We start from the raw sequence: 140963 nt of genomic DNA on the forward strand, positions 1-140963 counted from the left end.
GCTTGAACCCGGGAGGCAGAGGTTGTGGTGAGCCGAGATCGCACCATTGCACTCCATCCTGGGCAAAGGAGCAAAACTCCATCTCGAAAAAAAAAAAAAAAAAGGATCTTTACAGCAGCCTTTCCTCAAAGCTGCCCTTCTCTGATAATATTCCTCCTCCTTCTTGCTTCCAATCAAACTTAAAAAAAAAAAAAAAAAACAGGCCAGGCACAGTGGCTCACGCCTATAATCCCAGCACTTTGGGAGGCCGAGGTGGGTGGATCACGAGGTCAGGAGATTGAGACCATCCTGGCTAACAGGGTGAAACCCCGTCTCTCCTAAAAATACAAAAAATTAGCTGGGTGTAGTGGCGGGTGCCTGTGGTCCCAGTTACTCAGGAGGCTGAGGCAGGAGAATGGTGTGAACCCGGGAGGCGGAGATTGCAGTGAGCCGAGATAGCGCCACTGCGCTCCAGCCTGGGCGAAAGAACAAGACTCCGTCTCAAAAAAAAAAAAAAAAAAAAAAACAGCCTGCACACAAAAATGCTTATTTAACAGAAGCAGTATTTTAATCTCAGAAAAGTTAATGTTTGTCCATTAACTTTTTAGAATAAAAGTTTCTAAGCAAAGGTACCACATATTTTGTATCATCTGCCAACCTAGCATCTCAATGTTTCAACAATGTAAACAATGTAAATAATTAATGTAAATAACAATGGATAATCTACCTTCTGGAAGAAGTGCAGCAATAAAAATTAGTGGAAAGCAAGAGCTGCACTTCTTTACTACAAAAGATAGCTTCTATCTGTAGTGTCTTAGAAAACTTTATGAATCTTAGAGGTAAAAAAAGACAGTGATTAGCTGGACACGGTGGTGCATACTTGTAGTCCCAGCTATTTGGGAAGTTGAGGCAGGAGGATACTTGAGCCCAGGAATTTGAGGCTATGTATGTGATCATTGTGCCTATGAATAGCTACTGCACTCCAGCCTGGGCAACGTAGTGAGATCCTGTCTCTAAAAAAAAAGACTGATGAAATAGTAACTAAAATAAAATATTTTTGAAATTGTTTAGCCTAGTACCTGCATATAATGGGCATTCAATTGGCATGTGTTCCCATTTCTTTGTTTCTGAGCACCAAAGCCAAACACATTAAATGCCCTAATCAAGGATAAAAATATTTGTAAATAGACTCATGGCGGTAGATTGGTTAGGCACACTGACTGGAATCTAGGTTACCAGGGCATACATTCCAGCTCCACCACTGAGTAGCTATTTAAAATTCTGGAAAAATGAGGACCAATAACAGTATCTGCCTCACTTGGTTATTGTAAAGATAAAATGAGACAGTCCAGGTCAAGTACTTACACACATGGCTAGCCCAAAAAATGTTAGCTAATAATAGTGATATTGAGAACCTACTGTGTTTCTTCAGACACTGTGCTAGATGAGTTATATCTTTTTTTTTTTTTGAGATGGAGTCTCACTCTTTCATCCAGGGTGGAGTGCAGTAGCTTGATCTCGGCTCGCTGCAACCTCTGCCTCCTGGCTTCAAGCGATTCTCCTGCCTTAGCCTCCCGAGTACCTGGGATTACAGGCATGCACCACCATGCCCAGCTAATTTTTGTATTTGTAGTGCAGATAGGGTTTTGCCATGTTGGCCAGACTAGTCTCAAACTCCTGACCTCAAGTGATCCTCCCGCATAGACCTCCCAAAGTGCTGGGATTATAGGTGTGAGCCACCACACCTAGCCAAGTATATTATTTCTATTCCTCATGACAATCTTTGCGAAGTAGATACAATTTTAATTTCATGGATAGGGCAATACATGGAGAGGCTCAGTAACCAGCCTTGCCTTACAGTCAGTGGCAGGGCTAGGCTCATGCGAGGTTTGTTGACTCTAAGACTCTGCCCCTCAAAGTCATATATTTTCACCTTGAAATTGTTTGATAAATATAAAGAAAAATGGTGAAAATAGGTTGAACTGACTTAAATACAAAGTATAAAGCAACAAACATCCTTTTGGTAGCTATTCTCGAGAACTCAATTTTATGCTCAGAAATGTTTCTTTTGTCCCCCAAACCAAATGAAGAATCAAATCCTTCTTTAAAACAAAATCTCCTGTAGTCTTCGGGTTCTAATCCTAGTATTGTCACTACCTAGCTGTTCCTAGGCCCCTGTTTCATCATCTCTAAAAAGAAATTTTGAGTTATATAGATCCTTCCCTACTTGAAAATTATTTTGCTCCTATTGGTCTAAAGACATTTCCAATAGTATAAAAGTTCCTCTAAAAACTACAAATAGAGCTACCATATGATTCAGCAATCCCACTACCAGGCAGTCATCCAAAGAAAGGGAAATCAATATATTGAAGAGACATCTGCACGCTCATGTTTATTGCAGCAGTAGCCTCAATAGCCAGGATATAGAATCAACCTAGGTGTCTAACAACTGATGAATGGATAAAGAAAATGAGGTGTATATATACACAATGGAATACTATTCAACCATAAAAAGAATGAAATCCTGCCATTCAAGGCAACATGAATGGAACTGTAGGACATTATATTTCTCAGGGTCCTCCAGAGAAACAGAACCATCAGGATGTATATGCAGAGAGAAAGATTTATTATAAGGAATTGGCTCATGTGGTTATGGAGGCTAAATCCCCAAATCTGCAGTTGGCGAGCTTGAGAAATAAGTGAAATAAACCAGGCACAGAAAGTTAAATACTGCGTGTTCTCATTCATATATGGAAGCTTAAATGAAGCTGATCTCATAGAAGTAGAAAGCAGAATAGAGGTTATTAGAGACCTGAAAGGGTAGAGGAAAGGAAGGGATAGGGAGAGATTTATTAAAGGATGCAAAATTATAGCTAGATAAGAGGAACAAGTTCTAGTGTTTCATAGCACTGTGGGATGACCATAGTTAACAATAATGTATATTTTCAAATAGCTACAATAGAGAATATTGAATGTTTCCAACACAAGAAATGATAAATGTTTGAGATGATGGATATCTAATTACATTGATCTGATTCCCTCACATTATATGTGTCAAAGCATCACAATGTACTCCATAAATATATACAATTATTATGTGTCAATAAGAAATCAAAATAAATAAAGGTATCTTCTTCCACAAGCTGTTGCTACCATTCAGAGGAGAAAATGTTGTAGGCCCAAAGAAGGGATTATAGTAGCATTTGACTGTGCTGATGTATCAGTCAGCGTTCTCCAGGGAAACAGAACCATCGGGTGTATACATATATAGAGAGAGATTTATTATATGGAATTGGCTCATGTGATTATGGAGTTTAAATCCCAAAATCTGTAGTTGGCAAGCTGGAGACCCAGGAGAGCTGATGGTATAGTTCCAGCCAAAAAGCCAGCAGGCTCGAGACCTGTGATGAACTGGTTTTCAGTTCAAATCTAAAGGCAGGGTAAAAACCAATATCCCAGCTCAAAGGCGGTCAGGCTGGAAGAATTCCTTCTTATTCAGCCTTTTTGTTCTATTCAAGCCTTCAACTGACCGGATGAGGCTCATCCATATTAGGGGGGCCATCTACTTTACTGAATCCATTGATTCAAATGTGTGGGGTTTTTTGTTTTGTTTTGTTTTTGAGACAGGGTCTCACTCTGTCATTCAGGCTGGAATGCAGTGGCACAATCTCAGTGCACTGCAGCCTCGACCTTCTGGGCTCAAACAATCCTCCTACCTCAGCCTCCCAAGTAGCTGGGACCACAGGCATGTGTCATCACGCTTAGCTAACTTTTGTATTTTTTGTAGAGACAGGGTTTTGCCATGTTGCCCAGGCTGGTCTTGAACTCCTAGATTCAAGTGAGCTGCCTCCCTCGGCCTCCCAAAGTGCTGGGATTATAGACATGAGCCACCATGCCTGGCCTGATTCAAATGTTAATCTCATCCAGAAGGAGCTTCACAAACACACCCAGAATAATGTTTGACCAAATGTCTGGGCACCTGATGGCCCAGTCATTGACATAAGATTAACCACAGATGACAACAATAGCTACCATTTATTGAGGGTCTACTATATGCCAGGCACTTCCCAGATGTATCCTATTCTGCAAGGCAGGTATTACACGTTTTTAAACTGAGAAATCAGTTTTAAAACTTTCAGCAACTTGTCCTGAGTCACTCAACTAGTAACTAGCAAGAAAATTTGTTTTTGAGTCTGATGCAAAGGATATGTTTTTCAGCAATGACAAGAACCAAAATAGAAGCATCTTGCATAAGGAGGCAACGTACTTGCAAATACAGCCTTTCAACTAAAGCATAAAGTAGACTGTGTTCTACCTTCCTGGGAGGACTCTGGACTCTGGGCCAACATGTAGCTCAGATTAATATGCATCTCTTATGCTAGTTAAAACTATTACTGCTCTAGCAGAAAAATTATTTGATGAGTGTGGTAAAATGCAGAGTCCCATATCCAGAGATTCTGATTGAATGTCGGCAGTAGAGTCCAGGAATCTATTCCAGGTGATTCTGGTTCAGATTCCAGGTGAATCTATTCCAGGTGATTCTGGTTCAGATTCCAGGTGATGAGAAACGCTACTCAGTCACACTGGATTGTGGTTTCTACAGGGGCCTGAACAAAGAGTGGGTCATATGGTTTCCTGAGGCCTGTCTGGGATGTGCATCATTTACTTTCTTGAAGAAATAGGCTGCCAACTTGAAGATGGCATTTCCATACCTGGTGTTTATCCTCCAGTTCCAGGATGGGCTTGAGGGTCCCTGGATGGGGAACTGCACACTGTAGGATGGGCTTTGCACTCTTACCTCAAGATTTCAGATTTATGAAAGGTATTTCATACAGTCCTAGGTATACCAACTGTGCCAGTCCAATTTCACAGCCCCTTATGCTGCTTTTTCTGCAGAGTGGAATCACTGGACTGGGGTGGGCCTTGACTTACAGTCTGGCTAAGGAATAGATGTGGTCTGGCACAAAAGGTTCTATCTGGCAAGGGCAATGGTAATTGGCTAGACAGTCAGACAGGCTCCACCCAGAATGTGGGGTGGCAGACCTGAGGCCATTAACTAGTAGGTAGTAAGAGATCAAAACTGCTAAGTAGAGAGCACATACGTCATCAGAGAAACTATGGGGAACGGGGGTCAGGGAGTGACGGTAACCAAAGGAAACCTCCGAGTTGACTTGCTCCAAATGGCTTTCTAGTCCTTCCTACTCATATTCCTACAATAAAATCCCCATTTCTTTCTTTCTTTCTTTTTTTTTTTTTTGAGACAGAGTTTTGCTCTTGTTGCCCAGGCTGGAGTGCAATGGTGCGATCTCGGCTCACCACAACCTCCACCTCCCGATTCAAGTGATTCTCCTGCCTCAGCCTGCCAAGTAGCTGGGATTACAGGCATGCACCACCACACCCGGCTAATTTTGTATTTTTAGTAGAGATGGGGTTTCTCCATGTTGGTCAGGCTGGTCTCAAACTCCTGACCTCAGGTGATCTGCCTGCCTCGGCCTCCTAAAGTGCTGGGATTACAGGTGCGAGCCACCGTGCCTGGCCTAAAATCCCCATTTCTTAAAAGTGTTTCAAGTCTGTTATTTGCAACCAAGAACCTAACTTCACACACACAGATTATTGGTTTCATCAATTGTGAAGGTTTAAGGGATCTCCTTTGCGATTCCTTCAACTATTCAAGATTCCCCTTGTCGAGGTCGTTACCCTGTTTGAGGGGATGGAAGGGGCAGAATATTCCTTAGGTGTTGCAAGAGGAATCCAGCCTTTCCTGGGTCACAACTCTGACGGGAAGCTGTGCCCTCAGTAAGGTTTCCCCAGTCCTGGTGGCAGTGTCTGAGTGGGCACGTCCTTAGATCCCCTGCAGAAATCGTACTCATGAGCTCCTAGAGGACACTGATTTCCATTCTCTCCCCATTCCCTAACATGAGCAGAGTGCCTGGAGGGGATTAAGTGTTCAATACATACAATTGGAAAAACAAGGCACTTCACAGTCTCTTGTTGATTCTCAAAATTATTTTGGTAGTGTTTTGTTTTCATCATCAGCCTAATTTCACACTTGAGGAAATAAAGTTCAGTGATACTGACTTGTCAGAGATCAAAGAGCTCATCAGTGGTGGAGCCAAAACTCTCCATAAGGATATAATACCCAATAACTCAAATTCCCTCACCCACAAAAATCTTTCCAATCATCTCCCCTTCATCCCAACCACTGATGTAATTCAGAGCTTCACGTTCCTTTTCTCTTTTATCCTCAATTTTTAAGTTCAGGGTACATGTGGAGGATGTGCAGGTTTGTTACACAGGTAAATGTGTGCCGTGGTGGTTTGCTGCACAGATCATCCCATTACGTAGGTACTAAGCCCAGCATCCCTTATTCTTCCTGATGCTCTCCCTCCCCCATCCCTATCCCCACCCCCGACAGGCTCCTGTGTGTTGTTCTCCCGCCATGTGTCCATGTGGTCTCATTGTTCAGCACCCACTTATAAGTAAGAACATGCAGTGTTTGATTTTCTGTCCCTGGATTAGTTTGCTGAAGATAATGGCTTCCAGCTCCATCCATGTCCCTGAAGATCACATTTCTAACCTTCCAACGGATCTTCCTGCCCAGGTTTTACCCCCAATCTATCTTCCATACCACCACTAAAGTTAAATTTCCAAAATCTAACTCTGATCACGCCACTCTGTACTCACAGTCTACTGCATATGAGACAAAGGCCCTAACTCTCATGGTTTTCAAAGCCCTCCATGATCAGGCCTCAGCTTGCTTTTCCAGTCTCACTTCTATCATCAGATTCCACTCTTATCAATTCTTTTCATCAAAACGCTGGGCTTTTCCCCAGTATTTAACATGCCATTTGTTTCTCTTCCATAATCCGTTGTTAGCTTTTTTCCCAGCCAGCTCTATAACTAGCTCATACATACAAGAGAATGTATGACAAATTTATGGTTTAAAGAATAATAAAACAACAATCATGCTCCCAGCTAAACATTACCAAACCCCCTATAGTGTTCTTTTAAGTCTCTGTGCCTCTGCACATGCTAGAATGTCCTTCCAGGCCTTAGTCTGCATAGCAAACTCATCCTTTGGAAGCTGATTCCATTGACTTCCTCTGGGAAGCCTCCATTGACACCCCTGAGGGACACAATGCTTCCATTATGCCTCTACTATGGCATTTGTAACTATTATATTTGCTTACACATTTGTCTCCCTGGTAGGTTGAAGATGTCAAATATTTGATCTCTGAATCTCTGGTGACCAGTTTGAAGTTCTAGTTACACAGTAAGTGCTCAATAAATCAGATGACCACACAACTCGTTTGCCTGGGAGAGTCCTGGTTTATGTCTGTTGCCCTGGAGTAATTATTATAAGTGCTTCTTTCACTCATAAAAGCATCCTAACTTAGATGACCAAATCACCCTATCAATAAATGTTGAATTAACAAATGACTTAATGAATAGAGAAAGACTTTTACTGTCAGAATGTAGGCAGGAAAAGCCGATGTGTGGATTCTGCGGCCACTGTGCCTCCTCCTCCAGAAGTGCTTGACTCTCCTGGAGACAGAGAAGATGAATTCGCACACACCAGATGCTCAACAACCTTTATTGCACAAGTAAGTTGAAAAATGTCAGCACGTTCCTACTTCAATAAACCTGGGCCGGGTGCAGTGGCTTATGCTTGTAATCCCAGCACTTTGAGAGGCCAAGGCAGGATTGCTTGGGCCCAGGAGTTCAAGACCAGCCTAGGCAACATAGTGAGACCCCTATCTCTGCAAAAATTTTTTTAAAAACTAAAAAAGAAAATTAGCCAGGCGTGGTGGCCCCACTTTGGGAGGCTGAGGCTGGAGGATCACTTAAGCCCAGGAGGTTGAGGATGCAGTAAGCAGTGTTTCACGCCACTGGACTCCAGCCTGTGTGAGAGAGCAAGACCCCATCTCTAAAAAAATTTAAAAAATAAAATCTGGATGTAAAATGTTAATTTATAGTACAGATCAATGTGGCAGAGATTATTAAATATTACCTACGTTTACTACTTGGTTAAATCTAGCTGGTAGTGAAATGTAAAGAGCTGGCTTTACTACTTATAGGAAATAAAAAATGCAGATTCAATACTCCTAAAACGTCAGTGGTGACACGATTTTTAAAAAATTAAACAGATGCACTGTTTTTAAAAAAACCTCTTCTGGCCAGGCGCGGTGGCTCACACCTGTAATCCCAGCACTTTGGGAGACCAAGGCGGGCGGATCACAAGGTCAAGAGATCAAGACCATCCTGGCTAACACAGTGAAACCCCATCTCTACTAAAAATACAAAAAAAAAATTAGCCAGGCGTGGTGGTGGACGCCTGTAGTCCCAGCTACTTGGGAGGCTGAGGCAGGAGAATGGCGTGAACCCAGGAGGTGGAGCTTGCAGTGAGCTGAGATCATGCCACTGCACTCCAGCCTGGGCCACAGAACAAGAATCCGTCCCAAAAAAATAAAAATAAAAACAAAAAACCTCTTCTCAGTATGTGTGTAGGTACATACATACACCAGTTAGGTTTGCCCTTGTTCTTAGGGAAAGATAATCTCCTTGAGTTTGGTATCATAAATACAAGTTTTATTTAAAGTTTTTTGTAATTCGAGTAAAAAAAAGCTGTTTTTTAACTACTGTTACATAAAAAGTGGAAAGTGAGGCAATCCATTTTTTCGACAATAATCTTCTCTTCTTATAACACTGCCATCTTCTTTGAAAGTCCAGATAATTCCAGGCCAGGCACGGTGGCTCACGTCTGTAATCATAGCACTTTGGGAGGCTGAGGTGGGCAGATCACAAGGTCAGGAGTTTGAGACCAGCCTGACCAACATGGTGAAACCCCATCTCTACTAAAAATACAAAAATTAGCTGGGTGTGGTGGTGCATGCCTGTAATCCCAGCTACTCAGGAGGCTGAGGCAGGAGAATCACTTGAACATGGGAGGCGGAGGTTGCAGTGAGCTGAGATAGTGCCACTGGATTCCAGCCTGGGTGACAGAGTGAGACTCTGTCTCAAAAAAAAAAAAAAAAAAAGTCCAGATAATTCCTTGTAAATGAGGTTTTTAATAAATTACAAATATGTAATATGTTTTTATCCATCTTCTTCCTAACTACTCAATGCGTTGTTGCATAGCAACAGTTTTTTTCTGCTTCTTCTTTGTTGGAAGTCTGAGAGTCTGAAATCTGCATTGGCTTGGTTGAGCTTGGGAATTTTTTTGGTACCAGGGGTGCAAATATCCATTGTAGAAGTCAGTAGCTGTTAGCGTTTTCTTGAGCATCACTGATCGAACACCAATCCAACCATCCTAAAGGGCAAAATACAAATAGTGAATACGCAGGGGTGGCAAAACTAAAAAGCCAAGTAAATATTAGTTTATAAAATTTTTATCATGGAAACAAACAAACCAACAAACCTTTACTAAATGCCTAGCTGCAAGTAGCACTATACTAAGTAACATGTAGACCTTGACTCTATTAGGTTGGTGCAAAAGTCATTGTGATTTTTGCTACTGAAATTAAAAGCTTATTACCAAGGAGCAATAACAAATGTATAGATCTGTATAAAAATTTAAATACAAAGGGAGCAGAATAAAAGGTATGTAACATGAAATACACATATAGGCCAGGCGTGGTGGCTCATGCCTGTAATCCCAGCACTTTGGGAGGCCGAGGCAGGTGGATCACCTGAGGTCAGGAATTCGTGACCAGCCTGACCAACATGGCGATACCCCATCCCTACAAAAATACAAAAATTAGCCAGGCGTGGTGGCAGGTGCCTGTAATCCCAGCTACTTGGAAGACTGAGGCAGGAGAATCGCTTGAACCCAGGAGGTGGAGGTTGCAGTGAGCTGAGATCACACCACTACACTCCAGCCTGGGCAACTCCATCTCAAAAGAGAAAAAAAAAAAAAAAAAAAAAAAGGAAATACATAGTATATATAGACCCAGAAAAGGACAGCAAGACATATGCATCCAACACTGTTCCTGAATAAGCTGGCGAGAGACAAAGAGAGGTTGATGGAGTTTTGTATTCACAGTCTGTAGGTCAGATCAATCTATCACACATTTTAAACATTTTCTTTTTTTTTGAGATGGAGTTTCACTTTTGTTGCCCAGGCTGGAGTGCGATAGCACGATCTCGGCTCACCACAACCTCCACTTCCCGGGCTCAAGCGATTCTCCTGCCTAAGCTTCCCAAGTAGCTGGGATTACAGGCGTCTGCCACCATGCTGGACTAATTTTTGTACTTTTAGTAAAGACAGGGTTTCTCCGTGTTGGTCAGGCTGGTCTCGAACTCCCAACCTCAGGTGATCCACCCGCCTCAGCCTCCCAAAGTGCTGGGATTACATGTGTGAGCCACCTTGCCCAGCTAAACACTCTTCTTAAGTATGAAATATCTCACATGAACACCATATGATGCAAAATACCTAGGAAATGGAAGGAATGTAGAACACTTCTCAGAACACACCATGATCTTATAAAACAATAATAATTCCAAAGTTATTTTAAATAGTTCAGAAATCTCCTCTTTACTACTGTTAAGCAGCAAAAGCAAGTAGGATATGTGTCCTGTAGTAGTTCAGCCAGATATTTTGATATGACTATCTTTTATGTTACCAAGCACAAGAGCTGTTAATTAAATTGGGCTACTAAAAATACACGTGTTCTTTTAAGAAAGCACTCAAGTTACTGAATCTGCTGTCTTTGATTGAGTAATAATAATGCCTTGGCAAAACTTCATCACTTTCAAAAAATTATGCTAGAGACTTCACTATTTCTTAAGAAAATTAAACGATCTCCTGACCCAATCTGATGGACAGGCAGTTACGTGAAGTTCCAACTAAAAATAATAAATGATACAGACTATAAACACAGTAAAACAACTATGATAACTTCAAGCTAACGGAAAACATACCTTGCAATAAACCAACAGTATTTGTGACTGTCTGTGGTATATTACTGATCCTGGAATAAGAGCCTGTCCCGTTAATTTTGGATCTGAAGAATGGAAAAAAGAAAAGATATACAAGAGAGAAAAGCAATTATGCAACTTCATAGTACTTCTTAACAATCAAAAAACATCTTGGGAGGCACTACTGATACCGGAGAGAACACATTTGCTGATGTTGACTTTGTAAACCAAAACTTACAAGGAAACCACAGTGCTCTCTGTACATCAGAAACCCAAAGGAAAGCTTCCCATGCACATACAAAGCTGTAATTCCTTTACCCAGTGACCACCTAAAATGCTGAATCTACAAGTTTTGTGTTAGCGCTTTGGTGAAATAACTAGCCAACAGGGGGAAATACACGGGATGTTTAGGATTTAGGCTGGCCCTTTCATCCCTGCCCAAACAAATCCTAATTCCTAGGTTCCTGGGGAACTCCAACTGCCTCTAAATTAAACCTGCTTCCTCTGTGGCTCACATTCCTTCTGTCCACCATATTGGGAGGATGCTGATGGGCCTTAGAATGGACTTGTGGCATGAAGTATGAATAGACTCTGGCCTAGATTTTCACTGAGTTGCCCAGATATTTTCATTATAATATTCACCAGAATGAAACTAATCGAGTCATTCTGCACTCTCTGAAAACCTTAAGGCAGGAAATCACAGAGCTTAAATGGGATAGGAACACTGCTTTGCCTACTCCCCAGGGTCCTGTAATGATTTTTTTTTTTTTTTTGAAATGGAGTTTCACTCGTTGCCCAGGCTGGAGTGCAGTGGCACAATCTTGGCTCACTGATTCACTCTGCCTCCCAGGTTCAAGCGACTCTCCTGCCTCAGCCTCCCAAGTAGCTGGGATTACAGGCATGCACCACCATGCCCAGCTAAATTTTTGTATTTAGTAGAGATGGGGCTTCACCATGTCAGTCAGGCTAGTCTCAAACTCCTGACCTCAGGTGATCCACCCGCCTTGGCCTCCCAAAGTGCTGGAATTACAGGCATGAACCACCGCGCCCGGCCAGTTCTTGTAATGATTAAATGAGAAAATACATGAGAATGAGTGTTGCAAAGAATAAGACAATAAGTGAATGTAAAGTATTATCATTACTGAACTGAAACAAACTAAAATAATTCTTATTTTTAGTAATTGTGACATATGATAAAACAGACATATTTCCAGATAGACTACAGTGAAAACAGCTTCCACGTTAGCTATTCAAAAGTTAGTACCAGCAAGGACTGAACTGTTAACTTCTACCAAATCCAGAAGTTTAATGGTATTCGCCATCCAGAGCGTCTGCAACGGAATCTGCAAGTAAAATTAAAGAAGGTATGATAAAGGAATACACTCAACTCCCAAACCCTTTTCAACTACTATTTTGTGTTAATCTGGACTTTTCTTTCAATTAGAGGAATTGGGAACTCAGTCACTAAGTTTGATGGAACAGACCATAAACACGACTCTCTACATCAGTGTTTCCAGGATTTATAAGATCTTTTTTTTTTGAGACGGAGTCTCGTTGTGTCACCAGGCTGGAGTGCAGTGGCGTGATCTTGGCTCACTGCAAGCTCCGCCTCCCAGGTTCATGCCATTCTCCTGCCTCAGCCTCCCGAGTAGCTGGGACTACAGGCGCCTGCAACCACGCCCGGCTAATTTTTTGTATTTTAAGTAGAGACGGGGTTTCACCGTGTTAGCCAAGATGGTCTCTATCTCCTGACCTCGTGATCCGCCCGCTTTAGCCTCCCAAAGTGCTGGGATTACAGGCGTGAGCCACTGCGCCCGGCTGATTTATAAGATCTTAAATGTTACCTTTAAATCAATGTTTATGTCTAATATACTAATATTTCCAATTAAAAATTTATTATCCTTATAAAAAATGCAAGCATTACATCAATTATGTTAAAAAATTTTAGAAAGTGATATTCTGTATTTATTCCCATCCCTATAGGTAACGACTGTTAAGTTTGATGTGCATTTCCCTGTATTTTTTTCTACAAATATTATTATAAAAATCTAGAACACAGTGATAGAGACAGGAGACAGCCAAATGCCACCCAGGTCATTATGCACAGTGGGCTTGCCTAAACATGTCCATGGTGAAAAATTCTGTCCCTTAACACATGCACAGTAAAGGAAATCAATCAATGTGGCATGGCTCAGACTAAGGGCCCGCATGAGCACTGGAAGAATGGGGGTGGAGCCACCAGGAATTTGTGCCTTATGCAGGGGAAGAGCCTGGCCTCTTCAGGTCCTGTGTGGTGGCCTGGTATTCAATCTGTGAGGTGGGAGCCTGTTGGCAGGACCCCCTCTTTTTTGCTTAGAGCTTTCTTTTAATAAATTCCGCTCTCCTCACCTTTCAATGTGTCCACGTGCCTAATTTTTTCTGGTTGTGAGACAAGAACTCAGATTTTAGCTGAGTTAAGGAGCAAAAAGTCCTGCATCAATACTGTTTTACAAGGACTTTTGTTATTTGACCATAAAGCATTGATGTTTCATCAGTACATACTTATCGATTTCACTCTATCTGCTGCACAGTAACCCATTTTATGAATATGTAATTTATGCAACTACCTTTATGATAGATATTTCAGTTATTTTCAATTTATTGCTATTTATAACACTATAAACTAGGGTAATAACCTTGTAGATATCTCTTTGAGGACTTACACATTTCTGGGTAATAGTTTTGGGGTTTTTTGTTTGTTTTTAAAGTGGAATGCCTGGGTTAAACAGCATCAACATTTTATTGCTAAACTGCCTGGATAAGTGAGAAAAAAATATGATAATCTCTTGCTATTTATTATTAGTGAAGCTGAGGAGCTGTCCATGTATTTATGTGCACTTTTAATTTATTTATCTGTAACCTGCCTATTTATGCCCTTTGGTTATATTTTTTAAAACTGGGATGGTTATCTCATTAATTTGCAAAAATATTTTCTATATTTAGGAAATTGGCCTTTTAACTCTTATATGTGTTGTGAATATTTTCCTCGGTTTGTTGACTTTTAATCTTGGGGACAGCCATTTTTTCCATGCTTAAGTTTTTTCTTTTCATAATTATAAGTCTTTTCTCTCATGACTGGTGGTTCATATCATACTTAAAAAGGCCTACCCCACACTTTAAGATTATTAAATATTGTCAAATTATTCAGTTGTGCTTTTTTCTAGTCCTTGTGATTTTATTTTTTATATTTAAATCCTTGATCCATCTATATTTTGATTTTTTTATTATGGTAAAAAAACACGTAAGAAAAATCTACTCAATTAACAAATTGTAAGTATACCATACAGTATTGTTAACTACATATGCATTGTTATAATACAGCAGTTACTATGATTTTAAAACATAGGATTTGAGGGCTTCCCCCACCAATGGTTGACCAGTTATCCCAATACTATTTACTAGATAATCCATCTTACCCCTCCCTCCAGTATGAAATACCACCTTTATCATGTAACACATTTCCAACATACCTGAGATCCTAGAGCCTGATTTAAATATGTTAATAAAATTTAACATACACCAGGAAATAAGTTCTCTAAAATTTCTAAATTGAGTGCATTTATTTCCAGACTGTAGTTCAATCCTCTATGTCATACATGAAGAGGGTGAGGCTCAGAGAAATGCAGCTATTTTCCCAAGGTTGGACCCAGCTAGTTAGTGGCAAAGCCAGGACTGGCTTCTGTTTTCTGATTCTCAGTGCAGTGCTCTTTTTATGACATCCCTTAAAGAGGGTATTTAACTTTCAGAAGAGTTAGGTTGTTGTAATAATTTGAACATTAAATCAAATAAGTAAATGAATTTGGAGAACAAGTTCATAACCGTATCTAAGTCATAGCCTCTTCTACAACTTGCTGGCTCACTTTTCTTTCGCCTGCTTCAATAAAAGTTCTGAAACGATTTTCATATGTGCAATTTTTTTCTTTTAAATAACTCAAAATATTTTTGAAACATGCTTACTGACTAAAAAAGATTTGTATTTACTGAGAGTAATAAATATGCTAGGTACATACTCAGAATATAGTCTTGTTCTTGAGGAGGTAAAGCTCACCTTATCATCAGAGCATTGTAGAAAGGAAAGGGATGCTAAGAATATAATCATTTTGGTGTCTGCCATCATTACTGTCAAAATAGTATGTTTGCATGAATTTACATTCACTTAGTTCATTTCCTTTGATCTTGACAGTTGTGTACATGGTCATTAACCCCACTTTAGAGGTAAAAAAAGCAGAAGCTCAAAGACAAGGGCCTTCCTCTCGGTTAGTAAAGGGCAGCTCTAGGAACCAAACCCCACCTTCTGGCTCAGTCTTTTATAGCACAAAGCTTTTCTCCGTGTACAGGGAAGATAAACCGCAGAGGGTAAGAATCATCATGTAGTAAGTTATAGGTGCCAAGAGATTTCAAGCTACTGGCCTAAATTGCATCTCAGGAAGTTGTCTACTTGATATCTCCATATGAATGTCTTCTAACTTAACATATGTCAAACTTAACATGGCCAAAACTATTGATTTCTTTTCCCAAACTTGTTCCTCCCCAGACATCCTCATCTCAATTAAATGGTTCCACCATTCACCCAGTTTCTCAAACCAAAAATCTATGAATGATCCTAATTTATCTTGCCCTAATTTCCCAGATTCCATCAGCAAATTCCACTGACTCTATCTCCAAGCATAGTCTGGATGTTCACTTCTTTCTATCCACCATTATCATTGTTCCAAACTGCCATCATCTGTCATCTGGCTACAGTTGCAGCAGCTTCCTTTTATTTTTTTATTTATTTTTATTTTTTTTTTAAAGACAGGATCTTGTTCTGTCGTCCAGGATGGAGTGCAGTGGTGGAATCACAGCTCACTGCAGCCTCAACCTCCCACGGTCAAGTGATCCTCCTACCTCAGCCTCCTGAGTAGCTGGGACTACAGGTGCATCCCACAATACCCAGCTACTTTTTGTATATTTTGTAGAGACAGGGTTTCACCATGTTGCCCAGACTGGTCTGGAACTCCAGGGCTCAAGCGATTCGCTCTTCTTGGCCTCCCAAAGTGCTGGTATTACAGGTGTGAGCCACCATACCCAACCAGTTCCCTAACTGACCTCCACTCCACTCTCTAGCAGCAGCCAGGGCAACCTTTTAAGAATGTACATACCTAATCCCATTACTCCCCTGCCATGGCCCTCTGATGTCGTCCCACTGCACATCAATCCTACTCAATCTTGCTTCTCCCCTCACCCTAGCTACTCTCCATCTTGCCAGCTATGCTCCAGCCACACCAGCCTCATTTCTGTCCCTCAAACATGTCCAGCTCTTGTCCATCTTGGGTTTTTTTTGCTGTTGTTGTTTTGTTTTGTTTTTTGACAGCTTTATTGAGATGTAATTCACATACCAGAAAATTTACCGTTTTGAAGCTTCCAAATCAGTGGTTTTTAGTAGACTCAGGGTCATTCAACCAATGCCACTCGTTTTTTTCTTGCCTAATTTTTAGAACATTTTCATTACCCCTCTTTCCCACAAAAAACGCACATCCATTATCAGAAACTTCCCATTATCCTCTCTCCTCCAGCCTACGGATTTGCCTATTTTGGACATTTCATATAAATGGAATAATAACATATGTAGTCTGTTGTGACAGAGTTTTTTCACTTAGCATATTTTTCAGGTTCATCCATGTCATAGCATGTGATTATGGTTATGGCTGAGTATTAATAATATTCCATTGTATGGCTATATACCACATTTTTTTAATGCACCCATCAGTTGGATATTTGGGTTGTTTTCACTTTTTGGCTATTCTGAATAATGCTGCTATGAAGATTCGGGTACACATTTTTGTGTGAGCACAATGTTTCCAATTCTCTTGAGTATAAACCTAGGAATGGAAATGCTGGGTCATAAGATAATTCTGTGTTTAACTTTTTGAGGAACTGCCAAACTGTTTTCCACACAAGTTGCACCATTTTTAAGAGGTAAACATGGTACCATCAATGTATGAAGTTTCCAAATTTCTCCACATCCTTGCCAACACTAGTTTTTGTCTGTTTTTTGAATTATAGCCATCCTAATGGGTGTGAAGAGGTATCTCATTGTGGTTCTGATTTGCATATCCCTAAAGACAGATGAAGTTGATAATCTTTTATGTGCTTATTGGCCATTCATATTATGTATCTGCTTGAAAGAAATGTCTACTCAGGGCCAGGTACGGTGGCTCATGCCTGTAATCCTAGCACTTAGAGAGGCTGAGGCGGGTGGATCACCTGAGGATAGGAGTTCGAGACCAGCCAGGACAACATGGTGAAACCCCGTCTCTACTAAAAGTACAAAAATTAGCCGGGCATGGTGGCACTTGCCCATAATCCCAGCTACTAGGGAGGCTGAGCCAGGAGAATCGCTTGAATCCAGGAGGCAGAGGTTGCAATGAGCCAAGGTCACACCATTGCACTCCAGCCTGGGCAACAAGAGCAAGACTCCATCTCAAAAACAAACAAAAAAGAAACGTTTACTCAGAATTTTTGGCCATTTTTAATTGGGCTATTTGTCGTTTTACTGCTGAGTTATTGTAAGAATTCTTTACTCTGGATATTAGGCCCTTATCAGTTATATGATTTGCAAATATTCCCTCCCATTCTGTAAGCTGTCTTTTTTTTTCTTTTTTTTGAGACAGGGTCTCATTTTGTCACCCAGGATGAAACGCAGTAGTGCAATCACAGATCATTGCAGCCTCGACCTCCCCAGCTCAAGTGCATCCTCCCATTCCAGCCTTCCAAGTAGCTAGGATCACAGGTGTGCACCATGATGCCCAGCTAATTTTTTACTTTTTGTAATGATGGGGACTCACTACATTACCCAGTCTGGTCTCAAACTCTTGGGCTCAAGCAATCCTCCTGTCTCAGCCTCCCAAAGTGCTGGGATTATAGGCATGAGCCACCATGCCTGGCCTACCTGTCTTTTTTACTTTGTTGATAGTGTCCTTTGAAGCACAACTATTTTTAATTTTGATGAAGTCCAATTTCTCTATTTTTAGTCTGATTGCTTATGCTTCATGGCATCATATCTAAGAAACCACTGCCTAATTCAATGTCATGAATATTTACACCTATATTTTCTTCTAAGAGTTTTCTAGTTTTAGCTATTCATTTAGCTTCTTTAACTTTTACATATGATGTGACATAGGCTCCAAATTCATTCTTTTGATTGTGGACATCCAGTTATCCCAGCTCCATTTATTGAGAATACTATTCTTTCTCCATTGGATTGTCTTGGCAGTCTTGTCAAAAAAAAAAAAAAAAAAAAAAAAAAAAAGGTGGCAGGAGGGGGGAGGGATAGCATTAGGAGATATACCTAATGTAAACGACAAGTTAATGGGTGCAGCACACCAACATGGCACATGTATACATATGTAACAAACCTGCACGTTGTGCACATGTACCCTAGAACTTAAAGTATAATAATAAAAAAAAAAAGAACTATCTTTTGGGAACTACCTTTAGAAAAAAAAAAATCAACTGACCATAAATGTATGGGTTTATTTCTAGACTTTTAAAAAAATTTGAGACACAGTCTCACTCTGTCACCCAGGCTGGAGTGCAGTGATGTGATCTCAGCTCACTGCAACCTCCACCTCCCAGGTTCAAGCGATTCTCGTGCCTTAGCCTCCTGAGTAGCTGGGACTACAAGCGTGCGCCACCACATCTGGCTAATTTTTGTAAATATTTTTAGTAGAGATGAGGTTTCATTATGTTGGCCAGGCTGGTCTCAAACTCCTGACCTCAAGTGATCCACCTGCCTCAGCCTCCCAAAGTGCTGGGACTACAGGCATGAGCCATCATGCCTGGCCTATTTCTAGACCCTTAATTCGATTCTAATGAGCTATAGCCAGTACCACACTATCTTGGTTACTGTAGTTTTGCAGCAAGTTTTGAAACTGAGAACTATGAGTCCTCCAATTTTGTTAGTTTTGGCTATTCTGGGCCCCTTGCAATTCCGTATACATTTTAGAAGCAGCTTGTCAATTTGTACGAAGAAGCCAACTGGGATTTTTTTTTTTGGAATTGTGTTGAATCTGTACATCAACTTGGGGAGTAGAGACATCTTAACAATACTAATACTAAGTTTATCCAATCAATGAATACTGGGGTCTTTCCATTTACTTGGGTCTTCTTTACCGTTTATTAGCTCTAATAGTTTTTTTGGAAATTCTTCATGATTTTCTATATGCAAGATCATATCATCTACAAATAGAGACAGCTTTACTTCTTCCTTTCCAACCTTTTGTTTGGTTGCCTTTTGTTTATTTTTTCTTGTCTAATTGCCCCAACAGAACAAAGTTAAATAGAAGACATTTAACTTTGAGAGAGCAGACATCTTTATCTTCTTTGTGATCTTAAGGGAAAGGCTTTGTCTTTCTTTTCTTTCTTTCTTCTCTCTTTTTTTTTTTAAGAGACAAAGACTGGCTATATTGTCCAGTCTGGTCTCGAACTCCTGGCCTCAAGCAATACCCACTCAGCCTCCAAAATACCTGGGACTACAAGCGTCCACCACTGCGCTTAGCTTCTTTCATTAAGTATGATGTTAGTTACAGAGTCTTCATAGATGTCCTTTAGCAAGTTGAGGAAATGCTCTTCTATTTCTAGTTTATTGAGGTTTTTTTAAATGTGTTGGATTGTGTCAAATGCTTTTTCTGCATCTATTGAGACAGTGATATAGCTTTTGTCCTTTATTCTACTAATAGGATATGTTACATTGACTGATTTTCATATGTTGAACCAACTTTGCATTCCTGGGATAAATCCCACTTGGGGCAGGGTGTGATGGCTCACACCTGTAATCCCAGCAGGTTGGGAGGCCAAGGTGGGCGGATCACTCAAGTTCAGGAGTTTGAGACCAGCCTGGCCAACATGGTGAAACCCCATCTCTACTAAAAATATAAAAAAATGAGCTGAGCATGGTGCTGCATGCCTGTAGTCCCAGCTACTCAGGAGGCTGAGGTAGGAGAATTGCTTGAGCCCAGAAGGCGGAGGTTGCAGTGAGCTGAAACTGCACAACTGCACTCCAGCCTAGATGACAGGGCGAGACTCCATTTCAAAAAAAAAAAAAAAAAAAATCCAAAAAAACAATCCCACTTAGTCATCATGTATAATCCTTTTTTATATGTTGCTGGATTCGGTTTGCTAACTCTGTGGAGGACTTGTGCATCTATATTCAGGGATATCAATCTGGAGTTTTCTTTTCTTGTGATTCTTTGGGTTAGCCCACCTTGGGTTTTGTACTAGCTGTTCCTCTGCCTGGAATGTTCTTCTCTGATCTAGGCATGGCTGGCTCCTTACTGTCTTTCAGATCTCAGCTTAGTGTCAGAGAGAGGCTTTCCCCATCACCAATCTAAAATAACCTCCAGTTATTCTATCACATGATCTTATTTTTATTTTCATCAAGGAATTCATCACACTATTTGATTTTTTTTTTTTTTTTTTTTTTTGAGACAGAGTTTCGCTCTTGTTGCCCAGGCTGGTATGCAATGTGCAATCTCGGCTCACCATAACCTCCACCTCCTGGGTTCAAGCAATTCTCCTGCCTCAGCCTCCCAAGTAGCTGGGATTACAGGCATGTGCCACTAGGCCTGGCTAATTTTTTTGTATTTTTAGTAGAGACGGGGTTTCTCCATGTTGGTCAGGCTGGTCTCGAACTCCTGACCTCAGGTGATCCGCCCACCTTGGCCTCCCAAAGTGCTGAGATTACAGGCGTGAGCCACCGTGCCTGGTCTTTTTTTTTTTTTTTTTTTTTCTTTTGAGACAGAGTCTTGCTCTGTCGCCCAGGCTGGAGTGCAGTGGTGTGATCTTGGCTCACTGCAACCTCTGCCTCCTAGGTTCAAGCAATTCTCTTGCCTCAGCCTTTCTAGTAGCTGGGATTACAGGTGCACGCCACCACGCCCAGCTAATTTTTGTGTGTGTTTTTAGTAGAGACAGGGTTTCACCATGTTGGCCAGGCTGGTCTCAAACTCCTGACCTCAGGTGATGCATCTGCCTCAGCCTCCCAAACTGCTGGGATTACAGGCGTGAGCCACCATGCCTGGCCTGATTTTTTTTTTTTTTTTTTGCTTATTTGTTGTCTGTCCTCCCACAACACCTGTATTTATAGTACGTAGTACATTGCTTGACACATAATAGGCCTTCAATAAATATTTTGTTTAATGAATGAATGAATAATAGCAGCTATCATTTAATGAGTACCTATTCTGTGCCAGATACTGTACAAGATGCTGTAAATACATTATACCAGCCCTGATATTCCAATGAACAAACTAAAGCTCGGAGGTTAAATAACTTTCCTGAGTCTACAAAGTTAGGAAGTAGCAGAGTCAAGATGGAACCCAGCTCTGTCTGGCCCTATGGTCCTTGTTTCCTGATGCCATTCTGTGGCAGCAGGAAAATGATAGGATTTGAAGTAAGATAGATCTCGTTCAAAACCCGACTCTGACTTTCATTAACTAGCAACACGACATTGAGTAACACTTAAGAACAATTCATTATCTACTTTAAGCCTCAATTTCTTCAACTTTAAAATGGGATGATAATAACTATAACATGAATCTGTGATCCTCCTTATTGAAGAATTTAGCATGTTATAGCTATCCAATGGTGGTTCCCCAGTTTACCCAACATTAATAAGAGATGGTCCATTAAAACCCACACACTTGGCCAGGCACAGTGGCTCGTGCCTGTAATCCCAGCACTTTGGGAGGCTGAGGAGAGCAGATCACTTGAGCTCAGCAGTTCAAGACCAGCCTGGGCAACATGGCAAAACCCCATCTCTACAAAAGAATACAAAAATTAGCCAGGTGTGGTGGTGTGTGCCTGTGGTTGCCGCTACTCAGGGGCTGTCGCAGGAGGCTCACTTGAGCCTAGGAGGCAGATGTTGCAGTGAGCCAAGGTTTTGCCACTGTACTCCAGGCCTGGATGACAGAGCTAGACCCCGTCTCAAAAAATAAAACAACACACACACACACACACACACGCACACACACACACACACACACGGTAAGCTCAGTGTTCAAATAACACAAGTAGCTATTGAAATGAAAGAAAAAAACCCCAAAAATTTATCAATGAACTGAGAATTTAACTCAGACATTTTAACAAACTGTTATATTACTACACTTGGTGTACCATATGTAGAAATCAATGATTTAACAATTTGATTGTAAAAAATTGGCTAAAGGCAGAAAGACATATTGGAAAAAGCACAGGATTAGGAGTGAGAAGATTTAAGTTCATTATTTAGTGACTGGACATTCCTGTTAGTCATCTCATTTTCTTTCCCCTCACCTATGAAGTAGGATAGTAAAACTTGGTTATGTGAAACTGCAATATACATATATTTAAAAGTGCTTTGTGAATTCTAAGATCTCTATAAACACTTTAAACAGTTTAAAGAATTTTTAAGAATAAATTTCAGGTTTCCTAGGTTTTGTTCCTAAGATCAACCTTTTATTTGGGATACTTTTATTTGGGATTATTCCTAAATAAAAATATTTAGAAAGCAAATTACACACATAGAAAACCAACTAGGTAGAACTGCAACATGACTTCCCAACTTACTATATTTCCAATGGCACGGTAAAGTCTGAATATTTGTTCTGAAGTTTGTTCCTCCCATTTTATACAACTGGTACCAGCAGAAATCTTAGGGGCTACAAGATAAAACCAAGAGCAAAAATGAACATCAGGGTCAGTGTCCATGAATTGACAGCTATTGATACTGAATAAGAGATACCAGAGAATTCATTCTAACCTCTCGACTTTTCTACATGTTCAAAATTGTCCATATATCAAGTAAGAATAATAAATAAATAATCATATAAATACTAAAATAAAACATGGGTGAACTTCTTTACATCCTGGGAGTAGAAAATGCCCTTCTAACTATGAAATGAGACTATTTAAACTTTTATTTATTTATTTTTTTTGAGACAGGGTCTTGCTCTGTCACCCAGGCTGGACTGCAGTGGCGTGATCTCAGCTCACTGCAACCTCCACCTCCCAGGCTCAAGAGATTCTTGTGCCTCAGCCTCCCGAGTAGCTGGGACTACAGGCATGCACTACCACGCCTGGCTAATTTTTTGTATTTTTAGTAGAGACGGGATTTCGCCATGTTTGCCAGGCTGGTCTCGAACTCGTAACCTTAAGTGATCCTCCCAAAGTGCTAGGATTAGATGTGTGAGCTACCATGCCTAGGCAAAATAAACTTTTTTCAAAAAAATAAGACAAAAAGAAATGCCATAAGTTAAATCAAAAAACAAATGACAAACTGAATTTGCAAATTATCTCAGAGAGGACTAATTTCTCTGTTATGAAATATAAGTACTCAAAAAACTGAGAAGAAAAAGACCAAAATGTTGATAGGAAGATGGACAAAAGATATACTACCACCCAGAAAAAAGAAATGCAAATAGTTCTTCAATATATGAAAAGATCTTCAACATTACTGACAGAAATAAGGTACATTAAAATTACTCCAAGTAGTTTTACTATACTATTCCAAATAACCATGTGCCTGTTATCTTCCTAATCTTACTATTATTTGAAATAGCAAAAGACTGGAAACAACCCAAATGCCCATCAATAAGACATCTGTTGGGTAAATTATGATATATTCACATAACTGAGAACTATGCCACCATAAAAAACAAAAAGGAGGCCAGGCATGCCTTTGGGAGGCCAAGGCAGGAGGACGGCTTGAGTCTAGGAGTTCAAGACCAACCTGAGCAACATAGTTAGAACTTGTCTCCACAACAAATTAAAAAATTAGCCAGGCATGGTGGAATGTACCTGTAGTCCCAGCTACTTGGGAGGCTGAGGTGGGAGGACTGCTTGAGCCTGGGAGATTGAGACTGCAGTAAGCCATGATCACACTATTGCACTCCAGCCTGGGTAACAGAGACCCTATCTTAAAAAAAAAAAGAAAGAGGAAAATCTCTTCTTACTAATAGGAAGTAGTCTCCAAGATACACTATTAAGTGAAAAAACAAAGGCATAGAAGAATACGTATTTTATGCCACCTTTTGCAAAGGAAAAATAAAAAATAACACTATGTAGGTGTTTGCTTATGTTGGCAAAAGGAAACACTGGAAGACTAAAGCAGAAACTAATAAAAATGTTACCTATAGAGGGAGGGATACGGGTTAGATAAGATAGAGATGGAAGTAGGACTTCTATGAGTGTACCTTTTTAAGCTGTCTTAACTTTTGAACCATGTAAATATTTTATGCATTCAAAAAATAAAATTTAATCATAAAAGAAAATAAATCAATCCCTAAAATAAAAAAAACAACTGAAACTTAACTATGTATGAAACTAGGTAACAAAACCACACGGAAAAAATAATCATTACCAGGAAGTTTTGAAGGCAGTAATCTTACTGTATATCCTTAGGATATATTCTAAGGATCAAAAAGGAAAACTGTAAAGAAATCTTAAATCTCACTTAGTATTTTTACTGTTAGTAGTAATATTGGTATTGTAATGCTGAAATGATGTTATGAATAGCAAATAAATAGGTTAATATTTAAAAAAAGATAGTGTGAGAAAATATAAGGAAAACCCTTTAATAATAAATTTGAATCATAAACAATATGAGCTTGAATATTTTTAAAAAATATAACTTCTAGTTTTGTCCACTGATACCTTATCTTGCCACACACTGTTGTACCAGATGATCTCTAATTATCAACCCCACTAAAATGAACAAAAGCTCCCTGAAAATCACACTGGTTGATTTCAATGTGGGCCAGAGGACACATAGGGGAGCCTGGGACATATTGTGGTGGAAGCAAGGAAGCACTCCAACTAGTGGGAAGTAAAGAGTGTTAACAGAATGTAGGGGCCAAATTTAAGGGGCTCCCACTGGGCAAATATGGGAAATTTGAGCAACACAAAGAATTATGACTGTAAAACACAATAAATGAAAATCTACGTGTCAAATGATACTAAAAAGAACGCATCTGACACCAAAATTGAAGGCAATCAATGGCATCAACTTCTTATTCTAATTAAAGAGAAAGAATTCAGCCCCTGTCCCCATTTTAGGATGAACTAAAATTCATCTCCAATTAATGAGGAAAAACTCTTCTTTCCAGAACAATACCAGCTATTAAATGTAAAACGAATTAGAAAACTGCCATTTTGTAATCCATAGTGAAATAATTCATTTGGGCAAGGAATATCAATCTGTACTAAAACCATCATGTGAAAAGTTGTTAGGGAACAGGATATCTGCACAGTGCCAGAGTATTACCCCACAGATTACCTGCTAATTGCAAAAGGGAAAACACTTCTTAACACTGGAAAGATCTGGTGGTCACCATCTCAACCAAGTGATCAAACTTAGCTTCACTTGTTTTAGTACAATCTGATATCTTGGCTTACTCAAGTGGTACCTTAAGACTGTAGGGGACAAAAGTGAGACTTCTCTAGGTATATTAACTTTTGAATCAGCTATATGTTTTACATATTCAAAAAATAACATTTAATCATAAAGAAAAATAAAAAGTAATCCCTAAAATTAAAAACAAACTGAAACAAATGTTTATACTCCTAACTCTACCAAAAAAACAAAAAAGAAGCAAGCAAATGTCACTGAAACACACTCTTTCCAAAAACTTTAAGCCTGAATCCAGCCAAACCTTTAGAACTAATTATAGGAACATAAGAGATAGGGAACAAGTTAAACAACACTGGAAGAAAACAAACACATCAAATAACTGGCCTGGTTTCTTCAAAAAGTCAATGACATAGAGCGAGGAAAAAAGAGGAATTTTTTTAGAGACTAAAGAGACATAACAACTAATTACAATTAAATCCTAGTTTGAAAAATAAAACAACTATAAAATAAATTTTTAGACAATTATGAACACTTAAAGACGAACTGAACATTGGACGCTATTAGGAAATTGTTTATTTTTCTTAGGAAAGGCACACTAAACTACTTAGAGATGAAAGATCATGATTCATACTTCCAAATGAATAAGCAAAATTTAAAATACACATACTAAATACATAGAGAGAAAGAAAATGTGGACAAACATTAATAATTGTTGACTCTGGGGTAAACTGGTGTTTATTATACCAGTCTTTCTATTTAATATTTTCAAAATCAAAAAGTTGGAAAAAAATGCTCAATCCTTCATGAGGCTATATGCTAAGAGGGAGAAAGAATGCTTTCTACCATTCTTTGGAAAAGCACACAAAAGTGGGCACTCAATCAAAATTAAGGGAAAAGTACAGCTAAGAAGTCAGAATGTTCAGATGCTATCGTGACAAGCAGAACCTTTAGAAAGATGAGAGTCTCTAAAGCCTTCACTCACCGTAAGTCGCCCCCTCCATTGGCTGCTGCCTTCCATTGCTCAGACTTTCAGGCAAATTTTTCAAAACTGAAATGAGCTACAAAAAAAAAAAAAAAAAAAAAGAGTGTGATATATTCAAAATGAACAGAAGAACAAAAGCAGAAACACATTACAATTCAGTACCATGAAATAACCTATAACTTTTTTTCTTTTTCTTTTTTTCAAATTAAAAAAAATTCCTTTACTATTGGCTCTTCAATGCTGAACCTATAACTTTAAAAGATCTACGTGGCAGGGTAAGGTAGTACATTGGCTTAAGCTGTGAGGATAGGTGTCTACTTGGGGAAACCTCAGTAGAGATTCTGCTCTCTGTAGAGTACAGGTCATTGATTCACTTCTAGAGAATGCTGTGGAAGCTTTGGCATCAGGATAGCCCGGGCTTGGCTATACACACTCTCACCCCAGGGGGCCAAGGCAGTGAAACCTCATAGGAGAATGTACTATGGAGTCACCCAGCTCTGGGTTCAAGTCCTATTTCTACCACCTACCAGCTGTCTCATTGTGGAAAAGTTATTTAGCTTGTCTCTGGCCTTCAATGTCATCATCTGTGAAACAATCAACAGCAACAACTACCTCAAAGTTGAGAGGGTAAAAAAAAAAGTCCATACAGTATCTAGAACAGTCATAGTACACAAGTCAATGTTCAATAAACGGCAGTCACTATTATAGATAATTTGTGAGGTAAGTGCCTAGAATACGAAATACCATCTATATAGGTGGGGAAAAAAATATTCCTCTGTATAAAATTAACCCGTTCATATGGAAAACATACATTTAGTCATTAAACATTTCCCCAGACCCTACTTATGCCGTTTCAATGAGCTATATATACAAAGCCACAGAGAGAAGAAAGGTCATCTATAGGTAGAATGGTCAGCAGAATTCTAGTGCAAATGACTGAAGCCGGGCAAAGAAATGGAAGGAAAGCTAAGAGTCGCTTAGGAAATTGCTGTTAGTTCATTCTGACGGGGATGCAAGGTATACATACGAGAGTGAGGAGAGTGAAATTGAGAAGAATAGTCTAAGGCCTCACTATGGCATGTAGTAGGCCATATAAGATCACCTGTTTCACTTGAAAGCCTTTATTCAGTACTTACTCTTTGTAAATTCTCAAAGATTTACATGAGATCACAAATGCCAGGCTAATTTTTAGGAAGCCAAAGATAGAAACTACTCTTTTTTGTTTTTAAGAAAACTAGAAGTCACAAAATTGTTCTTCTTTTTATAACCACTTAGGAAACCCATTAAATGAGTAAAAAGCAGTAGGATATTGGGGAATTATACCATGTTGGCACCCAGTCTTGACAACACTGCTTCCAATTCCTTTGCAGTGCTCTTGGGTGGCACAGGAACAGTTTCTTGTTTGAGAATTGGGCCTACATCAAACCTAGCAAAAAATCAAAAGCAAATAATAACAATGATTACTATTTCCTGAATTGATGTTTGTCTACACACAAAAAGATACAAGCTGGGTACAGTGGTCTGCATGCTAGTCCCAGTTGCTCAGGAGGCTGAGGCAGCAGGATTGCTTGATTCCTGGAGTTTGAGACCAGTCTGGGCAAAACAGCTAGCCCCTATCTCTTAAAAAAATAAATAAAGATAGTTTATCACTGGCTATTAATTTAGCTGTTAGCCATTAGCAAGGAAGATATGTCAGTTTGAAAGACGGGAGAACAAAATATGGCCTGTATTTAGAGTCTAAATTTATTTTTTCCTAAAGCAAAGAAAGGATACAGTTGCATATCAGGAATTTAATTACAATTACAGAAAAATTGTATCATTAGGAATAGCATGAAAAAATCTCTGTATATGAAAAGCATAAAGCAAAGAATTTATTTTCCATGGAAGTACAGTTAGGAAGTTCATAATTATTTACTTCTATAGTCCCTTCCTCAAAGGATAAGAGTTTTGCCTATATTATCACCATGGGTGATTATAAGTAGGGCCAGGCATGGTGGCTCATGCCTGTAATCACAGCACTTTGGGAGGCCAAGGTGGGTGGATCACGAGGTCAAGAGATCCTGGCCAACATGGTGAAACCCTGTCTCTACTAAAAATACAAAAAATTAGCTGGGCATGGTAGCGCATGCCTGTAGTCCTAGCTACTTGGGAGGCTGCAGCAGGAGAATCGCTTGAACCTGGGAAGCGGAGGTTGCAGTGAGCTGAGATCACCCCACTACATTCCAGCCGGGGTGATAGAGTGAGACTCCGTCTCAAGAAAAAAAAAAAAAGTAAATGCAAGTATATTTGCATTCCCACAAGTCTGACATTTTACATCAAGCTCTGTAAACACTGGACATAGGTTATCATGAGAAGTATGCTTTATTTAATTTTTTTTGCTTTTTGTTTTTTGTTAATTCTATTTATAACCTAGGAGCTTTAATAAAACGTTTATTGTGAAAAATTGCAAACATTCACAAAAACGGAGTGAACAGTCTAATGAATCATCATATACACATCATTCAGATTTTTTTTTTTTTTTTTTTTTTTTTTGAGACAGGTTCTTGCTCCATCGCCCAGGCTGGAACGCAGTGGTGCAATCTTGCCTCACTGCAGCCTCAACCTCCTAGGCTGAAGAGATCCTCTCACCTCAGTCTCCTGAGTAGCTGGGACTACAGGTATGTACCACCACACCTGGCTAATTTTTTTATTTTTTATATGTTGCCCAGGCTGGTCTTGAACTCCAAGACTCAAGTGATCCTCCCACCTCGGCCTCCCAAAGTTTAGGATTACAGGCGTGAGCCACCATGCCTGGCTCAGATTTTAGAACTACCAAAGTTTTGCCACTCTTGTCTCATCTACTCCCTCTCTTGTTTTCTGAAGTAAGTTAAAGCAAATCCCAGACAGCACGTTGCTCTTGTGAACTTGTGAATTATTCTTTTCTAAGGGGAAATTAGGTGGTAACAGGCAGAGACTGAATAAACTCCTCAAGTAATTCTAAATAATTGTTTCTAAAAAATTGTTCTAAATTGTTTCTAAATTATTCTAAACTGTAGTTATGACAGGAAAAAATGAATGTTTTAGGACAATTATATTGTATATTGATATACAATATATTCTTATTTCAGGTTCCAAAAAGTTTTTGGCCATAGTTTAGAAACCAAGGCCAGCAAAACCAAGATTCAAAACAATTAACATACAAAAATCCATCTCTCATTTATACAATGTCTTTTATAGAAATCCGAGTACTAATAATATAATTTATTTCAATTAACAAATTAAAATTTACATATGGACTTTAAAGACACCCTGCATAAATACCAAAAGACATATGATTTATGTTAGAAACCAGGAGAAAACAGAAAGGATATAAAAGCAAAAGAAGCACTCTGAAGTCACAGAAATTAGTGAGCACCACCCATTCATCCACTGCCCCCCAAACAGGCTGACATCAACATTTAAAAATCACAAAAATCTCAAGAAAGGAAAATATGTGCTACCTTTTAGGTCTAATTTGCATAATTGTTACTCCAGTAACTGTGTCTCCGTGAAGCACTGTATGGATTACAGGGGCTGGGCCACGCCATCTCGGGAGGCAACTGGGATGAACATTCAATATGCCACTGAGTTAGAAAATGTAGAAATTAGTATGTCAGTGGGCTTTACCACTTCGTTACCACTACTTAAGCTATTATGCTACTTTTCATTAGGAAACTTTCCCAGAAATTTGGAAAAACTGACAGTTAAATCTAAGTCTTGTGTCACCTGAAAGGAAAAAAGTTACATGTAAATTCACTCTCTTACCATAAGAAACCAATGAAATTTCATTAAAAACAGAGCTAGGACAACTATTTGCTGTTCTAAAGTTGTTCTCTCTGGGTGTGGTGGCTCATGCCCGTAATCCCAGCACTTTGGGAGGCCGAGGCAGGCGGATCACTTGAGATCGGGAGACCAGCCTGACCAACATGGAGAAATCCTGTCTCTACTAAAAATACAAAATTAGCCAGGTGTGGTGGTGCATGCCTGTAATCCCAGCTACTCGGAAGGCTGAGACAGGAGAATGGCTTGAACCCGGGAGGCAGAGGTGCGGTGAGCCGAGATCATGCCATTGCACTCCAGCCTGGGCAAGAAGAGCGAAACTCCTTCTCAAAATCTACAACAGCCCATGATGTCTGGGAGTTTTTAAATAAAATTTTAAAATACATTTATGACTATAAGAGAACCACTCAAACCCTGTTATGCATCTCATGAACAATTCTAATTTTATAGTTTAGTCACATAACTATCCTCACTTCACTTGGTTTACATACAGACTGCCTAAAATAAGCTTTTTCTTTTTTTCTTTTTTTTTTAATTTTTTTTTGAGACAGGGTCTCGCTCTGTTGCCCAGGCTGGATGGCTCACTGCAGCCTCAACCTCCCAAGCTCAGGAGATCCTTCCACCTCAGCCTCCTAAGTTGCTGAGACTACAAGTGCATCCACCATATCCAGATAATTTTTTATTTTTTGTAGAGATAAGGTCTTACCATGTTGCCCAGGCTGATCTCCAACTCCTGGCTTCCAGTGACCTGCCTCAGCCTCCCAAAGTGCTGGGATCACAGGTGTGAGCCACCACACCCAGCCTAAAATAAGCTTCTTGAATCCCCACCAAATGATCCATTCACCTTTGCTGTTTATCCCAATATACCTATCATCCACTGATGTGCAATTTAAATACTTTATTAATCTGTCATTAGTTTAATGATGTCTCCATCAGCATGGCTGTGCACTTGGGAGCATGTATATATAAGAAAGTCTTATATTCTAAGTCTCACTGTTCAGCCCAATCCAACAAACATTCACTGAGCACACTCCATGTGCGGGCACTGTTCTAAGTGTTAGGCATACAAGCAGCAGTGAACCAGACAGAAAAAAAAAAATCCTGCCCTCAGAGAGTTTTTGTACAAAAAGTGGGAGATAAGCAAGAAAAAACAAAATATGTACAAGGTTTGCCAGATGATGCTGAGGGCTGTGGAGAAAGTAAAGCAGAGAGGAATATGAGGGGGACATATTACAATTTTAGTAGTGATCAGAGAAAGCTTTATCAACAAGAAAACACTTGAACAAGAACATGAAGAAGGAAATAACTATGCATACATATGGAAGAAAAGCATTCCAGGCAGAGAGAACATTAAGTACAAAGATCTTGAAGAAGGTAAATGCTTGGCAAATTCAAGGCACAGCTGGGGGGACAGTTAGGCCTGGCCTAACTTTTATTGAGTAAGACAGAAAACTACCAGAGGATTTTGAGCAGAGTGACATGATCTGACTTATGTTTTAAAAGGATCACTTTGAGGCAGGGTACAGTGGCTCATGCCTGTAATCCCAAAACTTTGGGAGGCCAAGGCAGGAAGATTACATGCAGCCAGAAGTTTGGGACCAGGTTGGGCCACATAGCGAGATCCCTGTCTCTTAAAAAAAAAAAAAAGAGTTAGCTGGGTGTGGTGGCACATTCCTATAGTCTCAGCTACTCAGAAGGCTGAGGCAGGAAGATCCCTTGAGTCTGGGGCTGCAGTGAGCTATGATAGCAACACTGTACTCCAGCCTGGGTGACAGCAAGACTCTGTCTCTAAATTAAACAATAAAATAGAAATAAATAAATAAATAAATAAATAAATAAATACATTTTGGCTGCTGGATTGGTAAAAGACTGAGAGGGCCAAGGACAGAAGTAGGGAACAATTAGGAGGCTTCTGTAGTAATGTAGGCGAGAGTGGCAGCAATGGAAGTGATGAGATACAGATTCTACACAGATTTTGAAGGCACAGCCAATAGGATTTACTGATGGATTGGATATGGGGTGTAAGAAATCAAGCATGACTCCAGGATTTTGGTGCAAGCAGCTAGAAGGATGGAGTAGCCATTTATTGAGATAAAGATTTTAGGAGATGCTTTGGGTATCTTGAATGTAAAGTGACTATCAGACATCCAAGAAGAGCTGTGGAGGCAGTAGGTATTAGGGGACTAGAGTTTGGGGACAGAGCTGAGCTAGAGGGACCAATTTGGGCGTTGTCAGCATATATATGGAATTTAAATGAAGGTGGATGAAAGCTTATAGAGGGTGATAAGGAGTTAAATACATTTTGACAACACATGCCACAAATAAAATGTTCTTTAGTACTTGAAAAGAAAATATCAGGCCGAATCATGTGTCAGCCAAATATGGCTGTGCCCAGGCAAGTTGAGCAAAGGCTTCAGTGAGCCCGGGCATGGCTGAAGACGACCTAGGTAGGCACCAACCAGCTGCCGGGAGAAGAGCATAAGGCTCAAGATGGAAAATCATAAATCCAATACTATCAAGGAAAACTTAACAATCTTTGATATCATAACCAGAAAAATTAACCACCTTCCACAAGCAGAAAGGAATCTACCTGAAGAGGGATCAGCTTACGTTGGATTTAATGCTCTCTGTGGCCTCATAGCAAATAGTCTTTTTCAATGCGTCTTGAACATGACACAGGCTCTTATAGCTGCTGGCTTACCAATGGCAGTGATCCCTTTTCTTACAACAAACACAGCTTACAAGAGTTTTGTAAGTTTTCCTTCAAATACAGGTCATTTGAATTGTGAAACCTGTACCATAACACAGACTGGATTGGTTGGTCTTGCTTTTGGTGGTCTATACCCTGTTTTCTTGTCTATACCTGTGACTGGAGGCCTAGCAGCCTGATATGAATCAACTCTGTTACCAGAGAAAGGGAACATCTTAAATTACTGGATTCAAATTTACAAGCCTGTCTTTAGAAAGATGTTATTTCCTATTGTGTTCCAGACTGTGTTTGCAGCATACCTTGGGTTTAAACAACATAAACTACTTCTAAAGGCCCTTCAGTTACCTGAACCTGGCAGAGAAATTCATTGACTTTAAGCAAACATGTATACAAAAATAAAATGGTAAAAATAAAAAAAGAAAATATTATAGAAAGCATAGAGCTCAAATTATTACATTTTATATACAAGGTCCATTTATAAAGACCAAGGTGTCTATACTGTATTTCCGTACAAATAAAACTTACTAGGGAAATTTAAGAATAAGAGCCTCATTCAAAAGTCGGCCAAATGAAGCCACTACTCCAACATCATATTCTCCAGATCCAATGTCCGGCCACTCGTATACGGGAAGCTGAGACTGCACAGCATATTGCTTCACTGGCAGTCCTTTTGGTGATGGGGAAGGCATTGTGACCACCTCCAGTTTGTCGATTAACTCTTCCTCTTTGTTTTCCCTAAATTAGATTGGAAGAAAAATGTGACAGTGTTAAGGCAATGACTCCAAGCTAAAACTACTTCACATATCGCTAAGTATGTTTATGATTAAACTCATGAAGCATTTAGGGCTAAATGATTAAAACTAGTGTGAGAGACTGAGTTTTCATTTTTTCTTTTTCTTTTTTTTTTTTGAGATGGAGTCTCACTCTGTCACCCAGGCTGGAGTGCAGTGGAGCGATCTCAGCTCACTGCAACCTCTGCCCCCTAGGTTCAAGCGATTATCCTGCCTCTGTCTCCCGAATAGCTGGGATTACAGGCGTGCACCACCACACCCGGCTAATTTTTGTGTTTTTTAGTGGAGGCAGGGTTTCCCCATGTTGGCCAGGCTGGTCTCGAACTCCTGACCTCAAGTGATCTGTCCGCCTCCACCTCCCAAAGTGCTGGGATTACAGACGTGAACACCGTGCCCGGCCTCAGTTTTCATTTTTAATTTAATTTTAATTATTTAAAATGTAAAGAGTGACACGTGGCTAGTGGCTACAGTATCATTCTAGGGATTTCCTGTGCATATAGAAACATATACAGTATGGATACTTTACACAACTGGGATATTACATACTGCTTTGCATTTTTTTTCCTCTTAACAATGCTATATATGCTATTATGTGAGTCTTTTTGAAAAATGGGTTAAATATACGTATATTTGTATATGCACTGAACATTTCTAGAAGGAACTGAAAACAGTGGCTGTCTCTGGATAAAGGAACTGGGAACTGCTAAACAGAGGTGGAAGGAAGTAACTTTTCACTGTATATCCTTTGAATCCATGGAAATATTTTACCATAACCATGATGCCATTCAAACACTACTTTTTAAAAAACAAACAAAAAATATATAACATGGGCATCATTCCATGGCAGTACATGTAGCACTACCTCATCCTTTTTACCTGCTGCATAGCATTCTAGTACCCGAGGGGTACATTTTATTAAACAGGTATTGTATGCACACGTTGAGGAGTTATGAGGAGTATGTCCTGGGGCACTATAAAGAAAGCACAGGAGTAATGGAGCTGCCAAGTGAAGCATCATCAGAAGTATCAGGATAGGCCAGGAATGATGGCTCAGGCCTGTAATCTCAGCACTTTGGGAGGCCAAGGTGGGAGGATCACTTGATCCCAGGAGTTTGAGATAGGCCTGGGCAACATGGTGAAAACCCGCCACTACAAAAAATTTAAAAATCAGGCGTGGTGGTGCATGCCCGTAGTCCTAGCTACTCTGGAAGCTGAGATGGGATGATTGCTTGATCTTTGAGGTCGAGGCTGCAGTGAGCTATGAGCCGGCCACTGCACTCCAGCCTGGGGGACAGCGCGAGACCTCGCCTCAGAAACAAACAAAAAAAGTGTTGGTATAAATGCATAAATGCAGTGAGAGACGCATGTGACAACAGCAGCCCATGGAGGGTGTGCAAAGGGAACATGGGGTTTCCTTCCGGGTGTGTGCACAGAGGGGTGTGCGGAGGGAGGAAAACCACACAGGGGACTGACGAAGGATTCAATACATTAGGCGCTGCTGTGAAGTATTTGTAGGGAAGAGGAGATGGAGATGACAAAAAAAAGTGGAAGGAGGACTGCGTCAGGAAAAAACAGAATGGGGAAATAAAAAACATTAATTGGGAAAAAGAGGCAGAGAAGTATATATGGTATTGCCACCACATACCATGGACTCTCAGGACTGGTTGGATTTCAAATAATTTGCTTTCCCAGGAAACAAGACTTGTTAAATATTATTAATACTAAACGTATACCTAACAGTTCTGATTCATAAATTTATTCTTTTGAAAACAGGTCGTTTTTGGACTATGTCTTTGTATACAAGGAGCACAGGGGGAGCAAAAGAGTGAGACACGGGTGTGCCGAAGGATGGGGGGCAGGAGGAGGAACTGCAAAGCAGGGAACTTTGAAGTGGGACCTGGTTTTAGTCCGAACCACCTCGGCCGATGACCTTGGGCAATCGCATAACCTCTCTGGGCCACGGATTCCCCACACTCAAAACGGGCAGGGAGGCCGTGGGACTGGCCCGGGGGATGCAGGCAGAGCGCCCAGCCCCGGCTCGGCACAGCGTGGGTCGCGGGGCGCCTGGAGAACCCACAGAGGCGGCGGGGAGTGAGGGGCGCAGACCGCAGGTACTGGGCCCCCAAAGGCTGACCGGCGGGAACGGCGCACCTTCCGGGCGCCAGAAGACGCCGAGATCTGGGCCCACACCGCTCTGCCGCCCATGCTTTCCACAACCAGAAGTCCAAAACCCTCGGGGCCGGCCGCCCGGGCGCGGCCTGGAGGCCTACACCGGCCGGGTCCCCGGATCCCTGGCCCGGGTACCTGGCGGCGTGCAGCGCCCGCAGCGCCTCGCGGGCGAACTGGTCTGTGCCGAAGAAGAGCACCCGCCAGGGAGGCTTCTCGCGGACTCTGGAGTCCCGGCAGTCCTCCCGGCCGAGTCGGGCCAGTGCTCGCCACTGGGGACTCGGCCTCCCATGCCTGGCGCCATGAGCCAGCGGAGGACCCCAACAGCGCCGCACCAACACCCTCATCGCCTCGGCCGCCGGCGGCCCGCCCTGCGCAGGCGCGTCGGGGCGGGGACAAGGGTGCAGCCTGGGGAGGGCGGGACTTGCTTGCTTGGAGGCGGGGTCTGGAGTTGGTGAACGAATTTGACCGCTACAACGGCCCTAGATTTTTGTTCTGTTTATTTGCACTATGTAGCCAATCCTCCAGAATAAGTCTTTCTTTTCTTTTTAAAATCCCTTTATTTATTTATTTATTTATTTATTTATTATTTATTTATTTATTTATTTCAGAAAGGGTCTTGCTCTGTCGCCCAGGCTGGAGTGCTGTGGCGCGATCTCTGCTCACTGCAACCTCACTGCTTCTGGGCTCAAGGGATCCTTCCACCTCAGCCTCCGGAGTAGCTGGGGTACAGGCACACATCACCATGCTCGGCTGATTTTTTGTAGAGAGAGTATCTCACTATGTTGCCCAGGTCTCAAGCAATCCTCCTGCCTTGGCCTCCCCAAGTGCTGGGATTACAGGCGTGAGCCACTGCGCCGGCCCAGGATAAGTCTTTTGGTAACAAATCGTACATGTTTTCAGACAATGAAACCTCATGTATGTAGTGCATGTCATTTTCTCAACCATTATAACTAATATTTACTGAGTACTTCACTATGTGCCACGTTTTTGCTAAGTATTTTATATTCATTATTCTGGTTAATCATCAGATCAACCTTAGGAGGTAGATAGTATTACAAATATGTTACTGAAGAGAAACTGAGGCTCCGTGAAATTAAGGACTTACCAGTATATAAGGTCCACACAGCTAGTAAATGACAGAGCAGAGGTGGGACTCTCGTAATTCCAAGGCTTGTGATCCTAGCCGTTTGGCCTTCGCAGCTATCCTATGTATTAGGCAAGTCAATTACCCACATTTTGCACCTGAGGAAACTGAGGCTTAGTTGCTTTCCTGCAATTACCATCGAAGCCTCCATCTTTACTCCTCCCCTGTGGGTTCCTTTGCGCACAGAAGGATACCATAGAGGTGATTCCTAGGGAAATGGACAGGGAACCTTATCCCCAGAAGACCTCCAAGGACCGTTAGTGCTTAGATTCTGTATCCCCAAAGCCCCCTTGAGTGGAGTCAGACATCCATGAAACAGGATCTGAGCAGACCAAAACCGAATTTTGTTCTAATCTTATTCTCACCACCTTTTTTTTTTGACATGGAGTCTTGCTCTGTTGTTCAGGCTGGAGTGCAGTGGTGCCCAATCTTGGCTCACTGTGAACGCCGCTTCCCAGGTTCAAGCGATTCTCTCACCTCAGTCTCCCAAGTAGCTGGGACATGTGCCACTACGCCTAGCTAATTTTTGTATTTTTAGTACAGATGGGATTCACTATGTTGACCAGGCTGGTCTTGAACTCCTGACCTCAGGTGATCTGCCCACCTTGGCCCCCCAAAGTGCTGGGATTACAGGCGTGAGCCACTGCACCCGGCTGTCTCACCACCTTTTCCCATCACACAGTCTTAAACTCAGTGACCCTGGACCAGTCCTTTTTCCTAAATTATGAGCTCTGCACATCCCTGCTCCTGCGCCTTTGCTTATGCTCTCCTTCCTAGACTGCCTTCCCACATCTCTTCCTCTCTAAATGGTATCCATTCTTCAACACGAAGTTCAGACACTCACCCTGAAGCTTTGAACTCTTGCCTCCTTAGATTTCTTGCCTTTCTCCATGTGCCCCCATTTTTTTTGTTGTTGTTGCTGTTGTTTTTGTTTTTGAGACAGAGTCTCACTCTGTCGTCCAGGCTGGAGTGCAGTGGTGTGATCTCGGCTCACTGCAACCTCCACCTCCTGTGTGCAAGCGATTCTCCTGCCTCAGCCTCCTGAGTAGCTGTGATTACAGGTGCCTGCCACCACGTCCAGCTAATTTTTTGTATTTTTAGTAGAGACAGGGTTTTGCCTTGTTGGGCAGGCTGGTGTCGAACTCCTGACCTCAGGTGATCCGCCTGCCTCGGCCTCCCAAAGTGCTGGGATTACAGGCATGAGCCACCGCGCTCAGCCCATGTGCCCTCTTAATACTCTGTAGGGACCCCCATTTCTCATGTAGTTTGATATTATTGAGGAAGGTTGTCTAATGTATGCATAGACATTGAGAAATTCACGTGTTTTGAATAGAAAAAAGAAGCAAAGAGGAAAATATTCCAGTAATTTTGCTTATCTGATCACATATGAGAAGGACAGTGAGATGGGACCCCAAACCCTCTATTCCCTTGATCAAGTTCTGTTCCAGTATCCTCTCTTAGGGTGAGCAGAATGTGATTCTAATATTCGAAGACTGGTCTTTTCCCATACAACATGACCTAGAAATACAATGCAAATAGCCATCTGGTTTTCACCTTAGAATTCGGCTGCTGCCTAAAGTGTAAACCTTGGTATCTGTGTTTATGCCATTTCTTCCCTCTTGGGTTTTAAGCTCTTGAGTTAGAGAGCCTGCCTTATGCTACCTTTAATTTTCAGCAGCCCGAGTTCTCCCAGATAGCCCTGCCCCCTAGGGTTGTTATGCACCATTCCCAGTGTCCTTTGATGACTACAGAGCGACTACTCAGGTTGAGGGGCTAATTCCAATCGTTTTCTTTCCTCCACAGATCTGCCTCCTATCACTGGCATCTAAATTTCTAGTTAACAAACACAAACTTCTTTTTAAAATTGATTTGCAGCAAACTTCTTTTTTTTTTTAAAGGAACATGGTGTTACTGTAATGGCTGAGGTTTTCCCAGGATGTAAAAATGAAAATATTTCTGAAACTCTTAGTAGTGAGTTAAGAGTATGTTGTAGAGGACGAGGGGTGTCTACTTTCAAGCCCAGATAAATCCACCACTGGAACTACCATAAAGCACACAGGGAAGATGAGGACTCCAGCCCTGAATGGCAAGGAGTTTTACATAATAAATTAAGACACCCAGAAAGCACATACAAGAGGATTGGAACCCAGATAATGCTAATTCAGTTGGTGCTCCTGTTTTCAGAAATTTATCTTTCTTGATGAATAGAGTATGTGCAGATGCTGAATCAATGAAATTACTCCAGGTTCTGAGTCTGGGTGACAAGACAATAGGAGTGTCATTGACGTAGAGAAATAACCCACTTGGTGGTCAACATGACAACATTTCACCTTTGAATGCTTTGAAACTGAAGTGATAAGACAAGCAAATGGAGACGTTTCATAGAAAACTGGAATGCAGGAGTGGCCTGCCTCCATGACTAGGGGCTGGGAGAGCTGATCTGGGAATGGGAAGAGGCAACAAGCATTTCCACTTCCTGTTCCCATCATCTCACCCCACCCCATGACTATATGGGTATTATTTCTGCAGGGTGAGGATAACTACCACAGAACAGAACTCCAGTTGGTAAGGTGGCCAACACCTGCTTGTGGCCTAGGATGCAATGCCACATTTGACCAGGGGAAGGACGGCCACACATAGGTGTCAGCCCAGTGCAGGAACTGACCTCAGGGGCACAGCCCAGTGAAGCCTTTTGAGATGCAGTTCCTAGTGAGCCACTCCACGTACTGCCATCGCCTGCCTGTGGTTGCATCAGATGCCCGCAAAGAGGTGCTGCCCACCAGCCTGTCCCGTCACTGAGCGTGACGGATAGTCCATTTGCTCCAGTGCCTCTGACAGAATCTGCCCTCTGTGTTATTGCCCTGTGTGGTCCAGTAGATGTCACTCCCTAACCTGTCCAGCCTCTCTGTAAATCAGGGCCGGGGATGCAAGGCCACACACAGCAGTGTGGGTCCACAGGACTCTCTCCTTGAGGAGAGAGACTGGAGAGGTTAAGGGACATCTAAGGGACATCAGGAACCCCAGGAAGAGAAGCCAGATGTACCACAGGTAGGAGAAGCAGCCTAACAATATGGACGTTTCCTCATTGCTGCTGAGGGGCATCCTAGAAAACCAAGAGAATATTCAAAGTACACTTAAAGAGATCAAATATTAAAAACTTTAGTTCCTAACCCCTTACCCCCAGCAAAAATGCTAGACACTGTTAACAAAGCTGTATGTTGTTAACAGGAGGAAAGACTAGTTAGTAAAATAGCTACAGCTGTGGCCAGTTCTTGTTCTTGGACACCTATGTCTATATCCGAAAACACTTTTTGATGCTGCTCTCTGAAATCAGGCTCCACATATGGAGTGATAAAACAGAAATCCTTTTTTAAACAAAACCGCCTTTGCTACTTCCTAGACAGCCACTAGATAGCACCACAGCCTTGCTTCCTCACCCTTTACCCTCACGTGGGACTCAAAGAAGAGCGATTGCATGCAATTGATGAGCTCCATAGTTTCTAATCAGCTGCTCATTAGCAAGTTTCCTTTATTTACCAGGTTCAGAATATGGGAAAGAGAGGCTGAAGTTTTGTATAGATTGTTATTGTGAATATATATCATGTATCCTGTGTGGGGTGGTAGCATATTTCTGTTCGTATGTAAGGGCTATCAATAAATACACTTCTAAGAAAATTTTTCCTAGAAGTGTAATTATTTGGTTGGTTGGAGGTGCTTGTGGTATCCTCTTTACATTTTACAATACAGATTATCATTCCCTGGAGATTTGCCAAAACCTTCTGGTCTATAATACATCCCTCTTTGGTAGATAATGATCATCTCAGTCTTATGTAACAGTTATAGAAAGGCTTATTTGCTTATATCCTGCTCTCCCGTGGGAATCCTACTTGCCTCCAATCTGCTGTAGCTGACTCTGTAATAAATTAAACCAGAGCTGCCCAGTCTTATCATTAACAGGTGCTTTCTGCTCGCTCCTCACACGTGGCCTAAAGGCCCTTGTATATAAGTCAGAGATCTTGGCTTCTGGAAGAAATATCAAAATAAAACTTTACAGCCTTGGGGGTAGGGGCTGAAGGGGCTGCACCAGGCACTTTTTTTTTTTTTTTTTGAGACAGAGTCTTGCTCTGTCACCCAGGGCGAAATGCCGGGACATGATCTCGGTTCACTGCAGCCTCGACCTCCCAGGCTCAGGTGATCCCCCCGCCTCAGCCTTCCAACTACAGGCACGCACCACCATGCCCAGCTAATTTTTTTTTGTAGAGACAGGGTTTTGCCATGTTGCCGAGGCTGGTCTCGAGCTCCTGGGCTCAAGCAATCCTCCTGCTTTGGCCTCCTAAAATGCTGGGATTACAGGCTGCACCACTGCGCCTGGCCAAAATGCACAGCCTCTTTACAGGGGAAATTCCCTACTGTAGATAGCTTTGCTTGAATGAGCTCAACTACAGTGCGAATGCTGGGGCTTATTGTGTTGACTGTACAGTCACCATGGTTGCCACATGCCGAGGACATGGTCACTTCCTTGACTACCTATCTTGCCTCAAGTTGAACATTTGCATTTTTCCCACTTGTTGGCCATTATGAATAATGCTACTGTGAACATTCATGTGCAAGCTTTTGTGTGGAAATATGTTTCCAGGTTGGGCACAGTGGCTCACACCTGTAATCCCAAAGCTTTGGGAGGCTGAGGCGGGCGGATCACCTGAGGTCAGGAGTTCAAGACCAGCCTGGCCTACATGGTGAAACACCATCTCTACTAAAAACACAAAATTAATCGGGAGTGGTGGCACATGCCTGTAGTCCCAGCTACTCAGGAGGCTGAGGCAGGAGAATTGCTTGCACCCTGGAGGCGGAGGTTGCAGTGAGCAAAGATTGAGCCACTGCACTTCAGCCTGGGCAACCAAGTGAGACTCTGTCTCAAAAAAAAAGAAATATGTTTCCAATGTTTCCAATTCTCTTTGGTATATACCTAAAAGTGGAATTGCTGAGCCCCCCTCTATGTTTTATTTTTTATTTTTAAATTTTTTAGTTTTTTGAGACGGAGTCTTGCTCTGTCGCCCAGGCTGGAGTGCAGTGGTGCGAACTTGGCTCACTGCAAGCTCTGCCTCCCGGGTTCACGCCATTCTCCTGCCTCAGCCTCCCGAGTAGCTGGGACTACAGGTGCCCGCCACCACGCCTGGCTAATTTTTTTCTATTTTTAGTAGAGACAGGGTTTCACCGTGTTAGCTAGGATGGTCTCCATCTCCTGACCTCGTGATCCGCCTGCCTCGGCCTCCCAAAGTACTGGGATTACAGGCGTGAGCCACCGCGCCCGGCCTCTATGTTTTAATTCTTAGAAGTGACAAGCTGTTTTCCAAAGTGGCTACAACATTTTACATTCCAACCAGCCGTGAGTGACAGTGTACCATCATATAACTACTGATACTGCATGGAGTAAACTCAGGAGTTCAGGCCTCTTTGTGTGAACTGACTTTGCCGCTGCACATGGATACCTGGCACATCGTACCAGAGCACTTACATCTCAGGATTTCCGGGATGCCTTTGTCTAGAAGCAGATAATTCTGCAAATGTGGATTGCTGACCCAGGATCCACCTGGAGAATTCTTTATGTAGAACTGAATGAAACCAATGATGAAACTCAGATTGTGTTTTGAAATGTTGTCAGTATTTTTTTTATGTTCTGTATTCTGCTAGGCATATGAAAAACATCTCTTTAGTCCTTCATGTTCCATCTCTAACTCTCAATTTAGCAGGCTTTAAATGTTCAAACAGAAAGGCACTTTCAACACACATAAAGGAACTACCCTAAATCTCCCTGATTATTAGCTTGGTGAGTCCTACCCTTGGTTGCTATATTATTTCAGAGGACCCCTCAAAATTCATGAAATGAATAATATTGTATACTTTAGATCATCCAGTTTTCAGAAATGAGAGACTAAATGCCTCAGAATACCTACCCACATTGCCAAACCCCCTTAGAATCCAATATGTATTAAATGTTCTGTCAAGGAGGTCAAGACTGTAGAAAATCTTTTTTTTTTTTTTTTTTTTTTTTTTTTGTGACGGAGTGTCTCAACTCTGTCATCCAGGCTGGAGTGCAGTGGCACGATCTTGCCTCACCGCAACCTCCGCCTCCCGGGTTCAAGCAAGTGATTCTCCCACCTCAGCCTCCTGGGTAGCTAGGATTACAGGCACCCGCCACTGTGCCCAGCTAATTTTTGTATTTTTAGTAGAGACAGGGTTTCTCCATTTTGGCCAGGCTGGTCTCGAACTCCTGACCTCAGGTAATCCACCCGCCTTGGCTTCTCAAAGTGCTGGGATTACAGGCATAAGCCACCGCACCTGGCCAGAAAATCTTAAATGGAAAATTTAATCCAAATGGATAAATTAATATACAGGTAAATTTAAGGATGATGCCTCCAAAAAGTGCAATTTGTTGTAAAATGGGTTACGCTTAGCAAAACAAAATTTTCCTTAAAATTTTTTTTTCTTATTCTAACTATAGTATGCCTGCAAATAATCAAGCAAGGCATGGTGGCTCACACCTATAATCCCAACACTTTGGGAGGTCAAGACAGAAGATAACTGGAGGCCAGGAGTTTGGCAGCAGCCTGGGCAAGACCCTGTCTCTACAAAATTTTAAAAATTAGCCAAGTGTGGTGGTGCACGCCTATGGTCCCAGCTACTCGGGAGGCTGAGTTGGGAGAATCACTTGAACCCAGGAGATTGAGGCTGCAATGAGCCATGATCATGCCACTCCAGCCTAGGCAACAGAGTCAGATCCTGTCTTAAAAAAAAAAAAATTTAAAAAATAAAAGAGTGCTTACTTGCCTGCGAATGGGAGGGACAAAATTGAGACAAATTAACACACAATTCTTACTTACCAAGCTGTTTGACATTCCTCAAACACATTATTGAACAATATGTCTGCAAAATGAAACTATTCATAGTGCTGTGTCTGAGAATGATTAAACTTTAAGCACCTCCTATAGCTAGCTGAAAGAAAGGCTGATAGACTTTGATTTTATTCTACTCTTGGACTCTGGTTTAGTAGGGGACTGAAGAAAATTTTTGGTTATACTATAACCAGGAGCAAGAGGTCAAAGACATAGAAATAATTAAGGATTATGAATAAGGGTCAACAACATAGATAGTCTCAAATGCTATCGATAAGATGAAAGGGATTAAGGTAGTGGCTGCAGAATGTCTTTTCTTGGAGAAAGTACATATTGTACTTGGTTTTACTGTTTCACACCAGTTTTTGCCAAACTTCCTATACTTTGCAAATATTCTTGAAATGCTTCCAACAAAACATGTGTCTGATGAAGAAGACTTTGATCATGGACATCCTTTTACTTTGGTATAAAGATGACTTCCCTTTGAACACCTGTCATTCCTCTCAACCATCCTATTACAGATGAAGGCCTCAAGTCAGTGCTTCACTGGAAATAATTTTGGACTTACTTCCCCTACCTTTTACAAAAATGCTCCTCACTAATTCCACTATTTGTTTTTTTCCTCTTCTGGGTTTAACATAAAAATTAGCCCCTAGAGGAAATATGTGGTTCTGTTGGTACCATAATTTAACCACTCCTCTGATCCTCGATATTTGTATTTTTGTTTCAAAAAAAAATTTGTTTTTTTTTTTTTTTCTGAGACAGAGTCTCACTCTGTTGCCCAGGCTGGAGTGCAATGGCACAATCTTGGCTCACTGCAACCTCTGCCGCTCGGGTTCAAGTGATTCTCCCGCCTCAGCCTCCTGAGTAGCTGGGATTACAGGCACCCACCATCATGCCCGGCTAATTTCTTTTGTATTTTTGTAGAGATGGGATTTCACCATGTTGGCCAGGCTGGTCTTGAACTCCTAACCTCAGGTGATCTGCCCACTTCGACTTCCCAAAGTGCTGAGATTACAGGCTTGAGCCTCTGCGCCCGGCCAACAACAACAACAACAAATTTTTGAGACAGCATCTCACTCTGTCGCCCAGGCTGGAGTACAGTGGTGGATCATGCCTCACTGCAGCCTCAACCTCCTGGGCTCAAGCAATCCTCCTGCCTTAGCCTCCCAAATAGCTGGGACCACAGATGCATGCCACCATGCCTGGCTAATATTTTTTTAGAGATGGGGTCTCACTTTGTTGCCCAGGTTGGTCTTGGACTCTGGGTTCAAGTGATCCTCCTGCCTCAGTCTCTAAAAGTGCTGGGATTACAGACAGAAGCCACCATGCCCACTCTTTTTTTTTTTTTTTTTTTTGCTATTTTAGATAATGTTGCAGTGAACATTCTTGAACACACATCTCTGCTCCCATGTGTCATCATTTCCTTACATCACCACTTTCAGATTTCATTTTATTTTCCATGAAGTTTACTGAGAAGATAACGTGCTGTCATCAGGGACTTGGAAGAACTATTGTTCAAACTGAATTGTTAAACTGGCTTCTACATGTAAGTGATGCTTGTGAAAATGAGAGTGAGAACAAATGGCTAGCCAACGGCCTGTCCACCCCTCCTGGCGCCAGCTGATGATAGATGGCCCACCCCAAGGAGCAGAACAGCCTGCCCTGGAAATGCAGATCAGTTTCCACCACTTTGAAACCTTTGCTGGCTGTCAGCCTAGCAGGCGTCACATCTTCAGCATGGGGAGACAGGAGGCTGAGACACAGGAAGATGCTTAGCCTTAGGCCCTGAAGGTCAGGGCAAGACTCTGCCTCTTGGAACTTAACCCTGAGCTGAGGTTAAAGCGTCCTCTGCAATCCAGCTGAGGGGTCAGGTTTCTGGACAGCTCAGCCAGTATTCCCTACCCTCTAGCATCCATCACAATTTAGGGAAAAAGTTCTCTTTCATACTGGTGTTTTACCTTATTTAGCAGAAAAGCCAACTGGTTGACCCCAGGTGGAAATCTCCCGTGTTTAAAGGGCCTGGACTTTGTCATTACACAATTGGCTCCTTCTGATAATAGTTTCTAAAATCCTTTGCTTTTTCACTCCTTGTAGAACCTTAATGCGTTTTGATAAAAACTTGAGGTCCCAGTGACTAGCTCAAGATCACACAGCTGGTCAGTAGCAAAGATGGACAGGACTAGAAGTTAGTTCTGCTGCCATGTTATTTACTTATCCAATAAACCATTTTTAAACATGCAGAATGTATGTATTAGTTACAGTACAGAGTAAGTTTCTGTAACAGGGAGATCCCCAAACTTTTCCTGTACATAACACTTTCAGAAGCTGATAGGTGGTCCAGGGCAGGTAGGCTGCTCAGCTACCTGAGGTTAATCAGGAGCTCAAATTCCTTCTATCTTGTTGCCTGGGTTGTCTTTTTTTTTTTTTGAGATGGGGTCTCATTCTGTTGCCCAGGCTGGAGTACAGTGGTGCGATCTCGGCTCACCACAACCTCCACCTCCCAGGTTCAAGTGGTCCTCCTGCCTCAGCCTCCCGAGTAGCTGGGACTACAGGCATGCGCCAACAGCCCGGCTAATTTTGTATTTTTAGTAGAGACAGGGTTTCACCATGTTGCCCAGGGTGGTCTCAAACTCCTGAACTCAGGTGATCCACCTGCCTCAGCCTACTAAAGTGCTGGGATTACAGGCGTGAGTCACTGCACCCAGCTGGCACTTTTTTTGTTCGGTAAATGAGGACCAAATGGCAAATATTTTAGGCTTTGTGGGCCAATCGTCACAACTGCTCCATTCTGCTAATGTAATGCCGAAGCAACCCTAGACAATATGTAAACAAACGAGCATGGCGTGTCCCAGTAAGATTTTTTTTTTTTTTTTTTTTTTACAAAACCAGGCTGCAGGTCAGATTTGGCCCATAGGCCAGGTGCGGTGGCTCACGCCTGTAATCCCAGCACTTTGGGAGGCCAAGGCGGGCAGATCATGAGGTCAAGAGATCGAGAACATCCTGGCCAACATGGTGAAACCCCATCTCTACTAAAAATACAAAAATTAGCTGGGCGTGGTGGTACGTGCCTGTAGTCTCAACCACTTGGGAGGCTGAGGAAGGAGACTCGCTTGAACCCAGGAGGCGGAGGTTGCAGTGAGCCAAGATCTCCCCACTGCACTCCAGCCTGGCAACAGAGTGAGACTCCATCTCAAAAAAAGAGAACGATTTGGCCCATAGGTTAACAACCCCTGTCCTGAGATGTCCTTTCCACCATCATATCTGTGTTCCAGAAAGAGGAATGAGGAAGTGGAGGGGTTGAATTTTCTCATAAAAACATGATCCACAGGTAGAAATAGTGCGGCATAGTCACACAATAGAATACTATGCTACAACAAGAATGAATGAACCACAACTACACACAACACGGATGAATCTCACAAGTATAATGTAGAGCAAAAGAAGCTGACACAAAAGATTGCATATTGATTGATTACATTTATATAAAGTATAAAAACAGACAAAATTACTCTATGGTATTAAAAGTCAGGTTGCCTTTGTAAGGGATAGTGACAAGAGAAGACTTCTGAGATCTGGAAATGTTCTATTTCTTTTTCTTTTTTTCTTTTAGACACAGGGTCTTACTCTGTTGCTTAGGCTGGAGTACAGTATGCAATGGTGTAATTGTTTTATTTGTTGATCTGGATGGCATATGTTCCCATGCATGAGTGTGTCCACATGTGAAAATTCACTAAGCTTACCATTTGTGTACTTTCCTGTATGTATACTCCAATAAAAAAAGTTTGTATAAGTTTCAAAAAAAAAAAAGTGATTCTGAAGTTGCAATCACTTCTCAGGTCTCTTTCGGCCAAAACTTAGAGGACCACTTATGACTGCAAGGAATCTGGGAAATGCAGGTTCATTAATTTTTTAATTAATTAATTAATTAATTTTAAGATGGAGTCTTGCTCTGTCACCCAGGCTGGAGTACAATGGCTTGATCTCAGCTCACGCCACCTCCCAGGTTCAAGCAGTTCTCCTCCTCAGCCTCCTGAGTAGCTGGGATTACAGGTGCACGCCACCATGCCCGGCTAATTTGTATTTTTAGGAGAGATGGGGTATCACCATGTTGGCCAGGCTGGTCTTGAACTCCTGACCTCGTGATGCGACCACTTCAGCCTCCCAAAGTGCTGGGATTATAGGCATGAACCATCGCGCCCAGCCTGGGAACTGCAGTTTCCAGTTGGGTGGCCATATGCCTCTAAAATTTAGAGGATTCTCTTATTAAAAGGAAGAAGGGAAGAATGTAATCTAGGGGGAAATTAGCAGGCTGTGCTACAGTCCACACAGCAGTCACAGGCCTGTGACAGTTATCAAATCCTGCTGGGCATGACCTGTGAAGACCTCCACCCTGGCAGTAGAGTAAGTTATTTGGTTAGCCCACCTGGCTGCCCTTGCTACTGTTTTCTGGGAATAACTCCCTTGATCTTAGTTCTCTGTATTACCTGAGTTTACTCTCAGAGAGGTTATTTGTTTACTATAGAGCATGGTCACACTTTTTTGTCCTTTTTCCCTTTTGCTTTTCTTTCTGCTTGGAACTTGGATATAATGGCAGGAGCTGCATCAGCCATCTTGGGGCCATGAGGGAGTCTTAGAAACCTCAGCCCTGATTTCCTTCGTCTTATGACATTAATAACTGGCTACTTCTGACATTCTTCTATGAGAAAATAAACTCTTATGGTTTAAACCACTGACATTGGGTCTTTGTTACCCAGAGCCAAACACAATTCTCAACTGATATGGAAGGCCTCCCTAAGAAGATGACATTTAAGCTGAGGCTTGAAGGGTTAGCAGGTGGCAGATACCAGAATAGCAGAGGAGAGCCAAAAGCCCTTTCCACTCCACTACACTGCTGACTGTCTATCATCCTCTAGGTAGGGAGATAAGAGACTGGAGAAGTCAGGAGAGGAGATTTCACGGTGGGATTGATTGGCCAGGAATGATATTGAAGCTGTGAGGAAAGGAGGGCTTGGTGATGTGCTCTCCTCTCCATGTGTATGTTTCCTTCATGGCACTTGTCACACAGAAGTTGTGATGACATGATGAACACCCGTCTGTCTGTTCTGCTAGACTGGAGTCTCCATGAGGGCAGGGACAATGCTTTCGACTGTTTATCACTGGCATAATGCCTGGCACATGGCAACCATGGAACAAGTTATTGGATAGGCCAGAGTAGAAAGAGCTAGGGTAAGAGGAGGGAGAGAAAAGGCACAGAAGCAGAAGAGTGGAAAACCTGGGATTGTGCAGGCTCCTTGTTAAGGGGACACCATCCCATTAGAGCACCACAACACTCCTCAGAGGCAGACAAGGGGGATTGTGGTCAAATGGTTGCTTCAGGCACCCACATGGCGTGGGCTGTCCAGCTCACAGCCTATCTCTCCTGGCTACCAAATAGGCATGAGCTCTGGGTTGGCTATCTGTGGTACCCCCCTCCCTAGCCATAACAATTGATCCAAGACATGGGTACATGACTCAGGCTGGACAATTAGGGTCCCTTCCAGGAATTTTTAAACAAGAGCTAAGAAAAGTAACTACTTCCTCTGCAGCTATAAGAGCATGAGCCTGGGTTTCCTATCATCTGGTCAAGCTTCCCGAAGGTGGCCAGCCTGGGGTAATGAGCCTGGCACCCAGAGAAAAGCAGGGAAAGAGCCACAGAAACAAAGCACTACGGGTTGTCAAATCCCTGGTTCCCGTATGCCTCAGGTCAGCTCCACCCTGCCCTTCCTAGTTTCTGAGCCAATAAATTCCTTTTGTGTTTAAGAGAGTTAGTGTTGAGTTTCTCTCTTGAAATCTATCAACTACTTTTCTCTCCAAAATGCACCCTGAATCTGACCACTTCTCATCATCTCCACTGCCACCAGCCTGGTCCAAACTACTAATATGTTTTGCCTGGATGAATATAACAGCCTCCCAATGGTCTCCCTGTTCCTCTCTTGCTCTCCTACAATCCATTTTCCACCCAGCAGGCCAAGTGATCTTAGACAAATGTCAATTAGATCATGTTACTTCCCTGCCTAAACCCTCCAGTGGCTTCTCATTACTTTTAGGGTAAAATACAAACTCCTTACCCTGTTTTACAAGGCCCACCATGAGGAGTGGATACTCCTGTCTATCCTCCGACTTTATTCCATGCCACTTCCCCCTCATCACTATGATTCAGCTATATTGGCCACCTTTTTGTCCCAGACACATTAAGCTCATTGTTTCTTCAGTGTCTTTGTACCTGCTTTCTTTCTTTTTTTTTTGAGATTAAGTCTAGCTCCATTGCCCAGGCTGAAGTGCAGTGGTGCAATCTCAGCTCACTGCAAGCTCCGCCTCCCGGGTTCAAGCAGTTCTCCCGTCTCAGCCTCCTGAGGAGCTGGGACTACAGGCGCCTGCCACCACACCTGGCTAATTTTTTTATTTTTAGTAGAGATGGGGTTTCACCTTGTTGGTCAGGCTGGTCTCGAACTCCTGACCTCAGGTGATAAACCCGCCTTGGCCTCCCAAAGTGCTGGGATTACAGGCATGAGCCACCACTCCTGGCCTTTGTACCTGCTTTTTCAGGTCTTTGCATGGTTAACCCCTCATCATTCAGTTTTTAGTGTAGTAATATAGTAATCATGGCTCCCCCACCTCATCCCTTTCTATCTTGTTATGTTGTCTAAGATATTCACAGAAATGACCACTGCTATAATTATCTTTTAATTATGCTTTTGCTTACTTTTTTGTTGGCTATCTCCCCTGGAGTTTGAGCTCCAAGAGAGCAGGGCCCTCACCTGTCTTATTTACCATGTATCTACACAGTAGATGCTCAAGTAACATTTATTCAAGGAATAAATGAATGCATTACAAAATGAGGAGGAGCTGGAGTTCCAGGCAGCCCCTAGGTTCCCTGTTGGGTCTTCTTTCCTCTGCCCCATGCACACACAGTACACACTGTTGACTAATGTTTAACTCATAGAGGAGTTTGGGCTTGACATGTGACCTCACTCAGCCTCTGTTTCATTTGTGAAGTAAGAAATAAGAGTGGGCGGCTGGGCGTGGTGGCTCATGCCTGTAATCCCAGCACTTTGGGAGTCTGAGGTGGGCAGATCACGAGGTCAGGAGCTCAAGACTATCCTGGCTAACACAGTGAAACACCATCTCTACTAAAAATACAAAAAATTAGCTGGGTGTGATGGCACATACTTGTAGTCTCAGCTACTCAGGAGACTGAGGCAGGAGAATTGCTTGAACCGGGGAGGCGGAGGTTGCAGTGAGCCAAGATTGCACCACTGCACTCCAGCCTGGGTGACAGAGCGAGACTCCATCTCAAAAAAAAAAAAATAAGAGTGGGCTTATTTCACATGAGCCCACTCCTTGCTAAACCAACAATGATTGCCTAAGATGCACGGAGCCAGTTGGTGGAAAAGTCCATAGACTATCAGAGTTGAATGGCGCTGGCCAGGTGGGAGGAGCACCTCATTCCTGCTTCCCTACCAAGTTGCTTGCCTTGGCCTGCTTCCTACTCTCTGGGTCACTGGTGCTCACACAGCCTTTCCCAACCCCCACCTCCAAAGGTCATATTTTACAGCTCCTTGTGAGGAATTCACATGATGCCATGACCTTCACTATGAGAAAGCACAGGCTGTAAAAGGCCAGCCTGACTCCCTGCTCCGTGGTTAAATATTGATGATATTGGGCAATACAGACCCGGAGTGGGCACACTACATATCCCCCTGCAGTGATGGAACCCACAGACCACAGGTCCTCTGCAGTCCATTCTCCTGCCTGTCCAGAGGATCCGGATGTTTTCTCTTTTCTTGAGGCCAACACATTACAAAGAAAGCACTGGGCTGCCGGTGCTTTCCGACTGTGAAAGTCAGGTGGAGCCTGTTTGCACTCTGAGTCCACTCATTCAAGAGGTCAGTCACCCCGGAGTGATAGAGAAGGCTCCAGGCCTGGGCATGTGCTAAGGCCAGAGCTACCAGATGGGTCCAGCTGCCACAGGCTCTCCAGGCACTATCCCCTAAGTGACAGCTGTTACTGCCTGGGAGAGCTCAAGTGCAAAGACCATCCTGTTCTCCCATAAAGAGGAGGAAAAGGAAGATACAGAAATTGTTGCTGCTCCCAACAGCAGATCAAGGCAGTCCTCAGGAACTCAGGATCCAGGGTGAGTGTTCTCATCTTGCCTTGGGGATGGGTGGCCCAGGTCTTTGGCAGAAGTCACAGTCCAATGGCAGATGATTAAGCCCTGTTTAAAATGCAGAGATCTCCCAGAGGGGCTTAAGGAGACAAGACAACTAAATGCAGTATGACATCCTAAATGGGATCCTGGAACAAGAAAAGAACATTAAAGGCAAAACTAATAAAATGCAAATAAGGCATAAAGTTTAATTTAATCATGCAAATGACAATATGATGCTCACTTTAGAAGCAAACTGGATACGTGCTTTGATAGAAATATGTCTTTGGCCGGGCACAGTGGCTCATGCCTGCAGTTCCAGCACTTTTGGAGGCCGAGGCAGGCCGATCACTTGAGGTCAGGAGTTCGAGACCACCCCGGCTAACGTGGTGCAACTCCATCTCTACTAAAAATACAAAATTGGCCGGGTGCGGTGGCTCATGCCTGTAATCCCAGCACTTTGGGAGGCCGAGGCGGATGGATCACCTCAGGTCAGGAGTTCGAGACCAGCCTGGCCAATGTGGTGAAACCCCGTCTCTACTAATAATACAAAAATTAACTGGGTGTGGTGGTGGGCACCTATAATCCCAGCTACTCGGGAAGCTGAGGCAGGAGAATCACTTGAACCTGGGAGGTGGAGATTGCAGTGAGCTGAGATGGTGCCATTACACTCCAGCCTGGGCAACGAGAGTGAAACTCTGTCTCTAAATAAATAAATACAAAATTAGCCGGGCATGGTGGCGGATGCCTATAATCACAGCTACTTGGGAGGCTGAGGCAAGAGAATCACTTGAACCTGGGAGGTGGAGGTTGCAGTGAGCTGAGATCAAGCCATTGCACTCCAGCCTGGGCAAAAAGAGTGAAACTCTGTCTCAAAAAAAAGAAAGAAATATGTCGTTTGTTTCTGTGGCATCTAACATAGCTGAGGAGGGCTGACTCTCGGTTCTGGATTTGTATCCAGTTTGTCATTTTGGTTTTTTGTTGGTCGGTATGTGTTTATTGTAACAATATTAAACATATTTTAAACATACTTTGGCCAGGCGCGGTGGCTCATGCCTGTAATCCCAGCATTTTGGGAGGACAAGGTGGGCAGGTCGCTTGAACTCAGAAGTTCAAGGCCGGCCTGGGCAAGATGATGAAACCCCGTCTCTACAAAAAGTACAAAAATTAGCCGGGTTTGGTGGCACATGCCTGTTGTACCAGCTGCTCAGGAGGCTGAGGTGGGAGGATCGCTTGTGCCCAGGAGATGGAGGCTGCAGTGAGCCGAGATGGTGCCATTGCACTCCAGCCTGGGTGACAGAGCCAGACTCTGTCTCAAAAAACAAAAAAACAAAAAAACAAAAAGACACCACTCCACTGTGGACAATAGCTTACTGTGTCTTTGTACACTGATCTGATTAGTTCCATTAATTAAATATCAAAAATTGAAATTGTTGTCTCAAAAGGTATAAGTACAATAAATACCTACATCTAAAAATGCATACAAAGGCTGGGTGCAGTGGCTCACACCTGTAATCCCAGCACTTTGGGAGGCTGAGGTGAGTGGATCACCTGAGATCTGGAGTTCGAGACCAACATGGCAAACATGGTGAAATCCCATCTCTACTAAAAATACAAAAATTAGCCGGATGTGGTGGCACATGCCTGTAGTCCCAGCTACTCAGGAGGCTGAGGCAAGAGAATTTCTTGAACCTGGGAGGCAGTGGTTGCAGTGAGCCGAGATCACACCATTGCACTCCAGCCTGGGCAGCAAAAAAAAAACTCCATTACAAAAAAAAAAAAAAAAAAAGGCATACAAATAGACAAAATATACATATAAATATATATACACATTAAAAATGGAATACATGTATTGTTCTCATGAAAGCAGTGTATACCCATAAGAAACCACACAATACAGAAGTGGTCAACGTGAATGTCCCATGTGTCTGAATCTCATCCCACACCCTAGAAGAAGACTGTGTTTGGTTTCTCAACTTCAACACTTTTCTCTGTGAGTTCAGGGGTTTGCATATGGGACAGGGGCCTGTGGCTGATGTTACTAATCAATCCAGGCACTCTTACATCTGAGACTGGATGGAATGTCACAATCCTTCTTGGACAGTGCTCTGGACAGTCAGTTGGAGCTAGAACACAAGATCACATCTGTTGGCCGTTCCTGTAACTTTGTCTTTCCATGATTTTAGATGGGTAGGTAGGCAGATAGATAGATAGGTAGATAGATTGATAGATGATAGATAGATAGATAGATAGATAGATAGATAGATAGAATCTCCCTCAAATGAGTAAGTAGGCAGTGTGCATGTGAGTCCTTGAAAGTCTAAGAAAGGGCCAGGTATGGTGGCTCAGGCCTGTATTCCTAGCATTTTGGGAGGCCGAGGTGAGTGGATTACCTGATGTCACGAGTTCAAGACCAGCCTGGGAAAGATGACGAAACCCCATCATTACTAAAAATACAAAAATTAGCCGGGTGTGATGGCATGCACCTGTAGTCCCACTACTTGGGAGGCAGAGGCACAAATAAGAACCACTTGAACCCAGGAGGCATAGGTTGCAGTGAGCTGAGATCACATCACTGCACTCCAGCCTGGGTGACAGAGCAAGACTCCGTCTCAAAAAAAAAAAAAAAGAAAGAAAGAAAAAAGTCTAAGAAAGGTCTTTTTTTCTCCCTGACTTCCATCTCCACCTTGACATATGAATGATCATTCACATATGAAAAGCTTAAGTCAGTATTGTATTTGTGTCAAAATATTTTCCCTTGCAATTTGTAGATAGGCCTTTTTAGTTTTCTCAGAGCATTTAGTGCTAGAGGAAACTCTGATGTAAAGCTAGTCCTTTTGTTGATACTCCGATTTTCTGTCTGGCTGTTTGCCATCCAGTTGTTTTTGAATGCCCCTGGCTGAGCGTCCAAAGGCTATTTGGGGCTGAGATTGTTGAGCTCCTAAGGCAGTGACAGAGTGTGAGGGGACTTGAGAATACTTCGATCCTCCATGTACACTTTTTTTTCTTGGTGCCCTATGGCATGTTTTATAATTGATCTGTTCAAAACACTTCTCTTGTTTTATTTTAGTTACATTTATCTCCATTCCTACTCCCTTCCTCCTCCTCCTCAAGACACAGCTTAATGTGTTTAATGTGTGTCCTTTTAAAAAAATGTGTTATTGGGCCGGACGTGGTGGCTCACTCATGTAATCCCAGTATTTTGGGAGGCCAAGGCGGGTGGATCACCTGAGGTCAAGAGTTCAAGACCAGCCTGGCCAACATGGTGAAACCCCATCTCTACTAAAAATACAAAAATTAACGAGGCGGTAGTGACATGCACCTGTAATTCCAGCTACTTAGGAGGCTGAGACAGGAGAATCGCTTGAACCCGGGAGGCGGAGGTTGCAGTGAGCAGAGATCGTGCCACTGCACTCCAGCCTGGGCCACACAGTGAGACTCCGTCTCAAAAAAAAAAAAAAGCAAAAAAGCAAAATAACTTAGTAATTTTAATATTGACCTGAATAATATATGTTGTCAAAATTAATTTTACCTATTTCTTTTTGTTTTTTAAAGTATGGATGCTAGAAAATTTTATATTAAGTAGTAATAATGCAGTTAGTACAAGAAGACGTCAAAATGTCTGACTGTTTTGAGACTGACTGGGGTTCAGTTTATTATTAATAGTTGGGATGGAAATAGGCCTACATGAAGTAAGGGATTTATCCAGAGAGCATGGATTCAGGTTCTTCCCTTGCAAATAACAGAAAACAATTCTGCTAACTTGTCCAAAAAAAAAAAAAAAAGAAAAGAAAAAAAAGCTCTCGGGGTCGGGGCAGGGGGTGCCCTCTCAGCATCAGGAGCCGGCAGCTGCCTTTCCCTCCAGCACTTTTCCCTTTTCTCCGCTCTGTGTCGTAGGCGTGCCAATCCCCAGGAGAGAGACGTGATAGGCCCAGCCTTTGACACGTGGGGAAACACAGGCCTGTGATTGGCTACCGCATGACATTCAAGGGACAAGTTGCTATGGCAACGCATGGGCGCGCTGTGGGCTCGTAGAAGCCAGGTGGGGACGCTGGACAGGCGAAGACCGGAGATGTCCTTTGCAAGGGTCCCAGAACCCGCCAGTGGCTCAGTCCTCCTCACTCCCAGAACAGTGCTCCTCCACATATGCGATGGCTTTTAATAAATATTTGAGTCACTCCCACTTCCACAGTCTGCCCTTCCAGGCTCCACGTGCTCCTGGGTTCGTTCGGGTCGTTTTGGTCCCATAACTTTGGGCCAGAGGAGACCTGGATTTGGGCACGGAGGGAGATCAAACTCGGGTGGGATATCCAGTCATGCTCTCTGCTTTGTTTCCAGGGGTCTTCACGGCTTCTCTGCCAAGGGGCCAGAACCGAGGAGGCCAGGAGGGCTGCTGGGGCTAAGGGGTCTAAGGACCTCGTTGCCAGCGGCACACGCCACCAGGAGCACAGGCATGGAGCACAGTGAGGGGGCTCCCGGAGACCCAGCCGGTACTGTGGTGCCCCAGGAGCTGCTGGAAGAGATGCTTTGGTTTTTTCGTGTAGAAGATGGTAAGTGGTGAGAGATTGACGGCAGGGGTGCGGGTGTGCCCCTCAACACAGAGAAAAGTTTGGCTGAAGGCCCTAACACTGTCATCCCCTCCAGGTCAGGTGGCACATTTCCTCCAAGACAGGGAATCAGTCTGGGGTGTCTCAGTACTCAGAGGGGTCTGGCTGGACCGCCCCTTCCTTTTCTCAGGGTGTGGTCGCTTATTTATGCAGCCCTCCAATCATCACAACATTTATTAAGCTCCTACTCTGTACCAGACACTGTTCTCAGCACTGGGGCGACAATAGTGAATAAAACACAAAAATCTCTGCCTTCATGGAACGTACATTCTAGTGGGGATTAAAAATAAACAACTAAAACGCATAGTGCGTTGGCGATGAGTAATAAAAAGAAAAATTAAACAGAGAAAGAGAATAGGAAGTATGCAGCAAGGGCAGTAATGTGGTCAAGGAAGGCCTCACTAAAAAGGTGACATTTTTATCATCAGGAAAGTGACTTGCAGGAAACTAAGGAAATAATTAGCTATGCAGATTATTTGGGGGAGGAACATTCCTGGAGGGAGGACAGCAAATGCAAGAGCTCTGAGGCTGGACCCTGCTTCATTTGGGTACAGCATGGACAAATCTTGAGTATCCACACTCAGTTTAGTCACTTTATGTATTATCTGTGGGCAGTTGCCATTCCTTCCACCCTTCTCCCTGCCTTCTTTCTTTCCTTTTTTTCTTTCTTCTTCTTTTTTTTTTTTTTTTCCTTTTTTTTTTTGAGGCAGGGTCGCTCTGTTGCCCAGGCTGGAGTGCAGTGGCGCAATCTTGGCTCACTGCAAGCTCTGCCTCCTGGATTCAAGTGATTCTCATGCCTCAGCCTCCCGAGTAGCTAGGATTACAGTGTATACCACCACACCCAGCTAATTTTTGTATTTTTAGTAGAGACAGGGTTTCACCATGTTGGCCAGGCTGGTCTTGAACTTCCGACCTCAGGTGATCCACCTGACTCGGCTTCCCAAAGTGCTGGGATTATAGGCGTGAGCCACTGAGCCCAGCCTTCTTTCTTTTCCTTGTGCTCCGCAGAGCCAGCTCCTGGCAAAACTGAAGATTGTAAAGTTTATCTTGGCCCACCTGTCTCCTGCCCTCCGCAGGCCTCTGCCCTTCACCCCTGTTGCCCCACTATTATTTAACTGCAGTACTGTCTCCTCCATTAGATTAGGGCTTCTCCAGAGTAGAGACTGTGTCTTCCACCCTCCCACCTGTTAGACTGGGAGTGCCCCAGGGCAAGGGGCTCATCTTTGAGTAGGGTCTCCATGCAAAGGACAGTTGATGCTGTAAGCTGGGTCTGAGCCCAGGCCCCAGCTGTTAGTGGGCTTGAGAGGTGCCTGGCCACTCCTCAGGGCTCTGTCCTGTGTGTCCTTCCCCAGCATCTCCCTGGAATCATTCCATCCTTGCCCTGGCAGCTGTGGTGGTCATTATAAGCATGGTCCTCCTGGGAAGAAGCATCCAGGCAAGCAGGTGAGGAGCTGGTCCTGGGGGGATGGGGTGGTCTCTGAGGGGTAGAGGCCCTGCCTTCCCAGAGGGAAATCTAGAGAGGGGTCACTTAGGGATCATTGCTGTCCACCCTTTGGGACAGCAAAATTCAGCCTTCAGCGTCCTTCGAGAACCCAAAGCTGTTAAAAACAAACAAACAAACAAACAAAAACCAAAAAAAAAAAAACCAGCAACAGTCCCTGATTACCACCCGCTGGCCCTGGACAGGAAGCAGGCATGACCTAGAGGAGTGTAGCCATTCAGAAGGGGAGCTTGCCCCTCTCATCCTATCAGCACACATGCACCTGAGCAAGGTCAACTCAGAGATGAGTGGCTGTCCACGGGTACAGCAGAACTGTTCCCCCTACGACCCAGCCAGAATCTCTAAGCAGACAGCTTACCACCGCTGGGTCCCTCCACTATGGCCAGGAAGTCTAGGGGTACCTTGAATAAAATCAATCTGGAGAGAGGACAGACGCGTAGGAGTTGTTAAGGAAGTGGGCAGTGGGAGCCAATGAAGGTGGTTGGGGGAGGGGAGTGATGTGTACACGATGCGGTTTTAGAAACATGACTGGTGTTGTGCCTAGGCTGGTTTGGAGAAGGAAACACCTAGGGGCAGAGAGATTAGTTAGACATTTCCTGCAGTAGTGTGAGGGTGAGGTGTGTGGTGACAAGGACCTGTGCTAAGTTGGATGACAGTCCAAGGTCTGAGACAGTGTGGTTAGGTGAAAAGAACACAGGACTCAAGAGTCAGGAGGCTTAAGTGCACACACTAGCTATGTGCATCCTTGGCTTTTTTTTTTTTTTTTTTTCTTTTTTTGAGAGTCTCTCTCTTGCCCAGGATGGAGTGCAGTGATGCAATCTCGGCTCACTGCAACCTCTGCCTCCCAGGTTCAAGTGATTCTCCTGCTTCAGCCTCCCAAATAGCTGCAATTACAGGCACAACAACACCCAGCTAATTTTTGTATTTTTAGTAGAGATGGGGTTTTGCCATGTTGGCCAGACTGGTCTCAAACACCTGGCCTCAAGTGATCTACCCGCCTCAGCCTCCCAAAGTGCTGGGATTACAGGTGTGAACCACTGCACCTAGCCTCACTTGGAAGGTGCGGGGGTGGCAATGATACTTGAGCTCACAGGTGACAGTAAGGATTCCTTGAGATGACACACACGCAAGCGTAAGCCATTTCTTTGTTGAAGGAATATCCAACCATTGCCGCTTCTCCTCCAGTAGCTCCCAAACTGCATATAGGATTTTCCCCTTAGACACTTTAAGCCATGTGGGAGACCCAGCCCTGCCCCAACCACTCAGCCCCCCCTGATTAACACTGTTCCCTGTTCCCCCAGAAAAGAAAAGATGCAGCCACCAGAAAAAGAAACTCCAGAAGTCCTGCATTTGGATGAGGCCAAGGATCACAACAGCCTAAACAACCTAAGAGAGACTTTGCTCTCAGAAAAGCCAAACTTGGCCCAGGTGGAACTTGAGTTAAAAGAGAGAGATGTGCTGTCAGTTTTCCTTCCGGATGTACCAGAAACTGAGAGCTAGTGAGGGTTCAGAGAAGCCCCATCCTAAGCCCAGGCACAAAATCTGGGCTCGGCTCAGTGGCCTGAAACCTCTCAGGTTTTACAGTCTCTCCCAAGCAGCCGCTTTTTTCTTTTCCTTTCTTTCTTTTTTTTTTTTCTTAGCAGATACAATGAATGAACTGCAAGCAAACTAAAATTCTGTTATTAAAAAAAAACTTTTATTAAAATGCTCCTGGAAGTGAGCAGGTGGTATTGCATAGTTTGTTCAGATGGCAGTGGTACACACACACATACACACACAAGTGGCCTGGAGCAAAAGTGCAAAATCCGTAGCTGGCCTGTGGGTCGGGAAGCCTGGCTAGGACTCCAAGCATGTGGTCTTGAGTAGTTCACAGCCCCCCTCTGACCTCAGCTCCTCCACTTACAGAATGAGGCCGAAGACTGGGTCAGAGATGCTGTTTGCAATATCCAACAGTAGTCCTGAGACTGCTGAGAGGGGAAGGAGCAGGCTTCCAGGCCCAGAATCCCCTTCCCAATCCTTCCACCCATCAGGACCCTCTCCTTTCCCTGCTTGTCTGCTAAGAGTCTGTGCAAGACTTCCCTGGGACCTGGCGTGTGGTAAACAAAATCAGACAACTACCACACTGCCTGCCTCAGAGAGCTTTTTCTTGCTAACGGTGGGATCTCAAAGGTGTGTCCTGATCCCATGTCTGAGCCATGGTGTCCTGGTATAAGCTGCGGTGACACCACCAAATAACATATGCAAAATTTTGCTTTATTAACCCAAAATGCTTTAGGTTCTAAAGTGGGCTTTGAACACTCAGACTCATTGCTGAGGGTCCTAGGTCCTGCCAAACCAGACGACAAACGGGTATACTGTGTTTCCACCTGCAAGGGGGCAGGCCCTGTAGCCCCTGGATGGGTCTGATGCTGCTGTGGGCTCCCTGGAGCCCTGGGTAACTCACTGGAGTGACACCTTCTGCAGCCTGGATCATTAAACTTGAGGGGGCTGGTGCTGAGGTTCTTTGGACAGAGTCCTTATCAGTGGGAAAACACATGGGGAATCTGTCTGCTGGTGAAAGAACTCTGGGGCTCCTTACATTGGACAACCTACAGTCCCTCCCTTTTATCCTCATTGAGACGCCAAGTGTTGGAAATACCCCTTCCTGGGGCTTCTGTCCATTGGATTATTTTAACTAGATTTTCCTTGGATAAACTGTGGGGTTTGTAGCCTGGTGCTTCTCTGAAGTCAGCAGATGACAGGAGGGCCAGGCTCTGGCCTCTGAAACTGCAGCCGCCCTGCCTTTCCCATCCACCAGGTGGCACAACGACCCCAGGGCTGTCATTCCGCAGGCTGTTCTCGGGTTCTCGGGCCTGACATTGACAGAGCTATCCACCCAGACCGTCCACTAAGGCCACAGCTGGCCCAACTGTAGCTGGAGCAGGAAAGGCTGATGGCAGCAGGATAGACACTGCAATTTCTTCCTACTTACGGGTGACCCCAGGTCTCTGGGTTGTCACAGTGGCTGTTTCCCTCCAGGGCCACAGACGCGGTGGTTACCATGAAGACCAAGGCCTGGAGGGAACAGAAGCAGCATCCCTGTCTGCCACTGCAGCTCACACAGTGAACTGAGTGTAGGGACACTGCTTGGTGCTGGAGGCGGGGTCTGCTGTCCATCAGAGGGAAAGGCCGGCGGTGAGAAGCCAGCCCCTGTCCCGCTGCAGTCCTGTCCAGCCACCGAGCCTAGGCTTCCTGGGGAGGGGCCCTCAGAAGATCTTGAAGCCCTTCAGGAGGGTCAGGGTAGGCGCCTTGCGCTTGCTCTGGGCCCGGGATGACTTCACGGTGACCAGCTTGGCCTGGGCCACGGTGGGCATCTCCTTCAGACTGACAGTGGAAAGCGTGTTGAAGGTGCAGCTGGCCAGCCCATGCCGGGCAGTGAGCGGGGCCTGGTGGGGCAGGGCCCTCTCCTCGGAGATGAAGAGGGGCCGGGTCAGGGGGCTCTTTTCCAGCTCCCGCCGTGCCTCTCGCACTGCCTCATGGAAGACATGCTGCACGTGCTCAAAGTCCAGACAGGCAGAGACCTCGAAAAACAGGCACCCAAACCTGCCTGCCAAAGCCACACCCTCTGCCTTGGTGACTTGCCTGGGAAGGAAGCAGGGTGAGGCAGGGAGTTAGGAGCAGGCTGTGCCAAGTCAGGCAGACCAGCTCCTACACCCAGCGCCCCATGGACTAGCTGGGTGGCCTGGGGTCATCTTCACCTCTCTGAGTCTCAGTGTTCTTATCAGTACAATGGGTTACTGACCTCTGCCTCTCAGGGTTGTTAGGATTACGAAAGACAATTTGTTTCAAGTGTTTAGCACAGTACCTGGCACAGAGTCAGTACTCAATAAATGGTAGCTGATGTCACCCAAGTCAGAATTTTGGGATGAGGATGAGGGTAAGAAGCTACTCCAAATCCCCTATGCTAGACCCTGCCTGTGGCTGGAGGAAGCAGGCCATTCCCAGCCCCATCTCTTCTCTACCCCAACATGGGTCCCTGGGGCAGGAAACGGGCCACCCACAGCTCTGGCTTGTGGGATCAGCTCTAGAGAGAAGCAGTCGTTTGGACTGAAGGGTTAGACCACAGAGGTGATTCCAGAAGCCTGTGGTTGGCAGAGTTCTCAGGGCTCCTGGGGTTTGTGTTTGTGAAAATTCATTATTCAAGCCCCCACAATGACAAAGTTGCAGATTCAAGCTCATCATAAAAGCAAATAATAAAACCAGGGCAGAGGCCGGAGAGGGCAGGGGGGACAACATTTCATGGTGAGGAGGGCAAAAGGAGAGAGGGGGCAACATCTATTCTGGCTTGGTCCTACACCACCTCCCGTGAAGGGAGGATAGAATATCTGGAACTTGGGAAGGTCCTGGAGGCTTCTGACCTGAAAGCCATGGGAATCGAGGCGGGAAGAAAAAGAAGACTGGCTCTTGCGTAGGTCGGATGTCTAGAAGAGGGAAGAGATGGGGGGTCCCTGAGGTCTTGGGGCCAAGATTCCATTGGCTGGATCTTCCTGACCTGCTGCTGAGCTGTCCCACTGCCCATTCCCGAGGATAATGGCACAGCCACTAGATGATAGGAAGCACTCGAGTGGGCCATGGTGGGAAAAGTTTCTGAGCCCAAGGCTGACCTGGCAGGAGCAGGGGCTGAGAGTGGGCTAGCTTCCCAAAGTGCCACTCCATGGTGGGGGGGCGGTCTCAGAGAGAGTGAGTAACTGGGACAAAAAGAGTCAGAGGCATCGGATCTATTCCCCACCCAGGGCTGGTGTTCTGCCAGTAAGCTCACCGCTTCCTGAGGAACCTTTTTGGAAAGAACACTTGCTATTATTTGCTTTTATGATGAGCTTGAATCTGCAACTTTGTCATTGTGGGGGCTTGAATAATGAATTTTCACAAACACAAACCCCATGTGTGCGTGCATGTGTGTGAGTGGGTGACAGAGGCACAGAACATTATCCTTTTTCTTATTTTGTTGCATCCTAGAGAAAATTTTATCAGTGGCTTGGGAAGTATCAACCTAACCCACATTTTACCCTTTTAACAGTGAGACAGTCTTGGGAGACAATGGCCAACACTCAGCTAAAAGTTAGACTTCCTGTGCTTCCCAGAATCCTAATCTACTAAACTCGGGACTTGATCGAAGAATGAAATAGGAATACATTGTCCTGAGTTGTTTTTAGGGAACGGGTGGGATCAGCTTCATTTGAGCATGTATTCTTTGTTATTTGCTCCCAAACCATTTTAGACAATCCCTTTGGCAAAGATTGGGGTCAAAAGAGTGATCTGTAGCTTTTTTCCCTGTACTGAAAACTGGCCTACTCACAATCCAGTCTTCTGACTCCTAAGAGGGTCTGCGATTCCTCAAAGACTACCTTCAGCAGCTTTCAGGTCACATGACTTCCCTTATTCCCTGAGACACAATTTGCCTAGGTCTGAGGGCTTGGCCACCTCTGAAGGCCTCTCACCATAGTCCCCCTTCACGGTCCCACACCTCTCTTTTTCCCACTGCCCATCTGACCCGTTCTAAACAAAGGGTCCCCTCCTTGCTAACACCAGTCAATGTGCCCTTGGGGCCTAGGGAAGCAGGACTGACCAACCGTGAACAGGGAGGGATGAGTGGCTGGTGGAAGGGGCTATCCCTTGCAGGTAGACTGGCCACAGAGGACAAAGGTCAGTGCTGGAGAAATCCAGTGGCATTACTCATCAAGTTCAGGCATCACAGTGTCAAATGCTTCAGGGCCAGGCAGGCAACTTGAATGTGTGGAGAGGGTGGAGGTAAACCACGGGGAGTGGTGAGGCCTGGGGTTGGCTGGAGAGAGTGTGCCCCATCTCAAAGCATTCCAGTTCTAGGTCTTTTAAGACACTATGCCAGCCAAGCAAAATATGGCTGCAGTATCCTTCAGTAATGCGTCCTCTGGCCCAGTCTCTGACCTCTGATTCGAGTCCAACCCTTTCTAAGAGAACCTGCCCTCAGCCCAGCCAACTGTGGGAGTGAGAGTGGGAGGCTGGGTCTGGGTGAGGCGAGAGCCAGTTGGACCAGAGCAGACACCTGACCAAGGAGCCCATCAGAGCCTCTCTCCTTAGAATTGGAAATGGGCACTAGACCAGTCAGCTGCTGGCAGTGGGACCGGAAGGTCAGATAGACTCAGGCAAGAAGGGTGAGTCCAAGAGAATCCACAGAGACCCAAGAGGGTGGAAGGAGTGGCCACTCTTCTGACTTTCAGGGTGCAGCCTCTGTGTGACCCAGAAACCTTTCCCTTCAAGTCCTTGGCTGCCTGGAAGACCAACATCTACCATACCCTTACAACATAATCCCTTTGGCCAGGCGCGGTGGCTAACGCCTGTAATCCCACACTTTGGGAGGCCGAGGCAGGTGGATCACGAGTTCAGGAGTTCAAGACCAGCCTGGCCAGCAAGGCAAAACCCCGTCTCTACTAAAAACACAAAAATTAGCCGGGTGTGGTGGCAGGCACCTGTAATCCCAGCTACTGGGGAGACTGAGGCAGGAGAATCACTTGAACCCAGGAGGTGGAGGTTGCAGTGAGCCGAGATGGTGCCATTGCACTCCAGCCTGGGTGATAGAGTGAGACTCTGTCTCAGGAAACAAACACACAAACAAACAAACATATAATCCCTTCTACCTCAATTCAAGGGGATGACTGTTCTTAGCAGCCCACTAATCCCTGAAGATGCCACCTGCCCTTACAAGTGAAGAAAGCGAGCTCTGGAGACAAGGGCCAAGCAGCCTGTGCTCACCTGTACTGAGCCATGTCCAGCTTGTTGCCCAGCAGCAGGGCAGGGACGCTGCGCTGTGTCTCCTTCGCATGCAAGGCAAGCAGCTCCAGGTAGCTGCTGCTGCTATCAAAGCTCTGGCGGCTGTCGATGCCGTACACCACCAGGAAGGCATGGGCCCAGTTCAGGTAGCGCTCGCAGTTCCTGGGGGTGTCCTGGGGCGAAGGAGAGAAGCCCCACCAGGGGGCAGAGGAGGTTGGGTAAAGGCCTTCACCTGAGCCGTCCAATCCCACCTCCCCACTCCCCGGTCTTTGTATATTGTTTCTCAGCAGAGCCCTTTCAAAGGGGCACTTGAGTGTGGATTTGGCTTGGTGTGAAAGGAGACATTGTCTCATGAACCTCCCTCCCACCACCCAGCCAGAGACTTGGAGACCTTGGCCCCTTGGGCCCAGAGCCAAAGACTCTGGCATGATCCCTACAGAGACCTGGCTGTCCCTGGGCACCGCTGCTTTTGAGTTGAGTTCATGCTGCCCCTTTGGCTTCTGAGAGTAACTGGCATCCAGCCTTGGCAGGGGGTGGTGAGGACATTGGGGGAGATTTGTGTATGGGAGAGACCTGGGCTGAGGGGCTCTCAGCAGGAGCATCTGTGTAAACAGGTGTGCACCTGTCTCCTCGTGTGCATAGGCACAGAGCCCCACAGCACAGGATCTCAGAGCGGATGCCAGCAACCATCATGTCTCTCCAGGCCCTGTCCCATCCTTCTCATTTGGCAAAGGAAGGATTCAGACCCAGAGAGGTCAAGTGCCTCATTCAGGGTTACACAGCAAACTTGAGCTTAAAAGGCATCTAAATGCCTATCTGAAGCCCCGCACTCTGGGCCAGGACTTCTCAGGAGGCTACACTGACTCGCAGCAGTGCATAGGTAATGGAGGTAATGTTACCAGGTCTGCAGTGTCCATGACCCTCAGGTGGACAGGCTGGTGGTCCACAGTCTCCTCGGAGCTGTAGGTGTCCTCTACAACACAGATGGTTAGCCAGGTCAGACACAGTGCCTTGGGTGTAAGTTTGAGCTTCCCTCTGTGCTAGACCCCTGTGTGGCCTTGGGGGACCTTAGCAGCTGCTCTGGGGCTGGGACCACTGGAAAGTCCTTGGTTCTCACCCACATGGAGGCTACAGGCAGAACCTCCCACCAAGGAGATGCTGCTCCACCTGCAGGGCTCAGCATCAGTGGTCACTCACAGACCACACCTCGGGGGCGGGTCTGTGTTCTGGATCCACACACAAAGCCAGCAGGATAGAGTCGAGTGTGTGGCCCCTAGACCCTGTTAGCAGCACAGGCTGGCTCAGGAGCAGCACTGCTAGCCCCTCTATCCCAGAACCCCAGGCTTTCCCACTCTCTTCCCCCCCCAGCCACCCTCCTATCCCCAGTGGGAAAAGAGACAAGGGAAAAGAGAAGTACACGATACAATGGAAGGATGGCAGTCAGACCCCCTTTAGACGTTCCGAGAAGGTTTTATGAATAATCCTTGTCAACATGACAGCAGGGGAGTCTAGTGTAGTCAGAAGTTTTCAGCTGGAGAATGTGGTATTAAACCCAATGTCAGCTGCTTGTTAGCTTTGTGACTTGGCCAAATCACTTCAACTCTCTGAGGCTGTTTCCTCATTTTAAAATGGGAACACTATGATAACATTGCTAACAGTTTCCAAGCCTTTCCTTTGTCCCAGGCGCTGTGCTAAGTGCTTGACATTAGCTCATTTAACGGTCCCATCTCCCAGGGCTCTGTAAGAACTGGATGGGCACCCCCGGGCATGGGGCCTGGTTCTCCAACATGCCTGGTGAGGGAAGTGGGAACGATGGTGTTCCAAAGTTAATAGGGCAGGATCACATTCCCAGGTGATTTTTTTTTAACTTTTGAAATAACTTTAGACTGACATAGAAGTTGTAAAATAGTACAGAGTTCCTGTGTACTCTTCCCCCAGCTTCCCCCAGTGTCATCACCTTACATAACCATAGCCCAATGATCAAAAAGAAATTTACATTGATACCATACTATGAACCAAACTAGTGACCTTATTTGAATTTCTTGAGTTGTTACTTTATTTATATATATGGTTCTCATGATCTCAAATCTGAGAAAGCAGCAAGTGGCCAGGCATGCTGAGGACCTTGCGGCCATGTTGGCAGTCATTCTCCCCACCCCCAATCTGTGCCTGTATCATTGGCCCACATGTGTGAGTGCACTTGGTTATCACCTTTCCCTAGGTGTCCCCTGCCCCTAGTGACCCTAAAGAAGACACCTTTTGGCAGAACTGGGATGGTCTCTGCCTTCCTGGCAGCATCCACTGTGAGAGGGCATGCCCCCAACCCTGGCTGAATTTATAGTCAAACACTTCTCTCTGAGGGCCACTGGCAGCCAAGCCGGCCTGGACACACTCCAGGTCCACTAGCATCCAGCATGAATCACAGACAGCTTCTTGTCCCCAGCCTGCTTTGGGGACTTGGATAAATAGCTGCTCTTATGCAAAGACAAAAAAAAATCTAATGGAAACTATGTTCCAAATGTTTAACTATATTTGGTCCAAGAAGAGCTGCCCCTAGATGTTTACATCTCTTTCAGATCTGTCTTTATTTTCCAGTCAAAGATGTCAGATGCACCCCTTTTAGGAGTTCCCCTCAATGGGCGCAGTGTCCTGCCCAGCCCAGTGAAAGGCGCTAGCCCAACCTTGGTCTCCTGCCCACAGCATGACAGCCTTTCAAGGTTGCCGTTAGCTCCATTGTAGAGAGATGGCAAGGTGAGGCCCAGAGAAGGGATCTCACCCAAGGCCACACAGCACCTAATCAGCAGAAGGAACTTGAACTCAGGGCTTCTAGGCTGGGCTGTGTTCACAATGGGACCCCCTCACCCTGTGACTGCTCAGTGAATCAGCCCACCCTCCAGCTCTGTCTGGGCAGAGTACAAGGGAAGACCAGAGTCGCCCAGTCTGGCGGGGATGTGGAACATGCCTGCATGAGCTGGAAGAAGCCTTGGAGCTCATACTGTCCAGCCTCACTTTACAGAAGAGGTGACAGGCCTCAGGGGCTGGGGCAGCAGTGAGGGGCTCCTTTCCCAGTCACAGTAATGTCCAGACTTCCTATCACTGAGTCCCTGCCTCAGAGTACTCTGGTGTCCTTAAATATATGGGTTTCCTAACACCTGGTTGTAATTAATATTCTGTGGACTTTTGGGTGGAGAGAAGAGTCATTTCCCAAAGTTTTGAATTTGCCAATGTTTTCCTCTCATTTACAGTAATAATTTTTTAAACGGCACCACAGAAGCTCAGTCAGAGTGTATATAGGGTGCTGCCTCAGAAATGGTGCCTATGTCGGGCCAGGCGTGGTGGCTCACACCTGTAATCCCAGCACTTTGGGAGGCCGAGGTGGGCAGATCACAAGGTCAGGAGTTCTAGACCATCCTGCTGAACACAGTGAAACCCCATCTCTACTGAAAATACAAAAAAATTAGCCAGGCATGGTGGCAGGCACCTGTAGTCCTAGCTACTCAGGACGCTGAGGCAGGAGAATGGTGTGAACCTGGGAGGTGGTGCTTGCAGTGAGCCGAGATCGCGCCACTGCACTCCAGCCTGGGTGACCAAAAAAATAAAAAAAAAGGAATGGTGACTATGTCCTCGCTGGAGGAGGAGGAGGGCAAGAGGAGTGAGAAGCTGACATTCTTCCCTGGCTGAGCCAGATAAGGCACTCTCAGCCCTTCTGGGAGAGAATATTCTCTTGGAGACGCCTGCCCACTCCTGCAGGGCTCAGCACAGGCAAAGCCCTTCCACAGACACTGAATCTCTCAGCTCCTACCAGCTCTAACAGCCACACTCCAGAACACGGTGCAACTCTTACACAGCCAGAGCACGGGCTATTGGTCCCATCTTCCAGATGGGGAAACCGCAGCTCAGAGGGCCCCGTGCCACACAGACTTCTGACTCCAGGCCCTCTATGACATGAGGCTGCTCCTAGCGGAGAGCAACTGGAGCCATGCCTCGTCTTCCTTTGTGCCTGAGGATCTCCATAATCTTAAAGTAAATCACTGAGCCCTCTCTTCCTCCATTTCTCCACCTATAAAATGAGGATCGTGATAGGACCTCTTCTTTAAAGGGTAATCATAAAACCAAAATTTACCACCCCCCGAGTTAAACCCTCATCTACACTGAGGCTAGTACTGTGCTACCTGCTGGAAATGGGAATGAATCTCCACCCTCAAGGCTCACAAATGAGCTCAGGCTCTCAGAAGACCTAGGAAGGGCATAGAGAGTTGTTTTACCAGCATTGCTGATGGCTAGCTCCCCCTGGAATGTGGAGACCTTTATCCACAGAAGGAAAGGTTCTCATCTCAGTCTCTGCTGCTGCTGGAAACAACAATGGGACAGTGGCCGGAATGTTTAGGCCCTTCCTAGCAGAACCTTCGAGGAGTGGCACTGGCCTCCCAGAGAGTCTGAGGGGAGAATGTCTGGTTGGCTCTCTGACTCGTGGGCTGTCAGTGTAATGTGAGAGACCACAGGCTGAGGGGACTGACCACTGTGGGGCTGCCCACTTCCCAGACAGTCTGCCCACGCATTCCACTACCAGGTCAGAACTCCAAAATTACTCAATCAGGAGGCTCAAACCACCACCGTAATAGGCTCATCCGGTGGGACCCTGTGACAGTATCGATTGGAAGGCAGGGAGGAAGACAGACTGGAGGTGAGTTGCCAGGAAAAATACAAGATGCCCAGTTAAATCTGAATCTCAAACAAAAAGGAATAATTTTTGGTATAAGCATGACCCCTGCAATATTTGAATTAGGCCGAATATGTCTTTTGAGGCCCTGTCCTTGGGAGTTCCCCTTGTCCTTTCCCAGACACTGTGTCTGCTTATGTGCCTTTCCTTCCTGTCCTCCCACCTCACCTCTGTCCTCAGTTTCTCCACCCCATCTCTATTCCACGCCCTGGCCTCTTCCAACACCTCGCCGGCCAGCGCACCATTGCATCCTGTGTCCTCCTCTCTCTGGAGCTGAACTCTGCTAATCAAATGGCCTCCTCTGGGTGACCTTGGCCCAGAGTCCTCAGCTCCTTGGGCCTGTTTCCTCAACTGTAGCACTGAAGGGCTGTGCCAAGGCACAGGGGGTCAAGCAGAGCTTCGAGGAACAAATCTCTTAGGGACTGTCACCATGTCACCTGCCCTGCATCCCTGACTTACCCATGGGAACCCCTTTGCTCTCTCTGTTTGACACCCTGGGGTTCTGTTTAAAATTTGGAAGAAGGGATTCTGCTACCTAAGGAAAAGCTTTTTTAAACCAGGGGACTAAATAGCCCTGATGTCTCTGCCTGCTGCAACACTGGGATTTGGTGCTGGACTCCAGCCTGAACTAAGGGGCTGGGCACCACTAGGGTAAGGAGCTCTCCCCTCCAGGTGCTGCAGGAGCACTGTATCAGGGGCCTGCTGCAGGGAGCGCAGGGGGTTTCCACTGTGTCACAGAGCCTTGGGCGTCTTTGGAGGGCTCTCAGGGGTCCCATGAATGCTTTATTTGATTTTTATGAATGGGGAAAATAATCCAAGACTGCAAAACTCATTTTCTAAAGGCTAAGATCATCCAGACACCTTATGGCTCTCAGTGAACAGTTTACAATAGACAAATGTTATACATGTGAGCTTTAAGCAACATTTATACTAATAAAATCCTGCTTTGATTTGTTTTAGAAGGGAATCTAAGCCATTGTGTATGGGAATCCATTTGAGGAGGAAGGAAAAGCAAAAATGCCTTGAATGCCTACTGTGGGTCAAGTACTAGGCTGGACCTTTTACATGTGTTATTTCTTTAATCCTCACAGCAATTCTCTAAGTATTTTTTAATGCCCATTTTATAGATGAGGAAACAGTAGCTCAGAGAGGTTAGCTGACTGGCTCAAGCTTGCCAATAAGGAGCAGAGCCAGGTGGGATTCAAACCCAGCTCTGACTGACACCGAAACGTTCCTTTTTCCAATATACCATGATGCAGCGACGAAAACAAGAGTTGTTTTCTCATATGGTTAAAAAACTGGTTCAGAAGCCAGCATCACTAGAGAATTTCTCGAATGTCCTGCCCAGCTTTTCTGGAAGAGAACACTGAGTGACCATCTTGAAGAATAATACCTATTTGTTTTTGAGTTTTTTTGTTTTTTGTTTTTTGTTTTCAGACAGAGTCTCCCTCTGTCGCCCAGGCTGGAGTGCAGTGGCACAATCTTGGCTCACTGCAACCTCCGCCTCCCGGGTTGAAGCAGTTCTCCTGCCTCAGCCTCCCTAGAAGCTGGGATTACAGGCACACACCACTATGCCCAGCTAATTTTTGTATTTTTAGTAGAGACAGAGTTTCACCATGTTGGCCAGGCTGGTCATTAACTCCTGACCTCAGGTGATCCACCCACCTCGGCCTCCCAAAGTGCTGAGATTACAGGCATTAGCCACCGCACCCGGCCCAAGAATAATACCTGTTTGGATGTGGATGTCTTGCTATGTTTATTTTATTTTTTTTAAGTTTCTTCACACCTCATATTTTAGGGTAAATCGGCCTCTCTTAGTTCTGTGAATTAGGCCAACCCCTCAGTTGTCTGGGGTGGGCTGTGGGAGGGGTCTTTCTGACACTTAAAACATTTTCCCCCATGGGCTGGGTCATCCTGGCGGCTTCTCCCTTCTGTCCCCAGACATGCAGTCCTGGTCAGTGCCCACCCACGGGGTGGGTCCCAGGGGAGCACTCCAGGAGGGGCGCAGACAGCAGAACGTACGGGGAGTAGTTTCTTACCCAAGTTGGGGTCATATTCACTGATAAACCTCTTGGTCAGAAACTTCACGGTCAGGGCTGCAAGAAGCAGAAAGAGGTTGGCTCCATCTCCGCGGCCATGTCTAGCTGCTGGCCCCTCGTTTTAGGGAGGCCTTATCTAACCTCTGTGATCCCCAGCTGACACCAAGCTCAGCTCTCCCAGAGAACGAAGCTAGGGAACTGAGGAATTGGTTTGAGAGGCTCAGAAGGAAACCAGAACTATGGGGAGCCAAGTGCCTCTAATTGCACCCTGGGAATTTTTTTTAATGGCAAGGAAAGCAACGAGTGGCGAGCCTAAGGGGTGTTTGTGAAGGTATGAACTCAGGGGTCAGGACCCATGCAACCATTACCCTAGAGTCAGCCTGATGAAACCTCAACTGAAGGGAGGTGTCGCCCATCCCGGACAAGTCAGAGATTCTGAAGTGTGGAGCTATTTATTCCAGGCTTTGGCTACAAGCCAAAAACACAGGAGGAGCAGAGTTGATGGCAGTGGTTGATCTTTGGGAAGGGTATAAATCCCCAAGCGTCTGGGCTTTCCAGGTAAGGTCCAGGTGAGATCTGTGTCCCGAAGAAACACACTCTGGTCCTGGTCTCCCACATCGAAAGTCTTGGCTTTCTCTGGGGCCTCTACACTCATCATGGGTATCTCAGCAGAATGTAAAACTCAAGAATTAAGCTCTCTTTGGTTCAGAGTGTAGCCACATAAAGCAAGGACCAGCCAACTACTATACTGGACCCTCAAAAAGTAATGTTCACTACTGCTTGTTTGGAAAGAAGGAAAAGAAAAGAGAAGAGAAGAGTAGGGAAGAGAAGAGAGAGAAAAAAAGAAAGAAAGAGAAAGAAAGAAGAAAGAAAGAAAAAGAAAAAAGAAAGAGGAAGAGAGGGATGGGAGGGAAGGAGGGAGGGAGGGAAGGAGGGAGGGAGGGAGGGAAAAGAGAAAGAGAAAGAGGGAGGAAGAAAAGAGAAAGAAGCAAAGAGAAAGAAAGAAAAAGAAAGAAAGAAAGGAAGAAAGAAAGAAGGAAAGAAAGAAAGAAAAGTAACGTGATGCCTGTAATTCCAGTGCTTTGGGATTGAGACCAGCCTGGGCAATGCAGTGAGACTGTATCTCTAGAAAAATTGAAAAATTAACCAGGCATGGCGGCATGCCTGTAGTCCTAGCTACTCAGGAGGCTGAGAGGGAGGACCGCTTGAGCTCAGGAGTTTGAGGCTATAGTGAGTCATGATCGCACCACTGTACTCCAGCCTGAGTGACAGAGACACTGTCTTAAAAAAAAAAGTGATATTGTGAATAAAATCCTTAAAATTCTTTCCTAGGATTCCTAACAGTGTCAGTTTGCAAACTAATACCCAGGGAATACATATTTTAAAATTTAAATTCTTTCTTTTATGTAGTCACTGGTACCAGTTACAGAGCTACGGATAACAATCTGATTTTCAAAGGGCAAATCTTTCAAAGGAAGAGGGTAATCCCTTCTGTAGGAAAACCAGATTCAGAGTCCCCTCTCTGGGGGTGGGGCTGGCTTCAAAATCAGAGAGTAGGCCCCCCAGTGAGTCTCACAGAACACTCTGGGGAGGAAACCCACAGCCAGCTGAGCTTGGGTTGGCCATCACTAATGGCTAAAACTGGAAAAACAGCCAGTGGAGGACCCCCTCTGCCCTCCCTCCTTCAGCCAGCCAGGGGTGGCATAGTTCAGTGTTGACACAAATTATCTCAATGGAAGCCCAAGATCTTGGCTCATCAAGGACAATCCCATGCACCTGGAACCACAACCCAATGTGTTTCCAGAAAGTTGAGAGGGGTCTGGCTTGAAACAAATACATTTGATAAGAATGCACAACTTGTCCCAGAATCCCAGGGAATGGGGGTGGGAGTGGGGGAGTGGACCTTCCCTGAGAAATCTCAACAGCTAGAGACTTCACCAGTTCCCTTCTACTGGGAGGGGGTGTGGAGGGGGAGGGGTTGGACGGGAAGTCTTCCCCAAGCCTAATCAGGGAGTAGCAAGGCTACCACTAAGCTCAAAGAGGCGCCTTGGGTGGGGGGATCAGTGCCCAACAGGTCCCTTTGGAGCCAGTCGCCAAGACTGACTGCTGGCCCCAGGGTAGGTCATAGGGGTAGGGGTTGGAAGGTTGGTGGCAGGGGAGACCGACCAGTAAAGGACTCCGAGACACAGAGTAAGAGAGAGGGGAGAGACAGCAGGGGTCACTGATACGGAGGACAGAGACAGTGGGAAGACACAAAGGGAAGAGGCAGGCAGGAACAGAAGACAGAGATGGTGGAGCTGAGCACAAAGCCGAGAGAAGAGAAAGCCCGGCAACAGGGAAACTGAGGCAAAGAAAATCAGTGTCTCGTGCGACCCTCCTGGGTGAAGGAAGCTCCCCAAGCCAGTGGAAGAACCTGCCCCCAAGAGCACAGCGCACTGTCCCCCCACCCACGCCCAGCTCTGCACCTGGCGGCTCAGGTTCCCCCGCGCCACTCACCAGACTTGCCAGCCCCGCGGCGCCCCAGGATGGCCAGGTTGACCTCGAGGGGCGCGCTCTGAGGCCCGCTGCCCGCGCGGGGTTTTCCAAACACCGAGGACATGGCGACGCCCTGGACGGCCACGCAGGTCTGTGGCCGGTGGGCCCCGCGCAGTGCGCCCGCCCGTCAGGGCCCAGGGGAGCGGGATGCAGGCTTCCCTGGAGCGCGCGGCCCCGGACCCGTCGGCGTCCGCGCCCTCGGCCCCGCGTCCAGCGGGCTGCCACCCCGCGGGGAGGAGGGGCCGGTGGAGCCTGGCGGGCGGGGCCACCCCAAGCGCCACCAAACTCCTTGTAAGGGCTGCGGAGCCCCCCGCGGGGCGCGCTCAGCCGGCTCCTGGAGCAGGGAGGGAGCTCCGGCCGGCCGCGCCCCCACGGCCGGGCTGGGCCTCGAGGACCCGGCCCGTCACCCTCCCGAGTGCCCACAGACCCGGCCGGGAAGGAGCAGAGAGAGGGAGCCCCAGGGCTAGGGGGAGAGAGGGGAAGGATGTTTGCACTCTTCCCTGAACCTCCCACTCAATCTCTTTCCACCAGCAAGAAAATCCACCCCTCCCTTTGTTCTACCAAGCCAGCCCCACCTCCTCCTCCAGGAAGCTTCCTGGGTTCAATTCCAAGCCTTGCCCTTTCTTTAGCTCAGCCTTGGCACTCTATATTCCCAATCACATTATTCTGCCCTTTGCTGTGGAGACTCTAGAGGCCTCACTGCAGAACCCATTCAGAACCCAGGCTTCTGGGAGAGGGGGCGGGGCGGAGAGAACCCCTTACTAAGATTTCAGGGCCAATATGGGTTCAGCTTCAAGAAACCTAATCCATTCTGAATTACTGTCTCTCCCTAATGGGAGCTAATGAGTTGCATGTGTTTGTGGCCTGTTGTATAAATGGGGTGTTTGTTCTAAAACCTGGCATCGCCTCTTGCCTACAGCAATTCTGGGATTGGTGGTGAGCCTGGCAGGGGTCACCTGGTCATTCCCTTTGGGACTCAGGGTAAATCTGGTCATACCAAAGACAGGGCAAAGGGCCCACACCACGAACCTGGACACTTAGGATCTAGTGCTAGCTCCTACCCTAGAGTGATCTTGGGCAAGTCACCCGGCTTCTTTGGGCTTTGGTGTCCCCATCTATAAATACTAAAGGAAGGGGAAAATGAGGCAAAATAGACAGTGACAGAATCAGCCCTGGGCTCCAGGCCTGCGTACATTCTAGAACCCTGTGAGGCATCTCTTCTGGAGTACACTCCAGATTAGAGCGGGGAAAGGCATGGGGGCCTCAGAGACCTCTCACGGCAGCCCTTCTCCTTCCCCTTCCCCCAGATGGTTAACTCATCTACCCACCCACCCACAGAGGAACCATGGAAAACCAGGTGTGCAGGCAGGGCCCAGGGTCAGAGCTGGATGGTAATAACGACTCTTCAATGAAGAGCAATTATTTTCCTGGCCAGGACGTGAATATTGACTCAGCCTAGTTGTGTTTTGGGGAGATCACGGTAAGCCCGCTGTGTTATTTAGGTAGCGGGTGGAATTTGTTTACATTACACTCTCAGGCCAGAATTAGTCACACAGCTAATGGCCAAGGGTTTTCCTTTGAGTTGTAGGAGCTGAGAAAGTGGGAGCCAAGTTCCAGTCACATCCGTGGGCTGGCCCCATTCTGTGAAGACAGACTGGTTCCAGATGGGGCCTGTGGGGATAGAACCAATCTCAATGGACAACTGCTGGAGACAGAGCTAACTGTGGGCCTGCACGGGCCCAACTGCATGTAAACTTAAGCTCTGCTACTTCTCAGCTTGTGTGATGCTGGGATGTTACTTGACCTCTATCTGGTCTCAGTTTCCTCATCTTTAAAACTCGACCAACCAGGAGATGGGAGCTGCAAGATTCTAGCTCAGTCTGAGGGTGAACTCTGTAACCATCTGACTGTCCATAGTTAGAAGGGACTGTCTTTGGTGGAACTCAACCCCTCTCCCTGACACTGGCAGCAACCAAGGGGGTGACCACTTCAAGGAAGTGTTATAGAGGAGACTCCTTCATGACTTGCATGTTGCAGTAAGATGACCCTTAATTCTCTTCCAGTGCAGAGATTATTTGAGCTGGTGGCCACCTGGTTACTGGGGCCCTCAACTGTGACAGCTCATTGCTCAAAGTCTGCCCCTTCTCTGAGGCTTGGGAGGAAAACAGTGCCCACCTCATGGCTGCGACCTGTCCCTTTCTCCATCCCCAGTTTCCTCACCCAGGGGCTGCTACTGTCAGACCCTGGAATAAGCTACTTTGCCCTTCTGGGCCTCAGTTCCTCATCTTTAAAATAGGGACAAACCTGGGCAACATGGTGAAACCCTGTCTCTACAAAAGCATATAAAAAAATTAGCTGGGCATGTGGGCATGCACCTATAGTCCCAGCTACATGGGAGGCCGAGGTGGGAAGATAGCTTCAGCCCAGGAGGTGGAGGCTGCAATAAGCTGTATTTGTGCCACTGCACTCCTGCCTGGGTGACAGAGTGAGACCTTGTCTCAAAATAAAATAAAACAGGGACAATATCAATAAGTATATTAGATAACATGTGTCCTATCCAGAGCTTGGCCCATGGCCCAAGGAAGTGGAGGTTAGTTTTGTCTACTCCTCTGGATATAAATAGCACACATTTCTCATCCACCTACAAAGAAGTCATAACCGTTTAGTGACCAGAAGTTTGTACACTTCAGATCAAGAGAGAGGTTATTCTGCTAGGGCAGGTAACCCAACTCTCCTTACCCTCTTCCCCCAACCCCCATCAAGGGTCTCATAGGAGGCCCCTGGGCACTCAAAATCTAGAGGATGTGGCACCAGGCCCAGCAGTGGGCATGCAGCAGGTGCTCAATAGATATCTCTGGAGTGAACGACTGGAGCAAATATAGGTCTAGACACGTAGGGCCTGTGAAGTTTTCCTGATGGCAGGACCTACCCTTGCCACCCAACCCTCAGGAGCCCTTTCATATAAAGCTAAGCTTTTGGTACCCTTTCGTGGTGTGGTTGCCTCTTCTGGAGGCACAACATGACAACCACTTCTATGGTTGTTGAAGGATAAATTCAGATGTCAAAGGGGAAGAGAACCTTAGAAGGCAGATTCAAATTCCACTTTACAGATGAAGCACTGTAGCCTGAAGAGTTTGGGTAGCTTTTGTAAGTCAGTGGTGGCACCAGCATCAGAGCCCAGGCAGGAATCCTGACTCCCAGTCCAGTGCTCTTCCTCCTCCAGGTCCAGGCAGTACAAGGCATTCACTACCCTATGTGCAGAAACATCTATGTGCATAAGTGGCAAGGGCCAGGGCGTTCCCATCAGACTTCAGAGAGGGGGGGTGTCTCCCAAGGCAAGGGTTATATCTTCTTTATCAGACTGGAGACTCCCACAGGTTAGCACCCCAGAGAGTCTACTTAACAGATGCCTAATGTGTACCCATCGTTGTGAATACAGGCATGAACAACACTGGGTCTGCGCTCTAGAAAGGCTCAGAGTCTGAGGCAGGCTCCTTTCTCCTTTCTTTGCCCCCATCCCCAACCTCACACAGTGTGGGGGATGCAGAGTGGAGAGGGAGGTTGGTGTGGGGTCGAGCAGGGCCTGGGAACTCTGTGGGCTGCCCACAGCCGGGATAGTTCCTTGTCCTCTCCAAATCCCAGAGGGACACTCAGTGTCCAGGAGGAGGAAACTCTCCCCAGCTGCAGGCAACACCCCACTGGGGCCTTGGGGGCGGGACCAAAGGGCTGATCCTCAGCCCAGCCTCAGGAAAACATGACCCCCCACCTTGGATGACCCTCTCCCCACTGTCTGGCTGCTGGAGGTGGAAACTGGGTGGGTGCCCGAGCCCCAGCCCATTCAAGGCAGGGCTGGACTTGGAAAAAATCAAGCCAAGAGCAAACTTCAGCCAGGAGGGGTTTGCACTCCCTCCTCCTCCTGCTCTTAGGAGAGGGCCTGGCAATGGTTCCATCTGGTTGTGTCTGCCAGTTACTAGGTGTCTGGAACAGGCCATTTGGGAGGGAACTGTAGTCCCGGGACTATGCAGCAGCCCTGGCCCCCTGGGAGTCAGCCCTTCTCCAGCCCTGCCCCCAGCAGAAAGCAACTGTTTCCCTGCCCTGAGACAAGGCTAGTGCAGGTGAGGAGTGGCAGCTGGGGTCAGTGGGCAGGGCTCGATTGAGCCTCACATCCCCATTCATAACCAAGGAAAAGCCCAGCTCATTTCTAAACCTTTCTCTCCTCATCTGTGAAATGGTAATAGTCAGACACTCTTCCCTACCACTAAGGCCACCAGCAAGGACACAGTCAAGACCCAGCACTGAGAGCCCACTGGTCCCCAAGATTGGGACTGTCACGCCTGCTGCCTGGACATCCCAGACCATTCAGCCAATATCTGGCCTTGGGGAAAGAAAGAAGCTGGCAGAGGGCCTGGGATAGTATTCGTGGGGACTCCTGCACACCCATCCCCCCATCTCCTCCTCCTCTTCCTGTCTGGTCCCTGGGGCAGAGTCAGAGATATTTCTGGCTGCCTCCTCCAGGCCTCTGGCTTCCCAGGCTCACACAAGTGGTCCCTACATCCCATCACTGCTTTGATGGAGTGAACTGGATGGGAGTTCCCTAGCAGGGGAGGCACATTCGTGTTGGCTCTGCAGATTCATACGTGAGGATCTATGCATATGTATCCTAAGGGGAAGAGAAGTTCCCCTGCCTCTTCCCACCTTCTACTTGGTCATTGTGAGCCACTCATCCTCCCTAAGAAGGCCTGCAGGTAAGGATGGGGAGCTAAACATCTGAATGGCAGATACCATTTTACACATCTGGGCCTCAATTTCCTCACCTTACAATAAGGTGGCAGGAGGAGATAATTATTAAGCTCCATTCCATCCCAAGCTCCATTTTGGGACCCATAGTTTTAGCTGGTCATCCAGAAAAGTTCTGTGTAGTGGGAAAAGTGCCATGGAGTGGGCAGCAGGAGGCCTGGGGCTGTCTGCCTCAAGCTGCAAGACCCTGAGCACTTCCCTCCACTGTAAGTGAGAGGATTGAACCATATGAGCCTGAGGTGCCTTTCAACTATGCCCTCCTGACACAAGGTGACTGCCTAGCATTTGTAGGACACAGAAGCATCGGAACACAGTGGTATGGCCCAGCACTTTGGGAGGCCGAGGTGAGTGGATCACTTGAGGTCAAGAGTTCAAGACCAGCCTGGCCAACAAGGTGAAACCCCATCTGTACTAAAAATACAAAAATTAACCGGGTATGGGTTACTCTGTCACTCTGGGTGACAGAGTGAGACTCCGTCTCAAAAAAACAAACAAACAAACAAACCCCAAACCAACGAACCAAACAAACAAAAACCAACAACAGAAAACACAGTGGTATGGGCATACCCTCTAGCGGTCCCCAACCTTTTTGGTACCAGGGATTGGTTTCGTAAAAGACAGTTTTCCACAGACGGCAGAGGGGAAATGGTTTCGGAATGATTCAAGCATATTACATTAATTGTGCATTTTATTTCTATTATTATTATAACATAAAATGAAATACTTACACAACTTGCCATAATGTAGAATCAATGGGTGTCCTGCGCTTGTTTTCCTGCAACTAAACAGTCCCATCTGGAGGTGATGGGAGACAGTGACAGATCATCAGGCATTAGATTTTCATAAGGAGCAGGCAACCTAGATCCCTCTCACATGCAGTTCACAATAGGGTTCGTCCTCCAATGAGAATCGAATGCTGCTGCCACTGATCTGACAGAAGGCAGCACTCAGGCAGTAATGAGGATGGGGAGCGGCTGTAAATACAGATGAAGCTTTGCTTGCTCACTGCTCACCTCCAGCTGCGTGGCCTGGTTCCTAAGGTCCGTGGCCCCAGGGTCGGGGACCCCTGCTTTAGAATCAGGCTGGCTGCATTCCAGGCCTAGGTCTGCTACTCTCTGGCTATGTGACTAAAACTCTCGGTGCTTCAGTCTCTTCATATATGAAATAAGGCCATTAATAATTTCTAATTCATAGTGTTGCTATAAGCAATAAATGGATAATATCCATGGGGGGAGAAATAATAGTATCTACTCCTAGGATTGTTGTAAGGAGTTAGTATAAAGTGCTTACAACAGTACCTGACACATGATGCAATTAAAGTGTTAGCTATTATTATTTCAGGAAGCCCTTCTTCCCATCCACAGGCATATGGTCCCCTAGGCAGCCCCAATTCCTTTTCCCAGGATCTGGAGCCTCGCAGCAAGTGTGGAATTCCCATTCCCATCCCAAGTCAGGGGCTTTACGGGATGCTCATCTGCAAAGCAGTGTTGCTACCTTTCCCATTTTTCAGAGAAGAAAACTGAGACTCAAAAAGAGATTGGACTGGCTCAGAGTCAGAGTCAGAAGCCCAAGCCAAATTAAAACCCTGGTCCTGGACCCCAGCCTGGCCCAATGTATTTGCTCCATTTCTGCCTTGTTCTCCAACCTGCGTGTCCCACTTGTCTGAGCTGAAGTGGTGAGCTGGGTATTCATTCTGTCTCAGCTTCTTCCTAGCTGAATGACCCTGGACAAGTTACCTAAACTCTCTCAGCCTCAACCGGGATATTTCAGATACTGTCCCAAGACTGTGAAATAGGTGTTATTATTGGCCCCCATTTTATTTTTTAATTAATTTTTTGGTTTTTTTTGAGACAGAGCCTCACTCTGTTGCCTAGGCTGGAGTGCAATGGCACGAGCTCGGCTCACTGCAACTTCAGCCTCCCGAGTTCAAGCTATTCTCATGCCTCAGCCTCATAAAGTACCTGGTATTACAGGCACGTGCCACCACGCCCGGCTAATTTTTTTGTATTTTTAATAGAGACGGGGTTTCCCCATGTCGGCCAGGCTGGTCTCGAACTCCTGACCTCAGGTGATCCACCATTCTCGGCCTCCCAAAGTGCTGGGATTACAGGAGTGAGCCACCGTTCCTGGCCTACTGGCCCCATGTGGAACATGAAGAACAGTTAGGACATTCGCACGAGGGCACACAGCTGGAAAGATGCAGGTGAAATGGGTATCTCCCCAGCAGCCCTCAGTGCGCCCGCATGCTGCAGGTACTCGGTATATGGTCACTATTATTACCATTTCTTCTAAGGAAATGAGTGACCACACAGGTCTCCAGATGCCCTCCGGGCCCGCAGCCATACAGCCTGCGGGCCACCAGATCACATGAGCCGTACTATCTTTAGCCAGGAAGAGATATTTATAGCCCCCAGGGGAGTTTTTCGCTGCAGGGGAGCCCCAGAGTCGGTGGCCGGCAAACCCAAGGCCCCAGCGGCGGCCTCCGCCCCGCCAGCTCGCCATGCCACGGTGTCCGGAGACCCCGGTGCAGGTGTGGGTGGGCGGCCAGCTCTTCCAAGCCGACCGCGCCCTGCTGGTGGAGCACTGCGGCTTCTTCCGCGGCCTCTTCCGCTCCGGCATGCGGGAGGCGCGCGCGGCAGAGGTGCGCCTAGGCGTTCTGAGCGCGGGCGGCTTCCGCGCCACGCTGCAGGTGCTGCGCGGTGAGCGGCCGGCGCTGGCGGCGGAGGACGAGCTGCTGCAGGCCGTGGAGTGCGCCGCCTTCCTGCAGGCGCCGGCGCTGGCTCGCTTCCTGGAGCACAATCTCACGTCGGACAACTGCGCATTGCTGTGCGACGCTGCCGCCGCCTTCGGCCTGCGCGACGTTTTCCACAGTGCCGCGCTCTTCATCCGCGACGGCGAGCGCGAGCTGGCGGCCGAGCTGGCACTGCCCGAGGCCCGCGCCTACGTGGCGGCGCTGCGGCCCAGCAGCTACGTGGCCGTGAGTACCCACACGCCCGCGCCCGGCTTCCTGGAGGACGCCTCGCGCACACTGTGCTACCTGGACGAGGAAGAGGACGCGTGGCGCACGCTGGCCGCGCTGCCCCTGGGTGCCAGCACGTTGCTGGCCGGGGTGGCCACGCTGGGCAACAAGCTTTACATCGTGGGGGGCGTGCGCGGCGCCAGCAAGGAGGTGGTAGAGCTGGGCTTCTGCTACGACCCCGACGGCGGCACGTGGCACGAGTTTCCCAGCCCGCACCAGCCGCGCTATGACACAGCGCTGGTCGGCTTCGACGGCCGCCTCTACGCCATCGGCGGCGAGTTCCAGAGGACGCCCATCAGCTCCGTGGAGCGCTACGACCCGGCCGCGGGCTGCTGGAGTTTCGTGGCCGACCTGCCGCAGCCGGCCGCCAGCGTGCCCTGCGCCCAGGCGTGTGGCCGCCTCTTCGTGTGCCTGTGGCGGCCGGCCGACACCACCGCCGTGGTGGAGTACACGGTGCGGACCGACGCGTGGCTGCCAGTGGCCGAGCTGCGGCGTCCGCAGAGCTATGGCCACTGCATGGTGGCCCACCGCGACAGCCTCTACGTGGTGCGCAACGGACCTTCCGACGACTTCCTGCACTGCGCCATCGACTGTCTCAACCTGGCCACGGGCCAGTGGACGGCGCTGCCCGGCCAGTTCGTCAACAGCAAGGGAGCGCTCTTCACGGCCGTGGTGCGCGGCGACACCGTCTATACGGTCAACCGCATGTTCACGCTGCTCTACGCCATCGAGGGCGGCACCTGGCGGCTGCTCAGGGAGAAAGCCGGCTTCCCACGGCCCGGCTCCTTGCAGACCTTTCTCCTAAGGCTGCCTCCTGGCGCTCCTGGGCCTGTGGCTTCGACGCCAGAACTGTGACCTCTGGGCCGGCTTTAGGAGAGAGGAGACGCCGCGACTCCTCCCTGAGCTGTGGCTGAGTGTGTGAGGCCGGCCTTAGAAGTAGCTGGCAACTTCCCTCTTTCTACTGAGACACCCAGGTCTGGTGCCTTCTGGTGGTGTGGACATGTTCAAGAAGCTCAGGGAGCAGCGATGATGCCCTCAAATCACTTGGGCTCTGCTGAGAGCTGGTGGGTCACAATGTCAGTGAAGAGGGTAGGGGGAGTTGGGATTTGAATAATCCAGGCTTGTATGTAATGGGCTAGTGATTGAGCATCGCTGGGAGTGACTTAAATGATGTTAATCAAACTGCCAGTAGTAGGCAAGAATTAGGCACCTACTGTATGCCCAATACAGTGTTATGCCTAATGAGAGCTGTAGTTGCCACACAGGGATCCAGGAAGCTTAGAGGGTAACCCAGAAAAAAATCTTAACAGTTACAGGACAACAAAAAGGTTTACACACACTTGATCCACAGAGTTGAAGGCAACATGCAAAAAAAATTAAAACCGTGTACAATATAATAAAGTGCTGAAGAAATCAGGGCAAAGGGAAAATAGGAAGAGGAAAAATATATAACTCCAGAAAAGAAGAGAGTGTGCAAACTTTATGGAGGAGATGAGTAGGATACCATTAGCTGCTGAAAGGGGAGGCTTAGACCATGGGGACTGAGAGCTCAGAAGAGAAGCAGGGTTGGGGAAGGCTGGAGCAGATGGGGAGGGTCTCTGCAAGTCCAACCATACCAGCAGAGCAGTAGTAGTTGGGGCATCTAGAGAGGGGGTGAGACTGGGCCAACTTGTAGCAGATAGTGAGTGAGCCGAGCCTGGAGTGAGACCTGTGGGGGTGAGAGGATTCTTCACGTTCCTTTTTGGGACCCTTAGGGGAGCCCCCAGGTGTAAGCCGTTGCCCACCCTGTTTTTGCCATCATCACAGGGGCAGTGGACTGTTAACTCACATGACTTCAGGTCAGTCGAGGTATGAGCCAAATCCTGCCTCATCTTCCTCAGTTGTAGCCCCTCCTCCACATTCTACAGGTTTGTTCTCTTCCTGTCCTATTCTGCCCTTCGCCATTCCCCGGGCTGGAATGCCTAGTCTCCTCCTCTCTCCTTGTCAGTGCTCTACCATCCTCTGTGCAGCATTGGCTCACCCAGCTCTTCGTTTTCCTGACCTGGGCTGCCTGCATTGCTCATTGGACCCCTGGCTGTAACATCATTGTGTGTGCACAACCACGTGTGCGGATTGTAAGGGCAGAGATCCTGTTAAATGAGCTGGGCGACTTCCCTGTCCGTGATTAAAATGATGATGCCTTGAAAGAACCCAGGCTACAGAGGCCACTAGTTAGGAACCTAGTGCTGACCTCTGTTGTTGGATGAGGACTCTCGTTCCTTCATCAAAATCCCCAGCTCTGGCTTCTGGGCAGATGCCTGTCCCAGCCCTTTCCAGCCTCTCCATGGCCTTGGGAAGACTTCTCTGGGTGGTCCTGATTGGTCTCCATCCACCAGGACCTGAGGCCCATGGGGAATCTTGGCCTCGTCAGAAGTGGAGAATGCAGTGTCGGCATGGCACCTCCAGGGCATGGAGGCTCGCGCCAGGGCTGTACCTAGCTGCCTCTTCTCCTGGCCTGTGTCCCAAGCCTGGAGAATGCTGCCCTCAGAAGCCTGGGACCTTCCAGCCCTGGAGTAGCCTAGTCTCATAAGTCTCAACAATAAACCCTGACTTTTGCATCTTGTGAATGATGTGCAAGGTACTTTCACATCCGTCTTCCCCTCCAGACCTACCTTGGGCCTGGGAGTTGGGTACCCTCTTCTTGTGGCAGAAACTGACCCACTGGCCCAAAGCCACACAGCATAGCAGCAAGAGTTCCTCACTTATAGTTCTATCAAAGTGTAATTCATTCTTTCTTTTTTTTTTTTTTTTTTTGACACAGGGTCTTGCTTTGTCACTCAGACTGGAGTACAGTGGTAAAATCATGGCTTACTTGCAGCCTTAACCTCCTGGGCTCAGGTGATCCTCCCTACCTTAGCCTCCCGAGTAGCTGGGACTACCAGTGGCACACCACCACACCTAGCTAATTTTTATAATTTTTTTTTTTTTTGAGACAGAGTTTTGCTGTAGTTGCCCAGGCTGGAGTGCAATGGCACGATCTCAGCTCACCGCAACCTCCACCTCCCAGGTTCAAGCGATTCTCCTGCCTCAGCCTTCCCAAGTAGCTGGGATTATAGGCATGCGCCGCCAAGCCTGGCTAATTTTGTATTTTTAGTAGAGATGGGGTTTCTCCATGTGGGTCAGGGTGGTCTCGAACTCCCGACCTCAGGTGATCCACCCACCTCGGCCTCCCAAAGTGCTGGGATTACAGGTGTGAGCCACCGCGCCCAGCCAATTTTTATAAAATTTTTTGTAGAGGTGGAGTCTCACTGTGTTGCCCAGGCTGGCCTTGAACTCCTGGGCTCAAGCAATCCTCCTGCTTGGCCTCCGAAAGTTCTGGGATTACAGGCATGAGCCACTGTACCCGGCCTCAAAGTGTAATTTTTATCACACATCAAAGATTTATTTAACTCACCTGTAAGAGAACCAAAAAGAATGGCAAAGCTGATTGAAAAGAGCATTTGAGAGACAGATTTGTATATTTAGTTGGAAGAGACATATTAAAATAAGTTTGCTAAGTTAAGAGACAAAACTGGTATATGCCTTACAGGACAAAAGCATAATTTTTTTGGTTCTCTACTGAACAAAATCCTTTGCATGTTTACATACATGCATGTACATATCTGCATATGCCTACAAGTTAGCCTGTAACTTCACAAAGTCTGGGCTCTAATCTGTAGGAAATTGTAAGGCAAAGGTACATTCCCCTTGAAAATTAAATAACTCTTCTCTGTTCAAAGTGTCCCAAAGTGACATTGAAAGGAAATAATCCTTCTTTTGCCTTACTTCCAAGTTACCGATAACTTTTCATAACAGTACAGAGCATTTTCCTCCTTCCTCCTCACCAGTGCTGAACACCTGAGACTCGCCACATCATGATCCATCAGCTCATAGTCTCTCTCATCCACAGCATTGTCTGCACTTGGGGCTGCTTAGCCCCAGCCTGCTGGCTCCTGGCATTTGGTTGTTCCTCCCTTCATCCAGGGCAGCCCTTTCTGAGATGCCTTTTGTGCATAATAATAACAGTGTTCACAGAGAGCTTTCCCACAGTTGACTTACTTGAGCTTTTGAGAATTTTAAGTGGTAGATAGTTTGGCAACACCCCTACTCCTGCAGCTTAATGGAGGGAAAAATCTCAAAGGTCAGGTGATGAGAAGAGGCTCGTTAGGAAGTGGCAGAAGAACCTGGCTGTGAACCCAGGGCCATAGGCTTGTCTTCTGTGCTGCATGCCTGCTTGGCCGACATCCTGAGATGGACAGGGTGTTTCCAATGGTCTCCTTAACACTCCCTCCATTTTGCCTTTCTCTGTGTATCCCCACCTCTTTTGGGGGTTTGTTTGTTCCTTTGGACTCAGCCCTTTCTCTTCCCTCTCCCATAGGAAAGTTAACTAGTTCTCTTCCCTTAGGATAGACCTGGGAGACCAGTAGCCCCGTTCAGCCCAGGTAATGACTGGTTTAGGCCCTGGGGGATATTTGCACATTCACTGATACTCCCTCGTCTGGGGAAGTGTGGGGAAGCTTTTGTAACCCAGCCCACCTTCTCTGTCTAAGGGTTCTCACAGTTAAGGCTTTGCTCCACCCACAGTCAGCATGTGTCACCACTGCCCACCACCCTCAGCAGGGATGGTGACCGTGTCTGGGGTGCCTGTGAGGAAACCAGCAGAAAGCCAGAATGGCTCACCCAGAGTCACACAGGCAGTTAAGTGGAAGAGCAGGGACTTGAACTCAGGACTTGGGATTCTCAGCCTCTCATTCCCTGGCACCTCGGCTTTACTATTGCATGAAGGTGTGGGGGCACAAACCAGGTGCAGCTGGGTGAATTACAGAAACACTTAGGAGTTACTGAGCTCAGAGGGCTGGGTTTGAAATCTCTCTGTCCCAGCCCAGAAATTTACTCTGAGAAGTCCGTCCTTCTCAGAGTAAATCATTTTCCTGAACCTGGTGGCAGCCCTGCAGCCCGACTCTGGAGTTCTCTCCAGTCTTCCACAAACGTTCTCCTTGCCCCTGACTCCAGATGTCCTGCACCCCAAGCCTTCCTCTCCCTGAAATCATCCTATCTGGTTTATATAGCCCACCTGGCAGAGGCAGAGAAGCTGCCCCACCCCTGTCCTCCACCCAGGACCCGCTTCCTTGCTGGCTTTCCTTCAGTGTGCTCACAGGGCAGCCAGAGCCATCCTAGTTCAACAAAATGCCAGTCAGAGCATGGTGCGCCCCCTCTGAAAGGCAAAGTCCTTTCAGACTCTCCCATCCTGTTTCCTCCCTGACTCCATCTCCCACTCCTCTCTGGCCTCATTGCTCTTCAGATGCACCAGGCACACTCCGCTTGTCCCTCTGCCTGCGCACTGCCTCGGCCCCACCCCGCTTCCTGCAGGTCTTGGCTCAGATGTCACTTCGATCCTACAGTCTCTCCTAACCTCCCTACTTAAAATCTACCTCCCCCTTCTGTACATGTTCTCCTCCCTTTTCCTGTTTTATTTTTCTGCATAGCTTTTAGCATCATCTTCCATGCCATCTTTTCACCTGTTTGCTGTTGGTTTTCTCCTACTAACATTTGAGCTCCACGAAGGCAGAGGTTTTTTTTCTGTTTTGTTCACTGCTCTCTCATCAGGACCCAGAAAAATGACTAGAACGTAGTAGGCAGCTTAAGAGATGATTTATTTAGTAGGGACTTAAGAAATATTTGTTGAATGAATGAATGGCACTCAATGGATGTTTGTTGAAAGAATGCATTAATCAATTGATCAGTCAATCAAGGAAACTCCATAGGAGAGATACAGAGAAAGGCGCTCAGATTTCAGAGGACAGGAGTATCATTTCTGGCAAGGCTGTGGCAGGTGGCCAGGGAAGACTTTTCTGTGGAGGTGACGAGCTGTCAAGTTTGCAGTCCGCCTTGGGAAGAGCGGGATCTGAGAAGAGCAGCGGCTCACTGGTTACTTTTGTTTCAAGGGAAGGGAGGAAGCTGGGATTAGAAATGCTAATCATCCCTTGAAGAATGGCTCCTCTTGGCGGCGGAATACACACAGGGCTGCTCTGTTTATTTTCCTTTGGCCTCAAGGAGCTGGGCCTCTTTTTCATCCTAATTGCTTTGCTTCAAGTTGCTGTCACATCCCAGGAACGGCAGCAAATTAACTGTGCTGGTGGGAGACACAGCTGTCAGAAGACAGGCTGCCCCCAGCAGGCCAGTAATGGGCATGGGATACAGGACCCCCCTAGAGGAGGTCTTGTCCCAGCAGCGTCCTCTGCAGCCCTCATGATTCTGCCCCAGCTGGACTGGGGAAGCATGAAAAGGGGGAGCCCTTCTCTCTGGCATCCGAGTAACTAACAAAGGGAAAATGGGCCTTTTGTTGGGCTGCAGGGTCCTGGAGCAGGGTATAAGCCTCTATTTCCACCCCTCTCTTCACAAGGAAGGAAAGCCAGGTTGTGGGTTAGGGGCAAGCAACTTTCCTGGAGGCAAAGCAATGCAAGTGGACCACCCAACCTAAAGCCTGCTTCTCTGGAATCCACCTCCCATCCTAACATGTTATTTCCTGTGCTGCCTTCCAGGGCACTCATGAAAGAGCTTCCCCATGGTGACCCATCATCAGGCTGCCCTCCCTGATTCCAGGCTTCCATCCTTATTTTTTCTAGGAAAGTTCCTCTACACACACACCCCATTCAGCATGCAGATTCAGCAGATGGAGACAAAGGAGTTAGTCTCTAATGGTATTTGGGCACCTGGCCCTTCAGATGACACACTCATGCATGCATACACACACACACACGATTTTGCCAACTCTATAGGAGTCAGAAACCATTCACCCAACATGCTTCTTTCCAGGTAACATATTTTCATTCTAACAGGAGTCTTACAAAAATACACCTAACTGCAAAGTCCTGATTAGCAAAGGGAATTTCAGGTGCTCAGAGAGGGAGCTAGCACTGGGTTGCGGTGGAAACGAGGGACTGAGGACTTTGTAGGTGCCACTCTGCAGAGGGACAGTGCCGCCTGCCTGCCAGCTGATTTTGCAGTCAAACACTGGCTCTGACAGGGACTTCTGTTTGACCATGGGTAAATTCCTTAAAGTTGCTGAAATGAATGAAGGTGTCTCAACTCTAACCGGAGATGATAATTCCAGGAGGGTTGTCCTGAGGGTGAAATAAGAGCTTCTAGAGAAGCATATGCAATCCTCACCTTCCAAGTTCCTTCCCCTGGTTCCTCTTCACACTTTCTCCTCCATCCATTATTGACACCCTTACTGTGGGGAAGGCACAGTTTTGGTGAATGGACTGTGTTCCAGCAGTCTGCTTATCGCTCATGACACAGCAGGATGGCATCCAGGGGACCTGGGTCCATATTCCAGCTCCACTTGCCAGCTGTGTGATGTTGGGCAAATGGAGATGATGATGAGAGACTGTTATAGAGTCTCTGTGCCGATTATGTGACGTACCTGTAGTGGGGCCAGAGAAGTAGGCTGCAGTCTGAATGTGAAGAGCCTTGAATGCCAGGCTGGAGAACTTGGGCTTTATTCTGTAGGAAGTGGGTAGCCACAGTAAGTTTTTGAGGCAGTGAGTGTGACCGACAGAGCTGCTCAGATAGCAAGCCCCTCATCCAGCCCTGGGGTGACGGCTCCTTGTCCCTCCAGATCAGCTTGTCCCTCCAGATCAGCTCCTTTCTCCTGCTCCGCACCCCGAGAGGTGGTCCTGTCTGGGTGATATGACTGGACTCCCTTGACTGGCTCCCAATACAGAGCAGCAGCAGAAGGTGGGAAGTGGGGAGGGGTGTGGAGTCAGGGAACTTGGTTCCTGGCTCCCTCCCTGCGGGGTGATCTTGCACTGACCTTTTTCCTTCACTGACTCAAGTCCCCGCCATTGTCGGCTGGTCCTTTCCTTACAGCCCTCTGTCTCCAGGCTGAGGTGGCTGCCCCCTTCCCTCCTGCCGGAGGAGTGGCACAGGAGTGCCAGGTGCAGGAGTGGTGAAGCCCCAAGCTCACTAGCCTTGTGCTATCCTTAGGGGCCCTCCACCCTTTGTGAACAGCCTCTTTCCTCAACCCTCCTCTAGTGACCTGATTTGAGTATGCCATCTCTTTCCTGTCAAGACCCTGCTGGACGTGCCCTGTCCCCTCTGACCCTCAGCTCTCTGGGCTTTGTTACCAAGTGGCTTGGCTGGGGCACAGTATACTGGAAAATGCCTATCTCAGTGCCTCTGCCTGATCACACAGTTATGGGAACCGGAGGAATGTCTTACAGGCAGAGGCGGCGCCTCCGTGACCGGAAGCCAGGGCCTTGCCTCCCAAGCCACTTGAATTTGAGGGGGAAAAAATTGACCTTTAGAAGCTCTCCGAGGAGTGGCTGGGGATGGAAACAGAACCAGATGGCATGAGCTCCAGAGTGCACAGCTTCTGTCACCCCCTCCCAAGTGAGGGGCCAGGCAGGCCTGCAGCCCCGGCCTCCACCACCCTGGCTGGACTGGACCATTACCAGATTTATCCAAGGGGTCCTGCAAGGTACATAGAGGGAGCCCTGGGGATCCTTGCTTCAGGCCCAGCCCTGCCACCCATTTGCTGGGTGACGTGGGGCTGGTTGCATCACCTTTTTGAGCCCCAGTTTGTATCTGTGGTTGAGATGTGTCTGGTGCATACATTTGCTGTGGAGTCGGGTGGGGGAACGTGTGTGCAGGCTCACTGTGAAGGGAGCCAGCGTAGTGGCAGGAAGGCTCCAGCTGCGGCTTAGACTTCCTGGATTCTAATCCAGTTCTAATACTTTCTGACTGTGTGATCTTGAGCAGTTGCTCAACTTCTCTGAGCCTCAGGTGGGCATCTGTCAGTAAGGACAGCAGAACCTAAACTGAAAGGGCTGTTGGGAGAGTAAATGAGAGAGCACAGACAGGGTGTAGAGCAGAGCCTGGCTGTCAGTGTCAGTGAACCAGAAACCTCCCTGCTCTCAGGCATGGGCAGTGGAGTATCTTGGCAATAGCAGTCAGACTGACTTCAGATGGAGAAGGCAATTAATGACTGCTTGGTGTAGTTGGGAGCCCCAAAGAGTTTTGGCCTTGAAAGAATCTCACACCATTCCTCCTGATTAGGGCATTGTCTGCAGAATATGACCCTAGGGACAAAGGCTGGTGCCCCCTCTGGTGGAGGGAGGACAGTGCTTTGGTGGATGGGCAAGTGTGCAAGTCCTCTTACCTGGCCTGTGCAGGCAGCCTCCCCAGCCCTGGGTCTGACTGAAGATCCAGATGCTAAGAAGGTGGCATCCCTGCGACCCATGGGCCCCAGCTCTGTAACTGAGGTCCCTGCACTCCTGGGGAGCTAAAGACGCTTCTCTTAGGTTCAGTCTCCTACCTTGAACCCCCAAAACAGCTCTGGACTGCCTCTAGGCGGTCTCATGGGCCACCTGCCCCCACCAGGCCTGGGGTTGGTGTGACAAAACAAAGCTCCTCATCACAGGCACGGGGTGGTGGCTTCCTTGCCCAGCAGCACCCACTGCTCTCCTCAGAGCTCAATCTGCTCCACTGCCGAGTGTGGCCACTGCTCCTGGCCTGCTCAAGGACAGCAACCCACAGTTGTCTCTGCTTGCCTTGCTGCCATACGAAAGGTGTCATGCGGTCTCCAAAGGAGCACAGCACAGGGGGTGTGAACCAGCTGGAACCTCACTCCCTTCCATGGGCACCAGGGGGCCTGTGCAGATCAACACCAGGACCCTCCCAGCAATGACGAGGATCCCTTCTTCAGCCTCAGCCCTGCAGTCCTTCCAGGCTCTGAAGTCTGGGCGCTGAGGAATGGGGGTGGCTGCCTTGTTTCCTGGAAATCACCTCACTAGTAGTCATCCCAAGTACTAGAGCTTCCTTGAATCCCTTCTGGTGGGTCTTTCAGCTGGAGTTCGGTGACAACCCTTTGGAAGGCAGCTCCCTTTCAGCATGGGCCACTCCTCCGGTGACTCTCCTGGGTCCCTCTCTCCCCCCACTCTTTTTCTTATTCTTCTTTCAGCAAACACTCTGTGCACATCCTCTAACCAGAAGCTGTGCCAGGCGCAGGGGCAGAGAGACAAGCCAGGTTCAGCCCCTGCCCCCAGGGCCTCACAGTAGAGCGAAGGAGGCAGCCAGCCCCTGCAGCAGTTAGGACCACAAGGTGAGTTCCCTGATGGAGATAGCGTCCCTCCTGGTGGCAGCCTCAGCCCAAGGTTCCCTCATCCAGCTTAACATAACTTCCTCTAGGTTCGCAGGGAGACAGCACACACTCTCTGCCCCACTTGACTGCCACCGCCTTTACTCATGTTCTCTTGCACCCAGCAGGGTGCTTTGGTTGTCAGCCAGGGAAACCTTTGGCTAAGTTCAGGAGAACAGGATCTTACTGGAAGGACTTTGGGTAGCTCAGTGCTCCCTGGGAAGGCCAGCACACCTGGCTGGAAATGGATAGTCCACAGCATTGGGAGCTGCTCACAGTCCCACTGAGGCTGCCCCAGAACGTGTGTACTTGGGATTCCAGCGCTCCAGTCCAGTGTTGGACTGGCCCTGTGTGGGCACCATGCACTCATCCCCTAGACAGAGGACCACAGGGCACTCTTTAACAACACAACAAGATGGCCCACAGCTGGGGGAGGGTCACCTCCCCCAACTTCAGTGGGTGTCACTTAAGGGGAAATGGCCCGCACAGGGCCTGCTGGAGTTCTTAGAATCGTTCAGCTGCTGGGGTATTTGGGATATGTGGCTAAGTCACGCCCTGGGGCTGTCAGTCCTGGGTTCCTGGCTCCCAAGCACCCTGGCATTCATCTTTCTGCCCTCATCTGGCACCCAGTTAATGTCTCTGCTCAACCTGGAAACATTTTCTTAACGACAAAAAAAAAAAATCATAAGTTAAAAATCTCGAGCAGTAAAACAGCAGATGACGTTGTGTGGGCAGCTGCCCAGAGGACACAGAACGCACGTCTCCTGAGCGGGTGGCCTTATAAGGACAGGTTCAGGAGAATGGGCAGGAGGGAGGGCCACCCACCAGGAGAGTAGGAGGCTGGGGTAGGGGTGGGTGCCCCACCACTGGGCTGAGTGTGGAGCCAGCAGGGTGCCTGGCCAGGACCTGACTCCACAGAGGGACTTGGCTGCGCGCAAGCGCCAGAGGCCCTTGTGGGCCAAAGCCTGCCCATCCCTCCGCCTTCACTGTGTCACTGCCAGCACAGGCACTGACCTGCTCTCAGCCAGCTGCCACGCAAACCCACCTGGCAGCCTCGCCCTGGGAACCCCCTCCCTCCCGGGCAGGGGCCATTTCCCATCCTTCATCCCACCTTCCCCCACTCCTGGGCCCAGCAGGCCTAGCACCAGCTGGCATGATGTGCCGTAAAGTTTTGTGAGGTGACAGAATTAGGAAATGAAGGGTTCTCTGGTGGGAGTTTTGGCTCATCACCTGGGCTATAGCACCTGGAACTCAGGGCAGCGTCTTCTCTCCTCAGAGGGCCCAACGTGGGGCTGAGGAGGTGGGTAGGGCTGGGCAGTCAGTTTTTGCCCTGCCTAGGATCACCTTTGTCCCCAGTGTGAAGACATGCATAGCATCAACTTCCTCCTGATAAGGTGGAAGAGTTTCACTCCCCCGACGTCAAAGTGTGTGTGTGACAGAATGTGTGTGTTTCTGGGAGAGTCCTGATTGTCTCTGCAGTTTTCTGACCTCAGCATCACTAGGATTCAAGACCTGGCCCTTGGGATCTGAGGGTGAGCAGAGGAGCACCCCAGGAGGTCCCTGGGGAAGAACTCTGGAAGCCTCCCCAAACCCTCATTCGGAAAGGTCCTTCCCTGAGCTTCCTAAAGCCCCACGTTCCTCTCGGGGTGAGTCCTGCATAGACACAGAGTGGATGGTCATTTGAGGAGAGCTGAGAAGGTCACGCCTTCTCTTTGACAGCTTGCACTGTACCTAAAACCCTATCATTTCTGAGCCATTATCCTTAAATAAGCATTGCCTTGTCCCATAAGTTCTCTCTTAAAAGGCAAAGAGTGTTCCCTGCAGAGGTCAACAAAGGAATTCTTTAATCTCCAGATAAGACAGGAGGACACAGCAGCTAGAGGCAGCCTGGGCAGCATGGGGGATGGAGAGTGGAAGGAAAGGGCTGAGAGGGCAGGAGGGTCCCAGAAGAGGGAAGCGGCTCCTGACTTCAGTTGATCCTTGGAGGCCAACAGTGACCTGAGAGTGTGTTCCCTCTCCCCAGAGTGGAAGGGTCAGAGCCGATAGGAGGTGCTGGCAGCCCCTCAGCTGGTGCTGCTCCCATGCCAGAAGAATGTCATCAGCTGTGGAAGGTTGACTTGAGATGAAGCAAGAGAGCAGAGGTGAGAGAGGATTGATGGCAGCTGTGTGTGCTGGAGCCTGCCTGGGGGCCCAGCCTTGTAAAATACAAATACAAGACACAAGGAAACCCCCTGATACAATTGTGTGAAATGCCACCATTACACATGTATTATTTCGGGTTAAGCAGTGCCTGTCTGTGGTAGGCCAAATAATGGCCCCACAAAGACATCCACGTCCTAATTCCTAGAACCTGTGAATCTGTTACCTGGACTTTGTAGGTGTGATTAAGGATTTTTTTTTTTTTGAGGTGAAGTCTCACTCTGTCACCCACGTTGGAGTGCAGTGCTACAATCTCAGCTCACTGCAACCTCCACAGTTCTCCTGCCTCAGCCTCCCAAGTAGCTGGGATTACAGGCACGCACCACGATGCCCAGCTAATCTTTGTATTTTTAGTAGAGACAGTGTTTCACCATGTTGGCCAGGCTGGTCTCGAACTCCTGACCTCAAGTGATCCACCGGCCTTGGCCTCCCAAAGTGTTGGGATTACAGGTGTGAGCCACCGCACCCGGCCGTGATTAAGGATCTTGAGGTGGGAGATTGTTCTGGATTATCTGGGTGGGCCCAGTGGAATCACGAGGGTCCTTCTAAGAAGGAGGCAGAAAGTCAACCAGATAGAGGGCGCTGTGCACATTTCCCCAGGAAGGGAACAAGTAAAGAAAGGCCTTGAGATCTCAGCCTGAATGGGTTAGGAGACATCCCTCCTGTCAGAGTCAAAAGGCCGCCTTCAGCCTGCTCCACTGGGCCTCTGCGGGAACACGGTGGGGACCCAGAAGAGGAGACAAAGCATAAGGGGACACGAGGGAGAGCAAGAACCAGGGCAGAACTCACTTCATTCTGCTTACATGGGCCAGGCCTTGGCTTGCTCCTGGAACCTGGACCCTGCCATCCCCCTGACCTCCTCTCTAAGGGTCCTCTTGTCCAGACCATGCTTGAGTGTGTCAACTGCTGCTGTTTCAAGGAGGCACCAAGGCAGCCACCTGATCCTTAGTATTAACTGTAAAGATTGTCCTTCTCCCAGGTGGCACTCCCAGAATCTTCTGCTCCAGCCAGGTACCTTCTTTAACCCTGCTGACCTGAGAGGCAGAGAGTGGTTCTCCTGGAGTTTCTGAGTTTGATGATAAATGCTGGAGATTTGTTAACCATAAAAGTGATGAGGAGGATGATCATAGTAAAGGTAATGATGATGGAATGAGGCAGGGTATAAATATGTATAAATAAGTAGCTACTGGATACCATGGCACAATCTTCCTGCACACTATCCTGCTCAATCATCACAATTGGAAAGTTTCAATATCTGTATTTTATGGATAAGACACTGAGGCACAGAGAGGCTATGTAATGTTCAAAAGGTCACACAGCTGGTTAGTGCTAAGGCTGTAGTTTCAGCCCACATCTGACTTCAGAGTTTGTGCCTCTAACTACCACACTATTGTACCTCCTAAAAAATATTTTAAATGAACAATTTGCCCACTGATGTCTCTCCTTTTTTTTTGGAGACAGAATCTCACTATGGAGTGCAGTGGCACTGTGGTAGCTCACTATATCCTCAAACTCAAGCAACCTTCCTGTCTCTAATGTCTGATTTTCTTTTTTCTTTCTTTTTTTTTTTTTTTTTTGAGACGGAGTCTTGTTCTGTCGCCAGGCTGGAGTGCAGTGGCTCAATCTTGGCTCACTGCAACCTCCGCCTCCCAGGTTCAAGCGATTCTCCTGCCTCAGCCTCCCGAGTAGCTGGGACTACAGGCGTGTGCCACCAAGCCCAGCTGATTTTTGTATTTTTAATAGAGACGGGTTTCACCATGTTGGCCAGGATGGTCTTGAACTCTTGACTTCGTGATCCACCTGCCTCGGCCTCTCAAAGTGCTGGGATTACAGGCATGAGCCACCATGCAAGGCCATTTTTATTCTTTTTGAGACAGGGTCTCAAACTGTTGCCCAGGCTGGAGTGTGGTAGCATAATCTTGACTCACTGCAGCCTCAACCTCCCAGGCTTGGGTGATCCTCCCACTTCAGTCTTCCAAGTAGCTAGGACAACATACATGCACCACCACACCTGGCTAAATGTTTTTTTTGTTTGTTTTTAGACGGAGTCTCGCTCTGCCGCACAGGATGGAGTGCAATGGTGTGATCTCAGCTCACTGCAACCTCTGCCTCCCAGGTTCAAGCAATTCTCCTGCCTTAGTCTCCTGAGTAGCTGGGACTACAGGCACCCACCACCACGACAGGCTAATTTTTTTTTTGTATTTTTAGTAGAGACAGGGTTTCACCATGTTGGCCAGGCTGGTCTCGAACTCCTGACCTCAGGTGATTCACCTGCCTCAGCCACCCCAAATTTTTTTTTTTTCTAGACAGGGTCTCGCTCTGTTGCCTAGGCGGGAGTGCAGTGGGATGATCTTGGCTCACTGCAACCTTCACCTCCCGGGTGTAAGCTCTCCTCCCATCTCAGCCTCCCGAGTAGCTGGGATTACAGGCATGCACCACCACACCTGGCCAATTTTTGTATTTTTAGTAGAGACGGGGTTTTGCCATGTTGGCCAGACCGGTCTCAAACTCCTGGTCTCAAATGATCCGCCCGCCTCGGCCTCCCAAAGTGCTGGGATTACATGGGTGAGTCACCACACCTGGCCAGATGTCACATTTTTAATCAAGCAACAGTTTGCTAGGGATGGGCAGATTTGGGGCATGTGGGAGAAAGATAGGAATAATGGATGGGCCCTGTCAACTGGTCGCCTCTAATCAAGGGGACTTAGCAAAGTGGTGGACCAAGGCCAGGTTACCTTAATCAGAACATAAATAGCTTTGGACCTAACATTGTATCTTAGAAATTAAACTTTAATTTTACTGTCTCTTTCAAGTGTAGTTTTACTTTTGGCAACAGACAGACATATGTCCAACTTTACAACATCTTGCCCATTTTCTCTAATAGTTTTGTGCTGCCTGCAAGTTATTCAAGGCAAGTTTTAAGGCCAAAGAATATTTTTATTGTGATTTCAAGTTGGCAGGCATTGAGACTTAGTGGAAAGCACCGAGGAGCTATTGGGCCTCCAGAGACCTGGTTCTAGTTCCAAGCTTCTTGTGTGTAGGCCTGCAGAAGTCCCCATTACACATTCAGATGAGGTGTCTGGGGTTGAAGCCCTGAGAAATGTGGAAGTTGTTCGTTTTTTTTACTGGCCTCAGTTCCAGGTCCAGCCCTGTTTGCAGGGTGGAGGGGGCTGAGATGTTTTGATTCTGCGGTAATTGTTGCAGGTCTTTGCGCAGGGCCAGCTGGGGAGGGCAGAGGCACCAGAGTCTTGGCCCCTGGCCTCTGCTTGCTTGAGTTATGGGCTGCTCCAGCAACTGGTCCCCTCAATCCTTGGGGACTTCTGAACGATAGGCCTTGGGTGACTGGAGACAACTCTGGTCGCAACCTCCCCACCCCGCAAATGAGGAAAGACTGTCATACAATCACAGATTGTCAGAGCAGAAGGGGCCCCAGACTGGCTGAAAGTCACACACACTGGCCATAGGCCTGTTATGTAGTAAAGAATCCCCAGAGATCTTCTTACATAAAACAAAACAGATTCCTGGGGGCTGCCAAGCTGGGCTTTCTGAATCAGAATATATGAGGGTGGGGCCTGGGACTCTTGAATAAACACCCCAAGGATTCTTATGGATAGCCGCCAGGGCTGGAAGCTTTTGACCTGGTCAAATCTCTCTACGTTTCCTAGAGGAATTGAGGCCCAACAAGGCCTTGACCCAGAGATCAGCAGACCTAAAATCAGAAATGAGGTCTTCTGACCTACAGTTTGATGTTCTTTCCACACCAAGACCAGGTGCCTGTAGGACTCAGAAGAACTGCCCATTATTTATTTGTTTTAATTTTCTTAAAATCAAGGTTACTGATGCACACAGTGTAAAGAGTCAAATCAGGTGGTTTCACAGGCATGCATGAAGAACATAGCTCCCCGTCCGGCTCTCCCATCTGCCCCTCTGTAGAGGCAACTATTTCAACTCTTTCAGCAGGTTCTGCTGCTGTTAACTGTCACCCTTGGTATTATTTGTGTTTTTACAATAAGCATGCATCACTTTGTTACTCTTACTTGGTTTTAATAATACAGTTAGGATGGGTCGCCAGGTCTGGCACTGGGCCTGGATGCCCAGGCATCGTGGAGTGCCTCCGTGGTCACTGGGCACAGGCCACCAGCTCCTCCAGGGCTTGCTCTCGGCAGTTGCCATGGACCAGCAGCACCTCCTTGATCCGGTCCTGCTGGAAGCCCATGTCACTGAACTGCTCCCAGAGGCGCAGGAACTCCCCTGCCTGAGGAAGAGGAGACAGGGAGGGTGCTGGAGGCTCTGCTGGGCCTGGCCTCAGCCATGGGGAGCCCCAGCTCCAGTACCTACTGCACCTAGTCCCAAAAAGCTGTGGCTCCCCCCAGGCCACGTGAGCCTGATCCTGGGCTGCACGTGCCACTTTTCTGTACCTGTAGGGTGATGTAGGTTCCGACCTCCCTTCCTCTGCCAAGGAAAGAAGGCCCCAGCCTGGCCACGGGCTCTGTCCTGACTCCCCTCCCACTGCTCCCACTCACTGTCAACTTTCTGCTGGGGCAGGAGTGGGGCAGACCGTACACCAGCACCCGGAGCACAAACAGCCCAAGGCTCCTGCCCATGCCCTGAACACTGTGGAGGTCTCACAGCGCAGCCTGCACCTTCCTTCCCCTCCGACCCCGGGGCTTGAAACTTCCCCACCTCTGCTCACTGTCTCCTTCTCGGGGCCTCACCCAACCCTCTGTCCCCTTCAGCCTCTGTGAAGAGCTGCTCTGCCATGGGGCACTTAGAAGTGACTATTGGGGCCGGGTGCGGTGGCTCACGCCTGTAATCCCAGCACTTTGGGAGCCCGAGGCGGGCGGATCACTTGAGGTCAGGAGTTCGAGACCAGCCTGGTCAACATGGTGAAACTCCGTCTCTACTGAAAATACAAAAAAAATTAGCAGGGCGTGGTGGCAGGTGCCTGTAATCCCAGCTACTTGGGAGGCTGAGGCGGGAGAATTGCTTGAACCTCGGGGGCAGAGGTTGCAGTGAGCCAAGATCGTGCCATTGCACTCCAGCCTGGGCAATAGAGTGAGACTCAGTCTCAGAAAACAAGATGTGACTATTGGGCCTACAGCTGCATGCACTTGGGGTAGGCGACACGCTCCCCAAGTAGAGAGGTCATGCATCTTTGTGCTGCCCATGGCTCCTATCTGGGTGTCCAACAAAGAGTGGCCATTCAGTCACAGAGGCTGTGTTGATTAAGTCTAATAAAGCAAAACCCCTGCTGCTTTCTGCCTCCTGTCCCCATCCCACCTCTTCCTGATCTCCCTCTGTGCCTCTCACCTTTGTCCCTGCTGTAGCTCCCTGGGCCATCTCCTCCTCAGAGCTGAGGAGTCAGGCAATCTCCCGACGGACCCACAGGCTGGACCCACAGGCTGGCTCTGAGGACTGGTGTGGCCCTGCACACCGGGCTCCTGGGTACACCCCCATCCCTTCCATCCCCTGGGGCCCTGGCAGGAAGCCCTGCTGACCTGGCTCTCGGAGAACTGGAACATCTCCATGGCCTCGTCCACCAGGCCTTCCTCATATCCCTGACGTAACAGGCGGTCACAGGCACTGAGGTAGCTGAGAAACTGGGCCGGAAGCAGGCAGAGAGGGAAGGAGGGTAAGAGGAGCAGCCGGGGCAGCAGACAGGGCAGAGAGGCACTCCAAGGGCCTGAGCTGAGGGCCAGGCAACAGGGCAAGCCACCACATGCAGTTGGCCCCAGAGATCCCGTGAACCCACAGAAGGGGGATAGAGGCTTTCTCTGAGTGCCTGGGGACAGGCAGACAATGGGTCTTCACCAACTATGCCAAGTTGGGGGCTGGACTCCAGGAAAAGGGCTGTCAGGGTGGGCTAGGGTGTTCATAGAACCTAGGTGGGGAGCAGGACAGGCTTCAAACACAGACATCCCACCTACCACCCAACGCAATTCAACATTCATGCACCACCCACCCCTGTCCGGGAGCATTCGTGTGAATGTGCCCATTAGTGTGAAGGTGCCTCCTCATCCATCCACACTTGTGCACCCCTACTGTACCCCCAGACACATCTCTCTCATCCAGGACTCCTGAGCCACTACTATGCAACTCCTGCACCAGTGCTGGAGAAGGGGTGCGGGGTAGGCAAAGAGGAGGATTCCACAGGCAGGAAAAACTGTTCAGATCACTCCACGGTTACGTCATCAGGGGCCCAGGATAAAATGCTGGCTCCTTACCAGGCGGGGCTCAAAGGCCTGCTCCCTGTCTATGGCCTTGGCCCCTCCCTCACCCTCCAGGTCTCTGCAGAGGCAGCTCCCTCAGCCAAGGCTGGCCTCCTTCCCTGTCCCTGGGAAGCTTCCTGCCCCCTCTGTCTTCCTGGGTGCTGTCCCTCGTGCCCCCATAGCACCCTATGCTTCCCTATTACAGCACATATAACTTTGTAATTGCTTCACTCAATCTTTCTCATCCACGAAGTTATTGCTCCATCAGGGAGGGGCTGCGTCAGTCTCATTCACCACAGTGTCCCCAGCATCCAGCATGGTGGCAGAAGGAGCTCAATAAATGTGTGCTGTGTTTATAAAACGAATGAAGACCTGCCTTCAAGGAACTCACAGCTTAGTGGAGGAGATAAACCAGATACAGGACCACATCAGTGCCAGGCAAATCAAAGCAGGATTTATAGGGTGTAGGTGCCAAATGAAGGCTCCAGACTACAGGAATTATGAGTATATGTGGAGAAGGGAGAGTGGGGTTTCCGTAGACCTTCAGAGCTGGGATGAAAGTGCAGATCATCTAGACTAACCGTTTTCAAATTGTTTTTGGCTCTTGAAGTGTTTGTCTTAGCACAAGGAGGCTTCAGCAATAACAGGCTAAGATTAGAGCTGCTCTGGGAGAACCAGGGCCAGGGGCATGGGGGCCCGGAGTCCAGTGCTCCTGCCTGAGGTACTGCCCAGTACAGCTAGACCTGCTCTGAGCACGTTTTGAAAACCATGCACCCATGCCCTCCTTCCACAGTTGAGGAAACTGAGGTTCAGGCAAGGCAGGTGCCTTGTCCAGGGTCCCAGGACTAGGTCCCCGATTATGTAACCTGTCACTTAATGCCTTGTCCATCAGAGGGATCAGCTGCTAGAGGAGGGGCTTTGAGCTGTCTTGGTGGAGGACAGGGTTTCCAAAGGTGAAAGCTTCACCTTCAGAAGGAGGGCAGGCAAGGATGGATGGTGGACGCTGCCTCCACCTTCTGGCTCATCCATAGCAATGGTTCTCAGTCTCAGTGCTTATTGCAACCACCTGAGGAACTTTAAACATTACTGATGTCTGGGCCTCACCTTCAGAGGTTATGATATAAATGGTCTGGGGTGTAGCCTGAGCATTGGAATTTTTTCCCTATAGCCCTCCAGGTGATTCTAATGTGCACCCAAGACTAAGAATCAGTGAATGGGGACAGCTGACCTTGATCTATACTATGCCACAGTGAATATCAGACCCATCTGCAAATTTTCTAAAATTAAAGGCCCCTGGGTCCACCCCAGATCCACTAACTAGGGCCCTGCAGGATAAGCCCTGAGAGTCTGCATTTGCAAAGGTTCTGCTGCTTGGTTAGCTTTTGGGCCTGCAGGACTGTAGAAGCTATCAGGCTTGCTTCAGGCCCCCAGGTGGGTGAGGATGTCACCTTCAGGCCACAGGAGGGGGCCCCCGGAAGTCACTGGTTCCAAACACGTATTCCTCCTCCACCCTGTGAACTGGGAAACTGAGGCTAAAAGAGGGGGCCTGGCCTGTGGACCCTCACACGTGGCACCCGTGCCTGCCCTGCAGGGAGGCAGTGTGGGCACATCAAGCCTTGTGGAAGGAAAGGAGTGCTGCACAATTTCTTTTGTATCTTCTTCTCTCCCTGACTCTTCTAGCTGCTCTGTCTCTATCACCTGATGCCCTTCCTCCTAGGCCACCTGTCATTTATCTTGGCCAAAAAGGATTTACTGCAATATGCGGCTTTCAGTGGGAGAAGGAATCTGAACCCAAAGGGCTTGTTCAGTTACCATGACTTCACAGAACAGACAGAAATACTAACTCGGTCGGGGAGGATAGATGAAGTCATCCAAAGGCCCCTCAGACCCACCCCTTGGGGCCTGGCTCCTGACTGCCCACCAGGGAAGGCCACCCAGAGATCCAGGGGGCCAGGCAGGTGGCCAGTCTATATCTGGAAACACAATGCAGTGAAATCTTTCCAGCTCACCCACTGGAGGCCAGGGCCCCAGGCTGGCTCTGACTCATCTTCAGACCCCCAGAGTGATGGCCTGAGACCTCAGCCTTGCCACAGGGCCTAAAGGGACTGGGGAGGCATGTCAGAGCCCCACTGTGCACCCGGCCCCTCACAGCCCTCCTGACCAGCTTTTTGGCCAGGTCTCTGGCTTTTCAGTATCATCCAAAGGTAGGCGTGACTTTAGATCTGCTCTTAAATCTCAGATCAGCCTGTGGTGCTGTCCTAGGAGGTTTTCACACAGAAAATGAGATAAAAGGCATTGTGCAACCAAGATGCAGAGTCAGACCAGCTGGCCTCAACCCCAGTGCTGTCATTGACTGGCTGTATGAACTTCCCTGGCCTCAGTTTCCTCATCTGCAAAGTGGTCATAATGTAATAGCAACCTTGCAGAATTGAGACCTAACTGAATACCCTCAGAGAGAGAGATTCATGCAAGAAAATGTTCAATAAATGTTAGCACCCCTCCCTGCCATTTTAGCCACATGGGGGTCACTGTGTTGGAAATTCTCCTCCAGGACAGGGCATGAACTGATGAACCCAGAGTAGAGTAGAAGCAGGAGTGGGTGGGCAAGGGGACCAGGTGCATTTGCCCAGCCCCACCCCGGCCCCCGTTTGAAAGTCACTTCCGTTCTGCCATTCCCTCTGGCAGGAGCAGGCAGCTCTGGACCGCAGGGACCCAACATTCAGTACTCATCAGTGATGATGGAGGTGTCCAAGCCTTCTGATGGTGGTGGGGCAGGAATGGGAGAAAAATGAAAAGTGCCAACTTCCCTGGGACCAGCCATCAAACCATGAAGAGTCCCGACGTTTAGAAAACCACACAACGAGGGATGTTACTTTCAGGTGGGGACACGGGGGTGTAGGCAATGGCATTCAATGTCACCTCCTGACCCTACTTACAATCCTTCCATGCCTCCTTTTGCCTATTGGGTCATTTATCAAATTCTCAGGCCAGCCTTCAAGACCCCTAAATCTACCCCCAATTCTCTTTTTCTCATCTCCTACCAGCCTGCCTCATGTACCCTCTCCTCCAACAAGACTGGTCAGATCAGGGCCTCCCAAACACTTCCTTCCCACCTCCACTCCTTTATTCACACTGTCCTTCCCTCCTGGAATATCACCCCTTCTCCTTCCTTCAGCATCAGATCTTATCCATCCTTGAAGTCCCGCTCAATGCTTGGTATCTCCATGAAGCCTTTCTTGATCACTGGAACCTCCTTGTGGTAGATTGAGAATGATCATAAAATTTTTTGCAGCCTCTCCCACCAAGAGGTGTAATCTGTTTTTCCCCTGTGTAAGTCTGGAGGGGTCAACAACATGCTTTGACCAATAGAATGAGGCAGAAGTGACTATGTACAATTTCAGCCAAGGCCTCAAGAGGCCTCAAGAAGCCTTATTCTTGGAACCAAGTAGGGTGGCTTGCTGGAGATATGTGGCCCAGCTGACAAATATCACCACCCACTGTACAGTGAATGAGGCTATCTTAGATTATTCAGCCCCAAGTAAGTCACCAAACTGTAGCCATGTGAGACTGCAGGTGAGATGAGCAGAAGAACCCCCTAGCTGAGTCCATCTTAAAACTGCCAATCCAGAGAATCATAAGCAAATAAATGGTTGTCTCAAGCCACTAAGTTTCGGGGTAGTTTGTTACACAGAAACAGATGACAGAAACACCCCTATAACACTCATACCACTTCTTCTCCCAGGTATCTTGCCATTAGCACCTCTTTTTAGGCACTTTGGGGGCCCTCACTCCTCTGCAGGTGCTCTTACATTCTTGGCTTGTATCAGGGGTCAAGACCTGCTTCCAAATAGTAGCGTGGTTCAGAGTGCTGTCCTTGGAGTGTCATCATGAGTCTCCGCCATACTTCCAATAGAGTGAACTCTATTAGAAGAATAGAATGTGGGTAAGTAGAACCTGGGTGTGGTAGACTCTGTGATGTTCCATCCACATACCCTTTCACTGCAGGACTTACTGCCCCAGATGCTGGGAGAGCTGGGAGACACTCTTCAGTTGTCTGCCCCTTCAGGGATTACCTTAACTGCAGAGATCCACTTACCTCAGGTCACCCCCTTCCCACATGCAATGACTGATTGAGGCAAAGGTATAAAGGCCTGACCATCTCAGCCCCACTTAGGACAACCCTGAGGGGCCATAGATGCTCCAGAGCTGTGGGGTTGGCTGATGCTGTTGTTGGGCCTATGTCACAGCTCAAAAGGTGAAAATCGTGTGGCCACTCACCTGGCTCCAGCATCACAGCTCATCAGCTCTGGGCCCCCCAACTCACCTGGCTCAGGCTCTGCCTCCCTGTCTTCTGCAGAGCTATGATGGCCCTTCGCAGGGGATATCCCAGGGCGACCACTGGCCCAATGAGGTCTTGCTCCTCCTGGCTCAAGGCGGACAGCAGGTCAGCCGCAGTATCAGGGTGTGGCTTGTGGGGGTTGAGAGGCTGCGGTGCCCCCCCAAGAGGTGGCAGACAGGTGTACGGGCTGAGGGACTGAAATACAGACAGACTGGACATGTCGGTTACCACAGGAAGTGACACTCAGTTGGGCTGGACATTTTTAAAAATGCCTTTATGTACCACCTTCTGTACAGAGTGTAGGGGCTAATATTATGGAGGGCTTAGAGTCCTGCAGACCCCAGCTCTCTAATGCTTACTCAGTATACTCATATGAAAAATGAGGGCAATCCCTAAGCTACTTCACGGGACTGTCAGGAGACTTAAATAAGACAATGTGAGGGGCTGGGCACGGTGGCTCATGGCTGTAATCCCAACACTTTGGGAGGCCAAGGCAGGTGGATCACCTGAGGTAAGGAGTTTGAGACCAGCCCAACCAACATGGTGAAACCCTGCCTCTATTAAAAAATACAAAATTAGCTGGACATGGTGGCACATGCCTGTAATCCCAGCTACTTGGGAGGCTGAGGCAGGAGAATCGCTTGAACCCGGGAGGCAGAGGTTGCAGTGAGCAGAGATCGCACCATTGCACTCCAGCCTGGGCAATAACAGCGTAACTGTCTCAAAAAAAAAAAAAAAAAAACAATGTCAGGAAAGTGACTAGTGAAAGAAATATGAAGTCCATTCTACTATCCCATTTTACAGACATTGAAATCAAGGTTCAGAAACGTTAATGACCTGATTAAGCAACACACGCTTGGTACCTCAACCCTACTTAGGTTTTTTGCCCCACACCTTGGTGAGGGAGGAGCAGGGGTAGGTCTTCCCAACCAGGCCCTCCTTCTTGAGTTTGGTTGGGCTGGGGTTTGGCAGGGCATGGAGCAGGGGAGGAACTGGGCACACCAGCCCTTCGGTTGTGGTGCTGGAGAAACCGAAACAGACCCTGGATTAAGGAGGGTGACTTGAAGGCATTTCAATTGGTTTGGCCGGCATCGCCCCGAACCTTCTCCCATGAGGAAGTACCTCTCTGACAGCCCTGAACGTTTCATCCTGTCCCCTCCTCCCAAGGAAAACACAGCTGCCGCCTGGCTCTTGGGGTGGAGTGTATATGTAACACACATGAATTCCCCACCCATACGCATCTTCTCAGGGCTCTCCCTGTCACAACCTCACCTTAGGGTCTACCCTTTATTACCTCCAGGGTGGAGAACATCAAAGTTTAGGAGCTAAGTCTACTCTTGTGTCCTTGAAAAAGATTCTTCGCCACTCTGTGCCTCATTTCCATCATCTACAGGATACTGTCCCACCCCCACAGGGTTGTTGTGAGAGTTAAATTCATCTTGGCCAGGGAACAGCCATCCTGGCATCAACATCTGGTCTTGGATGTGGGCATGGCTCATCCCGCTTACAGAGCCTCTTCTCTACTATGTATGCTCTAAACAACCGTGTGAAGGGTTGTCGGCTCACTGTGCAGGTAGAGAAGGGGTGGTTCAGTGACTTGCCTAACATCACAAGCTGGTGCATGTAAGAAACCAGACCTCGGGTCTCTGTCTTTCAGATTGAATTCTACCTTGGCCTTATTCTGCAGCATCTCCTGGCCTGACTGTGGGGCTGCTGGGGGGCAGAAAGCTGCGCCCCGCTGCCACCTTCTGCTGCCAATCCTGACCCACCCCATGTTTTGTGGAGTCTGATACTTATATAATTTGGAAGGCACCTCACAGAAAAAGAACACACAATTATGAATACAAAATTGGGCACAAGGCCTTGGAAGAGACAAAGGGAGGAGCCTGAGGCTTAAGCTTCTGTGGTTTCACTGTAGGGTCACTTCTCCCTGCTCTTCAGGGTTCACTTCCTCCGTCCTGAAGCCTTCTCAGCCAGTTGCAGCCCTGATGCTCCCTCAACACCTGATACCGCTGTACAGTTCAGGGCCTGGTCCCACACCCTCTTGGCCAACTCTCCATGTCCTGTGGTTCTGACAGTCCCAAACCCAGTGTCTGGCAGGAAGTAACTGTGCATTGAATATTCCTTGATTGAGCCTCCAGCTCCCCCAGCTTATAGCAAACCTCACCCAGTGGGAAGCCCTAGATTTGCGTTGCGTTCATCAATTCAACAGACAGCCACCGAGCGCCCCCTATGGGTCAAGTCGGCAGCTGGGTGCTCTGGAAACAAAAATCCGTGCGATCCAGTCCCTGCCCTAAAAGAGCTCAACCTCGTTTAGAAGAGACAGACAGGTCCTGGATAATTAAAACCACTGTGACTTGCGCCCTAAAAAAAAGCAAGGCAGGCACAGTGGGAAACGCGGGGAATGGGGGCTTCTGAGCAGGGACTACTCTAATCTAGTCAAAGGGCCGTAGGAGGACAACACGGTACAGGCCCAGGTGGGAGCAGGTCAAGGGAGGATGCAGGAGCGCGTGGAGTAGGGGACCGAGGCTGCGGGCCGGGCTGGACACCCAGATTATGGGGCCTGGGCTGCTGATTGGCGGCCTTGGAGGGGTGGGCAAAATCCTTACCGCGACCGTGGGCTTGTGGCTCCGCAGCGGGGGGATGGCGCCTGCCGTGGAAGGCCGCGGGGGCGACGCGGGGGCGGCGGGGTGCTGGGGCGCGGGCCCTGGGGGTGATGCGGACCTGGAGGAGGGCGCGGGGCTCGGGCACAGGCTCAGCGCGCGGTGGCCGCGGAGGCCGTGCAGGAGGGCGCGGGGCCGGGCGACCAGCTTCCCCTCGGAGAGCCGCCGCCGCGCCCCTGCCAGCTCCGACCGCACGCCGCGCAGCACTTCCAGCGAGCACAGGCGACGGCCGGGGCCGGGGCTGGGGCTCGGGCTCGCCAGGGAGCCCGGTTGGAGGCTGCTGGGGGCCGGCTCTTCCTCGCTGCCAGGGGAGGCTTCTGCCTCGTCCTCGCCCTCCTCCTCCGGCCTCTCCTGGTGTCCGGCCTCCGGGTCTCTGATTGTGGTAGGCGCAGGCGCCAGCCCATGTTCGGGGCTGACTAGCAAGAGCCAGGCTGGAGGGGCTGACGCTGTCCCCGGGTCACCGCACTGGTACGGGCTGGGTCCCTGGCCGGCGGCCTCCACCCAGAAGAGTGCCATCCTCTCCAGGCTGAAGTCGTGCTGTGGAAAGAAGGCGACGTAAAGCCCGGGGCAAACCAGGACCCCGGGGGCACAACACTAACCCCTGGCCTGGGGGACCCTGTTCATCCAGAGATTCTCTAAGCCTGGACAGCGTCAGATTCTGAGCCCCGGGCTTCCATCACAGCCCACTCTACCCTGGGTTTTAGCTAACACTGTGGTCGATGGATACCAATAACAGTTTAATGGCAAACTGGCATAAATGACAAAGTGATGAATTCGTCAATCGAATGAAATGTAATGAAACCCAACATCTAAATCCCTTTGCCATTCAGTATGTAGTTGAGCAAAAACTACTTGAAAATTTTCTCCAATAAAGCTTATTCTTAGCAAAGAAGCTTTCACCTGAGCCCAGTACAGTTTGCCACTGAGTAGTCCGCCTTGGAGGCCCGCCCGGGCAGACAAACCTCCCTATGGAGTGATACCTGTCCCCAGCCCCTTTGCTGCCACTGAGGTTACTTTGGGGTCCTGGAAACGTCATAACCACTAATCTTTGTGGAACTCTACTTAGTATGGTCTAGTGTCATTCCTATTTCCATATTATGAAAATGGAGCTCAGAACATTGAATCTGCTAGAAGTTACATTGGCGGTGAGTGGCTGAGACGGTTTTCCTGTCCGTGGACTGATTGTAGTGCTTTCTCCACTTCGTATCAGACCACCTAAAAAAGCAATCTGGAATCCACATAAATAATCTAACTCTAGAGTTTATAAAATGAGGCAAAAATGAAATATTCCTGTTCCCTACCTTTAAAATTAAGAACAGCAAACATAAGACTCCATCAAAAATATGTAAAAGTTTTAAAGGCAATTTGTTCTACCATGGCCAGTTAAGGAAGAAAGAGGCTAGAGGTGGGGAGTGAGGCAGAAAGACAGGCACAGACACTCAGACACTTAGATCACAGGCACCGCTCCCTCTCACCCATGACCCTACCTTGGGGAGAGGAGCATAAGTTAGCTGCTCCAGTGTGACTCCCTGAGTTCCTCTGTATCTGCAGGGCCCAGGGCAGGCCTGGCCCAGAGTGGACATTTGTAAGTATGTGCAGAATAAATGGTTAGAGAAAGAGATTGGAGCAAAATGGATGGGTTGTGAAGGACAGAGAAGGCAAAAAGACTTCAGAACTAATGAGGCATACTTGGAGAGAAAGAAGCTAAGAAATAGACAGCCAGCAGCACTCAGAGGGATAAAAAAATACCAAGACCCAATAAAATGCCAACACTTGATTTTGGAACTATGCAAGATGATTCTAAACTTCATATAAAAACAAATAAGGGCTGGGCTCGGTGGCTCATGCCTGTGATCCCAGCACTTTGGGAGGCTGAGGCAGGTGGATCACCTGAGGTCAGGAGTTCGAGACCAGCCTGGCCAACATGGCGAAACCCCACCTCTACTAAAACTATAAAAATTAACTGGGCATGGTGGCACGTGACTGTAATCCCAGCTACTTGGGAGGCTGAGGCAGGAGAATCGCTTGAACCTGGGAGGTGGAGGTTGCAATGTGCCAAGACTGCACCACTGCACACTCCAGCCTGGGCGACAAAGCAAGACTCTGTCGAAAGGAAGGGAAGGGGAAGGGAAAAAAGAAAAGAAAAGAAAGGAAGAGAAAGAAAAGAAAAGAATAGCCAGAAACTCTGGAGACAAAAACATAAATAAGGAGAACTGGCCCTACCATCTATTAAAAAATAAAAGTTCAATGATTAAAACTATGGTACTGGCACAGACAGATTAAAGGTACATACTAGAAAATCCAGAAATAGACCTTAATATATTATAGGGATTTAGCAACTAATAAGGGTGGCATCTCAAGCAACAGGAGAACGATAAAGTTCTGGTCAATAAGTAGTGTTAGGCTGGGCACAGTGGCTCATCTGTAATGCCAGCACTGGGAGGCCGAGGCCGGAGGATTGGTTGAGCCCAGGAATTCAAGTCCACCTGGGCAACATAGTGAGACTTTGTCTCTACAAAAAATTTTGAAAATGGCCAGGTGCGGTGGCTCACGCCTGTAATCCCAGCACTTTGGGAGGCTAAGGTGGGTAGATTGTGAGGTCAGGAGATCAAGACCATCCTGGCCAACATAGTGAAACCCCGTCTCTACTAAAAATACAAAAAATTATCTGGGTTTGGTGGTGCATGCCTGTAATCCCAGCTACTCGGGAGGCTATGGCACGAGAATCACTTGAATCAAGGAGTCGGAGGTTGCCGTGAGCCGAGATTGCACCACTGCACTCCAGCCTGGTGACAGAGCGAGACTCTGTCTCAAATAAAAAAAAAAATTAAAAAAAAAAAAATGAAAATTAGGCATGCTGGCACTTTTCTGCAGTCTCAGCTGCTTGGGATGCTGAGGTGGGAGGGTTCCTTGAGCCCAGGAGGTTGAGGCTGCAGTGAGCCATGTTCATGCCACTGCACTCCAGCCTGGGCGACAGAGTGAGGCCCTGTCTCAAAAAACAAAAGCAGGTCGGGCACAGTGGCTCATGCTTGTAATTGCAGCACTTTGGGTGGCCAAGGTGGGAGGATCACTAGAGCCCAGGAGTTCAAAACCAGCCCAGGCAACATGGTGTGAAATCTCATCTCTACAAAGAAATATAAAAAATTAGCCAAGCATAGTGGCATGTGCCTATAGTCCTAGCTACTTGGGAGGCTGAGGTGGGAGGATCGCTTGAGGCCTAGAAGAGGAGGTTGCAATGAGCTGAGATTGCACCACTGCACTCCATCTAGCCTGGGCGACAGAGCAAGACTGTCTGAAAAAAACAAAAACAGCTCTTTCTCTAAGAGGCCTGAGGTAATCTGTGAAAATGGTTCACCATTCATTTGACCTGGAGAAACCCACAAAATCATGCAAATCAAGAGGTTCAAATCTTCGTGTTCACTTTAAGAACACTCATGAAACTGCCCAGGCTATCAAGGGTATGCATATACAAAAAGCCATTAAGTATCTGAAAGATGTCACTTTACAGAAATAGTGTGTACCATTCTGACATTACAATGGTGGAGTTGGTAGGTGTGCCCAGGTCAAGCAGTGGGGCTGGATACAAGGTCGGTGGCCCAAAAAGAGTGCTGAATTTGTTTTTGAGACGGAGTCTCACTCTGTTGCCAGGCTGAAATGCAGTGGCACGATCTCGGTTCACTGCAACCTCCACCTCCTGGGTTCAAACGATTCTCATGCCTCCACCTCCCGAGTAGCTGGGATTACAGGCACGCGTCACCACACCCAGCTAATTTTTTGTATTGTTAGTAGATACGGGGTTTCACCATGTTGGCCAGGGCTAGCTGTCCTTTAAATTCAAGGAACAAGGCCCCATGGACTCAGCCCCAGACCCACAGACCCAGAAGACAGAAACACAGAGACACACTTACCATAGAACCCAGCAGAACCTCCCCGCAGGCTGGGACGCTGAGTTCTGGCCCAGGGAGAGGCTCTGTGCCTATCACAAAGCCCTTGGGCAACCTGAAGGGAACACCATCGAGGGCATTCATCCTGTCAGAGGAGTGTGGAGATGGCTGGCAGGGCTGGGGCAGGCTGCTTGATGGCAGGGAGAGAGAGTCGAGTCCTGAGGACCAGGCTCAGGCCTCAGATGGCCTCACTGCTCTCCTGTGTGGTCACTTAGCTGAGCCCCAAACAGCTGGAAAGGAAAAGGTGAGGGGGCCAGTGCTGCATAAAGGAAGGAAATGAATAAAAACAAGAGCATTCACACAGACAGGAATTCACTATTTCGTATTTCAGTCATGCTCTAGACCATTGTTTTCCAAAACATGGTCCACAAAACTAGTTCTAATGCATTTCATCAAAATAATTGTCCCCCAAATGTTTAAGAAACAAACAGCATTAATTTACATAAACTCTTCCAGGGAAGAAGAAAATAAGAAATACTTCCCAACTTATTTTGATTTTAGCATAACCTTTTTTTTTTTTTTTTCTTTTTCTGGGACGAAGTCTCGCTCTGTCACCCAGGCTGGAGTGCAGTAGCCTGATCTTGCCTCACTGCAACCTCCAGCTCCTGGGTTCAAGTGATTCTCCTACCTCAGCCTCCCAAGTACCTGGAATTACAGGCTTGCGCCACCACACCCAGCTAATTTTTGTACTTTTAGTAGAGACAGGGTTTCACCACGTTGGCCAGGCTGGTCTCAAACTCCCGGCCTCAGGTGATCTGGCCGCCTCAGTCTCCCAAAATGCTGGGATTACAGGCGTGAGCCACTGCACCCGGCTGATTTTTAGCATAACCTTGATAACAAACTTGATAAGAAAATTAGAAACCAATCTCTCATGAACACAGATGCAAAAAAAATCTTAAAAATAATTATGGGTAGAATAATATAACACTGTCAAGTTAAGTTTATTTCAGGAAAGACAGATTGACTTAACATTCCCAAATCAATAAATGGGAATAAAGATAAATATCAATAGAATAAAGATGAAAAGTTATATAATTATATAGCTTCATAGATGCAGAAAAAAAATGACAAAATCAATACCCATACCCTTTCAGCAACTTAGGAAGAGAAGGGAATTTTCTTAACTAATAAAGAGTATCTCTAACACATCACATAGTGGCTGAGATCATGCCACTGCACTCCAGCCTGACAACGGAGCAAGATGCTGTCTCAAAAAAAAAAAAAAGAAAGAAAAAGGAAAAAAAAAGGAATTACATCTCTCTATATAAATAGTAAATCATGTAAATGGACTCTTCTAAAAATTTTATTAGAAATGGAACATTTTAGGCCAGGTGCAGTGGCTCACACCTGTAATCCCAAATCCCAGCACTTGGGGAGGTCGAGGTGGGAGGATCATCTTGAGGTCAGGAGTTGGAGACCAGCTGGGCCAACATGGTGAAACTCCGTCTCTACTAAAAATACAAAAATTAGCTGGGCATGGTGGTGGGTGCCTGTAATACCAGCTACTTGGGAGACTGAGGCAGGAGAATCGCTTGAATCCGGGAGGATCGCTTGAATCCAGCCTGGGCAACAAGAGGGAAACGCTGTCTCAAAAAAAAAGGGAAATTTAAAAAGTTACCATTTATATTAGTATAGTTTTCTAGGACTAAATTTAACACAAGATGTATGAGACCTCTACACGGAAAACTATAAAACATTTGGTTAAATGGTTAAATGGAGGAACATACCACGTTCAAGGATTGTAAAACTGAATCTTGTAAAGATAGCAGTTCTCCTCCAATTAATTTATTCATCCCATGTATCAAAATTCCAACACTTTTTTTTTGGTAGAAATTGGCAAGCTAATTCTAAAATTAAATGAAATGCAAAGGACCAGGAAAAGCCAAGAGACTCTTGGAGAAGCAACACAGTGGAAGACTTTTACTATCAGATAGCAAGACCTTCAAGTTATGGGAATGAAGAGAGTGACTTAAAGACTTACGAAGAGACCAACAGGACAAAAAAGAAAGTCCAGAAACAGACCCACACATGAATCTTTGACTTATGACAAAATTGGCTCTTTAGAACAGTTGGAAAGGGAAAGTCTTTTAAATAAATTGTTCTGGATTAATTTGATATCCATCTGGGGGAAAACAAAAACAAAAACAATATTGACCTCTACCTCATGTCATACCTAAAAATCGATTCCAGGTGGACTGTAGATTTAAATGTAAAAGGTAAAATAATAAAGCTCAAAGATAAAAATGAAAGACTATATTCATGGCCTTGCAGTAGTCAAAACATTTCTTAAGTTACAAAAGGGCTAACGGGCCAGGCACATTGGCTCATGCCTATAATCCCAGCACTTTGAGAGGCCCAGGCAGGAGGATCAGTTGAGGCCAGGAGATTGAGATGAGCGTGGGCAACAAAGCAAGACCCCTATCTCTACAAAAAATACAAAACTAGCCAGGTATGGTGGCACACACCTGTAGCCCCAGCTACTCGGGAGGCTGAAGTAAGAGGATTGCTTAAGCCTGGGAGGACGAAGCTGCAGTAAGATGAGTGAGCTGTGAGCCCAGGTTGCACTCCAGCCTGGGCAACAAAATGAGACACTGTCTCAAATAAATAAATAAATAAATAAATAAATAAAATAAAATTAAATTAAATTAAAAAAAAAACACAACAACAACAACTCCAAAAGAGACTAACCATGAAGGAAAATTCTGATAAACTGGATTACATTAAAGTTAAGAACTTCTGCCAGGTGCAGTGGCTTACACCTGTAATCCCAGCACTTTGGGAAGCTAAGACAGGCAGATCGCTTGAGGTTGGGAGATCGAGACCATCCTGGCCAACATGGTGAAACCCTGTTTCTACTAAAAATACAAAAATTAGCCAGGCATGGTGGCACATGTCTGTAATCCCAGCTACTAGGGAGGCTGAGGCAGGAGAATCGCTTGAACCTGGGAGACGGAGGTTGCAGTGAGTCAAGATCACAGCACTGTACTCCAGCCTAGGTGACAGAGGGAGACTCTGTCTCAAAAAAAAAAAAAAAAAAAAAGAAAGAAAAAAAAGTTAAGAACTTCCATTCGGCCGGGCGTGGTGGCTCACACCTATAATCCCAGCACTTTGGAGGCTGAGGCGGGCGGATCACAAGGTCAGGAGATCGAGACCATCCTGGCTAACATGGTGAAACCCGTCTCTACTAAAAATACAAAAAATTAGCTGGGCATAGTGGTGGGCGCCTGTAGTCCCAGCTACTCAGGAGGCTGAGGCAGGAGAATGGCATGAACCCAGGAGGCAGAGCTTGCAGTGAGCCGAGATCACGCCACTGCACTCCAGCCTGGGTGACAGAGCGAGAATCTGTCTCAAAAAAAAAAACAAAAAACAAAAAAACAAAAAAACTTCCATTCATCAGAATACACCATTAAGAGAGTTAAAACAAAAACAAATCACAGAGTGGGAGAAGATATTTGCAACACATCTATATGACAAAGGACTCATATCCAGTAAATACAAAGAACTTCTATAAACAATAAGAAATGGGCAAGAGATTTTTAATATGCACTTTACAAAAGAGGATATCCAAATAGCCAATATGATAAGTTGTTTAACTTCATTAGTCATCAGGAGAATGCAAAATAAAACAATGAGATACCACTACACAAACATACAACCATTAATTTAAGGTTAAAATTAAAAAGCTTCACAGTATCAAGCGGTGATGAGGATGTGGAACATCTATAACTGTTCCACAGTTATAACTGTTTCACTGTTCATCAGAAAGTCACTTAGTATTAGTCAACAGTATCTACTAAACCTGAAAGCCAAGAATTAAGAACTCATTCACACATCACTTCTTGGCCTTTTGGGTTAGATCAAGACTAGTATCTGTCCTTCGTTTAGCAATACTCACAACAGCCAGGAATTTAATTTTTGATGTATTTTAAACTACATTAAATATTGAGTCTGTTGCCTTTAAAAAAGAATAAACTCGGCTGGGCGTGGCCGCTCACGCCTGTAATCCCAGCACTTTGGGAGGCTGAGGCGGGCAGATCACAAGGTCAAGAGATCAAGACCATCTTGGCCAACATGGTGAAACCCCGTCTCTACTAAAAACACAAAAATTAGCTGGGCGTGGTGGTGCGCGCCTGTAGTCCCAGCTACTTGGAAAGCTGAGGCAGGAGAATCGCTTGAACCAGGGAGGCGGAGACTGCAGTGAGCTGAAATCGTGCCACTGCACTCCAGCCTGGTGACAGAGTGAGACTCTGTCTCCAAAAAACAAAACAAAACAAAACAAAACAAAAAAACTTGGCCGGGCGTGGTGGCCAATACCTCTAATCCCAGCACTTTGGGAGGCCGAGGTGGGTGGATCACCTGAGGTCAGGAGTTCAAGACCAGCCTGGCCAACATGGTGAAACCCTGTCTCTACTAAAAATACAAAAAAAAAAAAAAAAAAAAAAAAAAAAATAGCTGGGCGTGGTGGCATGCGCCTGTAGTCCCAGGTACTTGGGAGGCTGAGGCAGGAGAATCGCTTGAACCCAGAAGGCGGAGGTTGAGGTGAGCCGAGATGGCACCACTGCACTCCAGCCTGGGCGATAGAGTGAGACTCTGTCTCAAAAAAAAAAAAAAAAAAAAGAAAAGAAAAGAAAAAGAACAAACTCATTCACACAGAATTTAAGCTCACGACTGGAAGTGCCTCTGGCTCAACACAGTCTGTCATCCCTGCCAGGATGACGCAAAGCTCCGCCCTGCTAGGGGTCACTACAGTCATCCCCTTCCCATGAGAGCATCATGTGGAGAGGTAGGGTGGATAATCTGAGTGCAAAGAGGTCAAATGAAGGCAGGTAGGCAAATCCCTTAATTCCCTCATCTCCTGCCCCATCTGTCAACTCTTGTTAGTGTCTTGCTATATATAAGACTCAAAAGGTTTCTCCACTCCATGCCTAGAGCTGGTCTTCCTGCACAGCAGGAGGTGGCTCTCTGTGCTGCCTTCCATACAGAATCAGGAAGGTCCCACTGTAACCAGTAAATTATCTGCCCCACCAGCCAGTTCTTACAGGGGACCTTTGAGGTACAAGGGTGTTATAGGAGACACAGGAAAGTTCAGCAAGTTTTGGCATTCTCAGATTTATTATTCACATTTTCAGGTATCATCTGAATTTTGAGCCATCTCTGGGGAAGGGACACAATTCTGTTGAGACTATCTGTCCACTTAGCAGGTATAGGGCACCCTTCTCTCCATCTTCCGCCCAGCATCTGCATCCTAATAGGTATTTTCTACTCAGCCCTACACTTGCTTCTAGGATACTAAGGATTTGGGGAACATATCTCTTTTTTTCTTTTTTGAGACGGACTCTCGCTCTGTCTCCCAGGCTGGAGTGCAGTAGTGCAATCTTCCAGGCTCACGGCAACCTCTGCCTCCCAGATTCAAGCGATTCTCCTGTCTCAGCCTCCTGAGTAGCTGGGATTACAGGCGCCCACCACCACGCCTGGCTAATTTTTGTATTTGTAGTAGAGGCGGGGTTTTGCCATACTGATCAGGCTGGTCTCGAACTCCTGACCTCAGGTGATCCATCCGACTTGACTTCCCAAAGTGCTGAGATTGCAGGTGTGAGCCACCATGCCCAGCCTATATCTCTTTTTCTTTCTTTTTCTTTTTTTTTTTTTTTTTTTAGGCAGAGTCTTGCTCTGTTGCCCAGGTTGGAGTGCAGTGGCGTGATCTCGGCTCACTGCAAGCTCCGTCCCCCGGGTTCAAGCGATTCTCCTGCCTCAGCCTCCTGAGTAGCTGGGACTACAGGTGCCCGCCACCACGTCCGGCTAATTTTTTGTATTTTTAGTAGAGACAGGGTTTCACTGTGTTAGCCAGGATGGTTTTGATCTCCTGACCTCGTGATCCACCCACCTCGGCTTCCCAAAGTGCTGGGATTACAGGCTTGAGCCACCGCGCCCGGCCCTATATCTCTTAAGAATGGCAAGGGCTACAGTAAAGATATCATCTAGTTAGAAAATATTCTAAAATGAGGGTCACCTTGCTAGGTACAACATGAGAGGTACAGATCATTATGTAATAATATTCTCCAAAGGAAGGGGAGTGATCTAGTCATTATGGGCATTGGAGAAGCTTCAGGAAGTCGATGGGACTTGACCTTGACCCTGGAAGGTGAAAGAACAGCCTGTGAGCAAGAGAGCAGAGGAATCTGCAGGGTGAAGTGACAAGCTGCTGGACTTAAGCAGATGGTCTGTGCTGGGAAGTAGTATGAAGTAAGATTGAAAGGGTGGACTGGGGTAGAGCTGGGGAGAACTACGAACTTCAGGCTGAGTGCTGACTCCATTCAGCAAGTAGTGGGCAAAGTCTGGAAGAGACCTGAGGTGGTGGGATGGGGTAGGGATGTGGGGATGTTAGGAAAGCCAGGCTGTGCATGCTCGGACAAACTGTAAGCCAGGACCTCTCAAACACTAGCCCATGAGGTGGTGCCCATGTGCTTGGATCTGGGCATGGGGATGGGGAGTGGGATGGGTGAAGGTGGCACTGATTGACTTAAGTGGGGCCCAGGCAACGACATTAGTATCGTTTTCAAAGGTTTTCACTATACTCTCTAAATGACTTTATTCTTGCCCAGAGCTTCAATTACCTGCCAACGATTCACAAATTAAATTCTCCAGTTCTCTTCTGAGATCAAACTCATAAACACAACTGCCTACACAGTGTCTCAAGACTTCTCAAACTCAACGTATCAAAGTGAACTGATTTTTCTCTTCCCCAAACTGCTCCTCGCCCCCAGGGTTCCTTGTCTCAAGGAATGGTGACATTGAACCAGGTGCACGAGTACTCATCTCTGACACTTTCCTCTCCTTTACCACCACCATCTCAAATCCCCTGTGAATTTTTATCTCCTAAATCTCTGGAATCCAGCCATTTCATGCTACCTCCACTGCTTCCATGGAAATCCAAGCCCTCATTATCTCTCACCTGGACCACTGATCTCCATGTATCCTCACATGCTTTATTATAATAATTCTGTTCCACACACTGAGGCAAGAATGACCATTTCAAAACCAAAACTAAGCCACTCCTGGCTGGGCACGGTGGCTCATGCCTCTAATCCCAACACTTTGGGAGGCAGAGGTGGGAGGACTGCTGGAGCCCAGGAGTTAAAGACCAGCCTGGGTAACATAGCAAGACCCCTTCTTTAGAAAACAAAACGAGCTCTCCCTCTCCCTCTCCCTCTCCCTCTCCCTCTCCCTCTCCCTCTCCCTCTCCCTCTCCCTCTCCCTCTCCCTCTCCCTCTCCCTCTCCCTCTCCCTCTCCCTCTCCCTCTCCCTCTCCCTCTCCCTCTCCCTCTCCCTCTCCCTCTCCCTCTCCCTCTCCCTCTCCCTCTCCCTCTCCCTCTCCCTCTCCCTCTCCCTCTCCCTCTCCCTCTCCCCTCTTTTTTCAGTCTCCCTCTCCTTCTTTTTTCGGTCTCCCTCTGTTGCCGAAGCTGGACTGTACTGCCGGGATCTCGGCTTGCTGCAACCTCCCTGCCTCGGGCTCCTGTGACTCTCCTGCCTTGGCCTGCCGAGTGCCTGGGATTGCAGGCGCGCGCCGCCACGCCTGAATGGTTTTTGTATTTTTGGTGGAGACGGGGTTTCGCCGTGTTGACCGGGCTGGTCTCCAGCTCCTGGCCTCGAGTGATCTGCCTGCCTCGGCCTCCCGAGGTGCTGGGATTGCAGACGGAGTCTCGCTAACTCAATGCTCAATGGTGCTCAGGCTGGAGTGCAGTGGTGTGATCTCGGCTCTCTGCAACCTCCACCTACCAGCCTCCTGCCTTGGCCTCTTAAAGTGCTAAGATTACAGCCTCTGCCCCACCGCCACCCCGTCTAGGAAGTGAGGAGCGTCTCTGCCTGGCCGCCCATCGTCTGGGATGTGAGGAGCCCCTCTGCCCGGCCGCCCTATCTGGGAAGTGAGGAGCGCCTCTGCCCGGCCGCCCATCATCTGGGATGTGAGGAGCGCCTCTGCCCGGCTGCCACCCCGTCTGGGAGGAAGTGAGGAGCGCCTCTGCCCGGCTGCCCCGTCTGGGAGATGAGGAGCACCTCTGCCCGGCCGCCCCGTCTGGGAGGAAGTGAGGAGCGCCTCTGCCCTGTTGCCCTATCTGGGAAGTGAGGAGCGCCTCTGCCTGGCCGCCACCCCGTCTGGGAGGTGAGGAGCGCCTCTGCCCGGCTGCCACCCCATATGGGAAGTGAGGAGCGCCTCTGCCCAGCCGCCCCTTCTGGGAGGTGAGGAGCGCCTCTGCCCAGCCGCCCCGTCTGGGAGGTGAGGAGTGCCTCTGCCCGGCCGCCCCATCTGGGAGGTGAGGAGCGCCTCTGCCTGGCCGCCACCCCGTCTGGGAGGAAGTGAGGAGCACCTCTGCCCAGCTGCCCCATCTGGGAAGTGAGGAGCGCCTCTGCCCGGCCGCCCACTCTGGGAAGTGAGGAGCGCCTCTGCCCGGCCGCCCACTCTGGGAAGTGAGGAGCGCCTCTGCCCGGCCGCCCACTCTGGGAAGTGAGGAGCGCCTCTGCCCGGCCGCCCACTCTGGGAGGTGAGGAGTGCCTCTGCCCGGCCGCCCCATCTGGGAGGTGAGGAGCGCCTCTGCCTGGCCGCCACCCCGTCTGGGAGGAAGTGAGGAGCGCCTCTGCCTGGCCGCCACCCCGTCTGGGAGGAAGTGAGGAGCACCTCTGCCCAGCTGCCCCATCTGGGAAGTGAGGAGCGCCTCTGCCCGGCTGCCACCCCCTATGGGAAGTGAGGAGCGCCTCTGCCCGGCCGCCCACTCTGGGAAGTGAGGAGCGCCTCTGCCCGGCCGCCCACTCTGGGAGGTGAGGAGTGCCTCTGCCCGGCCGCCCCGTCTGGGAGGTGAGGAGCGCCTCTGCCTGGCCGCCACCCCGTCTGGGAGGAAGTGAGGAGCACCTCTGCCCGGCCGCCCACTCTGGGAGATGAGGAGCGCCTCTGCCTGGCCACTCCGTCTGGGAGATGAGGAGCACCTCTGCCCGGCCGCCCCGTCTGGGAGGTGAGGAGTGCCTCTGCCCGGCTGCCACCCCGTCTGGGAGGAAGTGAGGAGCACCTCTGCCCGGCCGCCCCCTCTGGGAAGTGAGGAGCGCCTCTGCCTGGCCGCCACCCCGTCTGGGAGGAAGTGAGGAGCGCCTCTGCCTGGCTGCCCCATCTGGGAAGGGAGGAGCACCTCTGCCCGGCCGCCACACCGTCTGGGAAGTGAGGAGCGCCTCTGCCTGGCTGCCCCATCTGGGAAGGGAGGAGCACCTCTGCCCGGCCGCCACACCGTCTGGGAAGTGAGGAGCGCCTCTGCCTGGTCGCCCCGTCTAGGAGGTGAGGAGCGCCTCTGCCCGGCCGCCCAGTCTGGGAAGTGAGGAGCGCCTCTGCCCGGCCGCCCTGTCTGGGAGGTGAGGAGCGCCTCTGCCTGGCCGCCACCCCATCTGGGAGGAAGTGAGGAGCGTCTCTGCCCGGCCGCCCCGTCTGGGAAGTGAGGAGCGCCTCTGCCCGGCCGCCCCCTCTGGGAAGTGAGGAGCGCCTCTGCTCGGCCGCCCCCTCTGGGAAGTGAGGAGCGCCTCTGCTCGGCCGCCCCGTCGGGGAAGTGAGGAGCGCCTCTGCCCGGCCGCCCCGTCTGGGAGGTGAGGAGCGCCTCTGCCCGGCTGCCACCCGGTCTGGGAGGAACTGAGGAGCGCCTCTGCCCGGGCGGCCCCGTCTGGGAAGCGAGGAGCGCCTCTGCCCGGGCGGCCCCGTCGGGGAAGTGAGGAGCGCCTCTGCCCGGCCGCCCCGTCTGGGAGGAGAGGAGCGCCTCTGCCCGGGCGGCCCCGTCTGGGAAGCGAGGGGCGCCTCTGCCCAGCCGCCCTGTCTGGGAGGTGAGGAGTGCCTCTGCCCGGCTGCCCTGTCTGGGAGGTGTACCCAACAGCTCCGAAGAGACAGCGACCATCGGGAGCGGGCCATGAGGACGATGGCGGTTTTGTTGAAGAGAAGGGGAGGAAGTGTGGGGAAAGGAAGGAGAGATCAGATTGTTGCTATGTCTGTGTAGAAAGGGGTGGGCATAGGAGACTCCATTTTGTTCTGACTAGGAGAAATTCTTCTGCCTTGGGATGCTGTTGATCTATGGCCTTTCCCCCAGCCCCCTGCTTTCTGAAACATGTGCTGTGTCAACTCAGGGTTGAATGGATTAAGGGTGGTGCAAGATGTGCTTTGTTAAACAGATGCTTGAAGGCAGCATGCTCTTTAAGAGTCATCACCACTCCCTAATCTCAAGTACTCAGGGGCACAAACACTGCAGAAGGCCGCAGGGTCCTCTGCCTAGGAAAACCAGAGACCTTTGTTCATGTGTTTATCTCCTGACCTTCTCTCCACTATTATCCTATGACCCTGCCATATCCCCCTCTCCGAGAAACACCCAAGAATGATCAATAAATACTTCAGAAATTAAAAAAAAAAAAAAAAAAAAAAGAAAACAAAACGAAACAAAACTAAGGCACTCTCCTACTTAAAACTCTTCAATGGTTCCTGGCTGTTTTCAAAATAAAAATTAAACTTCTGAAGCCTTGTGGTGTCTGGCCCATTTCCTCTCCTCCCATCTTACTCCAGTCATGTTAGCCTTCAGCTGCCATGGTCTCTCAGCTCCCACAGAACCTTTGCATATCCTGTTCCAGATACTTGCTATGTTCTTCCCTGTCGCTTCCCCACAATTAATTAAAAGCTGCTCAAAGGCCGGGCACGGTGGCTCACACCTGTAATCCCAGCACTTTGGGAGGCCAAGGTGGGCAAATCACTTGAGGTCAGTAGTGCGAGACCTGCCTGGCCAACATGGCAAAAACCCCTCTTTACTAAAAATACAAAAATTACCCTGGTGTAGTGGCACACGCCTGTACTCCCAGCTACTCAGGAGACTGAGATGGGATAACTGCTTGAACCTGGGAGGCGAAGGTTGCAGTGAGCTGAGATCACGCCACTGCACTCCAGCCTGGGCGACAAAGCGAGAGTCTGTCTCAAGAATAAAAAGAAAAGAAAAGAAAAAGCTGTTCATTTTTCAGAGCTCAGCTGAAACATCACTTCCTCAAAAAAGCTTGCCCTGACTCTCAAACTTGGTTAGGTCTACCTAGCACAGTGGCCTTTACGAATTTTTTTATTTTTTATTTTTTTGAGATGAAGTCTTGCTCTGTTGCCCAGGCTAGAGTGCAGTGGCGCGATCTCAGCTCACTGCAATCTCTGCCTGCCAGGTTCAATTGATTCTCCTGCCTCAGGCTCCCGAGTAGCTGGGATTACAAGCACCTGCCACCACGCCCGGCTAATTTTTGTATTTTTAGTAGAGATAGGGTCTCACCATCTTGGCCAGGCTGGTCTTGAACTCCTGACCTTGTGATCCACCTGCCTTGGCCTCCCAAAGTGCTGGGATTACAGGCATGAGCCACCGCACCCAGCCTTTTTTTTTTTTTTTTTTTTAACTGTGACCCATAGTATACTTTTATTTCCTAGCATACACATATGTAAACTGAATAATGATTCTTACCCTTACTATATGATACATATTTTCTATTATTTCAACTAAATGTGTCACAGAACGGTTTTGAAGAAAAATCCTAATTCATAATCTCAGAACCATGTCTTTCTTTCAAAGCACTCAGCATATTTTTTATGATTATTGGGTTAATAGCTACCTTCCTCATTGCCTGTATTCTGTATGAGGTTAGGGAGTATTTGGTATTTTGCTTAGCTTTAATAGGCACTTAAAACATTTGGAATGAAATATATAAATTTGCTGATAAGTACTTTTCCTTGTAGCACTTATCACAATTGTCTCTAATGACTCTATCTGTTATAATCATTAAGCTTCTTCACTCTAAACTCCAGGAGGTCAGGAATCCTATCTGTTCACCCCTTCTTACATCCCTAGCACCTAACCATAGTACCTGGAAAATGGTAAATAAAAAATCATTTCCCAGAGAACATAACTCAAATCCTGGTATCCAGACTGTGTCCAGCATGAATTAACAAAGCTGAGGAAAGTGTCCACTGTTCTACACAGTTACGCACTCTAACACCACTTGCCTCAGAGACCTTAATCTTTGCTTCGGAGGCTATGAAAAACCAAATTCATTCCAAAAGGCAAATGAACTCTGCAATGGAAACATACTCTTCATGTGTGGCCAGATACAGGAAGCCAGGAACTACTATGTGGATTCACAAAAAGGTAAAGAGCTCATCATATGGAAATAGCTTATAGATTCTAAGCATTACAAAAAATCTGGGACAAATAGGTGGCAAAAAACAAATTTGGTTGATAATGTCTCATTTAATCACTATTCCATAAATCACTACTATTTCAGAATGTTCACATTCCTTTCATATATTGCATATTATACTTATTTAAATGGAGTAAGATATACTTTGTACTTACCTTGTAATTACCAGGAGAACTTCCCTGCAGACAAAGCGTGTATAAATGAATAGCTACAACAGATGGCATAAGCCTAAGCTTCTTGTTACAAATGTCACATGGGCATAGGAGCATGAACGGTTTTATAGAGTGATTAAGTTGGTTGGCTTGTAGCAGCAAATTCTTTGACATAAACTCAGCCACTTGGGCTAAATACCCTTAGTATTTAAGAACTAATCTCTCTCTCTCATAGCTTTCTAATCTTCTCTGTATTTACCGAATTTATTAAAAACAAATGCTTTTGTACAGTTTTTTTTTATAAATATTCCAGTTAATAATTGAAGATGACAGAATTAAACTATCACTATTTTTGAGTCCCCTCCCCACCAATGAATGAATCTAGGTCTTATCAGTGGTCGCTAACATCACAAAAAAAGCCAAGACATCAGTGCCTCCTGACTGGAAGTACACATCATGTCTGTGAAGTATTCCTGCCAGAAAATTCCAATCTCAATGTGATGAAGCCTCTAGATCAGCACTATCCAATTGAAACATGTGATCCACATATGTAATTGCACATCTCAACTCAAATAGATCACATTTCAAGTGCTCAACAGCTGAATGTGGCTACTATATTGGACAGTACAGCTCTGTTTAACTACTAAATTATAGGATATACGAGAACAGAGGGACATGGCATCACAAGGATGCAAACAACAGTGTATGGATTCTATTCAGATCCTAATTTGAACAAAACGTAAAACACATTTATGAGAAGGCAATTTGAACAATGATTGGATATTTGTGATATTCAGGAGTTGTTACTCATTTATTTAGATGTGATAATGGCTCTGTAGTTAGATTTTTTTTTAAATCACTTAAAGCTACATAATGAAATATTTACAGATGAAGTAATTTGATGCCTGAGATTTGCTTCAAAATAATCCAGGGTGAGTGGAGGATGTAAAGATGAAACAAGATTGGCCATAAGCTGATAATGATTTGAAGCTGGATGATGGGTACATGGAAAAAAATCATTGTACTATTCTCTTTACTTTTGAATGTATTTGAAATTTTCCCCAAGTTAAAAAAAGAAAAAAAAAAAGACTGTGGGATAAGATTACAATAACACTGCTCATATTCTTGAAAGTACAATTCATTAAAGATACTACCATGAGTCTCTCTAAACCTGAAAGAACCAGTGGCTACTGCCACCACCGCTACACACAGGTAATAAACCAGGAAAATCTTACAAATAAAAACCGAACAACAAGAGTAATGCTCACGTTTTGTTTAATTTTCTTTGTTTTGAGACAGAGTCTTGCTCTGTTGCCCAGGCTGGAGTGCAATGGTGTGATCTCGGCTCACTGCAACCTCCACCTCCTGGCTTCAAGTGATTCTCCTGCCTCAGCCTCCCAAGTAGCTGGGATTACAGGCGCCTGCCACCATGCCTGGCTAATTTTTGTATTTTTAGTATAGATGGGGTTTCACCATGTTGGCCAGGCAGGTCTCGAACTCCTGACCTCTTCAAGTGATCCATCTACCTCGGTCTCCCAAAGTGCTGGGATTACAGGCGTGAGCCACCACACCCAGCCTGCTCGCTTTATTAAAACTTTGCAAGGGCCAAAGGAAAAAGGGATTTTTTTTTTCTCCATCTTTGGCTAAATGCCACCTTCTTGGGTTCTGCTGTCCGAGTTTTCCTGAGTCCCTGTAGCACATTCCCTGCCCTCACAGCAGATATCTTAGTGGCAAGGCTGTCCAGACACCAAACACACATCGTACAATTCACCTTATTTCTACTCTTCCTGCATCTCATCAGAGAGCAAATGGTGGAGATATCTAACAAAAAGGCACACAGGATTGTGGAGCTCTATGAGGGTAATCATATCAGATTTTAAGATTTATAAGCGTAGACATACATTTTGGAGACATGTGGCCCTCATTCCCTATCTGTTGACTCTATATAATGGATAAATTAATGCAAATTAAACAACAGAAAAGGGACAAAGGCATTAGTATCTTGTACCCAAAAGCTTCCAACTACAGTACGTAACATTATTTCCAAAATTAATGGTATCTTTACCAATCCAGACTTGGATTTTGCAGATAAAGTTTAGCATTTAAGATTCACATTCCTGTAACAAATGCCTGCTTAATAAATTTGAATTTTTGAATGAAAATATGTTTCATCAATGTGAAAGTGTGTGTTAAGTGATTTGGAAGGCAACAAATTGGCAGCAAAGGCACAAACTAAAAAATAAAAATGATTTTTATTTAGTTTTTTGGAAATATAACAAAATAATTGGCAAAAACCAAACCAAAACAGAACCAAAAAAATGACATGTTATATATGAGTGATCATCTCCAAGCACAACAGCATTTATTAATGAATATAAAAAATAAATTTTACTTTTTTTTTTTTTTTTTGAGACAGAGTCTTGCTCTGTCTCCCAGGCTGGAGTGCCGTGGCGTGATCTCGGCTCACTGCAAGCTCTGCCTCCCGGGTTTTACACCATTCTCCTGCCTCAGCCTCCCCAGTAGCTGGAACTACAGGCATGCACCACCTAGGCCCAGCTAATTTTTTTTGTATTTTTAGTAGAGACAGGGTTTCACCGTGTTAGCCAGGATGGCCTTGATCTCCTGACCTCGTGATCCGCCCGCCTCGGCCTCCCAAAGTGCTGGGATTACAGGTGTGAGCCACTGAGCCCGGCCAAATTTTACTATTTTTATTTGCTTTTTCCCCCAGATTTGACTACATGGATAGTTTTAGAAGCTTGAATTCCTAAGATAATTCCACAGCTACACTGGCTCCCACAATGTGACTGAGTGAGGTTAGGGAAATATCCTTGGGGATTCTGAACAACTAGACCCTTAGAAACTTAAAAATAACAGGTGCTTTCATTAGGATCCTTCTAACATGGAAAAAATACAGCCATTGTCCATTAAAACACAATCCAATTTGGGTACTCTTCAGGTTTTCTAAGTTCTCCATCTGAATAATAAGACTAGGCCACCATCTTTTCTGGCAACCCAGCCTACAGCCACTGCCATCTTCCTAACTAGCAGCCTCCTAAGCTGCACTAAAACTGGGATTAACACAACTGAAGATAACGTTTTTGAACGTTCTTCCTAGAAGTCAAAGGGCTCTTCAGGTAGGAAAGGTCAGGAGGTTTTGCATCAAGGTTGCCTTCACACTCACTATTAGTGGAAGGGCTGTGAAATCTACCCATCGCACACCTGTATTCAGTGTTTGAGTGTACTTACCCATCAACACACAAGGAAGTTAAGAGTAAATTAACAAGTCACTCTGGACCAAGCCCCTCAGAACAGAGGCAAATTTGGTGAACCAAGGTTATTCACTGCCTGTGGTAAAAACCTCAGTTCACCTAAGTCCTTTCCTGAAAAACCATATTAATTTGATTCAAGAGGCACCTCTGGCCAGCACAGAGCACAGAAGGAAAGCATAACTTCAGGGTAGGGGAATGCCACATGGAATTTAGAAGTTGCAGTTTAGTCTACAGCAAAAGATGGCACCATCGCTAATATTTACAGCTGGAAAGAGCGTTGGCTGGACCACACTCCTGGAGCATCTTTACTAATGCAGCTTAACAGCAGTTGCCCAGATGTCGTTGCTGGGGAGCGGGGGAAGGACCCATCCTTGGGGAACGAAGTTGCCTTTGGGATGATCGGATGGCACCAGGTACTGATCCCAATCATGCCTTAATAAGAACATTATAGAACAACTATTTATTTCTGTTTTATTCCAAATAAGATGTTCAGCAACTACATATTCTATTTCTAAGACTTAGCTTTCAAATAACTGATATACTAATCTATTACAGAACTTGATTTCTAGGAATCAAGAAAATGACTATATTTCTTAAATGTACACATAAAAGGAGGAAAAACTCTGAAGAACTTAAACCTTATGGATAACCAAATAATAAATAAAGTCAATCCTCATTATTTACAGATTCTGTATTTGCATATGTGCCTACTAACTAAAATTTATTTGTAGCCCCCACATCATCACTTGTAGCTCTTTCATGGATACTCGTAGACACACAGAGTGGCAAAAAAATCTGAGTCATGAAAATGAACTGTTCCCAGCTGAGATCAAAGAAGGCAATAGTTACACTGCCTTCTTGTTTTCAACTCATACTATTAATACAAACGGGTTCTTTTCTCTATTTAGTGCCACATTTTCCATACTTCTGCGCTTTTTACTGACGACTTTACTGTTTAAAATGGCCCTAAGTGTAGTGTTCCTAATGGCAAGAAGGCTGTGATGTGCTTTGTGGAGAAAGTGTGTTAGGTAAGCTTCATTTCGGCATGAGGTATAGTGCTATTAGTCATGAGTTCAATGTTAGTAAATCGACAACATATATTAAATAAGGTGTCTTTAACAGAAACACACATACAACAAGGTATTGATCAGCTGACAAAAACACTGTGACCAGAGGCTCACAGGAATCTACCTAACCCTATGTTTCCTTTAGGAGTGATGTTCAGTATTCTGAAATCAGTGTTTGCAGTGACTTTAGAGAATATAGCTGTCATGAATAATGAGAATCGACTGTACTTATGTTTAAAAGCTAAAACTTGTATACTAGCAAAAAATAAACTTTTCCCAGAACATAAACTTGATATGCTAAAGAGCATTCTTTCATGAGAATCACAAACAGGTGAGATTTTGGAAGGGATATCAGAGATCACTTAGATCAGTGATTTTCAAATCACACTTTGAAGACCCCTAGGCCCCAAGCAGATGTTTAGGGGAGTCTAGAAACAACAAAGTGCTTCCAGGCAACAACAGATTTATACTGCCTCGGGAACCCATTCATTTCATTTATCTTACATATTGTTCCCTCAAAAGACTGCATTTTGGAAGAGTGCTGCTGCTCAAATTTGAAGACCACAGTCTAGTCCACTGTCTTCATTTTATAGGTGAGGAAAGAGAGACCCAGAGAGCTGAAAACTTTGCCTAGCTCCTTAAGAACTGCAGATTCAGATGAGCCTCCTTGTTCCCAAGTTTCTGGGCTTTGACCTGTAAGAGCTCAGAAGTCAGCCAGGGTCTTAAACCGTCTCCACAGGCAAGTACATAGTGAAGGGTTTCTTTTTCCTGGGTCTGGTTAGCATCAGAAGATAATTTGGAAAAGGAAATCAATGCTTTAAATCAATATAACAGCTATAACATCTACAACACGGGATAATACAAAGGGCAAGTCACAACCTGAGTTTGTTTCTTCACCTATAAAAATAGGGACATCAACTTCTCAAGGATTAATGAGGACTAAACAAGATGTATGCAGCATCCCTGAAACATGGAAACATTATAAACCCATAATTTTTTTTAAGTTCCTTATGGAACTTAAAAAAAAAAAGACAGTAATAGACCTAAACAATGTAAGCACTTCTTCAAGTGCTTCCTGCTACCTAAGAGAAAGACAACATGGAGAGCCAGCCCCTCTGACCTGATCTGGATGAGCGCTGGCAGGGAGTGCTCGGCTTGGAGGTAATACTGTCGGAAAGGCTCCAAGAGGTGAGCAAGTGGGAACTCATCTGAAAGAGAAAAGCACAATACCACGTTATCATGCTTGATATCCACAGTGTATTTCTCAAGGCAAGGTGACTGAGCCTATGATTACGACAGAATGAGCAAATGTGTTTTATCTGTATCCATGAGTTCTATGACACAGAATTGCATCTGGAATGTGTCATTTGTTGCCTACCACCTCTTAGCTTGAGATCACCCGTGATGAGAAGAGCTGTCAATCTAGTATTTTCATTTTCTCCATTGGTTATAGAGCAACATACCTGGATCCCCAAACAACTTGGACTCAATTTCACGTTTCTGAAGTAAAATTTTCTCTTTTTCTTTTCTTTGTTTCTTTTCTAATTCTCTTTTCCTCTCTTCCTCTTGTTCTCCTTCCAGCATAACTCTGAGGGCTCTCTCTTCAGCTTCATACAGTTCAGAGCGCTTTTTAATCAGTTTTCTCAGTCGCTGAAGATGATGCTCAAAAGTCTCATCTGCTGAGGCTGGAGGACAGACCCCTGGGCAGAAAGAACAAAATGGCATTTTATTTATTTATTTTTTTGAGACAAGGCCTCACTCTATCACCCAGGCTGGAGTACAGTGGTGTGATCATAGCTCACTGCAACTTCAAACTCCTGGGCTCAACCGATCCTCCCACCTTGGCTTCCCAAGTAGCTACAACTACAAGTGTGCACCACCATGCCTGGCTTTTTTTTTTTTCCAGATAGGGTCTCATTCTGTTGTGCAGGCTGGAATGCGGCAGCATGATCACGACTCACTGCAGCCTCGACCTCCTGGGCCCAAGAGATCCTCCCACCTCAGCCTCCCAAGCAGCTGGGACCACAGGCACGTGCCACCAAATCTAGCCAATTTTTTTTTATTTTTGTAGAGACAGGGTATCCCTATGTTTCTCAAGCTGGTCTTAAATTCCTGGTCAAGCAATCCTCCTGCCTTGGCCTCCCAAAGTGCTGGGATTACAGGCATGAGCCATTGTGCCTGGCCCTACCTACTAATTTGTAAATTTTTTGTATGAGGTCTCACGAGGTCAGGAGATTGAGACCATCCTGGCTAACACGGTGAAACCCCGTCTCTACTAAAAATACAAAAAATTAGCCGTGCATGGTGGCGGGTGCCTGTAGTCCCAGCTACTCGGGAGGCTGAGGCAGGAGAATGGCGTGAACCTGGGAGGTGGAGCTTGCAGTGAGCGGAGATCACACCACTGCACTCCAGCCTAGGCGACAGAGTGAGACTCCATCTCCAAAAAAAAAACCAAAAATTTTTTGTATGAGGTCTTGCTATGTTGCCCAGGCTAATCTCTAACTCCTGGCCTCAAGCAATCCTACCAGCTTGGCTTCCCAAAGTGAGCCACTGCATCCAGCCCAAATGGCCTTTTACACACGTTTTCTTATCCCAAAATTTGTGTTATAACGAGGAAGTTTAAAAGTCCTAGCTATAGTATGTATTGGTTAAAATTTGGAAATTTTACCCAATCTTTTAAGGCTCAATTTGATGTTTCTCAGTATTCAATTACTCTGACCCTACTCTGACTTTCTCAACTCCTCCCTCTGGATCACACCACTTAACCTCTGACTTTCTTTCTTTCTTTTTTTTTTTTTCTGAGATGGAGTTTCATTCTTGTTGCCCAGGCTGGAGTGCAATGGCACGATCTCGGCTCACTGCAAACTCCACGCATCCCGGGTTCAAGTGATTCTCCTGCCTCAGCCTCCTGAGTAGCTGGGATTACAGGCATGCGCCAACACACCCGGCTAATTTTTGTATTTTTAGTAGATGTTTCTCCATGTTGGTCAGGCTGGTCTCGAACTCCTGACCTCAGGTGATCCGCCCGCCTTGGCCTCCCAAAGTGCTGGGATTACAGGCGTGAGCCACCATACCTGGCTTCAACTTTGTTTATTTCTAATGGTCTTGATCCTCCACTTGAAACAGTGAGCTCACTAAAGGGAGGAACTTGTCTTAACTTCATTGTTTGTGAAATTCCCTCAGCATCAACTCCCAGATCTAATTAATAAACAATTCTTCCTCTGACTGAGTGTGAATTTTGGGAGTGCACACTTGGACGGTGAGGAAGATACACTTAAAACAACCACACTGACCTTGCAGTCTGCTGCTGACAGTAGGCTGACCAACTGTTTTGGTTTCCCGCATGTAGCACTGAAAGCCCCATGTCCCAGTAAAACTGGGATGGTTATTATCCTGATTTAACTATGAGGTCAGCTAACAGTATAGCCAACATATCTAAAGCCACAGTGGGGAAAATAGTCTGGTTATTAGGTGATATCAAAGAATTACTGCTAATTTTTTTGGTGTGACAATGGTATCATAGTTAATGATGAGTATTCATGTATTCTATTTTTGTGCATGTGTGAAATGTTTCATAAAGTTTCATAAGAAAAAAAGATTTTAACTTAATGAATATTTGAGTGGACTGCAATTGTGCACTCACTACCATAATGGCCCTGCAATACAAAAGCTTCCAGGTGAATCAATGTAGAGTGATGTGGATGTGATCTATCCTGTCAGTCCTTGAAGATTTTAAAGGAAAATATGTTACCCAAGCATTTTAGCAATACCAGATACAGGGCCAAGCGTGGTGGCTCACACCTGTAAACCTAGCACTTTGGGAGACTGAGGCAGGCAGATTGCCTGAGCTCAGGAGTTCAAGACCAGCCTGGCCAACATGGTGAAACCCCATATCCACTAAAAACACAAAAAATTAACCGGGCATGGTGGCGTGCGCCTGTAGTTCCAACTACTCAGGAGGCTAAGCCAGGAGAATCGCTTGAACCCAGGAGGTGGAGGCTGCAGTGAGCCAAGATCATGCCACTGCACTCTGGCCTGGGTGACAGAGCAAGACTCTTATCTCCAAAAAAATAAATTAAAAAAAAAAGAATACCAGATACAAGAAAGAAAAAAAAAATCCTAATCTCATTACCATAATCAACCATTTTATACTTTCTCACATTCTCTTCAGGTCTTTCTGTCCATGTATTAGCAACTTCATATAGTTCAATGTTACATGTATGTAATTTCCACTTCTCCCTGTTGATTCTGTACATTCTTCTCCAATCTTCATAATTATTTAATGGCTGTATCCTATTTCATCAAATCAATGCACTAGAATATACTTATCAAGTTCCCTACTCCTGGACACCTAAGCTATTCCAAATGTCCTGTTATTATATTGTGATACAATGAATATTCTTGGGCCTGTTCCTTTTTTCCTTCCTATGGATTTCTATAAGAAAAATTCTTGGCCGGGCAGGGTGGCTCATGCCTGTAATCCCAACACTTTGGGAGACTGAGACGGGTGGATCACGAGGTCAGGAGTTTGAGACCAGCCTGGCCAACATGGTGAAACCCTGTCTCTCCTAAAAATACAAAAATTAGCCGGGCGTGGTGGCGGGTGCCTGTAATCCCAGCTACTCAGGAGGCTGAGGCAGGAGAATCGCTTGAAACTAGAAAGCGGGGCTTGCAGTGAGCCGAGATCGCACCACGGCACTCCAGCCTGGGCAACAAGAGTGAAACTCCGTCTCAAAAAAACAAACAGAAAGAAAAATTCTCAAGAATGGAAACGTTTGTGAATACTTTCAAGACTAACAAAATGTGTTCTAAACTGCTTCCTAAAAAAGCTATATATTTGCTCAGTTACCAAACACTTGACACAGAGAAGGTAATTAATAGATACTTCTTCAATGAATGAATGATTTTCAACAAGGTTTTTTTGTTTGTTTTGTTTTGAGACGGAGTCTCGCTCTGTCACCAGGCTGGAGTACAGTGGCGCGATCTCACCTCACTGTAACCTCTGACTCCTGGGTTCAAGCGATTCTCCGGCCTCAGCCTCCCAAGTAGCTGGGATTACAGGCATGTGTCACCATGCCCAGCTAATTTTTATATTTTTAGTAGAGGCAGGGTTTCACCATGTTGGCCAGGATAGTCTTGATCTCCTGACCTCATGATCTTCCTGCCTCGGCCTCCCAAAGTGCTGGGATTACAGGCATGAGCCACCATGCCCGGCCCTTCAACAGGGTTTTAACGATTTATGCTGCAACTTGTGTTATACAATAGTGCCAGCTTTGAGCACTAAATTTTCAGTTTGGGCTGATAAATGGCATAAATAATGGTTTCTCAAGGTTAGTAGTTCTGTTTCTTGTAAAGTTGTAATTTGGAGGTAGGATTCTTTCCTCCTTCAACCACTACAGCTAAGTGGTTGTGGAACTCACTCTCAAGGCTAACATTTCTCTAGATGATTTTCTCATAACTGCTTTGCTTTAACAGGTTTCCATTGTTGCTTTAACAGGTTACTCATTCTCAACTACAGAAACACTACAACTCAAATTTATCTTCTACTAAGTTGCCAGGCCAGTGTTTTTCAAGTATACACAAAATTCTTATACACTGACAAATTTAAGCTGTCACTCTGTTTTATAATAATCTAACGGTTTTGTTTCATTTCTTTACCTTTACAGGTAGTAAATATTTTAGATTTTGTAAGCCATACAGTCTCTGTTGCAACTACTAAAATCTGTGTATGGCAAAATACACAGATACTTCATCATCCTATGTTAGCCTGAAGACCCCACGAAGAGATGCAGGCTGCTGAGCCTGGGCCACCAACCCACATCTCTCTCGGCCTCTCACTGATCACTCCCTGGTCAATGTAACATATTCCCTCAGAAATGGCACTCCTGGGCCGGAAGTGGTGGCTCATACCTGCAATCCCAACACTTTGGGAGGCCGAGGCAGGTAGCTTACCTAAGGTCAGGAGTTTGAGACCAGCCTGACCAACATGGTGAAGCCCCATCTCTACTAAAAAAAATACAAAAATTAGCTGGGTGTGGTGGTGCATGCCTGTAATCTCAGCTACTCTGGAGGCTGAGGCAGGAGAATTGCTTGAACCTGCGAGGCGGAGGTTGCAGTGAGCCGAGATTGCACCACTGCACTCCAACAGGGGCAACAAGAGTGAAACTCCGTCTCAAAAAAAAAAAAGAAAGAAAGAAAGAAAAAGAAACAGCACTCCTCACGCAGTCTTCCTCCTGGCACCATCTAGGTTCCCTCCACTTCTACCACTCACTGCCCACCTAGTCCTGCAGCTCCTAGACACCAATGCCTTTGCCTCTATTCCCCTTTAGCCACATGCTTGCAGTCCTGTTCAGTCTTTGGACCTTGGCATTATCAGAAAAAACTTTCTGCCTCTTAAATCTTAAACTTGATTATTCTCTTATCCAACTACAACTTTCTCCCTTATAGTACTTTTACTTCCTTCTCCCCAGAGACCCATTTGGCAGCTTCATCAAAACCTCTGGACCTGATGTATCAGATTCTATCCTTCTGCTACTCGTTTGCCACAAAACTAATGGTCATCCCACAAAGCAAAACCCCAACAGCCCCATGCTCTGTGTTCACCTGCCAGCTAGAGTACTACTGGAAGAGGTCATTTGATTGTGTGATCCATTGCCAATATATGTCAGCTGGACCCATAGCACCCCCTGCAACCATCTTCCACAAGTCTCTGTTGGCTCTCACCCATTCTTCACAGCAGTTATTTCAAACCTTCACTGCTCTCCTAAAGCCCCACTTGTCTACTGGTGCTCAGCAAACCATTTACCCTGTTTCCCAGAGAAAACAGGCCAGCAGACAGGAAATCCCTGAAATATCTGTCCCCATTTACACTCATGTGCATCACTACCCATCTTCATCTCCTTCATTTTCATGCTTGTGTAAGATGGGTCCTTCTTCACTTAAGTTAATCCCTCCACCTGGGATCTGAATCATCCTACCTTCCATGGGACCTTGAGCCATCAACTATTCTTCCTGCTTCTCTTTGACCCTTCCCCTTCTACTCACTCCTGTCAGCAATTTTAAACATGCTTAAGTTTTCCCCATGACCCGAAGACACACAACACCCCTCACCATCACCACTACCACATACCTTGCCAGATACTGATCTTGCTCTTTCCTTTTCTTCACAGGCAATCTTTTAATAAGTTGAATTCTCTGTTTGCTTTTCTTGTATCCTATTCATTCTCTAACCAACTATAGTCTGGCTTCTACCCCCACCACTCCACTGAAATGCCCCTAGCATAGGTCACTAATGACCGGTTGGATACTAATTCCCATGGATGTTCCTTATTTCTTGATAATAAAAATAATAATAATATGAAACATGTATATAGCATTTACTATGTGCCAGGACTGTTTTAAGTACTTTACACATATTTATTAATTTAATCCTCACGACACCCCATGGGTAGGTACTATCATTACTCCCTTTTTGCAGATGAGGAAATCAAGGTTCAGAGAAGCTTTAGTAACCTGTCCAAGTGTATTAGTCCATTCTCACGCTGCCAATAAAGATATACCTGAAACTGGGTAATTTATAAAAGAGGTTTAATTGACTCACAGTTCCACATGGCTGGGGAGGCTTCACAATCATGGCGGAAGGTGAAGGAGGAGCAAAGTTACATCTTACATGGTGACAGGTAAAGAGGGCGTGTGCAAAGAAACTCTCCTTTATAAATCCATCAGATTTCATGAGACTTATCATCACAAGAACAGCACGTGAAAGACCTGTCCCCATGATTCAATTACCTCCCACCAAGTCCCTCCGACGACATGTGGGAATTATGGGAGCTACAATTCAAGATGAGATTTGGGTGGGGACACAGCCAAACCATATCACCAAGACTACACAATCTCTCTCTAAGCACATGCCACTTTCCAGAAGGAAGCAGGGAGTCTATCTTTTCCTCCCATCTCTCTGACCTCTCTTGGTCTCTTTTTTGCTCTCTTCATCTTCTACCTTGATTTTGACATTCCCTATGATTTTGTCTTTTTGGCCCTCATCTCATGCTGTACAATCTCCTTAAGGTCATTCTGACTCATGGCTACATGCTAATGAACTCTTATCCAGGATGTACCACACACACCTCAAACTCGACAGGTCCCCAACTGAACTTGTCAACCCTAAACCTGTTCCTCCTCCCTTGTTTTCCTTCTTAATTAGAATGGTATCGGCCAGGCACAGTGGCTCACACCTATAATCCTAGAACTTTGAGAGGCCAAGGTGGGAGAATCGCTTGAGCTCAGGAGTTCAAGACCAGCTTGGGCAACATGGCGAAACCCTATCTCTACAAAAAATTTAAAAATTAGCCAGGTGTGGTGGTGTGCACCTGTAGTCTCTACTACTCAGGAGGCTGAGGTGGGAGGATCGCTCGTGCCGGGGAGTATAAGGCTGCAGTGCATTATGACTGCACCACTGCACTTCAGCTTGGACGACAGTGCAAGACCCTGTCTTTAAAAAAAAAAAAAAAGAAAAAAAGCTATCTTCACTTATTCAGTAGATGAGGCTAGAATGTGGAAGACATTTCATTGTTTTTTCCTTTAGTTCCTGTACTCTGAGTTCCCTAAGTTATTTATTTATATGTACATGGGTATATACACGTATACCTTTATTCATTATCTCTCAATTCTTTGACTTGAGAATTATTCACTAATAATTCTGAATTACTCAATTATTCACTATCACTTGAATTACTCACTACCTCTCAATTCTCCTACACACTGACATCACTCAGCTTATGCTTCCATACTATCCATGCCCAATAGCCTTACCAGTCTCTCTGCCCTTCTCTCTCTCTCCTGGACGCTCCAAAACTTTCTCTGCTCTACTGGCACTGATCTTTGCCATCATTTCACTTAAAAACTTTCAGTAGTTCCCCAAAGCTTTAAGTATAAGTGAGAACTCTAGCATAGCCCATAAGACAATTTGCAACGTGGTCCTGCTTAAACAACCAGCCTCATCATTCAGCACTTAGTTGGAGGTGCACACATCTTGAAGAGAGAAGTTAGCTGCTCATTTTAAGTATGCATGCAACCAGCTGCTACTTACCAAATCATTTTACATTCAAGTCAGTTAATGCCACAAAGTCTGTTTATTTCTATAGATCATGATTTTCCTAAAATTTCCTCCTCCTTTTGGACCAAAGTGAGGAAGATTAATATTGGGAAGTGCTGGTAAATTCACTTGGCAGAAGTTTACTGAGCACTCACCTCATAGAGGATGTGAGGTGGGGGAATATTAAATAGCTCTCAGGTTTTGCCTTCTAGTGAAAAAGACAGATGGGTAGACAAAGCAGATGCTAACTTCCCTCTGATTTACAAATGCCCTGAGAGTACCACAATGGAGACATCTGTTTCTGAGGTCTGGATGTGAATTAGCCACTCTGAAGGCTGGTGTGCAGAAGCCAATCACTTAGCTAGCAAATGAGCCTGCGTGAATACAAAATGGTCATATTCCAACTTTCTTAAGGGTCTAAAAGAATCCCAGTTTTCATTTACATTTTAAACAACACATGGGAAATCATTTGTTAGAGTGGCATTTGCTAATTTGTACACTCTCAAATATCTCTGGTGAATACCAAAGGCCTACAATCTACTAAATAAATCAGCATGTGGTCCAAAGCAGGTGCAAGTGAGAAGCAACAGGAGGTTACCTCAGCCCAGATCAGGGAAGGATGAAGGATGCTGCATGTGTATTTGGTTTTGAATAGTGAGATCTTAAAATGGCAAAGATGGGACTGAGGGCCCTCCAGATGAACAGAATGACAACAGCTAAGATCCAGACAGGCAAATGGAAAGCACAATTGGGTAACTTCTAGAAAGCCAGCACGGTTGAAACAAATTTCTGTGGAGAAGCTTGAACTGCCTGGCTATAGTGTCTGGTGCTTCCTCCAGAGGCAAGAAGACACCAGTGACATGCAGGGAAGGTGGGGAAATCCACACAGTCTGCAATCCCTGCCCTGTCCAACCATTCACACCTCTTCAAATAGAAATAATTCAGGTTTGCAATGTATCTGAAGAAGCATGCCAAGTTTTCAACACTTTCTGGAGCACCAAGTAAGGGTGAAAAGCTTTCACTCTGGCACAAGGCAAAGGTGACTAGCCATGACAAACCCACTCAGAAGAGTGTGGCCAGAAATGCCCAGGGTAGGAATGATAAGTCAAGGGGAAGACAGTGCAGTGGGTTCCCACACTTGCCTCTCTTTTCAATCTGGGCTACCAAAGGCTAAACATCTTCTGAGGCTTCCCGCTTCAGAAGTTCTGACCTACTTGCTGACAAGCCCAGTTACCCTACAAGGTGAAAATCATGAAGTTTCAAGTATTTTTCCCTCAATAATATTTGGGGTGGGAGGAGCTAAAGTAAAGAAGGGGAAGGGAACAAGGAAAGAAATGCAAAGCCACAGTTACCTTTCCTCGCTGCAGCCTCTTTCCTCAGTTTCCTCAATTTCTCCAAAGCCCGAAGAATGTCCACCATTCTTTTGGTATCTGCTTGTTTTTTCCTCACTTCAGATAGTACGCCATCAGCAGCTGCTTTGAGTTCCTGCTCCTGGAAGAGAAACAAAGCCCATGAGACCTCGTATTAGGAACAAACTTACAGCAGAGAATAGCTGCCCAGTGGTTAGATTTTAAAGGATCAGACAGTCTCCAGGTTAAGAGAGACTCTATTGAATCTCCATCCCAATTTCCTAGGCCTTGCACAACTCCCCTCTAGCTAAGAGGTTATCCCCCTCCACTGATGGTACAACCTTCATCTTAAAGGAGAACCTCTCCTCTCTGTATCTTCCACATAGCACTGGTTTTGTTTCTTCCTCAGTGTTTCTCAAAGTGTAGTGCAGACAGCAGGTGTCCAACTTACCTTGTTAAGCTGAGACTTGTTAAAAATGCAGACTCCCTAGACCTGAAGATTCAGATTCCCAGGAAGGATAAGGAATGTGGTTGGAAAGGCTGAGACCTCTACAAAGGTCTCTTAGTGACAACCTATGTTTGTGCTCCACTGCTCTAAAGTCCCAAGGATCTCTTCCACGTGACAGCCTTTCAAATATCAAAGATTGCTGTCCTACTCTTGACTTAGTTCACATATAGACTAAATAACCCCAGTTACTCAAGCCACTCCTCCTAAGACTCTGTCACCAATATCCTCACCATGGAAGCTGGGCATAATGGCATGTGTCCCTAGCTATTCCTACTCAGGAGGCTAAGGCGAGAGGATCACTTTGAGACCAGGAGTTCAAACCTACAGGCTATGACAAACCCGCTGCACTCCAGCCTGGGCAACAGAGCAACAGACTGAAACTTTGTCTTTTTTTTTTTTGAGACAGGGTCTCATTCTGTTGCCCAGGCTGGAGTGTAGTGGTGTGATCACAGCATCACCATGCCCAGTTAATTGTTGTGTTTTTTGTAGAGACGAGGTTTCTCCACCTTGCCCAGGCTGGTCTTGAACTCCTGGGCTCAAGTAATCTGCCTGCCTCAGCCTCCCAAAATGCTGGGATTACAGGAGTGAGCCACTGCACCCGCCCCCAACCCTCTTTTTTTTTTTTTTTTTGAGATGGAGTCTCGCTGTTGTCCAGGCTGGAGGGCAATGGCGCGATCTCGGCTCACTGCAACCTCCGCCTCCTGGGTTCAAGTGATTCCCTGCTTCAGCCTCCCATTTAGCTGGCTTTACAGGCTCCTGCCACCATGCCCAGCTAATTTTTTGTATTTTTAGTAGAGACAGGGTTTCACCATGTTGGCCAGGCTGGACCCGAACTCCTGACCTCAGGTAATCCACCTGCCTTGGCCTCCCAAAGTGTTGGGATTACAGGCATGAGCCACCGCGCCCAGCCCCAACCCTGTCTCCTTAAAACAATAAAATAAATAAAATAAAAAATCCACCATGGGTGGTGGAGAGAATCCTCTTGCCTAAAGTGCTCTCCCCCATCTGTCAAATAAGTGTCTGTAATTCTACCACTACAGCTACAGCCAACACCAAGCTGTTTCACTTCTCCGTTTGGATTACTCTGTTTCCCTAGAACTGCACCTATTACCTTCACCTGGTTGACTTTTCCTTTAAGACTCAGCTTATAGCTAGGAGTGGTGGTGTGCACCTGTAATCCCAGCTACTCTGGAGGCTGAGGCAGGAGAATCGCTTGAACCTGGGAGGCGGAGGTTGCAGCGAGCCAAGACGGCACCACTACACTTCAGTCTGGGCAACAGTGTGAGACTCTGTCTCAGAAAAAAAAAAAAAAAGACTCAGCTTACATGTCATTGTATCGTTTGGGAAGCATTCCGTCAGTAAATTAGATGTTCCTTCTTTGGGCTTTTACAGCACCTACAGTTGAATTCCTAACACACACCACGCTATACTGACATGATCTCCCACAGATCTCTAAGCCAGGGGTCAACAAACCCCAGGCCACAGATGGGAACCAGTCCATGGCCTGTTAGGAACCAGATCACACAAGCAAAAGATGAGGCAGGTGAGCAAGTGAAGCTTCATCTCTATTTACAGCCACTCCCCCACTGCTTGCATTACCACCTGAGCTCCGCCTCCTGTCAGATCAGCAACAGCGGCATTAGATTCTCATAGGAGCACAAAGAAGTGAACTGCGCATGGGAGGGATCTAGGTTGTGGGCTCCTTATGAGAATCTAAAGCCTGATGATTTGTCACTGTCTCCTATCACCCCCAGATGGGACTGTCTAGTTGCAGGAAAACAAGCTCAGGGCTCTCACTGTT

At 46.9% G+C, this 140963-nt stretch overlaps 6 protein-coding genes, 2 long non-coding RNA genes and 1 pseudogene across 12 annotated transcripts in view; 4 read left to right on the forward strand and 5 right to left on the reverse strand.

The window, feature by feature from the left end:
• Positions 1–8546: 8546 nt before the first annotated feature.
• MTFMT (mitochondrial methionyl-tRNA formyltransferase) lies at positions 8547–36138 on the reverse strand. 2 transcript variants are annotated; one of them, XM_002825551.6, is made up of 9 exons: positions 35886–36138; positions 33316–33525; positions 29762–29884; positions 27606–27708; positions 26283–26358; positions 22519–22610; positions 12161–12239; positions 10900–10982; positions 8547–9289 (listed from the first exon to the last, which is right to left on the reverse strand). In XM_002825551.6, exons 1-9 carry the CDS (start codon positions 36092–36094, stop codon positions 9095–9097), a joined length of 1170 nt encoding a protein of 389 aa, XP_002825597.2. In that variant the 5' UTR covers positions 36095–36138; the 3' UTR covers positions 8547–9094. The 2 variants fall into 2 exon arrangements, with proteins under 2 accessions (XP_002825597.2, XP_063572242.1); XM_063716172.1 differs by having other exon boundaries at positions 35733–36116.
• Positions 32518–33163, forward strand: LOC100462410 (transmembrane protein 126A-like; annotated as a pseudogene).
• A 19822-nt stretch (positions 36139–55960) lies between the features above and the next one.
• SLC51B (SLC51 subunit beta) lies at positions 55961–59803 on the forward strand. 2 transcript variants are annotated; one of them, XM_054532793.1, is made up of 4 exons: positions 55961–56017; positions 56314–56525; positions 57935–58025; positions 59385–59803. In XM_054532793.1, the coding sequence occupies exons 2-4, from the start codon at positions 56429–56431 to the stop codon at positions 59581–59583; spliced, it is 387 nt and encodes a 128-aa protein (XP_054388768.1). In that variant the 5' UTR covers positions 55961–56017; positions 56314–56428; the 3' UTR covers positions 59584–59803. The 2 variants fall into 2 exon arrangements, with proteins under 2 accessions (XP_054388768.1, XP_054388767.1); XM_054532792.1 differs by having other exon boundaries at positions 55964–56197.
• On the reverse strand, positions 59757–74588 carry RASL12 (RAS like family 12). Of its 2 annotated transcripts, XM_002825552.5 has the most exons (5): positions 74125–74588; positions 71629–71685; positions 65769–65842; positions 64852–65042; positions 59757–61704 (listed from the first exon to the last, which is right to left on the reverse strand). In XM_002825552.5, exons 1-5 carry the CDS (start codon positions 74225–74227, stop codon positions 61329–61331), a joined length of 801 nt encoding a protein of 266 aa, XP_002825598.1. In that variant the 5' UTR covers positions 74228–74588; the 3' UTR covers positions 59757–61328. The 2 variants fall into 2 exon arrangements, with proteins under 2 accessions (XP_002825598.1, XP_054388766.1); XM_054532791.2 differs by lacking the exons at positions 71629–71685; positions 74125–74588 and adding an exon at positions 69135–71094.
• Positions 74589–81390: 6802 nt separating this feature from the next.
• Positions 81391–84585, forward strand: KBTBD13 (kelch repeat and BTB domain containing 13). Its single transcript, XM_002825555.3, has one exon. It carries the CDS (start codon positions 81461–81463, stop codon positions 82832–82834), a length of 1374 nt encoding a protein of 457 aa, XP_002825601.3. The 5' UTR covers positions 81391–81460; the 3' UTR covers positions 82835–84585.
• Positions 84586–87633: 3048 nt separating this feature from the next.
• Positions 87634–91555, reverse strand: LOC129050486 (uncharacterized). The gene is made up of 3 exons (XR_008514134.1): positions 91161–91555; positions 89168–89503; positions 87634–88130 (listed from the first exon to the last, which is right to left on the reverse strand). It is a non-coding gene; the product is annotated as an uncharacterized LOC129050486 (long non-coding RNA).
• Positions 91469–97141, forward strand: LOC129050487 (uncharacterized). Its single transcript, XR_008514135.1, has 6 exons — positions 91469–91834; positions 91962–92102; positions 93618–93784; positions 94162–94279; positions 95317–95472; positions 96380–97141. It is a non-coding gene; the product is annotated as an uncharacterized LOC129050487 (long non-coding RNA).
• Positions 97142–97807: 666 nt separating this feature from the next.
• Positions 97808–114082, reverse strand: UBAP1L (ubiquitin associated protein 1 like). Of its 2 annotated transcripts, XM_009249917.4 has the most exons (5): positions 111457–114082; positions 107495–108085; positions 104871–105080; positions 99836–99937; positions 97808–98592 (listed from the first exon to the last, which is right to left on the reverse strand). In XM_009249917.4, the coding sequence occupies exons 1-5, from the start codon at positions 111574–111576 to the stop codon at positions 98458–98460; spliced, it is 1158 nt and encodes a 385-aa protein (XP_009248192.1). In that variant the 5' UTR covers positions 111577–114082; the 3' UTR covers positions 97808–98457. The 2 variants fall into 2 exon arrangements, with proteins under 2 accessions (XP_009248192.1, XP_063572767.1); XM_063716697.1 differs by lacking the exon at positions 97808–98592 and having other exon boundaries at positions 98610–99937.
• A 12026-nt stretch (positions 114083–126108) lies between these two features.
• Positions 126109–140963, reverse strand: part of PDCD7 (programmed cell death 7) — a 17388-nt gene continuing 2533 nt past the window's right edge. The window contains exons 2-5 of the mRNA XM_002825557.5: positions 138658–138796; positions 129675–129911; positions 129332–129419; positions 126109–127576 (exon numbers count right to left, since the gene is read on the reverse strand). Of these exons, the coding sequence (XP_002825603.1) occupies positions 127453–127576; positions 129332–129419; positions 129675–129911; positions 138658–138796 (588 nt within the window). The 3' untranslated portion in view covers positions 126109–127452. The remainder of the gene's footprint in view (positions 127577–129331; positions 129420–129674; positions 129912–138657; positions 138797–140963) is intronic.

This window comes from Pongo abelii, chromosome 16 (assembly GCF_028885655.2).
Source record: "Pongo abelii isolate AG06213 chromosome 16, NHGRI_mPonAbe1-v2.0_pri, whole genome shotgun sequence".
In the NCBI taxonomy this organism is placed as follows: Eukaryota; Metazoa; Chordata; class Mammalia; order Primates; family Hominidae; genus Pongo; species Pongo abelii.

Coding starts and splice junctions, on each gene's coding strand:
- MTFMT (XM_063716172.1), bottom strand. CDS start 36,094: ATGAGGGTGTTGGTGCGGCGCTGTTGGGGTCCTCCGCTGGCTCATGGC. Junction 33,526..35,732: donor CGTCTTCTGGCGCCCGGAAG/GTGCGCCGTTCC, acceptor AATCTAATTTAG/GGAAAACAAAGAGGAAGAGT. Junction 29,885..33,315: donor CTTATTCTTAAATTTCCCTA/GTAAGTTTTATT, acceptor TTTCTAACTCAG/TGGCATATTGAATGTTCATC.
- SLC51B (XM_054532792.1), top strand. CDS start 56,127: ATGGCTTTTAATAAATATTTGAGTCACTCCCACTTCCACAGTCTGCCC. Junction 56,198..56,313: donor CAGGCTCCACGTGCTCCTGG/GTTCGTTCGGGT, acceptor CTTTGTTTCCAG/GGGTCTTCACGGCTTCTCTG. Junction 56,526..57,934: donor GTTTTTTCGTGTAGAAGATG/GTAAGTGGTGAG, acceptor GTCCTTCCCCAG/CATCTCCCTGGAATCATTCC.
- RASL12 (XM_002825552.5), bottom strand. CDS start 74,227: ATGTCCTCGGTGTTTGGAAAACCCCGCGCGGGCAGCGGGCCTCAGAGC. Junction 65,043..65,768: donor TCATGGACACTGCAGACCTG/GTAACATTACCT, acceptor CCTTCGCCCCAG/GACACCCCCAGGAACTGCGA. Junction 61,705..64,851: donor CTGGACATGGCTCAGTACAG/GTGAGCACAGGC, acceptor CTTCCTTCCCAG/GCAAGTCACCAAGGCAGAGG.
- KBTBD13 (XM_002825555.3), top strand. CDS start 81,461: ATGCCACGGTGTCCGGAGACCCCGGTGCAGGTGTGGGTGGGCGGCCAG.
- UBAP1L (XM_063716697.1), bottom strand. CDS start 111,576: ATGAATGCCCTCGATGGTGTTCCCTTCAGGTTGCCCAAGGGCTTTGTG. Junction 105,081..107,494: donor GCCACAAGCCCACGGTCGCG/GTAAGGATTTTG, acceptor TCTGTATTTCAG/TCCCTCAGCCCGTACACCTG. Junction 99,938..104,870: donor GGAGGCAGAGCCTGAGCCAG/GTGAGTTGGGGG, acceptor CTTCCGGCCCAG/TTTCTCAGCTACCTCAGTGC.